The 121,896-nt window shown below is 43.4% G+C and overlaps 5 protein-coding genes across 6 annotated transcripts; 3 read left to right on the forward strand and 2 right to left on the reverse strand.

The window, feature by feature from the left end:
- Positions 1-3,706: 3,706 nt before the first annotated feature.
- On the forward strand, positions 3,707-25,814 carry THSD1 (thrombospondin type 1 domain containing 1; the record flags this gene model as incomplete). Its single annotated transcript, XM_082482154.1, has 4 exons — positions 3,707-3,764; positions 9,181-10,146; positions 18,423-18,581; positions 22,690-25,814. 4 exons carry the CDS (start codon positions 3,707-3,709, stop codon positions 24,063-24,065), a joined length of 2,559 nt encoding a protein of 852 aa, XP_082338280.1. The 3' UTR covers positions 24,066-25,814.
- Positions 25,815-28,876: 3,062 nt separating this feature from the next.
- LOC309686012 (fibrinogen-like protein 1) lies at positions 28,877-39,043 on the reverse strand (the record flags this gene model as incomplete). Its single annotated transcript, XM_082498527.1, has 8 exons — positions 38,875-39,043; positions 37,489-37,573; positions 34,758-34,968; positions 33,491-33,650; positions 31,848-31,945; positions 31,654-31,742; positions 30,067-30,257; positions 28,877-29,066 (listed from the first exon to the last, which is right to left on the reverse strand). Exons 2-8 carry the CDS (start codon positions 37,561-37,563, stop codon positions 28,877-28,879), a joined length of 1,014 nt encoding a protein of 337 aa, XP_082354653.1. The 5' UTR covers positions 37,564-37,573; positions 38,875-39,043.
- A 7,965-nt stretch (positions 39,044-47,008) lies between these two features.
- On the forward strand, positions 47,009-66,017 carry TPTE2 (transmembrane phosphoinositide 3-phosphatase and tensin homolog 2). Its single transcript, XM_082497277.1, has 19 exons — positions 47,009-47,038; positions 47,728-47,801; positions 49,849-49,926; positions 51,716-51,763; positions 52,490-52,648; positions 53,058-53,177; positions 55,279-55,378; positions 56,215-56,278; positions 56,772-56,836; positions 57,425-57,485; positions 58,376-58,457; positions 58,537-58,625; positions 60,396-60,457; positions 61,385-61,465; positions 62,421-62,526; positions 63,182-63,279; positions 63,655-63,750; positions 64,237-64,307; positions 65,808-66,017. The coding sequence occupies exons 2-19, from the start codon at positions 47,752-47,754 to the stop codon at positions 65,908-65,910; spliced, it is 1,533 nt and encodes a 510-aa protein (XP_082353403.1). The 5' UTR covers positions 47,009-47,038; positions 47,728-47,751; the 3' UTR covers positions 65,911-66,017.
- A 2,686-nt stretch (positions 66,018-68,703) lies between these two features.
- Positions 68,704-85,405, reverse strand: SLC25A15 (solute carrier family 25 member 15). 2 transcript variants are annotated; one of them, XM_082488371.1, is made up of 8 exons: positions 85,317-85,405; positions 84,570-84,658; positions 82,645-82,772; positions 78,449-78,707; positions 73,527-73,664; positions 73,047-73,216; positions 71,875-72,033; positions 68,704-70,982 (listed from the first exon to the last, which is right to left on the reverse strand). In XM_082488371.1, the coding sequence occupies exons 3-8, from the start codon at positions 82,697-82,699 to the stop codon at positions 70,858-70,860; spliced, it is 906 nt and encodes a 301-aa protein (XP_082344497.1). In that variant the 5' UTR covers positions 82,700-82,772; positions 84,570-84,658; positions 85,317-85,405; the 3' UTR covers positions 68,704-70,857. The 2 variants fall into 2 exon arrangements, with proteins under 2 accessions (XP_082344497.1, XP_082344496.1); XM_082488370.1 differs by lacking the exon at positions 85,317-85,405 and having other exon boundaries at positions 84,570-84,999.
- A 7,705-nt stretch (positions 85,406-93,110) lies between these two features.
- MRPS31 (mitochondrial ribosomal protein S31) lies at positions 93,111-116,847 on the forward strand. The gene is made up of 7 exons (XM_082498229.1): positions 93,111-93,313; positions 96,730-97,020; positions 97,671-97,829; positions 102,646-102,777; positions 105,850-105,923; positions 110,168-110,311; positions 116,151-116,847. Exons 1-7 carry the CDS (start codon positions 93,177-93,179, stop codon positions 116,360-116,362), a joined length of 1,149 nt encoding a protein of 382 aa, XP_082354355.1. The 5' UTR covers positions 93,111-93,176; the 3' UTR covers positions 116,363-116,847.
- Positions 116,848-121,896: the final 5,049 nt, after the last annotated feature.

The following is a 121,896-nucleotide window of genomic DNA, read 5'->3' on the forward strand; positions in this document are numbered from 1 at the left end:
AGGTAGAAGATCTGAATAGAGTAGAAACCATTTAAGATGTACTGTCTGCCTTGAAAAGGAAAATTTGATGTAAGTATGAAAAGTGGAAGGATAATAGAGAGGGGGACAGGAGGCAAAGATGTAGAGAGTTTTGAAGAAGACCTAAAAATGAGAAGAAATCTAGAAAGAAGTTGGCTTAGGGAAGACTGAAAGGAGAGGGGAGAAGTCTAAACTGAGCTTAGGGACCAGAGTAAGGCCTGTGCAAAACTGAGGAAGGGAGGGAAAACTGAAGGAGGGGAGAGGAACTGTGGCCTGTGGGAAAAGAGAGGAGAAGGAGCGGGGCAATATTACACCAGAAATAGGACAGCAATTCTTGCATTCAAAGCTGCTGTTAGAATTGAGCTCTAGCAAAGGTGCAAAATCTCAGGGAGGATTCCTGGAGACACTTTAATCGGAGCTTTGTTCAAAGGTAGGGCTGTATTGCAGCCGGTAGCCTCAAGTAGCCGAGGGTGAGGTGGAAGGGCTCCCACTGCAACGCAGTGACCACAGAGGGTGAAGCAGCCCCCGGCTAGGCTTCCAGAGGTACCTGATCTCACTAGTTGGAAGTTAGTTTTGGTACTGTTTCAAACACTCCATTTCTAGAGTGGGTGTTGCCTGTGCTGCACGCCAGAGCCTTTTCCCAAACGAGCCAAGATAGCACAGAGGGAAGGGTGAGGGGCAAGGAGGTTTTGGTCTGATGAACGATCAGCGTTACCGAAACACCCAAGGGCCCTGGCGCTGGGCTCTTCCTGTGGGCTTGGTTAGAAAGAGTCCCTGTCCTGAAAAGTCTATGCTGTACATACAGAGTGGGAGAGATGGGGTGGGAAAGAGAGGAGCAGAGTAACACTGCAGTTTGCCCACCTCGTGTGCCTGGCGATGGCAGGAACAGGACCAGAAGTTGGGTCTCCTGTGCCTCCCGCTGGCACCCTGTCTCGTGAACCACACTGGGTCAAGCTGACACACAGGAATTAAGATGCAAGGTGACTATCTGGATTGAGAGTGTTGTCCCATGCAGGGTTTATTTCTTTCTTCCTGAGGGTTTATTCTCCCTTCCATAGCTTCATTTCCTCTCTGCAGTGTGTCGCTCATTAGACTGAGATTAGGATTATTTGAATTTCACCTGTCAGTGTGTGACACTCTGACAGAAGTATTTGTAAAAGCCATTTGAAAAATATGCACCTAGGAAAGCTAGAAATGGAAAAGACCTGTTAAATCATCCAGCACAATCACAGGTTGTGGCCCACGAAGATTTTTTTTTTTTTCCCCTCTTTATTTCAGAGCAGTTTACAGCAATGCCGTATAAATTCTGTTTTCCTTGAGTAGTTACACTAGAGGCGAAGGCATCTATCACAGTTATATGCTTTTTTTTTTTTTTAATGAAACCTGCTTTTTCATCCTTGGACCACTTTGATTATATTTTTTGTTTTGATTAACCAATTAACGATCCATAATGCTACATTAAAAGAATTAGGTCCCCGACACGATGCCATGGCTGCTGCTGGTAGCAGTGGGCCACCTGGGAAGGCAGGCTGGCTCTCCACCGCCCTCTGCTAGCAGCCCACCCCTGTCTTGAGGCACAAGGTTTGTCTTCCTGTAATTTGCAGCATATCGAGTGAAATTGTGGGTGGTGGCGGTATCACTGTCCCTATCTAATTCTTTCTGGAGCCTTGTCAAGTTCGTGGGCCGGATGATGATTAGTCCCTTCGGATATGTGCAGCTATTATTGTAATGGGCTTTTACTGAGCAATGCCATGCTGTTAGTCTTTTCTTAGAAATTATTCTCTCCAGCCACTTGGCACAGAGAACAGTTTAAAAAGCTTTCAAATAACACGTCTGCTGTCTCTTTGTTCAACAAGTCTAGCAATGTAATTGTTAGAATATCTCATTTGTGATTCCTAAAGACGTTCCTGATCTTTGCCGTACCTGGTTCCTATGTTTTACCTTTATGCTCTAAAGCTTTGTTCAATCCTAACTGCTCCAGTGCCAGATTTCTCTCATAAAATTAGGTTGTAAACTTTATGGAACAAGAACTTTCTTGCATGTTTGTATGACGGTGAGCACAGTAAGACTGGCTTGCTGATGCTCCTGTGTGGTACAAAAGAACAATTCTTACATTTTGAGAATGGTTTCCTGTTGTGGTTTAGGCAGAGGAGGAAAAAGTGACTTATGAGTTTAGAAGAAACTAAACTACTTTAATGAAATATTAATAATAAAATAAAAAGAAATAATGAAAAATATATACAAAACCGTATCAAGCTCCCAAGATGACAGTCACGTCACCGGCTGGCACTGGGGCAGTCCCAGGCTGGACTCAGTGACAGACGGGAACTGGATTCCGGATCTGGATTCAGGATCGGGATCACAGGCAGACAAACAGAGTCCTCCTCAGACGTTGGCAATTAAAGGAAGAGCCCGTGACCCTTTGATCCCTCAGCTTTTATACGGAGCATGAGGCAGATGGGATGGAATACCCTGTTGGTCAGTTTTGGGTCACCTGTCCTGTCTGCTCCTCCCTGCAGGTGGGACCCCACTATGCTTTTCCGCTTCTGACCCTCCAACGTGGCAAATAACAAAGTTGGTTGGCCTTGGGTGGTATAGCAATAAGTATAAGCAAGAGCCTCTCTGCACACCATGCCTGGGCATCAGCTATAAACAATTGGTCTTAGCACTCTGAGAGAGTGAACATTGTCTGCACAATATGCAGTTAATTTCAGTAGTTAGAAGAGGCCCAGCTAAGAAGCGAAGTTACTGAACAAAATTGGTTCTGTTTTACCTCAAACCAGGACATTTCCTTAAGCTAGATCTTCTCCTTTTAGATTACCCCCTGCATTTGTTTCTGAAGCTGCTGTTGTTTTCGCTGCTACCATTGTGCTTCCAACCTGTTTTATGTGATTATTATGAGACTCATAAACACTAGGTTAAAGCACATGGACATAAAATTGTGAAACTTGCCAGAAGGAACTTGATTTTTTGTTGGCTTAACAAAGGCTGTAGAGAATGTAAACTTAAAAAATGGTGGAATAAGAAGTGGAAGTTAGCACCTTCTCCATCTGATCAGTCTGAATGACATAAAAGGTAGTTATAGATCTTTCATAAATCTAGTAAGATAACTAAATATACTACTGGACCCGAGTAACAGGGCAGTTTGAGGACCAAAATGGTAGTTTTCTACTGAGTCTCTTTCGTGCTTGAAAGCAGTTGACAGTAAGTAATATGCATTGTGTAGCAGCAATAAATCTCCAGTATCAATATGTGCCGAGGTCAGAGTTATACTTTGTATAAAATACTTGTTATTTTGCTCTCATGAGTCTTGATCTTAGTATAAGACATGCACAGCAGCAGTCACTGCAGTGCAAACATAAATTGTTGTGACCGGTCTTTGTTGTTCTGGTTCAGGAGACATTTCAGGAAGGAGAATTTATTGTACAATGAATTGTAATTGTGTTTATTCAGATCCATTGATACAGTATCAGTAATTGTTTAGTAAATGGAAGGAAAACGTTGATTAATAGTGTATTTTTATTTTTTTTTACTTATTAGTGTGATGTCTTCCCTCTTGTATTTTATGAAGCAAAGTCAACACAGCTGTAATTTCTTAGCTTTCAGGTGTTCTTGGAAAAAAGTGCCTGCACTTTGGAGCTGAAGAAGGACATGAGGAGTAAAAGGACCTGGGATCTCACTGGTCAGAATGAAACAGATGTTGAAAGATTTTTCAAATTTGTTGTTAGTAGTGCTCTGTGACTATGGTGAGTATTAGAGCTATCAAGGGAAAACTGTGAGATGTATATTCACACGGTGGTTTTGGATGGTGCTGTTTCCACATGATCTGTTGAAATCAGATGCCACAGAAGCCACCACTGATATGTGCGTAATATAGTCTAGATCTTATGCAATATTTAGGTGGAAAATGCAGTTTGCGTAAACTGCCCCTGTAGATCAGAGTGTCAGGAACATTTCCTGCTGTAAATTTGCTCAGAGAAATAAATGATACATGAACCGATTTCTGTGGGCATCATTGAGGGACTGGCTGTGTTAGCAGCAGTAACTGGAACTCTGCTCTCTAGTAAGACTCGTATTTCATAATATTTAATGAACATCATGAAAGATAGACCTATTTTAGGTATCCATACCAGGATGGGCAGAACCGTGCCATACGGCTACCTGTTTCTCTCCGTTAACTATAAAAGGAACCAAAGGTGGTTGGCTGAGATGTAAGCATCTACAGTATGGGCAACCTCCTATGATTGAGCCCCCATCCAATGGACCTAAGCTGCCACTTAAAGAACTTTTGAGAAGAACAGAGGTGTTATTTCCTCTGGCCGTATAATAAACCAAAGGGTGGTATTCATACTCATTCAATTTTAGTCATGTAAAATTAGGCAGCTAGTCAGAGGCCATCAGTCTCGTTTGAGTAGTCCACAAATAAATCGGCATATATTGAAAGTGGCTCCAACCCATCTGCAATCTGAGATGTGTGGAATGAAAAAGCACCTTCTCACCATCAGCTGCCAAGGAGGGAGGTTAGACATCTAAGTTCAAGTTAGACAAGTGTAAGATGTCTGCAAGCTGAGGGGCATCCTATGCATGGTGTCTTATCTTTTCCAAGAATGTACTAAGTAGGAAGTATATTTGCAAAGGAAATAAATTCCTTATTGCACAGTGAATTGGAAATTTTCACAATGGGGCTCTTAATTCCTAAATAATACATATGTTTTCAAAAATTACATCCCTAATTTAAAAGCAGTGTTCTGACAGCTACCATACACTGTCAGACCATGCTAAAGGATTAAGCCATGCACTGCTGAAATGTCTATAGCATGGAAAAAAAGGAAAAAGGATTGTTTAGTCCCTGCTTATGGAATGAGCTGTGCTAGCAGGTCATGCACCAAACAGCTGAAGATGTCTTACAAAGGAGAGAAATGTATGCAGTTTGCTGTCCTTGTATGACTGAGAAAAATCTGATTGTAGGTAATGACTGAATAGTAAGTATGCTCAGCTACCCATGCCTCGGTGCTTGCTCCATCTCTGCTCTAGAACAAGGCTTTGCTAGAAGGTGTAAAGAACCTAGAACTGCCATCTTTTAGATGAACTTAGTTCCAGTAGGAGTGGAGACATTTGTCTGTGGCTTTTAGTACCGTTTCTTCTTTTAATGGACAAAGTTAATTAGCCAAGTTAGGAATACTGCACTGAGTGGGGAACACAGTGAAAGTAAGCGTTAAATTCACTTAACCGAAGAAGTGAGGTAAATGATTGCAATATCCACTGGTTCTTGGTGAGCCAGTCCTGTAGGCATTCACAACTAGTTGACTCAGAGGTAAAAGCTATTATTCCTGAACTTTATAGAGCGTGGCACAGTAAGTAATTACAGGGTGCAGTTAAAAAGCTAAATGTCTGCTGCAGACTTCAGGTGCATCGTATTTTGCCTTATTTCCAGTTAAAGTGTGGTCCATAATTCAGAAAATGACTTCAAAACAGTTCTGTGTATACACATCGTTAAGTATCATGTGTATGTAGTTTTTAGATAGCTATTTCACTCATATACTTCTCTGTTTCAGACCAAGACTATTTTTTAAATGGTCCAGTATGCTCTGGAAAATTACCGTAATACTAAAAAAAGCCCTAACATACAACAAAACAGTATTCTTATTTCTTATTGGTTTTTCTGATGTGTTTGTTCTTCTTAGCTGTGTGCTACTGGTGGCTGACAAGCCAACAGCACAACCCAAGTTAGCTTAAACACAATTAAAAAAAAAAAAAAAATATCAGAATAGCACCCTCAAATAATTCTTCTTGCTCTTTGGTGAAAACAAGTATTTTCCTTTTGATTTTTTTCTAAGCGTGAATTCTTGGAAAGACTCTTCTGGCAGGTTGTTGATGCCATAGCCAGGCTCCATTCAATGGGACACCATTGTAATAACAACCAAAAATATACAAATGCATTGAATGCTGCCCCTGGCTGAACAACTGGGACCAAGTTTTGGTATGTGACAGTCATGCATACACAGTAGGCTGGAGGGCATCTGAAGGAGCTTGTGGTGGAAGCTGGCTACTTCTGACTGGTGCCTTTTTGTGACATCGTGTGGAACTGCTATGTGGGCTGTGCAAGAGTGCAAAGTTCCTGTGTTATTAACCAAAGATGGGGAAAAGAATGCTGTGAACTGAGGTGCACCAGCCAGAGCTCTGTAATGCTGTAACAGCTTCCTCCAATAATGCTCACTTTCCTCACTTCCCAAGTGATCTGCATTAGGGTTGATGGGAGCTACGTGGCAGTTCCCTGGCCTCTCTCCAGTCCTCCCACACACATACACTGTGGTGTTAATTCTCTTCATCTGAGCCATCGCAAATAAAAAATAGTGCAAGAGAGTCAAGACAGTCATAAAAGAGAGTAAGGACAGTAGAGCAGTAGGTACAAACATCAATGCTTTTCATTACTATCACTTGAATGTTTTTGTTGTAAGTTTTAAGTGTGAAGTTGAAATTTTTCATGCTGGGTTTTTGCCATGGTCTGATTTCTTTTTCCCTTGTGATGTTTCAGCTAAGTAGAATCTAGCCAATTCCTTTTTAGAGAAATGCATCACTTTGCCCATGTTCAAAGAAACCAAAACCAGCAACTGGCAACCATGTCACTGGGAGACTAACACAGTTGTGGAAACTTCATGTTTGTTAGAGTGCTTATGGTGGCCTGGGACATGCTTTCTGCTGTCCTTATGAAGATTTGCCCAGACTTGGCCCAGATCTAAGTCCTTGTAAATGAGTTAGTGATGAAGGGTCTCTGAAGGGTCGAGCGTGCCCCAGCTCCTGCTGGCTCCTCTTGCCAGCCCCACGCAATACTGCGCATGTTCCAGCCCAGGGTAGCAGAGTTCCCCCACGTTTGTAATATTGGGCACTAGAATTGCTTGTCTGTTTGCTCTCTGCTGTCATGCTAGCAGTAAGCAAGAAAGGTGGGAACTTGCTGAAGTTAATTGCAGGCCCAAGGAACTGGAGAAGGAAGAAGAGCTATAAGGCAAAGAGATGAGGGCAGGAGTTTGGAGAACCATGGTAACAGTAATGGAGTTAGGATAGTACCCAAGAGATATTAACAGTAAGTGATGGTAGGAACAAGACTGGAAAATAGGAACAGGCACAGATGACCAAACTAAAACATGAAGAGCAAGGAGCATGTGTTGCTGAGCAATTCATAGAGAGCCATTTTTTTTCACAGACATTCAGGGTCTGTTTCCTACTCTCTGAGCATCTGAGTTGAGATCAGGTTTGCTGGGTTGCCATGTGCTCACCACAGCTGGGATCAATGGGATCCTGCTTTGGATGTCTGAAGGATCATTTTATTTAAAATCAGGTCCTGGGTTTCTTAGGACATCCACAATTAGTTGATACTTGACAGTTTTCACCTCTGTGCCTGTGTCTTGTTTCCTAACACACTAAACAAGAATAGTGACATCCTCTCATCTTTTGGGAATATTGGAAAGATAAACTCATTAATATTTCTAATGCACTAATGTATTGTGCTCTTATCATAGTATAAGAGTCCATGGGGGAAATGAATAATTCTGTGTTATCAGGATGGATTTTGGATGGTGTGCAGTCAATAATACATGGGACCACCCATGGAAGAATGAGAACAAAAGAGCCCTCTGGTAACGAGCACCATCCATCTGCCAATGAAGCAGCGACTTGTGGTAAAAGTAGTACTGAGTCATGCAAATTAAAGACTGAGTTATAGTACATATATGTAAGAGTTTATGCATGATTTATATGTGTAAGGCTGTGCATGCCACCTTCATTCGGACTTTATGGATGTGGTTGGAGCTGGTTATTTTAAGCATGTGTTATAGCAGCTGGAGAGTAATAGGCAATTCTAGTGCACACTGCACCTCACCCTGATGTAAATGTCTATAGCTGGTCAGATGAATTTCTTCCTGAAAATTTTCCCTGCTGACAAGAAAGTGAATCCAAGGTGACTAACTCAAATTGAAGCTTAGAGTGGTAGGTGCCTAATATTACATGAGATGAGTCCTGCTACTCCTGACTGCTGAGTGCTTGCCTTGGCAGTTGCAGTGTTTTTCCAGCAAAGCTTTCTTTGAGGTAATCTTAAGACATGTGTAACAGATTTAACAAGTCAAAGTATTGTTAGTTGATACTACTTATGAAAGGATTGCTTTAACTGAAGTTTTACATTTTCGTAGCACCTTCCATCCAGGACTCAAAAGCCATTTCCCAGACAATTAATTAAATAAAGATGTCTCACAGCACATTCTGTATCTGGAATAGATGTATGCAGTTCCCATTTTTTCAGATAACCTTTCTATGTCTGAAATCCTTAAGTTTCAAGCAATGCAGAAAATCTAGCAGAGCTGAAAACTGAAATGTGATCTTCCGAATCCATTGCTTTAGATATCATCTATCCCCACTAGTTACAGCATGTCTCAGGATAATTTGGCAACTTGCACCAACATGGTCATGCAAGAAGTGCATTTAAAAAGACTGCGCCATTTATAATGAAATGATGTCATTTAGACATGTTGCACCACATCTGAGACAAGAAAAGTGCTGCAGTCACCATCACTGTTATTTTCAGCTCTTTCACTCAAGTGTCTCTGTGATGCAAATGAGCAAAATGAAAGATTCATAAGACAGAGCAAGAGAAGAGGCTTCAAAAAGCATCACGCAGACTTCCTATTTTATTTAATTTGAGGGACATTTTTCATGTTTCTGTATTAAGAAACTACTGTCCTTTTATGCTAAATTATAGCTAAAGTAAGTGAAACAACAGCTGACCAGTGTGAAGTGGACTTTAAGGATCTGTAAGTGAAAGAAGTTGAGAAGTTTTAGAATCTATCCTGATAAATAAAGTTTTCTTTTGGTGTTTTTTTTTGTTGTTTATGTGGGTTTTTTCTTTAAACCTTGTTTTTAACCTTCCTGAACGTGTTACTGCAGTGGACTTTGAGCTGCTCCAAACCTCATCCCTGCACAAAGGAGAGGTGGTGAGCTTTAATTGCTATAGCTAGCACCTTTTTTTTGTGTGAACTGATTAACTTTAAAAAGTTTGAGAACCACTCTTAAATATCCACTTTATAAATCTTTGTTTCCTTCCATAGTATAGATGATAAACAATTGCTTGTCTCTTTAGTTCTTAATACTGTTGTGAAACTGTTTTCCTTTCAGTTCTCAGTGAAATGGAGTATCTCCTGTTGGAACGCCCGGGTCATGTAGCCTTCAGCAATGATACAGTGTCTGTGGAATATCAATACTATAGTGGTGGTAATGTGTCAGCAGAGCATCTGTCCATCCTACTGCTGGATGCCAGCACCAACGAGATAATTGCAAGAAAACAGCTTCCAGCAAATCAGTCCCAGGGGATGGTAGAGTTTGAGTGTTTCCATTTCAAGAGTGCTGGGGACTTCTTATTCAGAATGGTCTCTCCCAGTGATAACGGCAGTGCTGCCCAGTGGAGCAGAAGCAGTGTGTCCACCCTTCATGTGGAATGGCCTGTATTTCACATTGATTTGAACAAGAGTTCAGAGGTGCTTGGGAACTCCCTTCAAGTTGGACTTTTTACAAATGAGCAGTTGTGTGGCATGAACAAGACAGTGGTATCACTGGATGTGATATTCACCAGCACCCTTTATGAATTCAGAAGAGTAAGCTCTGATGAGACTCTGGGCATTAGAACTAGCAAAGGAATCCCACTGTCTAGGTCCCAGTGGGTAGAGTTTGATTGCCCACCTGTTGGTCAAGAAACATACATCACTGTGTTGCTGAAATCATTAGAAACGCATTCTGTCATTGCCTCCATAGGACCCATAGATCTCCTCCACAAATTTGGATACAGACTGGTTGTGGCACCAGAAGCAACATGCGAAACTTTTGTTCAGGTCTTCATAGTCTCTCCACCGTGCACTTCTAGCAGTGGAAAAATTGTCGTCTATAAAGAGGCTCTTAAACTTCCTAGTCAAAGAACAACTTGGCTGTATGAAAACACCCTTCACCCAGGAGACAACAGGACAGAGTTTAACTGCACTTTGTTTGATGTGGGGAGGAACAAATATTGCTTTGACCTCTTCAATTTCTCAAACCGAAGCAATTTCCCAACAAGAGTTAAAGAGTGTATGATGATCCAAAGGAATATGGGTTTGTACTGATGTTTGTCCTCTCTTAGCTAAAATCAGTACTATTCCTGGCCAACATGGGTAATGATAAATAGATTTTAGTGTGGTGTCCCCTATTGAATAGCTACTTTTTGGGTCTCCTACACCAGGTAAAATAATTGCAATGTCATATGCAGATAGGAACAAGATGGAGTAGACTGTTATGTAGAGGCGTACACAAGGACATTTGGTAGCAAATGCCACTGTGGTAGCTTAAAACTGCAATAAGTTAACACTAAGTACCAACCAAAACCATTTGGGGTATTCTGAATGAATAATGTATCTATCTAGTCTGGGTAAAACTGAAACTGGGCACTCTCAGTGAGGTAAGAAGCTATTGCAGCAGATCTGGTCCATTGGAGACATTAAAGGTAGGATTAGTCTTGCTGACATTTAAGTATCTAAAAGCCAAGGGTCCAACATTAAGTAGTTGTCTAGGTTTTTAGTCAAGAGAGACAGGTGTCTCAGAATGGTGATTCAAGAGTATAGAAGATATACGGGCTGAATCCTCACCTCGATCTCTTTCTCTCTAGCCCATTTGCTGTAGGAGTTTAGAATCCCACCTGTTACATACACAAATTTTGGTGAAATGAATCAGGATTTGGCCACAGTGAAAGACATTGTTGTGTTACTCGGACAGCTTGCAGGTTTTTCAAGCAGCCTTTCAAGATGTGTCTCTGGCTGCTCAAAACAGACCAGGGTGTATTTTCTGACCCATGAGGCCACCTGGCAGATCATGGGTCACATTAGTATAGCTAAACTTTTCCTCCCAGAAAAGATTAGAATCATACAGACTGTCAACTAGGGACAGTCTGTGGTCCACATAGTCATTTGAGATATAACCAAGAGTGCTTGTTGGCAGAAGCCAAAACCATGTCCAGGAGTATGAATGATCATGGTTAAGGAGTGATCACAGTTAAGTATGATCACAAGACAGAGCTTGAACCCATTCCTCAGCCCTGTTTAAGGAATATCTGTACATTCTATTTATATCTATTCTATTTATATTTATACATCTCATGCAAACATAGCTTCAGAGGTGTCAGTCCATGGTTTGGCAGAGTTGTCAAATCACAGTAGCATGGCAGAGGAAGGAGATGAGCCAAATGTCCTTCTCATCCCTCATTTGTGGAAGGCAACCACAGTGAGGGATGGGCTGTATGTGCAGGAGGGGATTGGGATTGGGTTGTGTTAGGTTGTGTTGCCTACACCATGGAACAGAAAAGTAAATGTTTTCATTTGGAGTAGGCTTGTGTCCATACGTAATGAATTAGTCTTTCCCTTGTGAACAAAGAGTTTGGCTTGAAAGGTTTGAGATGTACACCGTTTTCTACACCTCCCCACCCTGGTCTCCCTGAAAAGGAAGTGTAGGAACTTGAGCCAGAAAATGGTCATTGCACTTCACAGGCAGATCTCTGAGTGGAGTCATCAGGAGACCAGGAGTGTATGACATGCTCCATAGCACACAGTCCAGACACAGCCTACCTTAATTAGGTTCCTAGTGTCATGTGGTCTTACTTTGTACTATTTCATAAATTCTAAAACTGTTAGCTCTTTAATTAACACTCTGTACTAAAACTGGCCTCTATTTTTACCGTATGCCAAACTTGGTACATAGTTCTTGTTTCATCTTAACTTCCCATCTGCATTCTCTGGCACTCTCTCTCTTCCTTTGGCATAAGAAAGGCTACCTAAAAATGAAAGCATGTTATTTTCTTAATGGAGATAATTCTCAAGGAAAAAAGGAAGAGAGAATTCTTTCTCTGTGCTTGGGTGGTATGTTACACTGATGCCATCTAGATAATTACCCTGACAGATGAATACCTAGGATATGACATAGATATGTTTCTGTGCCCAGTATTTGACTGGTTTAATTGATGAGATGCACCTTAAGCAATGACTCCCTACAATCTGCTTTGTTTTCTTTGGGTTCCCCGATAGCACCATCCTTACAACTGCAGTCGAAAGAATCAGGCTATGCCTGTGAAGAACAGAGTTAAGTCAATAGCTGCCAAGTTAGAAGTGTCAAATCTACAAAGCCAATGAAAGCGAAACCACACTGCGTAGCTGTAAATAAAACGTCAACCTGAAATTAATTAGACTGCAGCACATCTGACTTGGTGCCCGTATCTGTGAGACTTCAAAGCCCGCAGGCAGCGTTTGAAAGGAGCAGGGTGTTCTGGGAGGGGCGCATCAGCCTGAAGCCATGACAGGCAGAGTGAACCTGCGATGGCCATCCTCCTCCTGGCTGCTTCAGAAAGCCCTCTCCTGGGCTTAGGAGTGTCTCTCGCTCTGCTGCAGGGCACTGTCCATAGACCTGGATCCCTGCTAGCTGCTCACATAAAAACGTATAGCTGCTGCACAACAGGCACCTCTCCACAAGTCACTTCTTTTCTGATTTGAACTTCCTGAACTCACTTAGTTTAAGGAAAGGAGAGGTGATAAATCCTCTCGTCTGGGGTGCCATGCAGCATGGGCCATCACTTTTCATCCAGTTACCCTGGTGTTGAATCCCACAACTAGTTTTTGCATTCGACTGCCACTTATCCTCCAGAGAGTTATCCAGTCTTTTGTTGAAGGCACCACAAAACAGAGACATTTCAGCTAATTTCTCTCAATACTCTGATTTTATTTATTTTTTTAAAGGAAACTCTGTGTCTTTCATAACTAAAGCTTATCCAGCTTCATCCTCTAGTGACTGGCTCTTACTCAGCTGCATTCTGCTAGAGGAGACAGCTGTTTCCTATCCACTGTCTTCCCCCCGCAAAGGCATTGCACGTCCAAATCATCTCAGTCCTTTCAGATAGCCTCAGTGTTCTTTTTAATAAACTGAAAAGATTAAGTCTTTAGTTGGAAGGTATTTTCTTCAGAATTTGGTTCATTTTTTGGCTCCATTTCCATTTTTTTTTTAACAGTCCTTTTATTTGATGACAGGGTTACCAGCTTTGGGTGCTGTGTTCTGATGTCCTTACCGATGCCCGTTGAGCAGCTACTTACTGTTCCTCTGCTTTAATTTCCACTTTTGCATTAGCTAATTTTGCCATAACTTTTACCCTGTAAACTACTCTCGAGATGTTTTTGCGTATGACCTTTCAATATGTAGCCTACCATCCTGCAGGTACGATTTGTATTCCTTCTTCCTATGTTTTACCTTTTCCTGATTTACAATTTAATTTGCTTGAGTTATCCTAACTTACCAAGTAACCTACATTGCTCCATACAACTGCACTATCTACTTATGTCATCACAGGAGTGACATATTTTCTCAGTAATGGTTTTATATTTATTTTTGTGTCAAGTAGGCAAGCATTGTACAGCACTGAGCCTATGCTAATCCCTTTGGAATCTCTCCAAAAGCATTCCCACTTGGTGATGGTTTTTTGTTGACAATTGCATATCAAATCTGTCACAGCCAGTTCTTACTTCATTTAGCATATGCTCTATTATTACAAAGCAGAGATATCGTCTTGTAAAAGATCAAAGCTCCTAAATCATTAAAATTATCTTCATCCAAACCACAGAGGATGAGATAAAAGAAGATTATTTCGCCACACCCATTTTCTGTAGATCAGGAATCAGTTATATTCGTCGCCCTTCATCAGTCCTGCTCTTTACTCCTCATCCCAGCCAGGTTTAGTCCAGCCTGTGGAACAGGAATTTGGCTTGTGTCTGGAGTAGGAAGGGGAAAGCTCCTGGTGGCCCTGAGCAGGCCAGGACGGCAGCTCTTCCAGCACGTCATCAGCTTCAGAATGCGTGTCGCAAAAAAGCTTGTGCTATCTAAGACTGTGAATACGTCTATTAAAGGTGGGGAATACGTCTATTAAAGGTGGGGAATATGTCTATTATGTGAGCCAGCACTTGTGCAGCTTTCTGTAGGCTCTAACTGGAGAACCTGTAAAAAAATAACAGCGAGGTGTGAGTCACTTCATTCATCTCAGTGGGGTGTTAACTGTTTCACACAGGTGACTTAGAGAAAGTCATGCAGCTATGTTTTTTCCCTGTGTTTGACCAGATTATTTGAATGTCTGAGGTAGGAAACTCTGTTAGATCATTTTACCCAGCAACAGAGGCATTGAAGGCTCATTATTTTCAACGCTTTATCCTGTGCTTTATTCATCTGGGATTTAAGTGTCCCCAGCAGTGAGACTTCTGCACTTCTTAGAATGATGTTTCATTTCTTAGCCTGTATCCCACTTGAAACATTCAGGATGAGACTGATAAAATTAGTCAGTAATGCTTCAGCATAGAAACGGGCATATTTTCTTCATATTTCCTGTGTTAATTAACTTTCTTTTACAGTTCTTAGTTACACTCCGGAGACTGGTTTCAACTTTGGTGTGACTCCCAGTGAAGAATCTTGTACTTGCTGACACCAGAGATGAATTTTGTTCCTCTGATTTTTGCCAACTGTCAAAAAAGCTGTTGGAAGGTCAGCAGGGCTTAAGAAATGCAGATGTTGCCAGCAAATGGAAAGAGGAAGGTAGGGGAAGGCCTTCTGAAGAGAAAAGCGGTCAGTAAGGGAGGATAGGAGTAAGTGAAGTATCTAGGGGTCAGGCAGGGATATACAGCTTCCATCAAATTCTTGCTAGCTGAATAAGACTGTGTGAATCAGACCTGCCTATCTGTAGGAAAATGTAGGAACCAATTAGCTCTATTTCCTGAAACTGTACCTGGCTTGCATTTATTTAGGAACAGGCAGATGCAGGGGATCTGGGTGTGCCAGGGCTGGTTTGTGCCCCATTTGCTTCTCCTCTGTCAGTGAATGCTTCATCTCCACACCCCCGGCATTTTAGGAATAAATCGAGTGTTACGGACTCACTGGGATAGCTCTTAGCTTCTGAAAAAAAATTTTTAGGCAGTGCCTCTGCAGTTCTTAAAGATGCCTGTTTGTGGGGAAAAGACTGTAATTTGCCCAGGCGAAGTCTAGGTTTTCTTCCTTTAAAGGGATCCTCATCCTTTTGTTGTCCAAATTAATAACCTGTTGGATCATGCTACCATTTCAGTGCACCTAGGCTTCATTTCCATGGAAATAGAGAAACATGGTATGGGTGAGAAATGTCTTTTCCCAGGTCTTATCCAAACACTGATACAATGTATGTACACCCAGTCTCAGGACCTTAAAACTCATCTCATCTTCCACAAATACCCTGCAATCCCCTAGGCTAGCATAGGCATTTACATGAGCCTGCAAATAATTAGTGATTTTGTCCCATATCACTGGTCTTGTTGAAGTGTTTAGGACTATCACATGCATCAGGCTGGAAGGATGATGCTGAGCATCCCTTGCTGACTGCGCTGTTGGATACCACTGCATGCTCCAAGTGTTAAGAACACAGAAATTTGAGGGGAGATATTTATGCAGAGCAACAATTAACACAGTTAATTGCATTTATCTTTCATGTTGGCAGATCTGCCAACTGTCAGCTATTTCAAACCAACTCATCAGTTAGATGTCTTCACGTTGATAATTGATTCCTCAATTGTATGTGAAAAAATTCACACTTATTAGAGCTAGTTTGCAGTGCATACCTTCTGGTTTATCCCCTGGCACTTTGGATCTGTTTGTCTTAAATGGAGGTTAATCATTTAATTTCCTTGGGGGAGAATAAACTATGCTTCATTTTCTTTTACATTCTGGTAATTGCAGGAGGTTGCAGAGCACGTTGCAGGAATTTAAATCTCCCGTCTTTCGGGAAGGTGGAGTGTTTCCTGCTCTCCTGCTGCTTAGGGCACATATTCTTAGCCCCAAAGCTATGGATGCCACGTGTTTTTGCTAAGGAACTCTTTGCCCTCAGCTGAAGCTGAAGTCAGTGAAAAGTGCCTTGGAGCAATGGGCACATCATAGATTTGATGTCAAAGTTAGAAAATTATTCATCCTAAATGTTCTTGTACATTGAAACCCGCAGGCACCAATGCGGAGGCTGCCAAGCACCTTCCACTGTCACCGGTGTTAGCACTAGAGGCAACCAGAACCTTTCTGGGTCTGGCTGTATATCTGACTGTAATTAACAGAACTTTAAACGATCAGGGAATGTGGAGAGAGGGTAATGAGCTAGCTCATGCACTAGAAATTATGGCAGGGACTCGCCAAGCTGCTCACATAAAGTAGTCTACAAGGAGGTGGGTGCTTCTCCAGCTAGCCTACCTCCCTCTGCCAGTGATGCTGCTGGAGTCTTTAATAATACTGATATGAAGAAAACTGTTGTGAGATCCCCAAATACAGTGATACCATGAAGACTTTTGGAGGAGGGATCAGTGGGCCCCTGAATAACTATTGATTACGGCCATTTTTCTTGCTGCTCTCACTAATAGCTCTGCTTGCTAGTTGATGTGATTTTGCAGTTGTCCAGGCTCTGTGCCTTTGAGGGACTCCTTACACCAACAAACTTCCCTAGTTCCCCCCTCCTTGGTATTCTCTGACTCCCTTTCCTCCCAACACCACACACTTTACTCCATTTTGCACTTTACTGGTAACTGGAGCAGCTGCAAACTGGAGGAGGAGTGCGAAAGCTCAGCCTGCCTCTGGGCTCCTCTCCCCTGCTGTAGCAGCTCTCCAGCTCCAGAGACAGAGGGGTGAAAGCAGAGAGGTGCAGAAAGTGCACAAAGTGAAAGACAGCCTGGGATCACGGGTATCGCAGTATTGTGGTAGAGTCAGTGGCAAATAGCTGGGGAGGTCACTTGGTGTTGTGGTCTTAGCACTGCAGCCCCACCGGGGTGTCTCACCGTGTCCATCTCTACTCTGCATTAGGCGAGACAGATGTACTCGAACATGTGTGCATGCAGATGTGCGTGAGTATGTGCCCACATAACAGCCTTGGCTGACAGCACAAGTGTAAGCTCCAAACCTCTGGGCCCCATCCTGCAATGCAGGTGAGTACCTGCACGCAGGAGAGCAGCCCCGCTGGTTGTTATGCTGCTCACATTCATGTTATTCATCCTGGCGTGCTCACAAAAATTTGTAGGACAGGGCCCAAAGCAGTTAAAATTTCATGTTTATTAAAACACAGCTGTATTTATTTTTGTTTGAGACTTTTAAAAATAATAACACGCTATGAACAATACAGCAACCAATATAACGTGAAATCATAAAGCCATTTCCAGTCATGCAACACTGTCTAGTCCTTTAACATCATAAATTCTTCACTGATTGGGAGCTCAGTGGCATGCTAGCAGCAAAGCAATGGTGTAAGAAAATTAAAGACTGTGACCTGTGTTGGCAGTAGCAACACCATGAATTATTTAGAAGAGCAAACTTTAGCAAATATAATCTCCACTTTGTGATTTAGTTGATTTTCCACTCTATCTGTGAGTGGTGAAATGGAATAAGTGGTCTATTGTTTTTCTTTTTGGCACATTTCAAAGCCAGGTCACTGAGTCGACTGACCCACAGGAGGGTCCCTAGGGTATCTGTCCTTAAAGATTACACCTGGACTCATGCATTGGTTTGGAATTGAAAGTTGTGGTCCTGCTTCAGTGTCACAGCTATCAGATAGGGGCAGGAATGGTCTTTTTCTCTCTCTGGGTTCTCGCTGGTGTAAAGTTTGAGTGTTGAACACTGAATGAGGATGTTGCCTAAGCAAAAGAGAGATTTCATGACATATTAAAAAATTATAATATTTGAGGTAGCATTAGAACATGAGCCTGCCTCCACTTAAAATAAATAAATGAACCTGCAAAATTTCATCTTGCGTTAATTGCCTAACCATAAGCAATAAAACAAAAGGGACCTGTAAGCTGTCAAACGAATGAGTCAATAGCATGTTTGTGTGCTGAGAAGATAATAAAGAGAAACCCCAATATTGCCGTTTCATTAGGCCTTGTAGGCTTTTCCTCTTTTCACAATCATATAAATCAGGAGTAACTACACTTAAGTCAATGAAGTTATCCTGCTGTAAAAGCACTATTTGTCAGGCAGGAATTGGATTAATATATAAATTACGAACCCATTCCAAAGATTTGTGGATTAATTTCCATTTGCTGTTGTTCCGGGCAGGTCCTGCCAGCCTCAGTTAACCGACCACTGTGTCGCTGGCTGGCACTGGAGTGAAAAAAGGAGGAAAAAAAAGGGGGAGCGTTGCCCCAGACTTTGATGGAAACAGGAGCAGGTCCCTGGATGCTGCTTGCTCTTTTGGTGTTGCTGTTTTCATTGTTTGGTTATTTATTGTTGGTTTTCTTACATAAGAGAAGACAAATGGCTGTGTCTGTAAAGGTAAGGAGGCAGACAACATTCCTTGTTGCTGTGAGCTTGTGTATTTGCAGAAACGTGGAGCCCATGGCAGCCCTGGAGCCCCTGCAGCGTCACCTGCGGGGACGGCGTCCGGGAGCGCTTCCGAGAGTGCCTCACCTCCTCGCCGGCAAAACCGGGCTGCGCTGGATCACCGAGGGAGACTTCCTTGTGTTCGCTGGAGGAGTGTTTGTGTATGTAGCACTGCTGTCCTCTTCCCTGTGGTCGCATGTCTGCCCTGGCAAAAGCAAAGGGTCTGTTATTAGAAGGGCTTTGTAAAATGGAAGCATCGAATCTCTCCTTCGGTCATGTTGATGTCAGGGGGGTGTCACATTCCTGCGGTTGATGGAGTAGGGCAGTAGCCTCCATGCATTTGTGTGACAGCTGGAGATAGGGCTCCAAGGCTTAAGAAGTTTTCTGCATGCTGTGAGTGCCATGGAAGGGGTGGGGAAGAGCTGGGAGAGGGATCTTGGGGCTAGGAGAGCATGTTCAGTACCAAAGGCCAAAGACTCCAGGCAATGGAAACCTATTAAAAGAAGACTGGTTCCAACTGGGAGCCACGGTGTGGGGGTCCCACTCTGGAATTTTTTTGAGGTGGCAGTGCCAGGTCTCCCCCTGCTCCAGCCTGCCACCACTGTTGGCCAGTAAGAGGGCAGGCTGGCTCGTGCTGGCAGGTGGGAAGGGGGTGCAGATACAGGAGACTCGACCCTGCTGTAAGGCGAGAGAGGGTTACAGCAGCCACAGTGAGGCTGGATGAGGCTGTGCCAGCACCATAGTTGGGTGCTTGCAGCCAGCGTGAGGGGCAGAAGTGGTCTGTTTTAATGGGGTGATGGTGCTCAGTCCGTGCAAAACTTTTGCTTCTTGCAAACTCCCTGCTGAAAAGGAGGGTGCTGATGCCGAGGGGTCCATCTGCTCAGAAACTGGCTGATCTGTAAGCTCCAATGCCTTCATGTCCCACAGGTGCCAGAAGGGGCAGGGATGGGGAGGGCAGGGGAAGGTGCCCAGGGCCTGTGAAGGCTCCTAGGCTCTCAGGCTGTAATTTAACAGGTAATTTAAGCTATTACAAAGTGAGCAATGCTTTCCCCCTTGCTTTGGCTGCTTCCATGCGCTTGCTTGTGCTGGCTGCTGGAAAAAGTAGAGTGTGGAGAACTGGAATGGAGACAGCTAAAAAAGGGACAGTTTGGGTATGTGTGTGTGGGGGGTGTTTATCACCTGACCACTGCAATGCTCTTGCCACTGAAAAGGGAAGTGCAGCAGAGGGGGAGAATGTGTAGCTGGAGCAGGAAGAGGAGAGGACTCCTTTTTTGATGGAGGTGTTAGCTTGAACCAGCTTCAAGGTGTTTTTTGAATAATGCCTCAGAAGTATACAGGCAGGACTGAAATGTTTTGTGGAGCCCTGTAATAAATTAGTTGGTATTGAACAAAAGGTCGGGTGAAGGGAAAATATTAAAAATTACGTTCCATCAAGCCATATATTGCATTTTGTCAGTGTTTGTGCAGTACTTGGGATGTTTTAACAGCTTGCTGTTACGTTGTCTGGTGTTTTGTGTCTGATGTTTTGTGTCTGATGTTTAGGGGCGCAGCTTAAAGCTATGCCTTGCTCTAGGGCTAGTTGTCTTCTCTGTGCCAAACTCTGTCAGACTGCTGTGGGTAGTGATGCCACCAGCAAAACACAGTGGGGTAGTTGCTGTTTTTCTAAAAGCTGATGCTGAGCTGTGCTATTCCATGCCTCCTGTTACCTGCTGGAGAAGTATTTCTGTAAGCAGTGTTTGGCTTGGCTCCTTGCCTGCTGGTTTCACCCCACTCCTCTGGAGCTCAGAGAGCAGTCCTGGTGCGCAGAGCTCCCTAAGAGGGGTCTCTGCGCGTGGAGTGTGTGCTGGACATGTGATTTGGGTGTGCACCTTGCTTTACACGCACAGAAGTGACTGGCTTCTCTGGTGCTTCTTGGAGGTGTCACTCTTTCCATGCAGGTGTGCAACTGTATAAGGCATATGATGGTTTCCAGAGGGCTCAGCTGTCCTATGCATATGTGGTGCACATGCCCGTGGTGGTGTGGTTGGAGTTACTGTCTGACAGCGCTCAGCAGGTCCGGAGAATCCTCAAATTCAGTCGGGTCAGACAGTGGGGTCTCTGGGTTAATAAAGAGGGTTTATATGTAGAAAACCCAGATGCCCAGGAGGCCTGGATCTGCACCCATTGACATGGGATCATCTGGAGGAACTGCCTCACTTCTCTCCTGCACATGGTTTCTAATCCTGCTCCCACGTCAGGCAGCTTCCTTTACAGAATCACCTACATGATTTCATCTCATTGAATCTTAGGTTGCTTGAGAAGTGATGACACTGTGGTCTTACGGTGTTCATCTGCTGTCTGATCTCAGGCTGGGACTGTCATTCCTCCCCACCCCCGGACTGTCCGCACCTTTCTGAAGCAGGAAAGCTTTTTTTCAGCATAACTATGTTTGTAGTCATTAGTCCAGTAGATGGAGCAAATGGCTGAATAAATGAAACCAGCACACAGTCAGAGTAGATGAGGTGGAGAGAAGCAAACCTAGGACTAAGTCTCGATTCAGACCTCCTTGTTTATTAGCCGTCAGCTTTCTATTCCAAATGATACAGCACAGTGTGCATTACAGATAGAAAATTGAGTCTTTAGAAAATAGCTGTGAAACTGAGAGAAGGATGAGCAACAAATAAATTGTTCTGCTCTGGTGGTACTGAACAAGGCAAATGCTGGTCCTGCCTTCTCCCCTGGGGTCAGTGCGTTCAATCCCTGCTCAGGCCCTCAGAACACCAGTGTTCCATGCTCCAGGCATAATAGCACTGGGCTGAATGCAAGCTTTAGGGATCCTCCAAAAAAGATTCAGCAGGCAGTGGTCTTGTTCTTTATGTTGATGTCGAGCTCTCGGAGTGACACGAAGATCAAGGTTAATCCCATGGCAGCGTTTTTCAAAGGTCTTGAGGCTGTCAGATAGACCTGAGTCAAAGAAATGAGTCTTAAGTCCACCCAGCACCCTGCATGTCTGTTTTTGTAGCAGCCTGAGACCTTCTGGCCTGTGTTTGTCGGTGTATTTGTGCATCCTGCACACCTAATAGTTGTGCTACCAGCTCACTGTTGAATGAGTGTTATTCTGGATTATGGGAAGTACACAGTGTCTGCTGCTTGTTATTCTGCAGATGCGTTTCCTATGGCTGGATAGTCACTGTGGTGCTAGCAGGAGCACCTGGAAAGTTTTACAGTAGACTGTCCATCACCATGATGGAAGGCTCTGGGTTCTGGATAAAACTACAAGACTAGGAGAAGGTTGTTAACTGGTTCAGTTTGAGCTCACAGCTTTGTTGCCAGCTCTTGTCAACCACAACTGAGCAGCTTTGTCCTCCAACAGCATTTTCATGGCCTTATGAAGCTGATATTTGGCCACAAGAAGTTGGGAAATGAGTGCTACCTAACACTAAAATTAGCTGCTGGAGCAATTAATACATCAACTGGGCTGTTTTCTGCTCAGGGCTGCCACTGAAATGTTGGAGACCTTATCCAAAAAAACAGAATTATTAATCTCTCATTGCTTCAGCTGTCTGTAGGGGGGTGCAGCATGTAGGACAGAGGTTTAAATAGGGCTGTAGAAAGCTCTGAGATGTTCACATTACAGGTTTGCAGGGTATTTTTCCCTGTTTGAAGGCCCATCTCCAGTCCATGGCAGAAGAGTGTCAACACTAGAATGCCAGGGGCACCAGAGCAATGGTTGCCTTTTCAGTTAGGAACCTGCTGTGGGGGAGGTGGTTTTGTCCTTTGGGGCTGCGACACCAGGCGGTGGTGGAAGAACCACCCTCAGAGGACTGCTTGGAAAAGTTCCACTGCCCCTCCTAGTGCTGCCTCTCTGCTCTTCAGACTCACTGCAATTCTCACACCCACTTAATCTATCCTAAAAATAATTTTAAATCGATACCTGAAGTAGTAGCCTGGGTAGTAGCACTTTTCACCAGGTGATCTTAAGGTACTTCATAAGGGAGGGCAAATATTCTTATCTGGTTTTACACATATTTAGGAGTGCCTTACGGAAATGGCAGGACAGGCAAAAGTATGATTACATTTAAAAGGCCCGTGGTAGCCTTGATTTAGAGTAAGTAGGTCTGTTTCTGCCAGTTTGAAGTCATCAGTAGTAAGTCATCTATGATAAGCACATTTTAACTTCCTGTACTGTATTAATTGGTTATTTTTCCCTTGCAGTAAAGTATCCATCCTAAAATAGCAAAATGCAAATGACAGTGCAACTCTGACAGACCCGTGTGTTCTTTGTTACAGCTATCAAGCCTCCCACTCCACCTTCTGTCCAGCCAGGAGAGGACGAGAAAGCGAATAATATAGTCACCATCACAGGTATCTCCTTATGCTTGTTCATCATCTTCACCACCATTCTTATCACCCTCTGGAGGAAGCTCTGCAGAGCTCAGAAGTGCAGCGCTGCTGTCCGCCGAAATTCTGTCCATTCCCCCGGCTTCCGCAAAAACTCTGATGAAGAGAACATTTGCCAAGGAAACAAGCAGCGGGACAGCTTTGCTGAGGGAGGGGATGCCCCTGTCAACATTCCTCTGACCTACAGGCGAAGCCTGCAATTTGCCCAAGAAGATGATGCCTCTGGAAGTGAGAACTTTCAGCCAAATGCCCAAAAAATAATCCCTCCAATTTTCAGCTACCGCCTGGCACAGCAGCAGCTGAAAGAGATGAAGAAGAAAGGCTTGACTGAGACCACCAAGGTGTACCACGTCTCTCAGAATCCCCTCACGGACACAGTTGTTGGTGCCACCACAATGCTTCCCCTGAGCGGTGAAAACCAAGAGGAGGCAGCAACAAACAAATTTAGGATCAAATCTCCATTTCTGGACCAGCCAGCCAGTCAGCCCAAATTCCTGGGGGAAGGCTCTCATGCTAGGCTGGATTTTCCATTCTCACATGCCAATCCTGCAATGAGCCCTACCCAAACCTTGATAAGAAGAGCTCATTTCAAGCACCAGGATAACAGAGGGGACTTGCCCGAGAGGGGCTGTCACAGAAACCCGCAGTTTAGAAGAACAGCCAGTTTCCATGAAACTAAAAAGGCCAGGCCTTTCAGAGAGAGAAGCATGTCCACCCTCACCCCCCGACAGACGCCTCTCTATAACTCCAGGACCAGAACGTGGGACCAGGGTTTGGAGGACAGGATGCGGCCAAAATCAAGAAACACTAATCCAACTTGTGAAAAGCTGGATCAGCCCCACAGCACTGTGCTGGGGTGTGAACCGCAGGGCCATGGCGCAAAGTGCCACCACAGGGCAGGTCCCCCGGTGAAGAAGCTGGACGTCATCACTGACCGCCAGCCTGCCGGTCAGGAGAAGGCAGCTGATAAGCCTGAGACCAGCCGAAGTAAAAGGGGCCCTTCACCTAACTCCAGAGGCACATGGCGGAAGGAAACAGGCTCAGCTGGCAAAGATAATTCCCAGAGAGGCCTGAATGTAAGCCCTGCCCAGTACCGAAGGGACAAGTGCCAGAGCTTCCCCTTGGACCCTGAGTTTGCCTTTTATGATAATACTACTTTTGGCTTAACGGAGGCAGAGCAGCAGATGATCGACCTCCCTGGGTATTTTGGCTCAAACGAAGAGGATGAAACAAGTACTTTAAGCATTGAGAAGCTGGTGATCTGAGTGACTCATTGCAGCCCTGCAGGAGGGGCGTGCGCGGGACAGGATCTGCAGAATCTGTTGGCTTCTGGTGGAAGGAGCAGCGGGAATCGTGTTCCTTCCACATGAAGCAGGAGGGAATGGTGCCCCAAGTCTGGCTTGTGGGAACACATTCCTTTCTAATTACTGGAAAGTGCTTCCATATCATTGTTTTTTGTATATATGTGTGTACAATACACATAAAATACCCTGGGAAAGCACGTGTTAGTGAATGTGTGATGCAGGAAGAGCCAATAGATTTTATTGCATAAAGCAGTCACATTTCATGCATCATACACGATGAATGCCACTGATCTAGCCTTTCTCACCTTGTGGACCATGTACTAGTAGATTATGATGTCCTAAAGTATCCGTTGTCCAATATCCTCAACCCTCTGTCCTAATTAGTGAGTCATTTCCCATTTAGAAAACACAAAGCTCAAGTTGTGAGCAGTTTTCATCATTTTTCTGGTAGTCATTATTGAACTGTGTTGATTCGTCATAGTTGCTCAAATAAGTCATATGGTGGCGTTTCTTTTAGCTGGTTACATGAAAGTGCAAACAATTAATGCCAAATACTTGGAGTGAATTTAAAATTGAGGGGGCATTTTTCATCATTCAAGACTTTGATATTTTCTTTCTGCCAGTATTTATACCAACAAAACAGTAATGTACAAATATTTGCAGGAAATGAGTAGAAAAGGGCATGCTACTGGGAAGGCAAAGAAAACGGATGATCAAATTTTAGTCCTCACAGAAATGTTACTGCAGCATTTAAGCACCTGTAAAAGGCATTAAGAGAACTGTTGAATCACCCATCCTTTCCATAATCAGCTTTGCCTTTATCAACTTTTTTTAATGTAAATAAATTCACAATAATACTGCTACAGCAAGCTCAAAATAAATTATGAACAAAACCAGCAAGCAACAAATTTGTTTGATGAATACCCGTTTTGTGAACAAAAAAAATAAAATGGCTTGACAACATCTGGTGATCCCCAGAGAATCTTATGGTGAAGTACAAAAGTTAACGTTGGTTTTTTTTTTGGTCGTGCTTTAAAACCAGAGATCACAAACTGGCGATTACACACTGCTACAAGTATTCAGAGCTGGGTTGAAACCCCAGTTGACAACAGAGACAGGGCTCGAGCCAGCGAGAATGAGTCAGAGGCTTTGCTTGGCATTTGTTAGGATAACCGTCTCTTCAGGGAGTTTGCAAGGACCAGGGGAATGCTTTTGGGCAGCAACAAGAAAAGAGGAGATGCTCCCCATGGAGGATGGAGTGAGAGAAGGTAGGTTCAGGCAGAGGACTCTCAGTCCTAAAACAACTCTCCCATAAGGACCCCAACCCTACATGCCCTTTAACCCACCTTGTGGGTATGAAGGAGAAATTAGCGTGTGCTCATTTCTCTGGCAGTAGGCTGCTGTCTGTCTCAAAACTGGCTTTCTGAGCAGAAAGATAGATTTCCCAATCCCCCGCCTTTTTTTTTTTTTCCCTTTTCCAAACCAACAACAATTTTAAAGGAGAGCAGCACGGCTGTGTGTTAGCCACTTACCGGGGGCACCCCACTGAAGTGTCCAGAGCATGCACAAGTAACTTGACAGGCTCACAGCAGGAGGGCTTGCTGTGGCAGCCTAGGAACAGACGGATGCTCAGCATTTGGCCACCAGAGTCAAACCTCACCGTTTGAACAGCCTTTTTGATGGGTGCTGTTTTGCAGCTGCTGCTGGAGTACCGGATCCAACTCACAGGGTGATGTGAGCTCCCTCCTTCCCAGGAGCTGCACCAGCACGCCACATTGTTGACGTTCAGCCCTTCAGCCCAGTGCAGCGTATCTACCAGTTAAGCATTCATATAAACTGTCAACTTGAAATGCTGTTCAAAGCATTTGAGAACATGTCCCCACTTGAGGACTGATCCAAGGCTAATCAAATGTAACGAGTCTTTAAATTGACTTAAATGAGCTGGAAATCAGACCTCCGAAGCAGTTGCTGCTCAGGTTACTTACCAGCCCTGTGCTAGGGTAAACTCCGCTGCGTGAAGCGCATTCACCCTGAAGCAGTGATATGTCAGCTTTAGACCTACAGTGCTACAATATCAACTGCCAGCTTTGGTGAGCCTCTCAGTGCGGGAGACCCTGGAGAAAAGGGAGATCAAATGTGCAGCACAGCAACATTCAGCAAGCATTTCCCTAACCTTCAGTGGGAGTGATTTGAGCTTGGCGGTAGCCCCTCAGGTCAAATAAGTACTCTGCTAGTGGGATTTTACCATGTTTATTAAGATAAAGAGGGTTCTGAAACACTTCCCGGGGTTTGGGGTTGGGGGTTGCACAAAGCTCTGTGACCCCCGTGGCTCCAAGGGGGTTCCCTGTGTCACAGCAGGGCAGAGGAGGGGGACCCTCGCTCTAAGCCAGATGCTGCTTCCTGCGACCTCATGTCTGTTGGGCTACATTCACAATGGCTACTGTAATGCGTTAGACTTACTTAAGTACATCCTACTTCTAAGACAGCAAGTCAGACCCCTTCCCTCCCGGCTTGATGGGTCTTGCCCCCTTTTTCTTTCTCAGAGAGAGAAAAAAACCCTGTTAACTTACGGATGCTGGCTGAAGGCAGTCCAGCTATAATACCTGCCTCTCCATGTTGTCACAGGGCGAAACAGGCTCCATACTCTGCACTTTACATCACTCACTGCTCACTGGGGAACTGGACTGGGTAGGAGTTGTCTGACTAAGCCCTGTTGACTTCATCTTCTGCTTGATACTCCATTATCAGGTGGGTTATCGGCTGCTCAATGAACCGTCAAACCAATACCGCTGGCCCCTTGGTGCTGTAGTTGATTTCCAGCACGCAGAGTTGAGCATCACCAGTCTGTAATCTTTACCCTGCTTCCCTCACCCTCTGCTGAAGAGTGGGATTGAGCATCATCTACCAGAAGGCATGAACTTACTTCACTTACATTTCTCTGGGTCTTCTGCCTAGACAAAAATTGTCCTTACTGCCCTCAGCACTGCATCAGTGGCCACATGGTTATAATGTGTGCAGTGATTCCTTATGTTCACAGCGTGCAGTTACAACCTTGCACTGAGATTTACCGTAGTGAAGTACAGAAACAGCAACCAGAAAGGAAATAGTAAGTGCTGTCTGTTTGCAGCCCTTTCTTCACAAGGGCAGCCTCATTTCAGAGATGTAGGTGCAAGTTTTGTTCCATGTGGGTACATGCCAGCACTTGGGAAGAGGGCAGCGGTGCGGTCTTGCCGGGGCATAGGCTCCAGGAGCACAGCTCGCGGGGGTGGTGCTGGCCCATTGCGCTCTGGTGTTCGCATCTGCAGTCACTGGGCTGTCTAGGAAGAAGTGATAACAGGGTTCACTGGGATGTCTAGGAAGAAGTGAGAACAAGGTTCACCTGTCAGCAAAGCAGAGAACCAGACCAGTTTTACACTGAGTGTTCCCATGTCTCTGCATTGTCTCCTGGACAACTTGAGCCATGGAAATTAAACATACCTTGCAGACCTTCTGAACTACCCAGGACACCAGAGTTGACACCAGAAGAATGAAATTCTTGTACTATGAGCTTTCTCAAGATTTTCTTCCATATTTCTGTTCAAGTTCTTAGTGTTGAAAAACAGATACAAAATGTTAAGTCCTACTCAGATGGTTTTATTTCACACTTTATGGATATATAATACAAACTACAGTATGTATGGATCTAAAAGCAAATAAATGGAAAAGAACTACTAGTTTAAAAGAATGATTGTAATTCAGAAAATGCTCAGTCTACAGCATGGTAGTTAAATGATTTGCATCAAGCTGATATTGCTCTTCGTTTTTAACTGTTGTTATTAACAATTTGTGGAAAATAAATTTTCAGTATTCCATTTCTTTCAGTCTTTTGTGTTGCTCTTTTGTTTCAGTCTGATGAGACAATGAAAGGAGTGTGCCTTATGGTTCGGTCACTTTCCACTTTCTCATTCCCCTTCACTAACTCAAAGTCATCTGGTAAATTATACGAGAACATACAAATGAATCACGATTGCATTTTATGAACTCCTAAGAATATCTGTGCTCATCTTAAATGTAGTAAAATCTGCCTAATTTTAATCTGGGGCTGAAGTCTGGTCAGCAGCATTGTCTTTGTCTGCATTAATGTGTCACAGTGTGCTATAGAATTGGATCTGCGATGGGAAGCTGTTGGCAATGAAGCCCAGTGTCCACACTGTCCATGTTGTGGGGATTTATTTCAACGTAGCCTTAGTCTGGATGCATATTATCAGTTGGAGCACGTCTGCCCATTGGTTTGGTTTCACACGCTCCAGGAGCGTTCTGCAACTGAAGTGTGGCAATTGGGGACCACAGGGAGAGTTGCTTAAAAACATTCTCCTGATCTAGAACAAAGCAGTAATGACAACCAGATGAAGTCCAATTCCCCATCACCTTGTTGTTTCTATTCTTATATTCTCAAAACTGAAGCACTGACAGTTAAAATCAAGATGAGAAGGATTTAGCCCTTGAAGAATACAGATAGCTAAAACAACATGCTTGATCATTCAAGGTCCAGAGAGCTGAAAATTGCTGAAAAAGAAAACTAGTTACTCCATGACTGAGATCCATATGTTTTCCATTAAATTGTTGGCTGGCTGTGCCCAAACAACTTGCGACATTAGCTTCAGCTAGTAGAAACAGGTGCAACTCCGGTTATCGCACTGCAGGTTTGGCGACTGGCAGCAGCAGAGGGCTGGCTATTAACTTACACAATTCTTTTCAGCCTGTACTTTTTTTTCTTTCCAAAGCAGCAGGTTTCAGCTGCCCTGACTGTTCTCGCCGTCTCCACTCTCGCTGTCAACAAAGAACGGAGCCCTGATTTTCATGGCCGAGTATTTTAGTGAGTACCACGTCCCATGCCATGTAGACCAAACTATGCCATTGTCATGGGATCCATTGTACTTTCCTGTTCTGTAGTATCGTCCATTGAGGTTTACAGCATGGCACCTTGTAACGAGAGATGAGGTTTAGTGTGGGAAGACATTGCATCATTACAGTGAATTACAATTTTCACACAACATAGATTTAGAAATACCAGGGCGGGATTCACTGACAGGTCCAGACACCTAGACAGATCTGCCTGTACTGAACTGGTTATCTAAAGTCCTACTATAGCCTATGGAGATCTGGTTAATGCATTTAGTGGAACCCAGACAAGTATGTGGGTCATCCTAAAGTAGACGCCTACACTGGTCAGATAATTCAACCTTTTGCCTACTTCAAGTGTATTAACTAGGGATATGATTCACTTGCCTAAACGGAGGGGTGTAGTGCCATTTGGTAGGCTATAGCTCAAGTGTAGGCAGCTACATATTGATACCTAAAATGCAGATGTCTTTTCATCAAGGTGAATCCCACTATTGATGTACATTTTGGTAGCTCCACTGATTTCCATTTGTATGTGATGAGGGACTGGTCAAAGAAGAGGCTCATCTTGCACTAAAGCAGAGAAAAACTGAGCGGTGAGTCCATGCTCCCAGGGCTGGTTAACCCTAAATCTGTTGATGCGTGGGGATATGCCCAAGTAGCAAACATACCATCAGGTCTATTAAGGGGCAGCTCACCCCCTAGACATGCTCCATGGTAGAGAAATGTCCTTTGTACACACTTCACCTTGCAGTGGCTACAACTGTTTTTCTTCCTGGGATATAACCCGAAACACTTTAAGGAATTTTAATTGGACTCTCTTCCTTCCAGGTCATTTCCCCCCTATGCATTTATTCTGACCCATTTTCTTAAAACTAATGCAATTTACCTGCTTTGCTTCATATTGAAAGAAGCAGATTGCTTTCCTTTGAGGGTCTGTAAGTGTGAACATCTTAGATTTGGCTGTGCGAGGTGGCATGCACACACAGCAATCTCCAGCTGTTGTATGGCAGGCAAGTCCTCTTGGCGGTACAGCCACCCACACCCTATGCATCTGAGGGGAATCAACTGTTTTCCATACCTGTTAAACCACCAGCCGCCCTTGTTCTCTAATGCACAGTTGCCTGCCAGGAATCGATCGTGATCCTTGTCAGATGTGCTGAACTGCATCCCTCTGTGAGAGGCTGACCACTGATTTTCAAAATTGCTCCCACCAGACAGCGCATCACCAGCGTTACCAGAATAGGTGCCAAACCATAACCTGTAATTGTCCTGCAAGAATATGTGAAACATGGCTTTGATAACAGCTCTTTCTTCCCTTCCTCCCATTTTTGAGATCAAATTTGCTCTGGCCATTGTATCCACTGTCAAAGGCATGACTGTTGAAGTCAAGGGTGACTTTTTGCCCCATGCTTTAATGATCCTAGTGTAGAACACAGCAGGATTTAAACTTCCAGAAGGGATTGCTAATTGTTGCTGCTGCTACAAAGGGCTTCAGGTTTTATTGTCTTTCAACAACCATTTGATAAACTATACAAGACCCTGGAAGGCTCTTCCTAGCTTATCAGGAACAACTTGGCAGGAAACTGTGCCAAGTAGTTGCCTTCATAAACTTATCAGTTCTTCAGCTAGAACAACTCCTGCAGGAATTTTGCTCCTGCAAGAGCTAAAAGCCATTTCATTTCTAGCTAAAATGTCCTGTCCTGGCAGGAATACTTAGAAGAATAATTCCATTGTGCACAGCTAACAGAACTAAGAGACATTTGATATGAGATGTATGTTACTTTTGTTGGTGTGGGCTTTTTTCTGTCATCAAATTCCACTTTTATTTATGAAAAATAGAAGACATTAAATCAAGCTGTTCAAACTTTTAATAAGAAGGCTCTGATTGCAAACTGAACATAATGCATACATTTCTGGAGCAGTGATGGAGTTGGGACTAGGACTGGTCTGTGCAATGGGACTCAGGTCCTTGGGTATTCGGGCTACTTACAGGTGTTGTTCAGAGAGGGAAGCCTGCAGAGAACAGGACCTGCATTGAGCAGGACTCTGTCTAAAGCTAGAATGCAAACACAAAAATACAGGGAGTCTGTGTCCTCGGGCTTTTACTACTAAGCGTAGTGCTACAGTTACCTCTTTTCAAGACAGCAACTTACAGCTGCTCTTTCAAAACTTTGATTAGAGTTCACTGCTTAAAACTGTAGAGGGGGTTTGTTCTGGTAATTGTGTTTTATGTGACAGCCTGAAACAGCCTCCTAGGAAGTAGGAGAACAGGGTTCAGTTTCATTGCAGAGGTTCAAACCCTTATCTCATTCCTCATGGAAGACTCTTTTAACCATGAGACTGGAGGCAAATGCACATGGGAACCCCTGTGCCCTTGCAGCAGATAGCTGCCCTCTGTGCAGCAGCAGAGTTAGCAAGAGAGCACATGTGATCCTGTCACCTAGTGGCTTGGGCGCTCAGCGATTGTGAGGAAGAAGTCGCAGGCTTACGTCCCTCCTCCCAGGGCTGTTTGTCAGTCAGCCAAACCAGGAATCCCAGGGAACCAGAGCAGATGAGTTTTGCAGAGCTGTAATCACAACCCTGATACTGAAGTCTGAGGCTGCACATGCAGATGCTCCAGCCTCACAGACAAAACAAGCAAATCGCCACTCTTTCCATTTCTTACCTGCTCATTTGCAAGCTGGAAATTTTCATAGACTGCGTAACGTCTTTCCCCATCCCAGTCCATCAAGTCAATCTTTAATGAACTCTCTCCTAAACAAAAAGTGGTGTCCCGTTAAATGAACTATCTCATGCAAAGAGATAGAAAGAAAATTTCTTTCTCTTGGAAAGAAATCTGTGGAGGGAAAATATTTGCACCTCTAGCGAGCAGGTCATAGATGTGGTCATTGCCCAGCCAGTATTCATCACTCTTGCCCTGGAATTTCCCAAATCCCAGTTTGTAATCATCCCATTTCCTGCAGTGAGATACAAATATCAGTTTCAGCATGTGAGCGAATTAGACAGTTTGTGGCACTTAGCTATGGTAACAAGTAAAACTTCAGCTGTGTCTCTAGACATTGTTTTCTAAAAGTATCTGATTCATTGCAAGCTGAGCTGACATTTGTCACTCTGCCTTACACTCTCAGCTTACTCTTTGCCTGCTAAACATGTGCACACACATGTATTGGGACCAAACCTTCAACCTGCCAGATGCAGTGCTCGCAGAGTGAGGTTGTCAGTAAGATGGAAAGGGAAAGGAGCAGCCGTCATATTGGTCTTCAGCAAAGCGTCTGATATTCTTCTTCAGCAAGTCATAATTCAAATGCACTCCTGGCTGGAAATTAATGTTGCAGTTTAAAACATGCTACAATCTTGGATGCATGATGTGGTATGGTGAAGAATCAGACACTGAATAGAAGCTGCAAACGAACAAGTCCAGATGAAGTTAAAAGGAAAATATCCGTGTCTGCTTTGTCCTCCTGTTCCATTTAAATCTATTTTTGATTCATTGACCAGTCTCACCTCTATTTTTGCAGGATCACTGTTTGGATGTGGCAACTTGTCCTTCAAAGACATGTACTCACTTTTCATCAGCATTCTCTGGCTTCATCTTTCTCAGAGAAATCTCCTCCTGTTACTTTCTTCTCATCATTTCATTCTCTTAAAATCTCCTCTGTTATTTATGTATTATCTTTGATATTCACCTATACTTCCTGTGCATCATCACTTCCAGTTTTACTAACCCCGTGTTTATTCTCTCTCTCATGTTATTAGGGATATGAATTCTGCCTGACCTACATACTAGTCAATGCTCCTCTTCAGCATGTTTTTCACTCACCTGTGCTGAGAGCTGAACTACCATGGCTACGTAGCTACCACTCGCTGGGCAAGACAGCTTAGACCCACTTCAGGTAGCTTTGCAGTGGACTGCACTCATTGTAAGAGACACTAGACATGCCCAAAGTGTGTGTGCTGTGAGAGTGAATCAATCTGTATAGGATCATTTCTTCATTACTGTGCTACCAGAGCATGTCTCCTCCTGGAGATTTCCAGGTGAAAGTCACCTGTCTGGGATTTTGCATAGAGAAAGGACAATCTGGACCAGTGGTTTGGCATCTTTTTGAATGATCTGAATAAGGAAATAAATGTTACACCATGCTGAACATAATTCTTCATATGAGAACAGAAAATATGTTCAACATGTCTCAGTTTGTGTGCTGGCAGCAAATACTTGCCAATTTCGACTCTTCGACAGTCTCAAATAATGATAAAACAAATACCCACACACTTACTGAAATGCAGAGAAGCCATGGAAAAGGTGTTACAGGTCCATTTTGAAAATGGCCTCCTGCTACCAATATGCACCACCAGATTGCCCTGATGCAAAAAATTATCGTCACTAAAATATAGTCTTGCATATCCTGCTTCTCATGTTCTGGGTCTTGCCGTGCAGCAGGATGGGGGGGTGGGAGCTGGAGGCCTGACTTAAAGCCCTGTTAATGCAACCATGATGTACCCACCTGTTGAAATTCTCCTTGCCATTACTCCGCCGCTGAATGATGGTCCACCCTCCGCCATCAGACATGTCACAGTATGCCAGGAAAGGCTCTCGGTCTGCTCTGGGCCTGATCCGGTAGTAGCCACTTTTGGTCTTCTTCCGATTGTACACCGCAGAGCAATCTAGGCAGAATGGTATTGGTTTGTTAAATGGGAGGGAAAGCACAGGGATACGTGCAGCCAAGAGAAGACATCACTGAGAGGCTGTATGGGACAAGGACACTTGGCCAGCCTGTATATAGCTCTGCAAGCCCTGCAAAGCCAAAGCAAACAGTTCAGTAAGGTAGCAGCAATGATGGTTTGCAAACTTCTGGGCCTGATGAGGAGCAGCAAGGCTTGAGAGCCTTTACAGCCATGCCCTCTGAGGGACCCACTGCCAAATCTTTGGTGGATACAGGACGGCTGCAGCTGAGAATGGGGCTATAGCACAGGAGCGACACAGAACCAGGACTGGTTCTGTCAGCAAGATCATTTGCAGAGAAATTAATTTCCTTGTGGAAGGTAACCTCAGCTGTACTTCAGACTGGATTGAGGCCCAAAATATCTAAAATAAAAGGCTAAGCTCCTGTGACCAGCTCTACCAGGGCTGTGTCAGGAGAGTGCCTTTTAGGACATCAGTGTTTCACACTTTCAATACAATGCCCACAAAGGATAAAATCTTGTCCATAGGCCACAATTTCAGTTATGACTATTCTCAAAGTTACACCAAGGAACACAGCACACATGCCTGCTACTGCACGACAGAAATGATGGAGGAGCCGAGGAACAGGGAGGCTGAGCTCCCCCATACAGGTTTCAGTGCCTGCAGCTGAGCCAGGCACTCTGGGCTCCCCTAAGCCACTCAGGGGAAAAGGGCTCTTCAAGAGCAAGACCCATCTCTTCCTAAAGCAGATGTCTAAAACAGGTCTGATGGAAACCAGCTGAGAGGTGCCTGTTCTCTGGGACAGAGAGAAGCTAGGTGAGAAGCCCAGATGCAGATGTCTGCATTCTACCTGGGTGGTAGCCGCCTAAAGCTGGCCAGCTGACTCCAGCCCCAGGGAATGTCTGCTGGTACCAGGGCCACCAGTCTGCCATTCTCCTTCCCATGTATCTGACAGCATTTTAAAACACAATCCACTTTAAAAATTCTAAAACTTTTAGCAGAAGTAAAGTACATCACATGGGACACTGAAGGGAGGAATAAACATTTTGGCAAGCTGAAATTTCTACATACGCTACTGCAAACTGTACCTTGATCATAGACTATCAAATTTCCACTGGTTGTGGGTAAAAGCATCTCATGCTGCATGCTCCTGTTGCCTGAGAACAGCCCACTTTTTGTTCTATGGTAAGTGTTCTCCAGGATGTCCTTCAGTTGCAGTTCATATAAGTAAAGCAAGTCTTGAAGCTGTTTTAATCTTTGTCTTAATTTATTGTTGTCTAGGAGGCAGATGTCATTTTCCTATGGAGAAAATAAAACAAAAAAACCACAACCCATGCTTCAGTCAGTGATAAGAACAGAGAGGCAGAGAGAGAAGGAGTATCTGCTGCCTCTTGATCCTAACATATCACACTGCCTCTGCGGATCAAGACGATTTGATGGTTGTCTCTTCCTAAGATACATGAATCTTGCACAGCATGGGTTGTTGAGTTGAACCCAGTGGAAAAGGGTTTTCTACAATGACCTTGCCACTGCTCAGAGCATCCCAGAATATGGTCAGATATGCAGAACATGACTTTGGACAAAAATCATTCATCTCGACTCCCATTTAATGAACTCAAAGGGAGTGCATGCAGGCTATGAAACTGCCAGCGTAGTAAGAGCGGGGAAAACCAGCTCTTGCAGTGCAGCCAGGCCAAAACAGCAAGGTTCCATAAACATCTTGTAAAACTGGATGATAAAAGAGCTGATATTTGGTGCAAATCAGCAGAAAGATGAGCCTACTAAGGCTACAAAGATGATTAGGGGATTGGAGCATCTTTCTCGTGAGGAAAGGCTGAGGGACTTGGGTCCTTTTAGTCTGGAGAAAAGAAAACTGAGGGGGGAATCTGGGTCAGGGCAATCCCAAGCACAAACACAGGCTCAGCGAGGAATGGCTGGAGATCAGCCCTGAGGAGAAGGGCCTGGGTGTACTGATTGATGAGAAGCTCAACATGAGCCAGCAGTGTGCGATCGCAGCCCAGAAGGCCAACCATATTCTGGGCTGTATCAGAAGTGTGGCCAGCAGGTCAAGGGAGGTGATTCTGCCCCTCTACTCCACTCTCGTGAGACCCCACCTGGAGTACTGCATCCAACTCTGGAGTCCTCAACATAAGAAGGACATGGACTTGCTGGAGCGGGTCCAGAGGAGGGCCATGAGGATGATCAGAGGGCTGGAGCATCTCTCCTATGAGGAAAGGCCAAGAGAGTTGGGGCTGTTCAGGCTGTAGAAGAGAAGGCTCCAGGGAGATCTTATTGCGGCCTTCCAGTACCTAAAGGGGGCCTACAGGAGAGCTGGGGAAGGACTTTTTACAAGTGCATGTAGTGATAGGAGAAGGGGGAATGGCTTCAAACTGGAAGAGGGTAGATTTAGATTAAATGTTGGGAAGAAATTTTTCACTTTGACGGTGGTAAGGCACTGGAACAGGTTGCCCAGAGAGGTTGTTGAGGCCCCATCCCTGGATGTGTTCAAGGACTTGGCCTTGGGCAACCTGGTCTAGTGGGAGGTGCCCCTGCCTATGGCAGTGGGGTTGGAACTTGATGCTCTTCAAGGTCCCTTCCAACTTAAACCATTCTATGATTATATGATCTTATCAATGCTTATAAATACTTAAAGGAAGGGTGCCAGAGGGATGGGAACAGTCTTTTTTCAGTGGTGCTCAGTGATAGAACAAGAGGTAACAGGCACAAACTTGAACATAGGAAGTTCCATCTTAACATGAGGAGGAACATCTTTGCTTTGAGGGTGGCAGAGCACTGGAACAGGCTGCCCAGAGAGGTTGTGGAGTCTCCCACTCCGGTGACATTCAAAACCCTCCTGGACACCGTCCTGTGCAACCTGCTGCAGGTGACCCTGCTTTGGCAGGGGGATTGGACTTGATGATCTCCAGAGGTCCCTTCCAACCCTGACCATTCTGTGATTCTGTGATTCTACTGGGATCAGTGGAGTAACTTCGGAGCTGCATTACTGTAACTAAGACCAGAATGTTGCCCAAATTGGCTGGGATAAACACTTTCAGCAACAATTTTGTCTGTAGCCAGTGTTACTCCATTAAAAATGTAACAAAACAGAGGAAAATGTCTTCCAAGACAACCAAGCAAACCCATGCAATAAGAATCACTGGCTATGTTCACTCTGAGCAAGCTGGCTTGAGCGATACCAGGTCAGGATCAGTTCTAGGGATAAGCAAAATTCACAGTTGCCCAGGACAGCAGACTGCTTTGGCCTGTTGGTTTTCCTCCACCGAGAAGGATTTCCAGGCTGGAGGCACACAGGAACCTGCTGCAGACAGCCCCGAGCTCACCAAACTCTTATTGCCAAGCTCTGTACCTCCTTCGTATAGCCCAAGAGTAATGTTCTCATCAGCTGAGTACAGATTGACTCAGACTAAGCTTACCTCCTCTTCCCTTTCCCGTTCTTCAAATTGCAATGAATAAAAAGAAGGCAGTTTTCCCTGAGGGAATGAAGCTGAGTATTTCTTCACTGGCCATAAAATCACCTTTTTTTTTTTCTTTAAAGGCCTTTTTGTTGTTGTTTTTAGTTCTTGCCAATGTCAGTCCAGGCACCCAGAGAGCTGTGCAACCCTTAATGTTGTGAAAACCCTATGTTATGAGGACAACAAGAATGACCTTCCTTTAGCTGCAGGCAGACACCTTTTTGCTCTGCTCTCGCAGGCCCACGTCTTTTTTTGTGGGGGAGCACCTATCTCTACACCACAGGGAATTATAAACCATTGGCACACCACAGAGAGCTTGTACAGCCACCACCTAAAAGATACGCACCGAAAACCTGGGTGCAGTTGAGCCGAAGCTGACCAGGAGAAGGAGCAGCAGCAAGCAGGGCATCATCGTGCTCATTTCTTATCACCTGAAAAGAAGCATTGACAAGTTGCACTGGAGGCTTCTTTAGTCCCTCTCACAACTTAATCCCACCTCACAATCATATTTAATTCCCCAGAAAATGCTTCAGAATTTGCTAAGTAGGTTGCTTGAGACTACAGACAGGACAAAATCAGGGGAAAGACGCATGTTAGGGAGAAGCTGAAGCACGGGTGCAGTGTGCTGACAGGGGGACCGCGGTTTGGGTCCAAGCTCCTGCATCCCTGAGGAAATAAATACCTGGCATGACTCTCCAGCAGCCTCTGCCCCTTCTCCCGAATGCCCACGCAGATGGGAAGTTACTCAGCAATAATGCCTTCTTGGAGGACTCCTTGCCAAACTGGTTGGCCAAAACCACACAGTCCTTATTCTGTCCAAAACCCCCAAAGTTAAGAGGAATTTTGCCTCCTGGTTGAGTGAGTGTAGGCATTGCCCCTCCTCGGTCCATGGAGTGGTCTGTCAGAATGGGATTACCTTGGAGCCCACAGGCAGAAGTCACATATGGGACAGAGTGAGCATGGCAGCATTTTTGCTTGGATTTCAGTGGAAGAGCTCTCTGCTGCCAACCTACCCCAGAACACAGACGGGGCTTCAGTCGGAGAGTCTCAGCTTGAAAAAACACTACGCGACTGCCACTGAGAACAGGCAGTTGAACGCACGCGAACAGTACAAATTGTTCCCAGTGTGCTTGCATGGTGCTTTAAAAAAAAAATCAGAAAGAATTAAAAAAATCTGAAAAATAGGCTAAAACCAACTCCCCCGCTTCACATCTGGAAGTGCTGCAGAAACTTGGCTACCCAGCTCTACACTCTGAGCTACGTGCTTTGTTTCAGCTATGGCTCTATTAGCATCCCCGCAGCGGCTGCTTCCAGAGCTGGCAAAGCCGCTGCACAGGGGAACCGTCTTCCAAACTTGGGCAGGCAGGGCCCAAAGCAAGCCGAGAGAAGCAGCGCCCTGTGGAAGTCACCCATAAAAGATGTCGTGCAGGCAGGTGCCCCAGCATGTGGTATTTTTTCAGCTCAAAGAGAGAAGGGTTCAGTATTACGGCAGGGGACCCCCCAGGCTGTGACCACTGGTGCTGTTCATTCACACTGCTCTGCAGCAGCTGTGCCAGTGGCTGCAGCACCGGCGCTGAGGTCAGAATCAGGCCCCACAACATGTGGGTGGAGGCAAAAAGCTAACAGGAAGGATGGGTTTGAGCGATGGCTCCTGAGAACCAGACAGTGCAGACCGGAGGGAAAGAAAGCAACTTCATCTACGCCTTTATCAACATGTATTAAATGCACATACCTGTAACTCGCCTTTCCTTCAGACCTCCTCCTGATAAGATTATCTCCCTTAAAAGTCAACTGCAAAAGAAAGTGATCATAAACCTAGGCTGCGTTTCTAGAGGTTGATGAGATTTTCCTCTCCAGATGGCCCACATCAAGGGCGCAGACAAAGAACGTTTCACAGCACTAGGCAGTTCCACAGAAAAGACACTTGCAATTCCTCGCCTGGAAGAGTTACCCAAACCCCGGGTTATCTGTTGTTACCCAATACTCATCCTGCTGCCTCCCAGTCAGGATAAATGACAGGTTTCTATCAGCTGTGCTCTTCCAAGGAGAGGGGCTCTGCTGGTTGTGCACCACTACCCACCTTATTTGACTAGGGACCAAGATTGAGTTCTTTAAGTGTTTATATGAATCACTCAGACTAATGCTCCCTGTGGGAGTTTTATCTCACGTTTAATACAGCCAGGCTCATTTCAGTAAGTCCTGCAAGGTGGAAATAACACAGCTTTTCGGTTCAGCATTCCTTTTGCTGTTTAATCTGGTTTATATGTAAAAGCACAGCACAGCTGTAATGCCAAAGGAGCTGCAAATCTGAAGCAAGAAGCAAACATGGGGGGATTAAGCAAGATTTGCTATTAAGCAGAAATCTCAGGAGGTTTGCAGTTGTGTAACTCTCCTTTGAGCTGGATGATTAGATTTGCTAGTTAACACAAACAAGGACATTTGTGGAAGCGAGAAAAAAAACACCCAAACAAACAGATGGGTGCCTCCCTTTGCATTATGGCCAAGGAATTACAGATTATTTTAAAGAAAACAGCAGGAATGTTCCATTTTACAGAGCTGTGTTCAGAGGAGAGACCAGGGGCAAAAAGACAAGGCATATAAGCCCATCATAAACTTCTGCATTACTCTCCAGGAAAGCAGGTCTGTCCAGCTAGTACCAAGTACAGCGATGCTGTTTATTTCTTAAAACCTGCACTCCTCCTGCAAGAACCACTGACCCATTTCACTGCCAAAGGATTATGTAAACAGTGCTTTTCTTCTCACTTGTTCTCTACCCCCGGTTTTAGGCTGGTTTTGGAAACTGTGAAATTAAATTAGTGAAATGTCTCCTCTCCTCCTTAGTGGGTTCTTGGTCCTTTCTTCCGCCCCTTCGGCTAGTGGCTGCAGTTGACAGCAGGGTGCTCGGGTACCGCACCCCCGAGCACAGGGGGCTGCACACCATCCCCTGGGGCTTTCATCCGCAGCAGCCTCTTCCTTAAGTGGAGCCAGCCAGCTAGTGCTTCAGACTCTGTGCATCAATTTACGCTCTTGCCTTAATGGGCAACAACCTCCTCGACACGCAAGCACCTCCTGATCCTGGGTGGGTTCAGTGATGGGCCTGGGTCTGCAGTGGCAGTGTTGGAGTCACGGTGTGGGCAGCATGGTCAGCCCCCGGGGCTGTCTGCAGGGCCGTATGGCCAGGAAGCATTGGGCTGCACGTTTCTAATTCCTGCAGTCCCTGGGTAGGAGGGGGCGGTGGAGCTGTAGTCCCGGTGGGACTCATGCATGTATGTTATGTGAGTGCAAATTTGCAGGAGCAGGGTTCAAAGTCCAACTCTCCTTCAGGGACCCCCCAAACACCTCTCAGAGCCAAGACACCTGGAGCACTCTCATGCTCTCTTGAGGACTCCACCAGTGTTAGCCTCACCAATGTCTGCACCATGTGAAAAACCCAGTCGGCTGGAACATGTTTCTTGCATACCTGCTTCACAATAAGCTTGTTTTCCCAGGCTAGATGAAGCTTTAGGAATATCTGAAGCACAAGAAAGTGACTGCCGATGAGGTTGAGTTCACGTGAGGTGGGTCTAGCAGGAGGGTGTGTTCACGTAATGCTCCACTGGCCTGGAGCTAAAATAATCAAGTCATCGTAAAGAACGTGGACACTAATGTTGTTTCCTCACAGATGTTGAAGTCCCTAGGCAATGGGACTATAAATGCTCTTTTTTTTTTTTTCCTGGAATACACATGCTTCACACATATTCTGCAGTGCAAATTCCTGTTTAGTTACTTGGAAGGAGATCAAATTCCCTCTTAAGATACTCAGTGATCTTGTCAGCAAATAATAACAGTTTCATTAACTAAAAACCTCCCCACCCTGCTCTCCTCCACTTTCCTTCCAGCAAAAGTACGTAGGTGCTGAATAACAGTCATAAAAAACTATTATTCACACATTAAATGCACAGCCAGCACAGCAAGAATGCAAACTGGTGTATAAACATGAACAAAGAGAGTGGCTCTGAAGCAGCTCGTGACATTCCTGTAGTCATGGAGCACTAGGCTCCCCCAGAAATAATGGCTTGGGATGAAGACATGAAGGTGACACCCAATGGACCTTTGCTCCCCCAGAGCCCAATGGAACAACACCACAGCTGGAAGACAGTGGTGGCCTCTCAAAACTCTCCCAAGACCAGTTCCTCGTTGTTTGTTTGTTCTTAAAAGGGGAAGGGAAGAAATGAGGCTCTAAAGGCTTCTGAGGCTTCAGACTCCAAAAGGAGGTACAGAGACCTGAGGTTTTCACAGTAAGAGTCTGACTGCCTAGCTGTGCCCTAGAAAAATTCGTAGTCTAGAGCCAGCTCAAAGCAAAACAGCTCATTTGCACTGAATCCAGGTGCTTTATGCATTTGCCATTAAATTGATGCTCCTCTATCATGTCCCACCTCCCTTGAATATCCTGCTCACTGGGAGAGACCATGGACCAGGCTCCTTTGCAGGCATTGCAGGTGTGGAGGTACCAGGGGCCTGCAGCCCCTCGATGTGTGAGCTACTACACATCTTCTGTAAGAATCTGGGCTGCTAGTTTTTTTAAAACAAAGTTAATGTATGAGATCAGAAACAAATATTTATTTAAAAAAATAAATCTAACAATAAAGGGTTTCATCAAAAGTAAGATAAATTTAAAAGATCAGGATGACATCAACCACCATAGTTTCAATCTACGAAATAACCGAAACCAGCATATGCGCATTAAAAGTCTGTGGTTTGTTAGCAAGGAGTAACCACAGAAATCTGTGTACAAAGAAGAAGTAATGGTGGCAGACCGTGAAACATGCTAGATCTAAATGTTTTGATAACGTTCAAAGAGCAAAGACATAATTCAGTCTAACTAATGAGTCTGCATGCAGCTTATGAGTATCTAATGGGTTGACACAACAAACATATTTAGTTTAAGTTCCTGAGGGCAAGCACAGGTCCGAGCGGATCTCACATCAGGAATAACTGTACCAAAGGGAATTAGTCACAAGGCCAGAGGGAGTATGTGGATTATCTGCGTGATCTTCTACCTACCTCAGGTTAGAGAACTCCACTGACCTAATTCATTCCCATTTGAACTAGAGCATCTCTTTGAGAAAAAGACATTTTGGTGTAAAAAAAATCAGCATTGAAGAACCAGCCACAGACCTTAGCATGCTCTTCCACTGCTTAATTACAGACATTGTTAATTATTGTTGTATTTTGTCCCGAGTCTGAATCTGCCAAGTCTCATTCTGCAGCCTTTTAATCTCACAATGCTATTACTCTGCGAAGGGGAAGAGCCCTCTGCTACCAAATGTGGTTTTCCCCGCTTAAGGCTAGGTCCAGGTACCTACAAGCTGTGTGCCTGCCCCTGCCTGGGAACCCAAACCCCGATAGCTGCTTTGGCTGTGGATGTACATGCTGGGGGAAAGCCAGGAGGGTCATGGAGAGAGGGGTTGCATCAGCTTGTCCTGGGCAAGGCTAGGCACCACAGCATGAACACATCCCGAGAGAAGAGTGCTAGTAGGTAGGGTATTCGGCTGGCATGAGGCAGGAGGAAGGGCAAGAGCAAGTTCTGCTTCAGGGGTGATTTCATTCAGGATTGTTTAATGCAGAATACATACATAAAGGTGAGAAGAGCTATGGGTGATGTATGGTGGGGTGCAGTGGAGAGGAGTTGAGGGCTTGTTGAGGGGGCTCCAAGGGCTGCAATACCCCTCTGCCTATTTTTTGGGATCCTGATCCACCCTAGGCAGGGGCAAGCAGCGGAGTTACGTGGCCAGGATAGTCCAGGGCACACATAGGAGCAGAACTGCAGGTTCCGGGAGGGAATCTCTGCAGCCCAACAGAGAGGTACCCAATCAATTTAATTGCCTCTAGGGCTAGGAAGCTGCTGAACTTTCCAGATACAGATTTTGAAGCTTTAAGTCTGCTTACACCCTTTTTAGTATATCTAGACCTTTTTTCCAGATCCAGCCCTGCCCGACTGTGATTAAGTCACTTCTTATCTTTTCTTTCAGAAGATGGACAGCGTTGAGCTCCTTGACCCAGGTGCTATGAGGTGCACTTCACAGCCTGTTACTCACATCATGGCTCTTCTCTCTTCCTTCTGGAGTTATGCTTACCAGGACTGTAGAGCTGAGAGCACACAGGAGCCAAGTAAAAAGCTCAAGCAATGTTTCCAACCCAGTATCTTTCCTTTTTTTGTGGATTCAAGGACCTTATTACTCCTTTTATCACAGAGTCACATGCCACAATCACCTGTGGCTGGCTACTCGCTACTGCTACGCCAGGATTTTTCAGAGTTACCCTTTTTCATAATGTAGTCACTTACTCCAAGTCTGACCTGCCATGGTGTTATTCCCTGCAGTCAGGACAAATGTGATTTGCAACACATGAAAAGTTGGTCCAGGAACACTTGCAAGCTTTTTGACATGTACAAACATACCCTGTGCAGGTAGCAGGTGCCTTGCAGTGACAATCAGTAGGTCTATAAGTAGACCAAGGATTTTTTTTAAAGATGTTGCATGATCCTTCAGGTACCAAGGGCTGAAAAGAACCGTCCTGAGGTCCTTTGTTCTGAGATTGACAGTGGATGTATGGAAATGCACATTGCTCGCTCATCTGCACTTACTATATGTTACAATTTACTCAGTGCTAGGCAGCCGTTCTTCTATCCAACCACTTTTCCAACCTCTGTGTCAGCTGCAAACTTCATCACTCGGGTTTTTATCCGGGGCATGTCTTAAAACAAAACAACACAACACAACATTAAACAGCATAAGACAACACCCAATCCCTGCAGAACCTCTCTGGAAAGGAATTGCTTAAGGATGGTTCTCCTTTTAGTTATTTTAAGCCTAGTGTGCTGGATTTTCACCAATGTGAACAAGATTGAGTTTATATTCTTCTACCTTTTTAATCAAATGTAATTTTCTAGCCAGATGGTTGCTTACAGAAGCAACAAAACACTTTTATCAGCAAAACTTGTAATTTTGTTTTAGAACTATAAATTAATTTGACAGGAATTATTTTCTCTAATCCCACGTTGATTTATTATTATTATTAATCTTGTTTAATATTTCTTTAATATTTTATTAGTTGAAGCCTCTGTCTACTCTGCTCTCATTTCATCTGTGAGCAAAGCCAAGCTGACAGATCTATCATCATCAGGTCATCTGATCTACCTGCCTTTAAAATTGGCAAAGAATTGATTTTTTCTGCACTTATCTCCATATTTCTACTATCCCGAGACTTAATAAAAATAAAATTAATTTTCTTGGCCATCTCTCTTAAGAGTATCACATATAAATGAGCCATACCTACTGATTTTAAAATCTGTCAAGTTAAGATAGTCTGTTTACCACCCTCTCTGTTATTTTTGGAATGTAAAGTATGTCATCACCCCTCTGAGATATGCATACTTCATCCTGCTCTCTACTCAGTACATAACCAGATTATTTACTGAACATTTCAATCTTTTCTGCATTTTGTTGTCAATTCTGCTATTTTACACTGATAAATAATTGTCAAGGGATCAGAACTGGATTCTGAGGGGGTTTTAAATGTCAGTAGCATGAGTTAACCAGCAAAATATAATGAAAATGATTTACAAGTCTTGAATTTAAAATCCAAAATTATTTTCAATACTTCCTTTTTATTTTTAGCTTTATGAACCTTGGTTCTTGTTCCCATGCTTTTCTCCACCAGCCGAGAGCTAGAGATTTGATTTTATTAATAAAAAAGTGGTGTTTTTATTTTAGTCATCTGACTCCAGAAGTTAGGGTTTTAAGAAAATAGATCAACCACCAGGAAACTCATGATGACGCATGAGAGCTGGCAAATCTTCTACAGCATCACCAATGCTCTAAGATTAGCAACAACGAAAGGAACAGTTACAGTATTATCACTGGCAATGCAGTGTCCACCTATTTGATGAAAAATGGAAAAAACTGTTTCCTTTTGAAGTGCATTTGCAATCTCTAGCAAGCTGGTTCATTTACAGCCCTGGCATTCAATCTGAGTGCCAAACTGGAAGCATCCTGGCCTCCAGCCCCTCCTCTGACTGGTTGTTACAGGTTGCTTTGTGAAAAGTCTACTTCAATACCCAAACTGCCTTCACACCCCGGTGCTTTCACAGAGCCCAGCACAGGGGAAACTGAATTTCTGTATTTTCACACTCTTCTCTTATATGGTCCTCCCCATGAAAGTGCTCCACAGGCATAAGCTCCTGCGCAGAGTAACTCACAGGACACCCACATGGTCTACAGGATCAAGCCTGTACTAAATAACTTGCACGTGTAAACTTTTTTCCAGAAGTAGGAGCAAATTAATCAAATTTTTCTTCTCATCATCCAGCTTAGTTTCCATCCATGTTTATCTGCTTCTTCAATACATAATTATCTGAATACACCAAACATATTTAGCTCATTACTTTCTACCACTGTCTGTGCTAGTTACTTACCCATCTATTTATATATATGACAGACTTGAAAGGGAAACTTTCTATTTAGTCTGCTGCCCAGAAACGATCCCTATTCTCAGCATTCCTCTTTAAGATCTTATTTCTTTTGGGCAAGAGGCATATGGAAAGGCTCCTGCCATCGGTTAAAATGCACCTACCCTCACCAAGCTCCAGCAGCCCTGGGAGCAGCCCCCCAAAAACTGGCTTTGAGCTCCCTCTGCTGCCCACCGCGCTGCAGAGAGGCTTTCCAGCGCAGCCTCGGCTTCCCCCGTAGGATGCTCATGCTCAGGGACTGGTGCCATCCCTGCTCCATCCCTGGAGGTGTTCAAGGCCAGGCTGGATGGGGCTTTGAGCAACCTGGTCTGGTGGGAGGTGTCCCTGTCGAGGGCAGGGGGGTTGGAACCAGATGATCTTTAAGGTCCCTTCCAACCTAAACCATTCTATGGTTCTGTGATTCCCTGACTGCTCTCTTGACTGTTGTTGGTAAGCGATGAGGAAGGCGTGCAGCCTCTGCAGGGCAAAGGTGACATGCCATGTCCTGCCCTGCGGGCTCTTATTCTGCAAAAACAGCTGCGCTCGATGTTACGTGAAAAACTGCAGCGCTCAACGTTACGGGTCTCTGCCCTGGATGGAGGCATCCACCACCGCTGGCTGTTGGAGGCCTGACCACCGCTGGCTGACCTGCACCAGCCCTGTCCCTATCGCAGCACCCCAAAAGCCGCCATCCCGCGGGAAATCTATGAAGAGGCATCAAAGCTACATCAAAGGCTACAAACCGCCAGCGGCTGAGGCAGGGCAGAAGGCGCTAGGCCCTGCTGGGGTGGGCTGGCGGCCCCTCGGCTCCTGAAGGCCTCTGCGGGCCCCGAACGGTGTGACCCCGGGGGGGAGGGTGGTGGTGGGGACGGGCAGGCCCGGGCCCGGCTGCCGGCCCGGTGGACCCCGAGAAGCGGCGGGCGACCGTCGCCCACCCGCTGCCCCTCTTCCGCTGCTGACCGCCAGGTGACGGGCGGTGTCGGCAGCGGCGGCGGGGCCGTGGCCGTGGCCGTGGCCGTGGCCATGGCAGCGGGCGAGCCCCTCCCTCCCCCGGCTCGGCTCGGCTCGGCTCGGCTCGGCTCGGCTCGGCCCGGCCCGGCCCGGCCCGGCCCCAGCCCCGGCCCAGGTGCAGCCGTTCGGCGCCGCCGGACCATTTAACCACGGTCGGGCAGGGTTAGGGGGGGAGAGCTGAGGTGTGTTCCTGTTCTGTGGCTCGGCCTCGCCTCGGCGGGTGAGTGGGGTTCTGCAGCCCTCTATGGCCGGCCGGCTGGGGGGGGGGAGGGATGCGAAGGGGAGGGAAGGTGGGAGGGTCGGGAGAACGGCCCTCAGGAAGTTTAACGTAACTTTCCGCTGAGGCCGCCGGGGGCGGTTGTCCGGGCTCGACTTTGAGCCCGGTGGCCGCGCTGAGGTGAGGGCGGCTGGGGGGATGGGGGGGAGAGAGAGCTCCCGGGAGGATGGGGCCACCGCGGGCCGTCCCTGTTGGGGCTGTGGAGCCGTGGGCTCCCTGTGGCGGCCGGGGCTCGACCTGCGGGGCTTCCGCCGTGCTGGCGGCTCGCCGATGCCGGCCCCTTCGCGGGGTGGGGGGTGGCTGCTAGCCGGGACTGTACCCGCCGCTGTGGGGTTCCCTCCCCGGGACTGTGAGGCTGTGTCCGGGGCAGGTCTAAGAGAGTAGTAGGGCCGAGAGGGGGACGCAGTGCCGGGCGTCCCGCCTGAGGGACCCGCTCCCCAGGGCTTCCAGCCCGCGCTTGTCGGGGCAGCCTGGGGTTGGCGCCCCTCCCGGAGGGGCCAGCGGCGGCTCGAAGTGTTTCATAGCGAGTAGCGGGGAGGGAAATGCTTCATGGTGAGGTAAAGATGATGTTTTAAAGTTATTGTCACTGTAGCTTATGAGGTATAGTCAAAGCCCCCTTCATAGCACTGCTGAAGTGCACTGGCTCTCACTAACCTTAAAGATTGTTCTTGGTCAGCTGTAGGGGGGGAGTAATCACAAATGAAGCAGAAGCTTGTCTGCTGCTAACGTGAGTGTGAGGCTGCTAGAGGATGCTAGTATCCACGGTTTCTCCTACTGATACCTCTTTAACTAGATGTGCTTCTCTTAAGACCAGCAGAGCAAGAACAGGCAAGATGACAACTGTGAGGTATGAACAAGGGGCAGAGCTGACAGAAGGGTCCAGGTGAGTGAAATGAACTGCATCTGTGTATGGGTTTGGGGTTGAAGTATGCTGTGTGTGATCCCTTGTCTAGTGTGGGTCCCTTTCCTCAGTGCTTTAAATATAACAATGTGAATAATGAGGGAGTACTTGAAGCTGTATAGCATATAGTCTTTTTATCCCACCCACCCCACCCCCCTTTACTTAAAATGCTGTTGTCCGAGAGGAGTGATATCTTTGAGGGAAATATGGTGTTGTGATTGACTTCTTGCAAGTAGTTAAGAACTCACTAAGAAGTACAGAGCACCCAGCCCTGGTATAATAAACTTGTGGCAGTAAAGCCTGCTGTCTTCTATCATCCAGAAACACTGTCAAGGTCTCTGCTGTCCTTAAAAGCCTCAACTCTGAAGCTCCCTTTAGCTGTGAGCAGTCAGAAAAACTTATGCTCTGTATGGAGAGTATGGGTGGGGAGGAACAAGATTCTTCTAGTATATCCTAATTTTCTTCTCTTCTACCCCATAGTCAAAGGCTAGATGTAGTAGCTTGCAGCAGAGAGCTTGTTCCAGCTTGGGCAACAAGTAGATATCAAGTGCTCAGCAAAACAAACTCCCTCTGAGGAAAGCATTATCTAGAACTGAATTTTTGTGTGAGAGCACAGTGGAAACTGTACTCGGACTTGGCTTCTGTTTTCTTTTTGTTTTAAAGATTGTCCTCCTAACCCAAAACACTACTGTTGCTCATTCTTATTTTGGATTATTTTAATCACAGGAGAGGATAAGAAAGTGGCTTTTGGTGCATTTCATGCGTCTGCAAATATGAGCAAGTGACCTGCAGCAAAACTGCTGTAACAGCAGCAACAATCTGCTTTAAGTGAAGCATTTCAGCTGTACATTAAGTGGATATCCCATAAGAATAGCTGGGAAGCAAAGCTGAATGGCCATAAATCACTAGAGCTTTGCTTCAGTTCTAGGAACAAAATGAGGATGCAGGTGTCTGGAGATACTGGAGCTGGAAAACTGCTGAAGTTATTGGGTGGTGGGGAGGGCAATAATTGTTCTTTTCAGCCTGATACTGAATGCAGGTGGTGAACCATCCGTACTGGTTGCTGATGCTGTAGGAAATGCATCATTAAATACCTTGTTTAAAAAGGGGGTTAGCCCACACTGCAGAAGCAGAGCTGGTCCATGGGTCCATTGTGGAAGATGAAGACTACTGAAGGCCTCTAAGTTGTTACACTAATACTTCAAACATGCTGGATTACCTCAGAACAGTATGGAAACATCAATATTGAATATGTGTATGTAGTTGCTCCTTCCCAAGAAGCAACAGTGCCAGAGACAGAGCCAGAGCAAACACTGGCTCTGCTATTATGCAGTACAGTATTTCTGTGGAGGAGGCTGAATTAGAAACTCCTCGGTTTGGATGTTACACTTTATTTTCTCTGAAGTCATCATGTGGCCTTCAAAGTGTCTCAGGTGTCTGAGCAAATGTGATCTAAAGAGACCCTTTTAAGGAAGTTATGGCAAGCAGCCACTACCCCCCAAAAAATGCTGTTCTAGCACTAGCTCAGCTGCTGCTGCTCTGGTTTTCCAGTTTCCGGTCTGGTATCCTGCTCTGCACAAAAACATCTCTGTGCTATGGCTTTTCCGTGTGAAAACACTTGTTCTCTGAACAAGTAGTTTACTGTAATAGCATTAATGTCTTTTGGACTCTGAAGCAATATTGCATATGCATGTTTCCAGTACTTCCAGAGCCTGGACCGGACAGTTAAGTCCTCAGTGGACTCTTGGATGCCCTCCTTCAAAGCCCTTTGTCCTATTGCTGAACACATCTATTCCCCTCTTCCCCCAAAAGAGTTTTGAAAGACACATTGCTTGGTCAGTACAAGCCAAGAGTTTCTGCTGTGCAAGCATATGGAAAATCTTTCTTTCCCTGGTACTAGACCTGTGTTGTGGCCCAGGCTGCTTCTCGCTGTTCCGCTGACAGTTGATATTCTTTAGAACAATGAAGGGTGGCAATGTATAAAGCTGACATCTGTATCAGTATGTGACTTGTGTTATTCCTTTGCCAGCTCTCCAACAGCAGAAGAGCCCACAGTAAAGATTGATGATGGTCGTGATGAGGATAATGAACCAGACAGCTGTTCCAAGTAAGCTAATGATCTACTAAGTGTCTTGCTTGTCCCCAAAAGTGGAAACTTTTGAGCCAAAATGAGAAGGCAGATGGCTTGCTGAAGTAGAGATAAGCCCAGTAAATCACTTGATATTGACACTTGTTCTAGTACATAATAAAGGCAAGTAGGTTCAGGAAGCTTCTTTATGCTTCTAGAGACAAAAGCCCAACCCAAGAACCAGCTACAAGTCCATTATATTATGGAGAATGTGTAATCCAAACTGCATTGACTAAATTTTCCCAAAGGAATGAGTTTAGGAGAGCACAGAAGAACTGGTGAGAAAATGAGGTGAATGAGTATCTGAGGCAAATAATAAGTATCATTCCCTTGTCAACATTAAACTGTCTGAACTTGCTAGTTATTAGCTCTGTTCTTGAAGTAGTTATTTTCTAGCAGTGTTTAGCTCTTGTCACGAGGCTACTAACTCTTAGAGCATACTTAGTCAAGTCAGTGACAAATGAATAGACTTGTTTTCCTGTTCCTGCAGCACAGGAACAGTAAGATTAAGCCTGTTATCTCAGTTCTTCTATGACAACGTGTCTTTCTAGAATTCAGAAGCTGGTGTTTACAAATGCATTTCACAAAGGCTTTGAGCTAAGTATGTGAGCAAATGTGCCACATTCTCTTCAACTGATTTAAGATGTTGGCAGGCCAAATTGGAGTGGTGTGTATATGTTTCAGTCTTTGGTGCACCTAATAAAGGTACTTGTCTTTAGACTATGGAAGCTGAAGTCTTGGTGCACCTACTAATTTGCATTGTACAATTGACTGGGTAAAAACATAGACCAACAAACTTAGTGTAATTATTGCAGTGTTTCCTTAGATATTAGACATCCTAAATGCAAGGAGAACCTCCTATATGCTAGGCTGCCTTTGAGACAAGACTTATTATTCCATCCTTGACTTGGTGCTTACAGTAGTTAAGTAGTCCCAGGATTATTCAACAGACTGGCAATCTGTTTTTCAAACTCTCATAACTTGGGGTTTGCAGATAATTGCTTTGACCTTAGTTCTTGATGTAGCTTAAAGATACTTTCAGCTAGTAAGATAGTTACATGAAGGTCTAGCTTTAAACCAGAAGGCTTAAAGCATACCAAAGAGGCAACAAGTCTGTAACTGAAAACAGGAGCTGGAACCCTGCTAGGGCTGGATATAACTCGTGCAATTGCAATAACTTAGTTTCGTTATTTCATTTTCTTAAAAGGCACTTGAGTCTTCAACCTGAAAGCCAAACCAGTGTTTCCTTTTAAAGGTAGAAGAGGGATTTGTCTTCCTCTATTCCAAGAACACAGAAGCAGTAGTGGAGCTATTAACAAGTGCAGCTTTTTCCAAGCCTGAAAAAAAAAATATTCTCTGATATAATAAGCTAATATCTTGAACAAGATATCTTAACAGATGTTTATCCTTTAATGTTGCTCTTGACCAATAGCATTACATAAGCCCACTTCTTAAAGCTTATAACTGGGCATTAAGCCAGATTTCTAGTGTCACTGGAATTGTGACACTGACTAGTGTTATGCATAAGTACATACTGCTGTACTTCTAGGGTCTGTAACTGATGAATACCACTTCTAACAAGTGGTCGAAGTATTGCTTTCAAGTACTGTCTTAGCCTATATACTTCATGAATGCAACTGAATAATCTCCTCTTAAAGAAATCGCTACTGTACAGAATTCTAAGACCAAAAGAATGTAACAGTGCTCTTGTGGCTAATACCAGTAGCAAAATGTCACTTGTCTTGATGCCAATTCTCTTCTCTTGCAGTGCAATTAGGAGAAAAATTTCCCCATTTGTGATGTCATTTGGATTCAGGTAAGAGATCGTGCTTGTAATGATATGGGCAAAGTAGAAATAGTCCTTATTTCTGGTGTAAGAACTTGGAGAGTTCGTTGAAAACAGTGACTCCAGCCTGCTGTGCCTGGAAAGTACCAAATCCTCTGTCACCCCCTGAAAGGGTGACTTAAGAAAAGTACTCTTATTGACAAAGAAGTCTTAAACAGATATGACCACGTTCTCCAAGGAGAGCTGAAAGTCAGAACTGTAAATGCTGTTGACTGGGATAAAAGTTCTTTAATGGCTTACTCTGGGCTGTGCCAGCCTTTGAACAACCAGTTGGTCAGTTGTATGCAGCCTAGGTGCTGAAACAAAGTAAGCCATTAAAGACCATTATTTTTAAGGGACTAACCAAGTCACAAGTGGGAGGGAAGGTAAGCTGAAAGACAACACTGACACTTGTGTGCCTCGAAACATCCAGGTTTGCACCACTTCTAGGTAGCTGTGGAATTATGGGTTAATAACTGTACCTGAGTCTGAGGTAAAGGTACAGTTCTACATGGATGATGTACTCTGTGCAGATCACTTTAAAAGTGCAATTTGTGTCCTTCAGCCGCTTATACAAGCAGGCCTCAATCTGTATGTAGGAGAACACACTCTTGCTGAAACAGCTTAAAACAAATATCTGTGCTTGTGCTCTTTGGTCAATAAATGTCAACAGCTCATTCCTACCTCTCAATCTGTTTTGGTTTTTTTTTTTTTCAGAGTATTTGGAGTTGTACTTATCATTGTGGACATTATAGTTGTGATTGTGGATCTGGCTATCAGTGAGAAGAAGGGTGTTAGAGAGATCCTTGAAGGCGTTTCCCTGGCAATAGCACTATTCTTTCTCATTGATGTTCTCCTGAGGGTGTTTGTTGAAGGGTAAGACATGGGCAAAAATTAAGTCAGTGTGGCAAGCCTTTAGGCTATTAAGGGAGCAATAGTTCAAGCTTGGCCTATGAATGTGTACTGTAGGCTAACTTTCTGGTCCTAGACAACGGCCGCATCTCTTCTTGGCTGTGTATGTTGTCTGTTACCCTTCTATAGAATAATCTGCAAAGTGCTTTTGATATAAGTGAGCACTTGAAAACTGCATCAGCTTTGCTGTGACTTATGTGTGTAGACCCAATGTAGGATTATTTTCTTAGCGAGTCTTCAGTGCTTAGTGTTAAGAACTACTTCAGGAGAGCTTGTCTGTAGTAGTAGTTCTGTATAGGTGGTTCTCTTCCAGAAGATGCGTTTCAGTCTTTGCTATCCATGTAGGCATCTGTTTAAAACTCCTTTGTTTCAGCTTCAGGAACTATTTCCAGTCCAAACTGAATATTTTGGATGCATTCATAGTGGTGGGAACTCTGTTAATTAACATGACGTACTCCTTCTCAGACCTTGCTGCAGCAGATCAGATACCAAGGTAAGAATGGTGTGGCAGCTGTTAAACATGAAGTCTTTCTTGATAGTCTTCTAAGAATTTTCTTGGGCATCTGTAAGCTAGATGTGTGCATAGATCATGAATATGGCTGTGATAATATTTCTTAGTACAGACTAATGAAGGATAGAGACACCTAACTTTGGTCTACAGTTATATTGTAGACTCCCTGTCTCAAAGGCAGAGATCATCTAAATTTATCAGTTGGGGTAACTAAAAGTGAATAGTGAGGCCATCAAAGGCTCTGACCCAAGGATTTTTGGGGGAAAAGGTGTGCAGCAACCCTGAGAGAGGAGAGTCTGAAGGTCAGAAAGAAGAGTTGGCTTATAATAGCAAATGGAACAGACAACTGAGGGAGCATCTCTATCTAGTGGATCTTGAAATAGAAAGAGATGCTACACTGTCTTGTTTCTTCCACCTTGCTTTCCCAAAAGCCCCATGGTAACGTGTTGGATTTCTCAGCCATGCCCTGGGGAGGGGAAACACGCAGTTCATGTGCATAAGTTAAGTCATTTCTGTAGCTTGATCAGATCCTAACCTATGAGAGGAATCCATTTCAGATGGAGAAAGAACTACAACTCTAAAATTAGTTTATCTGTACTTTGCATTAGTGAAACTTGCTTGCATCAGCCAGAGAAAGTAGTTCAGGGTTGTGTGGTTTGTGTGTTTTTTCTGTTTGTTTTTTTTTTTTTTTCCCTCCACCCCCCATTTAACTGGCTACTGGGAACAAGGAGGGGAAACATTATTCTAGAAGAAAACAACTCAAAGTCTAGTTATTGAAGAATCCAGACTTGGACAAACATCTGGAAGTACTAGCTGTCTCTTCAAATGTCAGCTAGACTCGGGTTTCAAGAAGTAGAACTGTCAAAGGAATAGCTTTTGCAGTCTCAGAATCCTAAAAGGCTGTTCCCTTTTAGGTCTTTTTAAACATTAAGCTGAGTTTAATGATTACTTCCCATCTCTCTGGGAGCATTTTTCTAAAGCAGCTTTCATCTTATGGCAGCATCTAGTTAAAGGTAAGGAGAAATAGTACTGTGACAGGGTAATCTACACTGCTGTCTTTACTAGGCTATCTTAATAGTAGGCATGATCCTGCACTGACCCATCCTGTTGTAGATTGGTGCATGCAAGTTCCTTGTATTCTGACTTGCTGAAGCTGATGGGGATTTAGAATAGGCTTTTGGGTCACATAAAAAGGAGTTTACGCTGCTCTCAGAACTGGGGTCTACTATCTCACCCATGCAATTCTTGAGGCTCTCTGAAAGGTTTTCTCATGTTAAGGGCTCTTTAGTCCAGTTCTGACCAAAATATTACTACCTGGTACTAGATATTACCTCAGACTTGGCCAAATACCAAATCTTGATGATCTTCCCACCTAATGCTCCAGTAGTGTCCACGCAATCCAACTCATTCCCAATAGCCTACCTGGGGTTTATAACTTGTCTTTTCTCACAGACCTGCCTCCATAAGCAAACAGCAGTACCTAAGGGTATGTGAAAGCAGCTGCCCCTGTTCAGTTGTTTCTGTAGAACCACTCACATAAGCGTCTTGCCTGCTTCAAAGTTCAACACCAGTTCAAAGTTCCTCAAACCAAATCATCAGCTCAAGTTGCTGAATGATTAAACACAGGGTTTATACTGATTTTGTTCTCAGGTTTCTTAATCAAGGCATGATGTATATAGCCTGTCTAGCTTCTCTTTTCAGCTATCTTTCAGGTGGCTGCTTATACATAAATGTATACTTGAGAACAAGCTTCAAGGAAAAAGCATTTGGGGATAATAACATAGGTAGTGTTAAAGGAATTATTTGCTTGCTGGGCAGAGGTGCCTGGGAATGTCTGAGCAAGTAGGGTGTTTCCTAATTCTGTTAGCTGTTCAGAATGTGTTCTTCCAAAAAAACCCTCAATAGAATACTATGCTTGAGGAATACCATGTTTTTTTCTCCAAAATCAGCCTGAGAAGTCCTAGTTTGGTATATGAAACAAAGCTTTAAACTGCCTCTGAAACTGCTTTTAAATAGCTTTAAGCTTTGCATCTAAGTTTAATTGTGTTCATTTTCTTTCGTGGTAAATCTGACTCTCATCTAGAATGGTTACTTTCTTCCGAGTTCTGAGAATTGTCATCTTAATAAGGATATTTCGCCTGGCTTCACAAAAGAAGCAACTTGAAGTAGTGACCAGGAGAATGGTAAGTTGGCCTCTTAATATATCTGGGCTACTATTACTGTTTCCAACTATCTCTTTCTCCAGGCAGCTGTTAATGGTGCATAGCAAGACTGCCCACAGCCTGTTGGTTTGCAATTGATAATATTACCTAGGCAGCATGTCTGTTCTGTGTCCCCAACAGGCTACCAGAGCTTTGCCTCCAACTCCAGTATAGCTACTAATTCTTGACTTTGCTCAAGTCAGCAGCAACTTGACCTGAAAGGCCAGCATATCACAGTGATTGCAACACCACCATGTGTCTCAATTGATAATTTCTAGTTTGTGTGGCGCACAGACTATTTTTCCTCATGTGGGGAGGATAGGAATTTTAATGCTTCTGCTGCTTATTCCAGGTGAAAACAAAACAGCCATTGAAGCTCTATCCATTGTAAATGCCTCTTATTTTCATCAGGGGCACTACAGTAATACTTGAAGCTTCAAGTATGTCCTCTTGCTTAGGAATAAGCAGTCTTGGTTATGTTGCCCTTAACTTTCTTCTTCCTTCCCTCAGCCCCCAAACACTCAAATAGCAATGACTGATTCATGCTGCAGTCTACAAAGAATCTGCTGTGTTCTTTCCACTAGAATAAACAGATACTTTAGGGTAAAAATTCTTTACGGAGCTTCTACCTAAAAGCTAACACAAGTGTTATTCTTGTCTAATGCTGTGAACTCTGCTATAGCAAAATGATGCTCTGCTACTCATGACTTAATTTCAGAGTCTAGGTGGTTGGTTTTCTTTCTGAGTAACAGACAACACTTACTGATCTTTGGTGTTCATTTGGAAGACTAACTCTACTTTTTTTTTTTTTCTGGCAGGTCTCTGAAAACAAAAGGCGTTATATGAAAGATGGCTTTGATCTGGATCTCACTTATGTTACTGGTTTGTAGAAGCAAATGACACTTTGCAGCATGTTACAACCCTAGTCAGTTAATAAGTGCTTGACATGAAATAAAGGCAGTGTTTCAGACTTATGAAATTAAAGTATGAAGTCAGACCAGGCCTACTACTTTTCTGTGGGATTTTGAAATATGGATTCCTGACTCTGACACTGTTCTCAAGGATTAGCCTTTTGGGAGAGAGGTTGTGCTGCATGTAATGATAGAAATTCTCTGGAGGCATAGGGAACCAGACCTGAGAAACTATTGACTAACTCATAGTATTTTTGCCTGTGATTCTATGAGACTGACACTTTGGGAAGCATTATTCTCCTGCTCTAGCTATACTAAATGCAGAAGAGAACCTCTCAGAAATGGGTAGGTGGTTCTTATAATTAGGGTAGAAATAAGCTGTTTCATGATGTTGCTCTCAATTGTGTAGTTCCTACATGTGGGGAGGGTTGCCCCAATCCTTCTGATTGCTTTTTCTTCCACAGATCGCATTATTGCAATGTCATTTCCATCTTCTGGGAAGCAGTCATTCTATAGGAACCCCATAGAGGTAAAAATTTATCCTCTACCAAGTTCAGTATTTCTGATTGCTGTTTCACTTCTAGCTTCCCACTAATTTGCATATGGACTAAATTGTTGAGTCAATCCTAGTCCTGCTGTCTTGGCTGGTTAGAATGATTAAGTGATGATCTCTACTGTGCTGCACTACTTGTGTTGTAGTCTCAACTAAGCCTATTGGGATATATCTTGCAGTGTGCATATACTGGTGCTCTGATGCTCCTGTTCTTTGGGAATGCTTCAGAGAATCGAGTTGGTTCTGTCCCGGGCTAGTAATAGTATAAGTGATGAGAACTGTATACTAATCTAAGTAAAGATGTTTAAAAGGTCTGCATTAATGCCCTTTATAGCTATGCTGCCTGATACTGTGGAAACAAATATGTAGGGCAGGGAAGGTCATTGCAGCAGTACTTCTATTCCAGACGAGAACCTGAGCTGTTGGGCTGGAAAAGCCTGCTGTCCAAGGGCTGTTTATGAATGTGGTTGCTGGACCCCACTTGGGGGGTGAGGGATGAGGTGGCAGTGGAAACAAGGAGTAGAGCACTAACTACTCTGAACTTGTATCTTGTTATCGCTTTAGGAAGTTGCAAGATTTTTGGACACCAAACATGCAGATCACTATAAAGTCTACAATCTCTGCAGTAAGTATGTTTAGCTGCTGACTGTGTTGAAATACTGCAAAACAGAAAAACATCTTTTCAAGGTATGATGCTAGCAATACTAGACCTCCAAGAATTTGAAGTCTGTCAGGAGTACACAGTTGTTTCTGACTATCTTCTCTCCTGAATGTGGCTATAGACTTTTAGCATCTAACATATTGTACTGAAGCTTGCAAAGGATGCCTTGCAGTTTAGAATGCCTTGCTCGTGCTGAACAACTGCTTCAGTGTTCCGAAATTCTTACTTAAAGAAGTGGAAAAGTAAACATGGGCTAAAACATGTAAGTGAACATAGGTGATGTTGGAGGATTTTTCTAATGAAGGCTTAGAAGAATGAGGTAAATACTTAAAAGCTCTTCTGTTTAGAGTTGGCTAAAACAATAAAAAATACTTCAGGAACAACTATTGTGGTTTCTGCTTTCATAGTATAGCATCAGAGCTGGAAGCAGATATAGAAGCATTGATACTGAGGCTGTGAAAAAGTAAAACTGTCCTCTAGCTAACAGGGATAGATGAGAGGTCATGGATGAGGAGTGTGGTGTTAGCAGCTCCTTATCACTTTGTAGGTGGTGTTGCTGTGGTTGACCCTGAGAGTACATGAGAATATTAACTTTCAGATCCCTAAACCCCTATAGAAAGGAATGGCCATCTGGGCCTTGGAGAGGAATTTTCACTTAAGCAAGAGAGATGTGAAACTAGAAGCTAAGCAAGCGCTGTCTTAGCCAAATTAATCACAGTTTTTCCACTTTGATCTGTCTATTTTTACTAGTGTACTTTAATGCATGCTCAGAACAGCAGTTGTGTGTCAAAGCAACTTTCTTTGTAACAAAATCTATTCCCTTTCCTGGCATAACTCCAGATCTTTCTTTGTAGGTGAAAAAGGCTATGACCCCAAGTACTTCCACTACAGGGTGGAAAGGATCTTTATTGATGACCACAATGTCCCAGCACTACAGTGAGTCTTGTTAAATATATGCATCGCGATAGTTCTTTGTGAGCATTTGCTTTGATCCACTAATTTTCCTCTTATCTAGCGACATGCTGAAATTCACTGCCAGTGTTCGTGAATGGATGAGTCAAGATGAAAAGAACATCGTAGCAATTCATTGTAAAGGAGGCAAAGGTAGGACTTCTCATGTGTAATCTGTGTATGCTACAAATTACATATTCTTACCATGGCTTCTTTGTAAATATGGTTTAAGCCATAACATGAGATGGGTTTAGAGCATAACTTGACAAATTCTGCAGACACTAATGACTAGCAACAATATAGTGCTGTGTGTTTAGTATTACACAGCCCCACTTCTAGGTGCATAAACTGGTTCTTAATCTAAGCTGGCATCTGATCTCTTAAAATGGTCTTCAATAACTTCCTACTGTCCTGACTGCTGGGACAGCAGTCACCCAGGAGAGGCTGGGGACAGGGAGCTACTGAAACTGCTGCTATCAAAAGTGTTAAGCTGATGCTTTAGTTCCCTGGCAGCCAGTCACCCACACTGAACATCCTGCACTAATATACTCAAGCTTTCTAATTTCTTGCAATGTGGTGGTGGAATGTTGTAGGTACTTGATCTTAAATCAAAATACACAAAGTATTATGTGGTAGAGTACAAGGTAGTCTTATGGGAACAGGCTAGTCAAAGCTACTGCGTGTGAGCTGACCTGTGGGTGCTATCTGCAACTGGTAGTAGTGTGGGAGCTGTTGAAGTACATAGATAGCAGTGCAAATAAGCCAAACTTCCCTGCAAACATCTGTCACATCTTTAGCTGCTTGCTGTTACTACTACAAATACTTGGTTTAAACCAGGTGGTTACTTAACATAAAGAAGGCTCTTTCACCCACTTGGAACCATAGCTTAAAAGGTTTTGCGAGACTGAACATTACAACTACCTGCAGGCCAAAACCAGCTTGAAGAACAAGTGTAGGGAAGGGTGACTTGACCTCTGAGATCTTAAATTCAAAACTGAGACTATATTGGAGTCTTTATGCTAGCAGACAATGCCTTCTTAGTAGGGTTGGGGAGGGGAAAGGTGGAGCAGAGAAGCAACTCTTGAGGCTTAGAGCATTGGCAAGTGCCAGTCTATAACCTAATCTAGTAGTGTGTACTTAACTCTATCCCCTGTTTCCTAAATATCTCTATGAATACTAAGAACTGTGGGGAATGCTTTCAAGGAACAAGTTTGCAAACTGCAGTATCTTGTCTTTAACTCATTCTTCTGAAAAATACAGGCACTTGACTACTCTAGTGTCACTTCTCTCCTGTTACCTCTTCTGTATCAGAAGTTATAACTTCAAAGGTATTTGGGACTGGTGGCACTGGTGAGGCCACAACTGGAATACTGTGTCCAGTTTTGGGCTCCCCAGTTCAAGAGGGACAGGGAACTGCTGGAGCGAGTCCAGCGAAGGGCAACTAAGATGATTAAGGGCTTGGAGCATCTCCCTTATGAGGAAAGGCTGAGAGAGCTGGGACTCTTTAGCCTGGAGAAGAGAAGGCTGAGGGGAGACCTTATTATGGCATACAAGTATCTAAAGGGTGGGCTGAAGGAGGATGGAGCCAGGCTCTTTTCACTGGTTCCAAGTGACAGGACGAGGGGCAATGGGCACAAGTTAGAACACAGGAAGTTCCGTTCAAAAACACGGAAACAGTTCTTTACGGTTCGGGTGACAGAGCACTGGAACAGGCTGCCCAGGGAGGTTGTGGAGTCCCCTTCTCTGGAGATTTTCAAGACCTGCCTGGATGCAGTCCTGAGTAATGTGCTCTAGGCAATCCTGCTTTAGCAGGAGAGTTGGACTAGATGATCTCTAGAGGTCCCTTCCAACTCTGATAATTCTGTGATTCTGTGTGATTATTTTTGTGAAATCCTGTAGTTTAACCTGTCCTTTCTCATACAGGCAGGACTGGAACAATGGTCTGTACCTGGCTCATAGACAGTGACCAGTTTGAGAGTGCGAAGGTAAGAACTGGTGGTTTTTTGATTCTTCTAGTATTAAAAACACCCCTTTAGAACCTACTTAGTGAAATGCACTAATACTCTGCAAAAAGTTGATGCTGGAAAAAGGATACTATGAACACATCTGTTCTACAAAAAAGTTACTGATGAATGTTACTCTTGAGTTACTCCTGTCTGGCCTAAACCATGAAGAACTGGGAAAGTAGAATTAATGGTATACTACCTTTGAAGCACTCTATTTTGGAGGCACAGTAGACCTAGGATCTTGAGCAACAACTTTCTTAGAGGAGATAGATCCTGACTATGCCTTACTAAAGACAGTGTCAGTGTTTTAAAGTGCAATTTTTCCCCCATCCTCCCTCCAAGTAATATGAAGCATCAAGAATTGTCTTGACTGCTAGCATTACAGCAAGAAGCCTTTCTGAGGAAAGGAAGGAAGATTAGCAAGTCCCAGCCAGGACAAATGCATGTGCTGCTTTAGTATCCCAGGTCTGGCGTATCAGTCTGGCCACCTGGGTTGCAGAAGGCCCAGGTCACTCAGGGTAGTCTGGGCAGATCTAATCACTTGTTTTTATCTGAGTTTTTAGCTTGTGAAGATCCAAACTAATGTTCAGCTTGGTCTGCCATAGACCACCTGAAGTATAAATGGTTCTAAAGTAATTGCTTAAAGCGTATTACTCTCCTCATTCAATGAGCTTTATTAGCACTCTTTCACAGATGACAGACTTAATGTATCTGACTTCATAATTAGTACTTTCTTATTGTAGTTAAGAGCCTCCTTTAGAAGGTACTAGAACAACTATTGCATAGTTTTACGTGTGTTCCCTTATTAGAATGGACTAATGTAATTCTAGTTTACTATCTACTTCTCAGGCAGGGGAATGGTGGTGGGATGAATATCTTAGGCTTTGAAATTATCTTCCTACGTAGGAAAGTTTGGACTACTTTGGGGAGAGAAGAACTGATAGAAGCACAAGTACCAAGTTTCAAGGAGTTGAAACTCCATCCCAGGTAAGCTTGAGCAGGTCCAGTAACAGTAGCCAAACCAACACTAGCCTTGTGAGTGCTTATGCTACCCCACCTCCTCTGCCTTGTTTCAGAGATGTAGATTCCTACTAATGCTTAACTCCTGAACTTTTTGTACTGTTTCTTTAAGGGTTGGAACACTGTCAACTGGTAGGGTAGCACTGCATCTTTTCCCCCCACTCCCCTTTGTCCAAGCACAATTTTTTATGCCTTTCTTTGTAATATCATCAAATCTGAATTATGATATCTAAGACAACAGAATTGTTGACATTAGGAGAGCTTTCAGTCCAATGCCACTGTTCAAGCAGTGTGAGCTAGAGCAGGTTGCATAGGGCCATGTTCAGTCAGGTCTAGAATGTCTCCACAGATGGAGACTCCACAGCCTCTCGAGCAACCTGTTGCAGTGTTTGCTCACTCTCGCTGGAGCATGACCCTATAAGACAATTGAGCTGTTTATCAAGCATGTTACCTCAGACCACAGCTTGGGGCCTTGCTCAGTTTGATTCACTGTGTACTGTGAGATTCAGAGGTGTGAGATGAAGCTGGTCACGGAGGTACTTTAGTTGCTGGTACAAAACAGAAAGGAAGTACAGCTGTCTCAGAATGTGTTTCTTTAACATGAAAGTATCTTGTACATTTAAACATTCTGGACCTTATAAAGCTAGTGTAAAAGCTCCTCACTTCTCACTGAACTCAAAAGTACAGAATTCCTCTTGGAACACGAAGTTTAAATACTGATTAAAAATGTAGATGTTGAATTTGTCTAGGATTGTTTGAACTGGGGAGGGGAAGGAGAACAAATGGCTACTTTCCTCTTAGCTTTGGACTTAGGAGAGCTAAGAACTTGGCATAGAAGATCTAGTTAATCCTACTTCTGCCTATAATTAGTCTGTGTGGGGTACAGAAACTGCATAATGTGTCTGGGTTTTTTGCATTACAGAGTAGGTATGTTGGGTATTATGAGATCCTGAAAAACAAGTATAACTTGAAACTCCCACCAGAGAGACAACTCAAAATAAAAAACCTCAAAATCCACTCTATACATGGTAAGAACTCTTGAATTTGGGCATTCCTCTATCTGGTAATGGTTTCCTATCACAGGCAGCTGATCTCTACTGTCTCTCTTGATAAGCCCATGATAGGAATGTAGCCTTACTGGGATTTGAGAATTCAAATGGCACAGTTAAAATACAATGAAGAGCATTTTGGAGTGCAGTTGTCCCATGTGTTCTGTCACTTGCTGTGTGTCTGGTCAGATGGTGGCTCTCATGCAACCTGCCCTGTTTTGGGAGGGGAATCACTTTTCAGGTGAGATTAACTCCACATGTGGAACTAGATCTGCTAATGTTTCTCAGCTTGCTAGACACCTGTTTGTGTACACATGTACTGGTAACTTTGATAAAAGGCTGGAAGCTGAGTGCTACTTGTTCAAGAGGACTTCAAACTCCTGTTCTTGTTTAGTCAGTGGAACTAGACTCTGTTAGCCTCTTCCTGCTCCACTAGTAGGATTCAGTGATACTTCAAAGTACAGCTTTCAACCACTGAATCTTGAGCTACCTTTAGGATTTGAGTTCTCTAAGGTCTATAGCAAGACATTCTGAAGAGAAGGCACTTCTGAATAAGATTGCACTTGGTTTCCATGACCACTTGTGTTTCCAGCTAATCTATATACTATAGTATAATGCAACTGTTTCTTCCTAGGAGTTGGGAAAGGCAATGGAACTGATATGAAGGTGCAGATAATAGCGAGGAAGCAAGTTGTACTAGAATGTGTATGTGCTAGTCAAGGAAACTGCAAGGTGAGTGTACTATGACATCATGTTAGTTGAGTCACAGAAGCTGAAGACTGACTTATAGGTCAAAAATGTCTTCCTGTAGAAGTTGAACACTGGACATAAAACTACCTAAATAAATAGATGTTGTAAATGCTGAGAGAATGAAAAAGCAAAACTTTGCTAAATCACAGGAAAAGCAGTGGTGAAATAGTGAAAGACTTTCCTAGAAGTCAATTGAATGCAATAGCTCACTCTGACTGGAGTAGCTAAAATTGTTGGCTGTTACTCTACCACTGCTGTTGTATTTATATACCATGAATGAGTAGCTAGGTATTGCTGTGAATTGGTCCCTTGTCTCTCTGCAGTAATTTTTCATAAAAGTAATATTCTGTTATCCAGCTCTTCTTTGATTCTGAAAGTGACTCTGTAGTAATTGGCTTGGAAGACAGCCCTGTTATAAGTGGTGATGTGAAAGTCAGATTTGAATCACGTTCTGTAAGTATAATGGCATGAAGACCCTCACTTGAGTATTGGGAGAGGCTGCAGTACAAACTGCAGCTGGGCTGCGTGGGGCAGAATCTGTGTTCTCCTCTAGTGATTCCTGCTGTGTGGGGGTGGCCCCACTGTAGCAGCTGTTACCCCATCTCTGTGCAGTGAGTGATGCAGCAGATGTTGCTACGTCAGCCTGTGCCGGTGGGGGAGGCATCTGGCTGTTCATACAGTACAACCAAAACATCTTAGTTGAGTACCTGCTGCTTCTAACATAAGTTTCTTACTTCATTGTATTAAGTTTGAGTGGCCTAGTTCTGAAATAATTTGAGTGAAAATAGTGGTCTGGGTGTGATATTTGGCTCTTCAAATGTGCAGACTCTGGCATTGTAGCTTTGTAAACCAAACTACTGAGTACGGGTGGGTATTCCTGCTCTGCAAAAATGAGTCCTGTTGTCTAATGGAGTTCTTAAACAAGGTCTTTGTGTTTAGGATCTCCCAAAAGGCTATGATGACTGCCCATTCTTCTTCTGGTTCAACACTTCCTTTATTGAAAATAACAGGTAAGTGATTATAGTGACTGCCTTCAAATCCTAACTTCTGCTGCCTGAACAGAGTTGAAACTTCCTAAACATGGTACTGAAAGCTAAGATTGGCTGATTGGGCCTGTCTTGGCTTCTGTGTGGGTACTGGTCTCTGACTCTCAGTTGTAACTTGCGAGCAGGCAGTTGGCATTTGCTTGTGCTGTGCCAAGTCTCTTAAAGACATGAGGTCTTTACGTTAATCAGCTTAATCCATTGGACTTTTTCCTCAGCACTCTAAGTATTGTTGATGGACTTGAATTCAAAAAGGTAATGCTAACTGTTCAAACCAAAGGCAACTCTGCCATCCTCTATAGCATGGTTGCCTGAGAGGCTGGAACTCATCCAGCATCTTAGCAAGCAAAGGTTAGGACCAGAGTTAGAGGTATTGATACTTGAGATCCCCAAAAAAGGCTTTTTTACTGCTTCTCATGCTTTTGTTAAAGTTAGAAATTACTGTAGCTTTTCTTGTTGAGACTAGAACTCCTGGGGGAGCTCTACCAGTGAAAGCCGGGCTTGTCTGTCTCACTTGGGGGAGTGATGTAGAAATGCAGACAGGAGAGCCCTCTCTTCTGTCTACCAAGCTTGACACATTTAGACAGAGGAATAGTGAACTTCACACTTGAGAGACAATTACTGTGTTCTCATGAACTAGAATAGGAAGGAAATAATTTTTAATTGATCCCATCAGAGCATGTGGAGAGGTAGCCGTGAGTCTATGTTCATGACTCTAAACTTAATATGCTGAGCCAGCAATGCACCTTGCAGCCTAGGTGCAGACATTTAGTTAGACCAAACTGGTGCCAGGAGAAATGTATGCCTGCTGTCTGATGGCCCTGCAACGGTGCCACCTCAAAAGTTTCACCCAAGTACTTTGTTTCCTCCAGGGCTAGGGAGGATGCCCCACCAGAGCGTCTTTTAAACATAATTTAGTAGAGACTCTCCCTTTCTGCTCAGAGAAGTCTGGCAGACCTGAGGTGGACTAGGTCTGATCAGAAGTGAAACAGCTGCTAAGGCAGTGCTCTTATCTCTGTATCTCTAATTCAGCCACAGCTGATGTCCAAGTGCTATTAAGTGTTAACTAGACATGAATTTGGTAAATATTAAAAGTGGAGAACATGCCTGATGAGATTGACTGAGTAGTGAATCAAATCCTTGCCATTAGGAAGGTCAGTTATTGAATTTCTGCCTCTTGTATCCCATCAGGAGGCCTTGAGCTGAACATAACACTAATTTTACTCTAACAATCTTGTATTGCGGGGCTCTGGAAAAAAATAATCCCACAGACCCATCAGGTTGACTGTATGTTTCTCGGACTACTTCAGATCCCAAGCCCTGTTGTAGGCATGGCTGACGTCTATCTGAATTCAAGATCTGGGGCTATATTTGATATTCCAGGGCTGAGATTGAAGTTTTCTTGACTGGCTGAAAGGAAAAACATGTCTTAAAGCTTAAGATACGCTACTGAATTTTGTCTTTCAGACTCTACCTTCCCAGGAATGAGCTGGATAACCCTCACAAGTCTAAAATGTGGAAAGTCTATAGTGAGACATTTGCTGTGGAGGTGAACTTTGTTGAACCATAAGGGAAAGCTGAAAGAAGGGACACATGTAAAATTTATCTCTCTTCCTGGAGAATGTCTTGCTGCTTCAGTATGAAGTAAAGCAGTCTCCTTTTGGTGTACTTAATGTATTTCTGTGTAGATACAACTTCTCAAATAAACTTAAATGAAGTTCTGTTGTGCAGAGCAATAATACTCTTCAGAGTTCCTTAGTGTCAGCTGACTGACATGTCATGTTAATGAGCTGTTGGATCCTTTGGAGCTTAGATGTCCCTACATACAGGTAATCTTTACTTTATTAATCCAAGACAATTGTCTGTCTTTAAGCAAGAGCATTAACCAGATGGTGGGTGGACACCAGCAGTCTGCAGGAGACTGCTGGAAAAGTCTGACACCTTCCCTCAGCATCAGAGTTTTCCAACAGTCAGTAGAATGTGGGAATTTGGAGGGAGAAATACTAGTCTGTGTGTTCCAGATTACCACTTCTTGAGTAGAAGTCTTGGTATTGAACCACACTTCATCAGAAATCCAGTGATGTAGGGTTTTGGGCAACACCTGGCCTGGGAGCTGACTGTGGGGGTTGGAGGCTGCACAGCTGCTTCTCTACTGCTGTACCTCCCCACAAGGGTTGAGATGGCCACATGCCCTAACCCTTAAGTCTGGATCTCATCAGCTTATGAGTGTCAACTGCCTGGGATCAGTTAGCCAGGCTTGCCTTAATACCTGCACGTGATGGATTTGATCTATGCACTTGCTTCTTTGAGCTAATACAGTAAATGCTCGCTGACCCCTCTTGAGCTTGACTAAGACCTGTAATGCACAAACTTCCAGAATACTTATTCTGCTTTCAACTGTTCTCAGCAGCGCAGCTCTTCTGTGGGGACTGCTCATGTCTTCCTTGATGTGAAACACATGTTGAGGCTAGCTTCTTGGTTCTGTTGCTTTTATAGTCTTTTTATTGTTAGGAACCAAGAGTGGAAGGGGAGTGATATAGCTTTCTATAGCTAATACCTAGTTAATGAAGCCAGCAGAGAAATTGCATACCTTCCCTGCCCTCACTAGAGGGTAGCGGTATACTATGAAGTACAGGTATGGACTCAACTCTTGCTATTGCTGTGTCATTACCTGGTATTTAGGAGCTGGGCTGTTGGAAACTCTCACAGTGTTGGAAGCTGCTTCTATCAGCACTGCACTTCAAGTGCGGGGGCTGAAATTTGTCTTAAATGGCCAATAGTGTTCCACCATTCATTTACAGTGCTAGGCACAGGATAGAGTGAGCCTGGGTCACTTACGTACATGTAGTCCAAGCTCCTGGGCAAGACAGGCCCAGCTAGAGCTGGCTCACACAACCTACTTCAGTTCTATGTATCTCCAGAGATGGGTTTTCACGTGAAACTTAGTCTTATTGCTACTTGTCTTTCCTGGTTGGAATTTCCCATGCTCTGAGTTGTAGCTGTTGCATCTTGTCCTGCCCCTGTATGCCTCTGAGAAGAGCCTGGCTCTATGCTCTCCTGTGAATGAGGTAACTGTAAGCAGCAGGAAGATCTCTCAGCTCTCTGTTATGGTTTTCCCCACCATCCATCTTCATTGCCCTCTGCTTGGCTTGCTTTGGTATGTCACTGCCTTTCTCCTACTGTGGAATACCACATCCAATTTCACATTCCCCATCTGCTCTGACAGAAGTGCAAGGTATGAGCAGAGGGTTAGAACTGTCTGACTTGCTGGCTCCAGAGTCTGCTGTTGCAGCCCAGCCTGTGCTGGAAGGCTGTGCTGGCTTGTGTTCAACTTCTGTAGTGCTGTTCCCCCAACTGTATTGTTGCTTCAGAGGCTGCACATAAACTTAGTAAACTGCCCCTCAAGGATTAAGGGGTGCCAGCGAAGTTAATGCAACCTCTGGCTTGAGAAAAGGAAGGAATACCCACTTGTCCAGGAGTGGGACCACAGCTGCATCACTAGAGGGCAATGGAGCATGAAGGCAGATAAGGCTGCTGTGTCTGCACGGAATGTACGAGGAGCTGGAATAGGATGCCATTTTGTTGCAGCTAGAAGTGGGTGATGACTAAGTTCCTTTTGGCTTAGCTAAGGCAACTGGATATCACTGTCCTAGGATGCCCTTTCTAATAGTTTGCAGGGCTGTTAAGGTGAACCTTCTTCCTCCTTGGGGAGTAAACTAATCTCCTTGTGTAGCAGCAGCAAAAGCTGTAACAGCAAGAGTCAGACTTTCCTAGCTGCAGCGTGCAGTTAAGTTAAAAACTACTGTATAAGCAAGAATGAGTAACAAAATAGCTGTTGGAGGGAGATACTACACTTCTCTTAAGAGATCCCAGTGCCACTGCTCAGAAGATGGTTACAACAGTTCCTGAACTCCCTGCAGCACTGACCTTGTCTGGCTTCAGGGTAGTAGACACTAATCCCATACGTATGGAATATAGGATGGCCTGCGCTGGACTCTTGGCATTCTTCTGGCAGGAAGTTTACCTTATAGCGTGTATCGCAGTAATCAACAATCTACAAACTTGGGAGTTGAATCTTCATGTTAGAACTGATTTCAGTACTAACAGAGAGCCAGGCCAAGGGCTAAACTATGGGCTTTATTTTTCCATAGTAGATGATGTAAAACCTGCAGTTGTTTCACAGCACCTTGTTATAGCTGGCACTTTCCCTTGTTTTGAGGGATTTATACACTTTTTGATTGGAAAAAAACCTCTTCCTTTAATTCTGGAGGGGTGATGACACTGACTTCAACCTCTCTGCTCCTCAGCTAGACAAGCTTGTTAAATGTTGTTGCATAACCAATAATCAGGCACTCAGTTAATAAAATCAAACTTTATTCCCCTGAATTCCTATACCAACATACAGAGTTCTGAGCTGAACAACTGATACATGTGTACAGCTTAAGCAGCTGTGAATAGAAAATTACTGCTTACATAAACTTCAAAAGGTAAACTCTCAAAATGCATGTCTGCTTAAGCCACCAGCTTCTTGCTGTAGGTTCAGTTCTAAATATCCTGCTTCTCTTGAAGCTTCAACTTTTGTATTAAAAACTGCAACCATCAGCTTTAAAAAATGAAAGCAAAGACAAATCTAAGAAATAGATTGAAGTATTCTACTGATGTGGAATCAGTTCTCACCTTTTTCTAACTAATAGAAATGTATACAAATATGCTGTTTCTGTTGGGTAGACAACTGGAAAAGACAGGGAAGTCTAACAACTCTTAAAGCCTCAGCCTTGTACCTGAATTATTAAAACATTTGGCATAAATTCCTTTTAAAGTCCTGACTATGCAGTGTTACTGCCCTCTGTACTGGTCAATCAGGGTAAATTGGTGTGACAGATACTGAAGATTCTTCAGCCATGCCCTGCTTTAACTGCCTTTTCTCATGGGCGCAGGAAAGGGAGATGAAGAGTTCTTGCTGCACATGAAGGCTGGGGGAGCAAGAAGAGTTTGTGGAACTGCTGCAATCACTTTTCATCAAAGAGGCTGTAACAGTGCAGTGGAGCAGCCAGTTTAAGTGCACCCTGGGTGCACTGCAAGAGGCAGTAGGTATTGAGATGCTTTCATCTATGCCTGAAGCTTTTTCCTGTTTCTGGGCTCTGAAAGGGATGCTGTAACACACAAAACTGAGCTGTTCCAGCTGTGACTATTGTCACTGACAAGTTGTGGTTGCTGCGGCAAGCTGCTACTCTCTGTGCAGCTCTGATGATCCTGGTGGGTCAAAGAGCTCTGTGTGCCCTCCATAAGGGTAGGTTGTCACAGCACACAAACAACATCCCTTCATACAGCCCCAGGCCTGAGTCATGAATTGTGTTGCTCTGAGACCTGCTTTGCCTTCTCCCAGGACAGGCAGTAGCTGTTTCTTACAAGGTAGAGCATGCTTCTAGAAAGAACATCCTACTTCAAGAATGAGAGTGGCATCTAGAAATAGGCATTCTTGCATCATTTTGGGTAACGCTGACTAACTGCATAGTTAATCAAGTATGCCCTCCAGGCCTGAAGGTGAGACAAACTATCCAGTCATGTGAGCTTTTTCCACTGAGCTGAAGAGACACAGCAAGTGGCAGGACTTCTAGCCCAAGTGCATGCGTGCTACACCATGGAGACTATGGTGTCAGTTTTCTTAAAGAACTCAGTTCTGGCTTTCTGCTCCTCTTCAGCATTTTGTCCTTCAAGCACAAGGACTCATTTGTGTCAAGGTGACCCAACAGGAGCCTGCACAAAGTTACAATTCTGTGCTCAGAGCCAGCAGTCTCCCTTATGTTAAGTAATTCTAGTGGTGCTTAGCATACTCCAGCACTTCTTGAAAGCATTTAAAAAATAATGAAATGTCACATGGTTTCCTTAAACCCAGTAACTATATGCTTTTGTCTCAAATGCAGGCATATCTCAGGCTTTAAGCCATACAAGGAAAGGGGTAAACACCACCTACTTTTATAAGCACGTTCACTGGGACAGAGTACACAATTCAGACACCAACTGCCATAGCCTTGGAAAGTCACAGAGCTGGAGAAGGCCAGGGGGTTAGGTGAGGGATATGTATGTCAGCCATACCCAGCAAGATTAGAGAGGCCTTCTGTTATTTTGAGTCACAGACTTGCCAGCAACAACTGGGGAAGTTCACCACCACAGCACAGAATTGAAAACACTGCTTTGCCTTAAACAAATCACAGCTCACTGCTGCATGTTACATTAAACCCAACAGGTAACGTAAGTATTTTTAGCACCATTACAGGTCAGGAAAATACATTTATGACATGCAACGTACCTAGTCCAGAATCTGCAAGGTGGAGATAGTTCAAGCAGTGTATACACATCTCTATAAAATCACCTGAATTTAAAAGGTTACAAATCCTAAACTGGAGGTTGAGTTCCTAAAATTAGGTCACTGATTTGGCCCTGCTCAGACCAGGTTTTTGATCGTTTATTTAAATGATCCTTAAACAACCTTTTGTTCTCCATCTGCTAGAAGGTATCAGTAAGAATCTACTTGTTTCATCATAAGTTTCCGGCTGTACTCATAGGCAAGGAACAGTGCCCCATTGGCCAGGAATGCACGGATCATAGTTGGCTTTAGTCCAGAATACAATGCAAGTACACCTGCAAATGAAATCAGAGCCAGTTAGTAATTGATTAAGTTGTACATCATCTGCTTCAACCACTGTGCTTTTACCTTCAAAGGATACAGCTGTAATGCTGCCGCACAGACGGGCACACACAGAGCTGAACTCACGATAGAGCTGCTAACTGCAGTGTTACTGGGTATTGATACAGAAGGAATATCTAGAGTTGTAACATGAGTTTAGCCACTTAAGTGTTTATGTTAGAGGCTTCTCTCAGGTATGACAGGGTCTTCAGAAGGGCACCCCAGTCACCTGAGGATACAGTTCACAGCAGCTCTACCACAGCTGGCAAGGGGACAGAAAGAACAGTGGGACTAGGCTGGAGCTGTGTCCCAAAGTCAGACCCCTGCTCTGATGAGTATCTCCCCTAGCAACAGGGCCAGGAATTCATATCTACATATTCCTAACACCATCTTCTGAAGTGCCTGGGGCAGGCCTTTTCCAGAGATGAGACACTGAGGTAGATGCCCCAAGTTGCCAGGCTAGATAGGATTGATTTAATCAAACAGCTCTCAGTCAGCCATATATTAACTTCTAGAGGTGAAGAAAAATTGTGTACTGAACTTCACTGGTATAGGTTTGGTCATGGGTAATGGAGCTCATTCCTTTAGCTGCTTTTAATGCATACAGAGCTTTTGTTAGCTTTAAGTGACTTGCCTCCTGACCAAGAGGCATGGCAGATGCAGTAGGTCTCAATCTAGACTCCAAGCTTTCCAGACTACGTGAAGCATCAAATATTCTGTTTGTTAGAAAGTTATTGCCTGTCTCTAACACGTATCAGTAGACTAGATTCCTTAAGCAATTTTTGTATTGGAGGGTATAGTTTTCAATCTGCAGCCCTACAGATTCTGTTGATACTGTGTACTCACCTTCAGTTCTCACAACAGTTACAAATGTTCCCATAAAGCCTGTCTGTTTTCCAGCCATTGAAAGAACCTGAATTCTAGATTTGACACAGTCCACAGGATACACAGCAATCCACAGACAGCTGCCTCCAAAACCTCCACTTAGTAGCAACGGAATGGGACCTAAAGTTAAGAAATAAGCTTTTATACACACCACAAAATATTCACCAATATAAGTATCATGTTATTTCATCTACAGAAGTCAGAGAGAACACAGAGGCACCTGCTTATGACAAAAGAGCAGTTTCCGCTCCCTCACAAACCTTTAAGTTAATTTTAAGCCACTGGTAAGTTGCAAGTCTAACTAGAAGCTCAAAGGTTATAAGGAGTGCCTCCTTGTTTATGGGCCATACTAAAAAAAGTGTAGCTCAGAATTCTGTTTTGACTGTATTAACTAGATTAACTCCACTCCTTTGACGCTTGTAATAACTTTCCAATGTTAACTATGAAACAGTTTAACAGAGTAACAACACGTAGTGTCACCTATAGAGATTTATTTGTTATAGTGAAGTTACTTTGTGATCAGTCATTTTTCACGATGCAATCTCATTCTGTTTTAGATCAGATATTTACAAACATTTTGCAACAACAAAGACCAGAACGCATACAGCTGAAATCCTAACTCCCAATAAGATGAAGTACCGTTGTGCAGTCTTTCAAAAAAAGACAAGCAATCTTTATTCTGGCATCTCCTCATTTTTTTCCGTGTCTAATTTTCAATCTTGGTGTTCTCTTACTATCATTGTAATGACAACTAATGGTCAGCATATATTTCAGCCTACACTTGAACATACAGTTCAAGACAATACAGCTAAAGACATCAAAATCGCTCTAAACGGCTGCTGAAATGAAATAGTTCAGAGTTGCATTACAGTGTAGAGTCAGATATTTAAGTAGTTTTGTAGTATTACTGTTAACTCACTGTATTTATTCTCCATGTACAATACATCTCACTCTATTGGGAAGTTGTCACTTCAATAATGCATTATTATATATACACAAAATGCAGACCTGTATGCCCAGTTTCCTTTTTTTTACATGTATTTTACAACTGCTGGGCATTATTAGCGTATCTTCCTCCCTTGCGCCTCCCATGACAGCAGGCTAGAATCCACCTGGAAAAAGGGGCACTGTACCTAATTCATCTTTTGATCTCCCAGCAGCAAAGAACGTCCGACTCAGTTCATATCCTCCAAAGAAGAAGAAATAGCCTGGGACTTCTCGCAGCAAAGTGCTTGACAGGCCACGGTAAAATCCAAGGGGACCATCCTTTTGAATAACACCCTTTACTACTGACCAAACTGTACTGAGAGAGGTTGATCCAGTTAGTGATGCTTAATAACCAAATAATAAGAAGATTACAGAACAATAGCAACTGCAGCTACAATTAAGGGTTAGATCCAGTGTGCAGACAACAGGACTCAAGTAAAACAGACCAAGATCTTGCCAGGAGCCCTTCACTGGTGCCTGAAAGATTTCCAGGCTGCGACCCTCCCAGCCACAACTCATCTCTGGTTAACAGTGCACTAAACACATGACACTGAGTCAATACAGAATTAAAAATAATAAATACACATAAAAGGATTTTAGGGATACTGTGCAGGGTGTATACTTACTTGTGTCCCTGGATTATCTTTCCTGACAACTGCATTTCATGCATGGCCTGCAGCCGGCACTTCACCAGCTCTGTGGGGCACAGGACAAGGGTGGCAAAAGCAGAGGCGAAGGAGCCTGCAGCAGCATTCTGCAAATCACTGCAAGAGAGAAACTGCAGAGGGTATTTGGGTACTGACCTTCAGTGCAGTGGAGCCACTGCACCAGCAATCAGCTTCCTGAACCTGTACTCTAAATATCGTCAAGGAAAACTAATGGGCAGTCTTGGGGGAAAGAATCTCAGGGGAAAAGGACAGTTATTTGAACTGGGGAGATGAAAAACCTTAGCTCATCTTATCTTCATATACAACTGAAATACATTTTTTAACACCTCAGAAAATACATCGCAACCTTTGCTCTTCTTGCTATACTTTAGTGATTGCAGCAGAACAAAACCACTATCAAATCTTCCCCTTCTTGGCTTTTGTAAAAGTTTCCATAGACTTGTTTTACTGGGCAACTTTTAGGTACTAGTTACTTCCTCAAAGAAAACAGGAACAATAATCACCTCACATAGATGTCAGTATTCCCAAATTCACCTTGCCAGTATTAATACAGGTTTTCAATGGAAGATAATAGAAACCTGAAACCAAGGCACAATGGACTACCATAATCTTTCTATGGATCACAGAATCACAGAATTTTCAGAGTTGGAAGGGACCTCTAGAGATCATCTAGTCCAACTCCCCTGCTAAAGCAGGATTGCCTACAGCACATTACTCAGGACTGCATCCAGGCGGGTCTTGAAAATCTCCAGAGAAGGGGACTCCACAACCTCCCTGGGCAGCCTGTGCCAGTGCTCTGTCACCCTCACCATAAAGAAGTTTTTCCATGTATTTGAACGGAACTTCCTGTGTACTAACTTGTGCCCGTTACCCCTCGTCCTGTTACTTGGAACCATTGAGAAGAGCCTGGCTCCATCCTCCTTCAACCCACCCTTTAGATACTTGTACGCCATAATAAGGTCTCCCCTCAGCCTTCTCTTCTCCAGGCTACAGAGTCCCAGCTCTCTCAGCCTTTCCTCATAAGGCAGATGCTCCAGGCCCTTAATCATCTTAGTTGGATGTGCTGCCATGAATGCAACCATGTGAATCTAAGCGCAGTCAAACGTAAACCACACCACTGAAGGGGACAGCACTGTAATCTGCATTGACTCACACTATTCCAAAACTGAGACTTGCTTTGCGGTGATTTCACACATACCACTAAGTCTGGGCTGCTAAGCCACCAGGACTTAGGCTGGTACTCCAGGATCACACTGCTTTATGATGTATGTTTAAAACAGGCTCTTACAGACACTGGTGCATTGGACAGGAGCTGGACAATAGGACAGAACAAGCTCTTCTTTCAGAGCCTGAGGAGTCAGCACAGTGAAGACTGACCTTGCTGCTGCACTGAATGTCCTTCCATGCAAGGGAGATGTTAGCCCAGTGCCCGGCAGTTTTATACGCCTACAGTATCAGAGCTTAAAGCTACAACTTTTCACCTCACCGAAGTATCACAGAACTAAAGCTGTGACATGAAACAAAGTTGGTGACATTCAGATACAGCAGTGACAAGAACTGTCGAAGTGGAAGAAATCAGTAACTGCCTGTGGAGCAGCAATTGAATAATATGCAGTAAACAAGAGATGGCAACACTGATTGCACAAGGCTCCTGCAGCGCGCACACAGCTTGGCGTAACAGGGATCTGAGATGCAACCCACTGAAGGTCAAGACAGAGCGAGGCAGAGTTAAAAATATAGTACATGGCTGAGTCCTGCAGTCATTAAGCTATGAGCTAGAGCAAGGCAATAAGGTTACACACTGAAGAATTAGGATAGGAAGATATGGAAGAGGTGCCTAACTATGCACTAAAGAGCGCACAGGATCCTTCCTCCTTCAAGAGAGAAAAAAAACCCCACCATATGCTATCAGTCTTGAAAAGAATTCTCACACATATACACAAAGGACTAGATTTAGCCATAATTCAGGTCTTTTCTACTTTCGCCTGTTGATGTTGAACTCTACACACAAAAATTCAAGGAGACCCACTGTTTAGGCTTTGGTCTTCAGTATAGTGAGCCTCACTGCAGAAGTGGTAAGCCTTGAATCCTGTTCAAGTTCCTTCTCAACTCAAAATGCTTAATTCAGTAATTTTTCTGGATGGGAGAGTTTTGATCACACAGCACAGGAGCAAGAATCCTCTACTCTTACACTGCTGCTTCTTCTGTAACAGGCATTTATCTTGTTTCTTCAAAGAAAATAACCTGCTGAAGATGACTAGTCACGTACTGAGAAAGTCAAACTGAGGTGAGCAAGGATAATAGTTCTCTCAGTTTAGACTTTGGCACAGAACAGAATCAGATTGGTTGGACTAAATGGGCATTTAAAGAAAAATGGAATTTAGCACTTCTCTTTCCCTTTGATTGTCTCAGATTAGACTTTAGCACAGAATGAAATCAGTTTGGGTAGACTAAATGGATGTTAAGAGATAAATGGAATTTAGCATTTCTCTCTCTAGTTGTTTTATTTCTGACTTATGCATCACTGGCATGCATTCCTTTAACCGGGAAAAGCAGTGTTTTGTAACTGTCCTTGTAACTGTTTTGCAAGGCTTCACACACTAAGCAGGGTATCCCTAAACACAGGCAGGCTACGCAAGCTTATTTCCAAGCCATTCAAAGGTATGACTGAAAAGGTAACTTAAAGCAAAACCAAACTATTATAGCTGGTTTTGAGAAATAGCAAACATTATAAAATAATGAAAAAGTGAGAAGCAATTGCTTAGATACAGTAAGAAAAATGGTCAGATTCACCTCAGTTTGCAACCTGATGCATTTTCTTCTTCAGGCTAAGACAGTATGACAGTTTTTAAACAGCAGAGGCAATGAAGGTAATTGTAGTTCTTTATTGTCACATCTAGAGGATGGCCACCTCATTGGGCTTTCTTCCCTCTCCTACAGCACACTACAAAGACTTCTTGACTCTTCCACAATAAGAATAGGTGGAGAAGTCCCAGACAGACCACGTGTACTCAGGGCACCACTGCAGACCACGTCAATACAATTCTCTCATACGCGCACCTCATAAGATGCTCCCACAATGATCCAGATGAAGAGTCCAAGGGAGCAACAATAAGGGAGAAACCTTTTAAGTAAACCTAAATCCTTTATTATTTTGTCCTAGTACAGCCATGCAGTCACAATACTTGCTTTTCAATCAACAATGACTTAAACAGCCATCCTGGATCTGAAAAGTACCAGTATCTGACCAAGAAAAGAAGGGTGAGATGTCAAAGGCACTTGCTATTGCTGCATATTCAAATTATGTTCCCATTCTGTATCCTACATCTATCCTAGTACACCTATGTGTATTGTTTGAAAGTTTCCTGCGCTACGACCCTTACATACACCCTAAACATGCTGTCTCAGTCACCTGAAGAGATGATCCTAGGACCTCTGCAAGTCTGTGGTCTACCTGCCAGGAGGATCACAAAAGATGGCTAAGCAACAAAGCATGCTGTTGGTAGGCCTACCTCCTACGTTTTAGTGGGTAGGAAAAGATAAGGGGTGTGTAAGCTGAGCAAGCAGAAAACCCCCGATCTAAGCAAGCAATAAAACAGGTGAAAACAATTCGATCTCAGCTGAGAGGTCTCAAGTGCCAGAAAACAGTGAAAGAGAATGCAAGTAGAGAGCAATTAATATAAGTATCTTCATTGCTTCATAGTCCCTCATAGCAGGCCTCAGTCTTAAGATACAGCACATCTTAATGTCACAGGTCACAGAACACCTCACATAATGCCAGTTTTAGATACTTGTCCTGCACTTAGGTAGCTACCCATGTCGTGCCAGAGATCTCACATGCAGAACAAAGCTATTAATAAAAAGCTGAATGCGGTTAACCTCGTGTTACTCTGAATGAATGGAGTTAGTACAGTGTGAGAAGCTCTAAAGTGATGCACCTGAAGAAAACCCATCCTAGCTAGAAAGAGATTGTGATAGTTATGCCAGTGCATAAATCCACAACTTGTTCACAGCCAGAATACTCTGAACCACTCTGGTCTCGTGAGCTCAAACCCAGATGCATTAGAATTACAAGAGTTTCAGAGAAAGGCAACAAGGACAGTTAAAGGAACAGCTCCTGAGTGCTCACTGACTAGGAGGGCTGGAATCCTTCTACCTAGGACAGGACTCAGATGGGGAAAAGGGGCACAGACCAATGGATAGAGGACTACAAAATCCCACAGACACAAGGAACTTAGAAGAATTTGAGGGGAGACCAGACAAGTGCTTCAAAAGAGATCAAAAGTCAGAGACTGGATCACACCAGGCTCAAGAAATCCTCTGAACTAAGAGCACAGCCTGGCAGAGGACTCAGAGCAAACATTAAGCACTTTCTCTCTTCTTTCTCATTCCTTAGGCAACCACTTATTGCCCGTATTGTAGACACCACAGTGCAAAATTAGACCCTCGGTCTAACCACCATTACAATCAAGCTTTTGAAACTCAAATAAATAAATTTAAAAAGCAAGGCAATATTAGAAAAGCATCCTTTCTTCTTAGTATGGCTCCTAGTAAGAGGAACCATTACCTCCTCCACAAAATCAGAACAACCTAGAGATCAAGGGAATACCAACTGCCAGGTGTTAAAGTGCTCACTCCCTTTGGTAAGATGTTCCAGGTCTTGAATATTCCAATTAAGTTATGATTATCTAAAGCAGCCAGCTGCAGTGACAAGTAGACGGCGCTGTCCTAGTTATCCTAGAACAAAGGTCTACGTTCCAAAACTTACTAGACTGCATACTGGCAGAGGGGGGCCTGGGACATCAGTTGCACCCTGACAGTATTTGCAAACAGCAGTTGCATGTTTTTTTAAATTTATTTATTATAAAAATATTACTAACCTGAGCTTTGTTTTCCTGTCTACTCCAACAATTCTTCTTACAATTTGTTGGCAAAATCCATAGCACATGAACAGAACAGAGTTCTCTGCGATGTTGGCTACAAGCGCTGGTGTGGTTCCCTTGTAGAAGCCTCGAAACCCCACTTGCTTATAGGTTTTCACAAAACAGTCAACAATTCCTTTGTACATTTCGGGGAACGTCTGCATCTTCACCTTTGCAGTGTCGAAGGGCTGGCCAGTCACCACGCATGCTGTCCCACCTAAGCAAGCAGTGGAATTTAAGACGGTGGCTGGAGGTTAACACAACTGAAACACCTATGCACAAACAGCACTATTAGGAAAATCACGCAGAAAGCAAAGATGAAAGAATTTGTTGCAGGAAAAGACAACTGCACTGATTTTAGCACAATGGCATTAACTACCAGTGGTGAATTTAGTTACCCGAAGAAAAAAAGTCACACATAAGAGCAGTAACAGCTTGATTCTCATTAAAATGTTTCTTTACCTTACTAAAAGCAAGCACCTAAATGAATCAGTTCACTTACATAAATGGGCATTGAATTAGAGGTATTGTTCTGCAATCAAGTCGCTTGTGTTAACGACTTAAGCAACAGTTTCCCTTGCTCATTAAGGTAGTGGTTCAGAAGCCATCTGATTTTACGTTCCAACAATAACAAAAAAAAACCTGAAAAAGTAATCAAGTGAGACAAAGATCCCCCCAGGACAAGAGGAACACTGCTGAGAAAGTGCTAAAACTGATGATGCATTATAAATTGATAATAAAGACTCAAGCTCTTTACTTTAAAACTCCAGATGATTCTTATTTACATTTATTCCCACGTACTGGAAGAAAGCACCCAGGATACGCTGAAAAAGGGCAAAAGGGCAAAGTTTCTCAACATGTTATCTTTTCCAAACTGAACTGCAAGGTCAATACTCTGAAAACTTGTGAGGTATTTCCATCAATGTCATCAATAATCACTTTGCCCCCAGCGCAGTGTTCTTCCACAAGATCCAACTTGATTCAGTAGTCTGCAAAAAGAGCTAATGCTACACTTTTTCAGTAAGAAAAAGTGTGTATGCTTCAGCATACACTGACAGCAATCTATTAGAAGCCAATACCTTACAGGAAGGATGTGATAGGTGTACCTCATAAAAACTTTATGGTTTCGCTTTTTTAGCAAGAGAGAACTACCATCCTAAAACAGAAGCTGATCTTTAACCAAAGCACAGTTGACATGCGTATACCTTAAAGAGGGCAAGTTAACAAGATGTTTTTTCAGCTATGAAACTGAAATAATTATCTGTAGATGAAGGCAATGTAAAGAAACTGAAATAGAAACAAATTTGTGAATCCAGTTAAGATAGATATTTTTCTTCTAAGCAGGGAGTAGAAAAGTAAGCAAGCATTTGTTTAACCAGGGTAATTTTCAATCGATTTTACTATTTGCAAACACATTTGTGTTACATCATTGTTGCTCCTCTGCGAAGAGGTACTTCAGGTCTTTAAAAGGAACTCGAGATCCTAGCTCCCATAAAACCTCATTCTCAACCAGATGGATCGCTAAAAGCTTCGTGCTTCCTTGCATGACTAACTCTAAAGAGCTTCTTGCTCTGGGAGGGATAACAAAGGAGAGAAGTAGTAACATCCATGTCAGCCTCAGATGAAAAGCAGAACTGGAAAGGCTCAGCCAATGCTACTTGCAGTCAAGTCAGGTGGTTGTTAATCTACAGAACGTGTGCTAGGTTCTTGTATAAAGGTAGACCTAAAACATCTGCATGTAGTAAAATAACAGCTGTTGGAAGAAGCCCAAGAAAACCACAAATGGTCTTGGGAATGCAAAGCTGAAAAATTGGGAGTTGACTGTCAACAGCTGTTCCAAAACCAGAAAAGGCTCTCCTTACACTGTCATTGGAGGTGGTACAAGCAGCCCAGTAAACTACAGCAATGAACTTTGTAAGCCTCAAGGTAAAGACCAAGAGTCCCAGATAATATCTAAAATATTAAAGAAAAAAATATAATTCTTCCAGCCAGCAGTAGAGTCTAAAAAACCAGCACCACCAAGAAAAACAAAACAAGAAAAACAAAAAAGTCAACCCTGCTTGTAAGTTTAGGTAAATGTGGTCCTAATAAAACATGGGAATGGTGAGGAAAGAGAAGAAGTGATTAGAGGTTGCTCAGATCCTAGGCAAAGGACTATGACCTGCAGGCAGCTAAATGACTTATTTATTCTTGTTCAGAACGTACTTGCCCCAATATGTCATTACTTATCAGCTAGTCAAGACTGTATCTGGAGAGGAAGGTAAAACCAGGTTACGCATTTGCTGGAGGAACTAGCTGTTTGCCTAGTTACATACTAAACGGTGCGCAGACATATGTAACACAGAAACAAGCGCTACCAGTGAACATAGGCAATACAAAGCAAGTATGTGGAAAGAATATGGAAAATAAATACTAGAAGAACAGTAAAACTATCTATTACAACAGAAGTAGCAAAGAAAAAGAACAAGAACAATGACTTAAGATTACTGAAGTCATGTTGAAACAGCTCTGAATTCCTTCATCTTATTAGGAGGAAGGAAGAACTATTCCAGAGAAGAAACCAGCATAATTAGTTCTAAGATCCTCGAAGCTCTACTGCCAAAGATCAGGCAAACCTCAAGTGCACGCCCTGTTAGACTGAATGTAGGCATGGAACAGTATCACCAAACAAAAGATTTCTAAGCTAATACTAGTTTCCAGCTCTTGTGGTAGCCAAGATGAGACACACCAGGCTTCAACACAGAAAGACAACTTCCTAAGCCAGAGTGCTCCACTGCCCCGGATGTTAACAACAGCATTGCTAAGCTGAAGTACCGAAGTACCGGGAAGGAAAGCAATCACACCTTTCATTCAAGCACCTGGGAACACCCGCAAAACCATCAAGAACTGCACAGATATTACATTAGTACTTTGGGAAACAGAGCAGATGCAATAGCTATTCTTTACTGAGGACCCAAAACCCAAGGAGAATGAACAGAGTAGCAGAAACTTTTTTGTTTCTAAGGCAACAAGGGAGTAAGAGCAGAAATACTTCTCTTCCCTTACAGGGTAAGAGTCAATAACATATTTTGCAAATGCCAACAAAGCAGGTATTCGCTGGGCAAAATGTGGTGGCAGATGAAATGCTTTATGAAGGTGCCACGTTGGACTCTTTATCTGTTACCTCTTGCTTTCTCTGCACCAAGGTTAACTCCACTCTGATGAATAACTCCTCAGATAACTACCCTGAATGCACTTAACACCATTAATACTGTCATATCCACAGCATTAACACAGTCATAAAAGGACTGATTGTAATAGCTATTGTACAGACAAGAAAAAAAAAATTAAACTGTTTAAGCTGATTATAACTACAATAAATAAATCTTTCCTTCCACCTTTTCTGTACAAACATTGACAAATTAACTGTTCTACCCTAATGTTTCTCATCTGCTCTGGATATCATCTAAGCTTCCATCAGAAACTAGTACCTCTGTGGCTAAGCCTGCCCTCATGACAAAAGCTTTTCCAGTACTTCTACAATAGCTTTTTTTAACCACAGATGAAGTTAGAAATGTCAAAAAGACCCCTTTTGCCTGGTAGAGTTAACAATTGATTCATGGTAACATCAATGAGACAATACAACTGCTTCCAGACCTCGGACTGCCACAACTGGTCCAGCAAAATTTTATAGCACAGACTAGACTGAAGTGGAAGTTAGTTAAGTGAATTCATGATTGTCAGTTCTACTACTGAGTTTCCTAGCTTTTAAAAGATTTACACCAGGATGTTGCCTGAGCCAATACCCCTTCAGACAGCCTCTAGCCCATTTCACTTAGAGAGGGTTCCTGTGACAAAAGCAGCACCTCAGTCACCCACACACCGAGTTAACTGCAAAACTCTACTTCTTAAACTATGTAAACATGAGAACTAGCACTGGAACTTAAACCTCTTCCTGGAAAATTCTTAGTCTGAAATAAGGATTACACCTTCACTTTTTGGCAGGGGCAATAATGATGCAGCTACAACACTGGCTGAGGTCAGCTGCTTCACCTTCATATCCTTAAGATACAGAGGGTGAGGCTTTTTATAGAAATGGGAAATTGCTTTCACACTCAAAGGTATTAAAACTGTCCCTCAGGAGTTTTGTGCAATTAAGTTCTCTCCATCATTACCTGCAGCTCCTGCTGTGAGGTCAATAGCAGCCTGAATAGCAGAGTTGATCCTCATGCTTCACGCTTGTTTATCAGTTACTTCGGAGTGAAGTCTCCTGTTTCCTGGCAGGTGTTGAGGTATTTGTCTCCTGAGAGAACAGAAAGGCAAAGCATTCACGATTTACAACTGACTGGCAAAAGCATCACATGAATGCTTTCAGTTCCACTCTTCTACTTAGCTCGTTCTAAACCATTTAGAGGCAGAAAATGCTGTTCCCAGGACTGAGATGTTGCATATTTGTATTTTGACTGAGTAGTTTTGCCACAGTAGGCAAGTCCTCTGGAGTATTACTGCCTAGCTTCAGATTACTTGGGCTTTCCAGCTTCTAGTCTCCTTGGATCTCTAAACTTAAAGGGAACAGTACCTCCAGGGAACAGCGTTGACCATTACCTTTCTAGTGATTATAGAAGCATAGTCCCCATCAGGTGTCTACGGCTAGCTGGCAGGAATATTTTCCCCCTGTCTCAGCTCCTCACCTATAAAGCAAAACACCGAATCGCTCTCCTCATGGTGAACAGCAGTTAAGAAAACTATTCATGATGATACAGCCACATTAGGTATTTCTATGTGGCTCTCAGAAGATAGGAGTAAAGAAGGAATGAATATGAGTATCTAGAATTGTGTCTGGCTGTCATGTTCCCAGTGCGAGTTCCCCACACACCAGCATATTATAAATAAAAATTACACCTCATCTCTCAGGAAGGCAGCTGGAAAGCAGAAATACAAAGCTGACACTTTCAAATAAAACATTGAAATTAATTCAGTTCTCAAGTTTGCAGCAAGGTAATTTCACTGGGCAAGCAGTTAAAGCAAGCTTGCTTATCTGGAGTAAAATCACTGAGCCAAAGAGCTCCCACTGTTTCAGAACAGTGTTGCCGAGCTAGACACTTGGCTGGTGGTGCTGTCACAAAAGTTGCATGAGTCTTAAAAAACACACAAATACACACATGAATCAGCTCTTCATGGATTGTTAAGCTTGTCTTCAAGCAAAATACATCAGTAAACAGACCGTTTTTCACTCTTCTACCTACTGTAATGCTTCTTTTGAAGCCCAAAATATATTTTGGGGTAATGTGAATGGGAAACATAATTTCCAGTAAGCTACATTGAAATAATTAAAAAAATCCCACATTGTATGAACCACATCCTTTTTACAATTTTTACGTTACAAGCACAGGCACTTGTATACAAGCAAGGCTTTAAGAAAGCCCGTCTCTAAACAGATTTATTACTCCTGAAGCTTAAAAAAAGCCAGTAGACTAAATACTGTCACTCATTAACTTCACATGTCCAATTTGTTTAAGACGTGGTGCAGGAATCTGAGCATAATGGGTTTAAAAAAAAATAGTCACTACTCTTATAATAAGTGACACTAATATATGCTATTTCCAAATTGTGGAAACAGATTTGAACCGTTTCTCTACTGACAGCATAGTATGTTAGGTGTTATTTCAAAACAGAGGCTCCAAGACAAAGTTACACTTCATTATCCTATACACCTCATTAGGGTTCACACAGCACTCCGCAGTTTTGCTTCTCATTCAGAGGCAGAACGACAGATCAGCGAGACAGCCTCTAAACGAAGGGAATTACCAGGGAGCAACAATTGCCTGCCTTCAGTAAAATGCACACCGCTTGCATCACGCTGCTTATCAGCTTGTGCCAGTCCCCAAAGAGAGCACATGCCAAATCACCCACAGGTACCCACTGAGAGCTTGGCAGCAGAAGGAAAAACAGAGATGCCTATAAAAATATGGAAACTTTGAGAGCCAAGGAAGTTTAGTTTCCTGATCCATAAGAGCACATTGCTACTTTCAAAAGACTTAGGACTCAGCCAGAACTACACCAGTATTATATATGTACATACCTCCCTCCTATTTTTTACCTGTTTGCAATAACAGTGGCAGATTAAAAACTGCTGGTAGGTACGAGCAAGACAACGACTCTCGAAACTTCCGAATCCACACCTCAAACCTGGGAACACAGAAGCGTTAGTCAGCCTAACATGTCCCGCAGAGCCCTCCACCCGCCGCTCCAGACCTCAATTCTCTGCTGATGTAAGTAATGACACCCAGAAGGCAGCCCCAGCTCCTGGCAAAAGCCCGCGAAGGCCGGCCGCCTCTCCGCTCCCCAAGGTCGCGGCGGGCCGCCACCGGGCTGTCACACCCGCTCGCAGCCACCGCACAGACGGGGCTCTGCCCTGCCCAAACCGCCATCCCCCAGGCCGGGCACAGCCGAGGGGCGGCTCTCCCTCGGAGGGGAAAGGCTCAGGCTGCGGCCGCGGCTCCCACAGCACCCATCCGTTTTGTGCAGCATAAGCCCCGGCCTGCGCTTGGCGGGGCGCCGCGGCGAGATGGCCGAGGCCCACCGGGGCAGGAGGCCGCCTAACCCCGCAACCGCCCCCCCCCCCCAACCCCGGGCCCGACGCCTCTCCCTCGGCTCCCCGCGGGGCCGCGCATCGCTGAGCGCCGAGGCCGCGGCTCACCCCAGGCCCACCCGCCAGGCCCCACAAGGCCGCGGGGCAGCCCCGTTTCCCGTCCGGGGACCCCTCCGCTCCGCGGTGGACCCGACCCGGCCCGGCCCGCCCCGCCAAGGGACAAGGGCAAGGCCGATCCCCACCATCGCCACTCACCACAGCTCACCGCCCGCCCGGGCGGCCCCGCCGCCTCGCCGCCGCCTCCCCTATATAGGCGGCCGAGGGAGGCGGCGCGGCGCCCCCCCGGCGGCCCCGGGGAAGACGCGGGCCGGGGTAGGCGGCGGGCGGGCGGCGGGGCCGGGCCGGGCCGGGTGGCGGCCTCCGGTGCCCCCGGCGGCGAGAGGCGGCTCCGGGCGGGCGGGCGGGCGGGAAAATGCGCGGCGGTGGGCTCTGCTTAAGGTTACTGAGCAGGAGTTAGCCGAATTCTTATTTTTAAAGAAGGATTTCTTTGGGAATTAAGGACCCTGAAATAACAATAGCGTGTGCCTGCAGGGGTATTTATGTATTTATCCATCTGCCACAGTCCGACTAAACCCCCCGGCTTGGGGGTTTTTTGGGTTGGATTTTTTTTTTTCTTGGGGGGAGGGGGGGCTCCTGCTAGTTTGCAGTATTTTGACACGTTATTTCGGTGTCATTCGAGCAATGCAGGAATAAGAAAATTAGCCTGTGGCCATCCTTTTGTGCTACATGCCTGAGTAACAGTTATGTCAAACAAAAATGACAACTCCCCCTTCCCTAAAATACAAAATTCCCCATTAAGTTTCACATTACCTGTTAGAGGACCAAGCCATACAGGTTTGGAGCTACTTTATACTTTAAAATAAAGATACAGCAGTCTAAAATCTTGTATCTGAAGGCATAAAGTTATATCCATCTTGGATACTGAGTAAAATAAAAAGGACTTTCTTCTGCCTCTCTAGTTGGATTGAATAGTCAAATAATTGTGGAGATACAAATTAAGAAGTGTTCCTGTTTAGAGGTCTGCTAAAAACTCTAGGTTTACTTGCACATAAAAGGTAGCACATTAATGGGCTACAAATTGGACATGGACAGACGTTCATAAGCACTTTGATGCAGTTCAACAAGTGACTTCTGCTAAGCATGTTGATGGTTAACACCACTTTCCTCAGCTGAAACTGTGCAAAACTGCTGTTTTTTTTTTTTTCATCTTCTTCGGATTAGGAATTAATAGAAGTGCTTGCAATAAGGGTCTTCGGAAGTAACCATAGAATGGTTTAGGTTGGAAAGGACCTTGAAGATCATCGAGTTCCAACCCCCCTGCCATAGGCAGGGGCACCTCCCACTAGACCAAGTTGCCCAAGGCCACGTCCAGCCTGGTCGTGAACGCCTCCAGGGATGGGGCCTCCACAAAATCTCTGGGCAACCTGTTCCAGTGCCTTACCACCCTCAAAGTGAAAAACTTCTTCCTGATGTTCAATCTGAACCTGCCCTCTTCTAGTTTAAAGCCATTCCCCCTCATCCTATCACTACATGCCCTAGTAAAAAGTCCTTCCCCAGCTCTCCTGTAGGCCCCCTTTAGGTACTGGAAGGCTGCAATAAGATCTCCCTGGAGCCTTCTCTTCTCCAGGCTGAACAGCCCCAACTCTTTCAGCCTCTTCTCATAGGAGTGGTGCTCTAGCCCTCAGATCATCCTCGTGGCTCTCCTCTGGACACACTCCAGCAGGTCCATGTCCTTCTTCTGTTGGGGACTCCAGAGCTGGATGCAGTACCCCAGGTGGGGTCTCATGAGAGTGGAGTAGAGGGGCAGAATCACCTCCTTTGACCTGCTGGCCACACTTCTTTTGACGCAGCCCAGGATATGGCTGGCCTTCTGGGCTGCGATTGCACACTGCTGGCTCATGTTGAGCTTCTAATCAATCAGCACACCCAGGTCCTTCTCCTCAGGGCTGCTCTCCAGCCATTCCCTGCCGAGCCTGTGTTTGTGCTTGGGATTGCCCCAACCCAGATGTAGGACCTTGCACTTGGCCTTGTTGAACTGCATGAGGTTGGCTTGGGCCAACCTCTGCAGCCTGTCCAGGTCCCTCTGGATGGCATCCCTCCCCTCCAGCGTGTCTACCTTGCCAAAGAGCTTTGTATCATCAGCAAACTTGCTGAGGGTGCACTCGACCCCACTGTCCATGTGGCCAACAAAGATGCTGAACAGTACAGGTCCCAGTACTGACCCTTGAGGAATGCCACTCATCACTGCTCTCCACTTGGACATCGAGCCGTTGACCACAACTCCTTGAGTGCAACCGTCCAGCCAGTTCTTTATCCACCAAGTAGTCCATTTGTCAAATCCCTGTCTCTTTAATTTAGAGAGCAGGATATTGTGTGGGACAGTGTCAAATGCTTTGCACAAATCCAAGTAGATGACATCAGTTGGTCTTCCCTTGTCCACTGCCACTGTAACCCCTTTGTAGAAGGCCACCAAATTTGTCAGGCATGACTTGCCCTTGGTGAAGCCATGCTGGCTGTCACCAATCACCTCCTTGTTTTCTACATGCCTCAGCAGAGTTTCCAGCAGGATCTGCTCCATGGTCTTGCCAGGCAGAGAGGTGAGACTGACTGGCCTGTAGTTCCCTGGGTCTTCCTCGTTTCCCTTTTTGAAAATAGGGGTTGTTTCCCCTTTTCCAGTCGGCAGGAACCTCGCCAGACCGCCACGACTTCTCAAATATGAAGGCTAGTGGCTTAGCGACCTCATCTGCTAGCTCCCTCAGGACCCGCGGATGTATGTCATCAGGTCTCATGGACTTGTGCACCTTCAGATTCCTCAGGTGGTCTCGTACTTGATCTTTACCTACAGTGGGCAGTTCTCCATTTTCCCAATCCTCATCTTTGCATTCTGCGTCAAGGGTAGTATGGCTGCAATGCCTAGGTGAAAGCAGTAGGACACTGTACAGCCTGTGGAAAGCTAAATAAGCATCATCTATAACGTATATCAGTGACCAGTAATACTCTAAATACTCTGCCAGACCAGGGCAGCGCTGTATGCCTGCAATCCCTGCTGACCTGCACATGAGTTTGCGTGGATTTAGATATGCAGACCTACATATTTGCGCTTAGATCCATGGCCTTTTCCCCAAAATAAAACTGACTGTTCCCACTTTCAAAGCCAAAACCAAGGAAAAAGCATTATAAATACCAAAAAGTTAAATGCACATTTTTTTCCCTGTCACTTTTAAGGAATTGTGGGCTGATTTTTCTATATGGTTATTTTCTTGAAATGTTCCTTTTAAATGGTTTGGGGCTATTCTTCAAAATATGGCAATTGTCAAGGAAGAGCAGGCTAGGTTATAAATGGTTTTAGAAACAATACATCAAATTGTAAATTACTTTATTGCTTTAATGTAGAAATAATTGCTGTGTCTGTGGTAACCAGTTACTGATGATGAGTTAGTTGTGCATCTCAGATGATCTGAAATAATTAGAGATTACTGTTTAGTCACAAAGAATGTCGACCTGAGTGCTGACTTCTTTTTTTTAGCAGGACTGCAGCGCTGTTGGAAGATTCAGTTGGTGAAATATATCTAACCCTTAATGTAATGAAGCTTGCAACTAACATGCCATTAAATTGCGTGCTGCCTGCTGTTGCCGTTTGCCAGCTGAAACACCAGGCCTTGAGTATTACAGGATGCTCGTCCAGAACTACGTTCCTCGGGCAGACCACCAGGCCTGTTCTGCTCTTGTTTGGACCCTGTACGAAAGATGAAGCTGAGAGTACTTGAAACTTCGCCTGGGAGGTTTTGTAGCGGCGAAATGCAGCGCTGCAATGAGCATATTGCCACCACATGGTTATTTCTGCTACCTGCACCCGTGTCTACTGAACCAATACGTACTTTTTGCCTCTGTGCTGTGCTGGCAAGGAGGTCCTAATGGACCCAATTTTTTGGGGGGGCTGAACTTCAAGTTTCCCCTCAAAGGATTTAGGCAGGAAAGAAATGAGACACGTGTGCAGAGAGCTTGGGTTGCAAGTGCTTTTCAGGAACGTGGAAGTGCTTTCTGGGACTGGCTTTGGGATGCGATGGCCCGCTGTCCTGGTTTGAGCGACACAGGACTAATTTCTCTTGTAATGCTTGGGAAAACTGCACTTTAGTGTCTGAATTTGTGAAAATATTTACTTTATAGCCAGCTGTGGTATGTGGGTTTCAAGGTTTCAGTGCTTTTGAGCTCGCCCCCCGCAGCAATGAGGAGCAAGACCTGGGCACTTGACCCAAGCTGACCAACAGGATTATTTCATACCATGAACGTCATATTCAATATAAATTAGAAAGTTTGCTGCCAAGTGGTCTCTTTTCCTTGATCGTGGCAGTCTGGAGAATTTCTTGCCCTGGTGCCAGACCCCTGAGCCCTTCCCTTCCCCCTGAGGCCGTAGCACTCACAGTGTCTGACATTTGCTGTCCACTGCTGGCAGTGTACAGCTTCCTACAGATAGAATTGGCTGAGTATAATCCTTGTATATTTTATATTGGTATCGGGATCAATACTGGTTCTTTAGTATTATTAATGTTAATTATTTAGTCTTATCCTATTAAATCTATTTACATTTCAACCCTCATGTTTCCTTGTTTTTCCCTGATTCCCCTTTCCAGCTGGGAAGGGGTCATGGGGTGATAGAATAATTGTTTAAAGGACAATAAATTGTTGTGGGTTTCTCAACCCGCAACACCCACTGTGTGACAGGAGGGGCACAACCCCTCTCGAGCAGAGTGTTTCGGCTCTGGAGAGCTGGGTGGGCTCTGGAGAGCTGGGTGGGCTCTGGGAGCTGAAAAGCTGGGAGGGGGATGCCATGGAAACTTGTCTGATGCAGGAGAGGAAACGTTTTCCTTGCAGCGTGCATTCTTTTCCATCCTGCAGGATCCCAGCAGTCCAAGCCTGTCTGCTGGGCCCACCATCTCCAGCCAACCACAGGCAAACCATTTGCTTCCTGAAAGTAATTTTGCCTTTCCTAATTCTTACAGAAATCCTCATTGCCCAGGAGGATGAATGTCAGTTCTTCACAAATATCATCCCAGAATAGCAGTCAGAGCTGCAGACACATGACCATCAAAACTCACCCAGTACCTTGCAGGGGATGTTGTCCAGGCTGTTTGGAGAGGTGGGTCAAGCAGTGCAGTACCACATGGAGATTGTACATGGAGGAAAAATAAGATGGCTTCTGCATGTGAGGCTTTACACAGGTGATAGTGATTTGGGTACTGATGTACTACTGTCAGCTGCAGCTGAGAGGATAGCGTTGGCCTTTCCAAAGTAGGTTGCAGTCAACAAAGTGAAGGTTTGGGAGACAGCTTTGAACCACGTGTTTCAGAAGGATGTTTGGCCCTAACCTAACGTAAAATAGACTCCCCAAGTCAGACGTGAGGAGCCTCAGCACTAGACATTTCTGCTGGTCTGTTTCTGTTGCACTAAATTAATTACTAGTGTAGATGGTCCCACCACCTTGGGAACTCCAGAACTTCATGGACTGTGGCATCTTCCTAGTAAGCATGGAGATTGAAGACCTTACTACAAATCTATCTGGAAGCACAGGGATAAGGGATAATATAAATCTGAGGGGCAAAATAAGCTTATGTTCTTGCTGTAGGGATCATTCTGAGAGAGAGACTAGGTGCAGCCACCATTTTATCTCTTGGTATTTACTTGGTGTGACTCTAAAACAATGAAGAATATGCAGGTAAACAGTGCAGCTGGGCAGCGCAGGATACGTTGCTGTGTGAAAAGGCAGCTGAAGGCCACCAAAATAATTTGGAGCAGATTTGATGGCACAAACGTTACTGTGACTATTATTCCAACAGGAGTGAAAACATGAGAGGTGTTCAGCTGTGTTAGAGCATTGTGTTGATATGGTCTGATTTACAGCAGAGTAAACCACCCTCAGAGGTATGTCTTTGGAGGAATGTTTCTTTGCAGTGTAACAATTGTACTTCCAGGTTCTGTTTTCTATACTTTGACTGTACAATAAATTGTTTTTCTTAGTTTGCTTAATATTCTTAATAACTACCAGTTGCTATGGAGTTACGGTGCACCATAACTTTTCTGCCTGTTTATTTACCAACTGCAAATACTTACCCTTAAAATCTCATGCAAAAACAGCAGCCCAAAAGACCAACAGGCAGAGCTGAAAATGCTATGTTTCTTGGACATTTTTGTAAGACTTCTATCCATTTTTTTAATGACTAATAGTTCAGGCATGCAATGGAGTTATGGAGAGTTAGTTACTGAATATCATCAAATGCTGGGAATTGTCTTGGTGCATTGCCTCAGACAGGGCAACACGATACTACTGGGCAGCAGCTCACAGGGAAGAAGGGTTGTAATGCAAGAGAGTGGATTTTTAGGAGTAAAAGTAATTTGTTAGTAAAGTTACCTAGACTGAAAGATCTGTGCGTGGGAAATATGGAGCATTTGTATACCAAAGGTAAAAAAGTCGCTTGGAAATTGGTATTGCATGTAATAGGAAAAAAAAGACCTTGGAGGACAAAAAGCGCATGGACAAGTGAGTATTGCCAAAACTCAGACAGAGTTTGAGGAAACTGGCCAACAGCAGCAGTTCCCAGTTCCCTGGATTTTTGTTTTCAGTTTGGTTTCAGACTGATTCAAGCCAGACCCAATATTTTCCTTCCATTTCTGGTATATCTTAAGTTTCTCTGATCCTCTTCAGCTAGGTCAGGGTTCTCGTTAGTATTTGTGCTCACAGCAGGAAGCCATTTTCCTCATGAACAGCTAAAGGCCTCAAGGCAGATCCACCGTATGGGTCTGTCCCTGGGTGGCTGGACACCCCAAAGCCAACATGGGCATATCCTGGAGCAGAGACTGGGAAACCACCAGATTTCATCTCTTTGGTATTTGTAAGCCCAGGTTTTCTTCAGTTGTGAATAGATTTTGTCCAGAACAAGAATGTTGTCTTTTTCCCTTCCCTTGCTGGCTTGCGCTTCTTACATGATAATTCTGAGTCATGGTTGGCATCTTCTACCCAGCTGGAAGGAGAAAGCACAAGTGAAAAAGCATGGCAGCCATGCTGGATGCAGAGAGGGGCTCCACACTCCTTGGGCACTGGGGCTCCTTCTGAAAGTGTTGAGAAGTGAGGCTGTGAAGAGGAGCTGGGTGCCAAAACACCGCCGTGGGACTGGCCACGCACCAAAAGCGCTGTACAGGCTGGAACCCGAGGCCTGGTGTTTTATATTTAATGTTTTCAGTACCACAAGCGTATAGAGAGAGGTGAGAGGTGCTTGAATTAGCTGGCTGTAAAGGAAGTTACTTTTAAATTTCTTACAACAATTTATGCTCTGAAATACAGTATCGTCCATCCTTCAGCAGGGTAACGTTGATCTTCAGCTACCACGGCAGCACAGTTCTGGATGCTGCTACCTGCTTTGTTTGTCCTCATCTGTACTGCTGATGAGTGAAAGAGATTTGTTTCAGAACTTAAATCTATGGAATCTGTTACATCTGTTTCTTAAATATCAAGAAATATGTACTTAACACTTAGGAAACTGGCTTGGGTGAGCCATCCTCCCACCGGGGCCGAACTGGTGTCCCTCAAGCAGACCCAATTGAGTGAGTATTCAATGATATCATTATATAAATAATGAGAACCATCTGCCTAGACACATGAACTTAATAAACACAGATATTTGTGCTTCGTCCACGGACTAATTAGAGGTAAGCGCTTCGTGGACCCAGCTGAAACCCTTGTGGCACCTGCTCTTTTCCAAGCATTGAGTGCTTCACCAAGGGCCATCCCCAGACTTGGTTGATGTGCCTGCAACTCCTGGCACCGGGTGAAAAACCTGGAAGAAGCTGGCTGTGGCCGGGATGGTTCCCTCAGAGGACAGGACTGTACCCTGCTGCCAGCCCAGCTCAGCCCGGCCGAGCAGGGCGGGCGGAACGCTGGCTGCGCGGAACGTTCGGCGCAGCTCCCGTTCCCAGCCGGCAACGCCGGGAGGGGGACACCGCGCCGGGGGGACACCGCGCCGCGGGAACGGGCTGCCGCGGGAACGGGTTGCTGGGGGCGCCATGTGGAGTCGTGTCCGTGGCCGTGGCTGTGGCGGCGCGGCCGGCGGCTCCTATCTCCTCGCCGCCTGGCTACTCGCCGGGCCAGCGAGCGGCCGGGAGGCGGCGGGGGTAGCGCGGCAGGCGGGGAGGCCTCAGAGGTACCGTCGCCTCCCGTAAATCCCTCACCCGGGGAAGGGGGCGCCCGGAGGTGGGGCGGGACGAAGAACCGGTGTCCCCAAACCGCGGGTTCTCTGAGGGGACGGGGGTTTGCTCGGTTCCCCGGGGAAAGCTGCTCCTGTTGGCCGCCGGTGGGGCCGGGCCCGCCGCGGGCGGGGGTTGCCTCGCCGGGGCCTGCGCCCCGAGGGCGGTTTGCCACGTTAGGCCTTTGCGTTAAACGGGGGGTTCGTGGTTTAGCGACTTTCTCCCGTGACCGTGGCGCCTGTACCGGGCCGGTGGGGCGCGGAGCCTACCCAGTGCCCGCCTGCGTCGGCTTGCCCTGTTCCCGGCTGCCCCCGGGGCTCAAATACGCGGGGCCCCTCACTGCAAGAAAGACATTGAGGTGCTGAAGTGTGTCCAGAGAAGGGCAACGAAGCTGTTGAGGGGTCTGGAGCACAAAGTCTTATGAGAAGAGGCTGAGGGAAGTGGGGCTGTTTAGCATGGAGAAAAGGAGGCTGAGGGGACACCTTATCGCTCTCAACAGCTACCTGAAAGGAGATTGTATCGAGGTGGGGGTCAGTCTCTTCTCCCAGGCAACAAGTGATAGAACAAGAGAAAATGGCCTCAGGTTACACCAGGGCACGTTTAGGATGGATATTAGGAAAAATGTCTTCAGTGAAAGGGTTATCAAACATTGGAACAGGCTGCACAGGGAAGTGGTGGAATCACCATCCCTGGAGGTATTTAGAAGATGGGTAGAGATGGTGCTGAGGGACCTGTTTTAGTGGTGGTTTTGGCAGTGTTGATGGTTGGACTTGATGATCTTAAGGGTCCCTTCCAACCTAGATGGTTCTATGATTCAAACCTGCTTGAGCAGTGAGCTGGCTGGGCCCAAGTCCGTCTGTCCAGCTGGGGCTGTGTGATGTTGACACTGGTGGGCAGAACTCATTGGGAAAGTGAAGTTGTGTAGAGGGGGGTGGTTCGGGCTGTGTTTCATCTTGCTTTCCTTGCTGTCCTGCGCATCTGTGAGCAGGTTGAACAGTATACCTGCGTGACCCTGTGGTGGTTTATCCACTGCTGGGGACCTGAGGGACTCCAGATGGGACCGACAGATGCTCCCCTCTACCCCTCTTCAAAGAGAGAGGCAGAGGAGGAAAAAGAGACTTATGAGCTTAGAAGGAACTAAACTACTTTAATGAAATATTAATAATAAAATAAAAATAAATAATGAAAAAATAGATACAAAACCGTATCAAGCTCCCGAGATGACAGTCACATCACCAGCTGGCACTGGGGCAGTCCCAGGCTGGACTCAGTGATGGACGGGAACTAGATTCTGGATCTGGATTCAGGATCGGGATCACAGGCAGACAGAGTCCTCCTCAGATGTCAGCCATTGAAGGAAGAGAGGCTGACCCTTTGATCCCTCAGCTTTTATACGGAGCATGAGGCAGATGGGATGGAATCCCTTGTTGGTCAGTTTTGGGTCACCTGTCCTGTCCGCTCCTCCCCGCAGGTGGGACCCCACTATGCTTTTCCGCTTCCGACCCTCCAACGGGGCAAATAACAAAGTTGGTTGGCCTTGGTTGTTATGGCAATAAGTATAAGCAAGAGCCTCTCTGCATACCATGCCTGGGCATCAGCTATAAACAATTGGTCTTATCTGGGAGAGTGAACACTGTCTGCACAATATGCAGTTAATTTCAGTAGTAAGAAGAGGCCCAGCTAAGAAGCGAAGCTACTGAACAAAATTGGTTCTGTTTTACCTCAAACCAGGACACCGCAGCAGAATTTTGCATTTTACAGAATTGTACCTGTTGGCAGAGGTACATCCCCAAAGCATTAGCCAAAAGTAGTATTTGGAAGTCTGTTTTTACTTTTATTAAAAGTGTTTAACTTCTTTTAATGAAAAATAAGTTATGTGTTTGTTTTTGTTTTCTTTCAAAGCTTGTTGATCTTTTTGAACAAGCTCCGATACTGCGGTAGCCTAATGTGTAGAGCAGGTTGGTTTCTTTCATAGCTGTGTTTACTTTTTAAGGCTAGTTAGGGTTTGTCTGAGCAGAAGATGAACCTGATGGTAGGTGAAATACATAATGCAGATTGCAATGTACTACTGACTTTAAGGCTTGCAGTCTTGGTGTGTTTTTCTGATGCTGTAAGCGGAGATCTCTGAATGGATAAATAGTTTTCAGGAGCATGCAGCCTGAATTAATGAAACACATGTGTTTGAAAAAGATCTGTGGAGAACAGCTGAATGTAAAACAGCAGGACTCCTACCATCTTCTCTATAATGTGGTTCTGAAGCTTTCCTTAAATTTTCCTGTTGCTTCTCAACGTCAAAATTTAGGGTTTAATGCTGACAATTTAATGCTGACAATTTATTAAGTGCAGAGTGACTAAAGTAGTAATGTGGCGCCTGCTGACACTAGCAGATTTTGCTTTTTTAGCCAGAGGTGTGTGTGTGAGGGGGTAAGGTATGTCAAAATTCCTTCAGATCTGTTGAACTGTTTTATTTTGAATCAAAATAAAGAAAAAAACTTACAATTAAATATTTATTTTAGTAACTTGAAGGTGATTTTAAACAAAAAATAAGTTTTAAATTTAAAGTTTTAAACATTTCATTTTAGAATATTAAAGAGAACAATTCTTTGAATTTTATGATAGTTTTTCCAGAGAATACGGTTGTCTGTTGCAGCAATATCCTAAGCAGTTCCCTGCTGTCTATGGCTTTGCATCCTCACCTGCATGGTGCCAGTTTTAGCTTCTTTGCAGTGATGTGGTAAACTAGGTAGAGGAGCTGTTCCAGAGGGAAAAATTACTTTTGTTTGTTACTGTGTTATCTTGCAGCAGGATCCATTTCCCCCTATGGATGCACAAATGCTTGGGTGCTATATTGCAGGGCATAGGGTAGGGGAACCTGATCCATAGTAGTGCCACAAGCATGAAACAATGTGAAGCTAAATATGTGTATGTACAGTCTTTGTTCAGGTGGCTAGGAGTGATCTCTTTGTTTCCCCATTTTAAGAGTTTCAGTGAGTTTTCTATAGTACTGATGAATTTAAGTATCAGGTACCAGTAGATTCAAACTCTCTCTGCTACCTAAAGCAGGGATACTTTAAAAGATTCAGGTTCATAGATTAAGCAGAGTTTATTAGTGGAGGAAATAAAGTTATTTATGTGATTTTTGTGATGAAGAAACCATAAATAACCAAGAGTTTTAAATAGTATCCTAGCCCTTCTCAAAAGTCAAAAGTTATGTGTTAGATGTGTACTTAACATACTCAGTTTGCATTCAGTTAGTAACTAACAGACAGTTGTAACTAACAGGGTTTTTCTTGTAGGCTTGCAAAATTCAGCCTTGGACCCTATTTGTAACTTGTGATTTTTTTCTTTTTTTTTAACTTTGTGTATCATCTAGCAAAATACATAAACTCTTCAGCACAAGCAGCGTGCTTTCTACTGAGAAAGATGAATCTACCGCTTCCAAAGACAGCACCACTGAAGTGGCATCAAAGAGTCAGGAGAACACAGCAGAAACACCAAAGCAGAAGTTGTTAGACCTTATTGGTAATATGAAGGTAGAAGTAAGCTACAGGAAGAAACTCCAACAGTTAAAAGGACGCGAGATCAAAAAGCAAGCCAGAAACAAGCTGGAAGGCCCAGACAGTGAAGGTACTACGCTTCAGAAAGCTACAGAAGACATCCAGCGGTAAAGTATAACAAACTTTTCTTAGCCTCTTTTCTCCTAATTTCAAATTTCTTGTTGTCATTATCTAGGACAAAATAAAGCATCAAATGCCATTTCCAAGCATAGAAAAGTAGTCTTGAAAGGGAATGTAGTGTAGATGTAGATTGCAGTAAGTCATGGGAGAATCTGGACAAAAGATGTTGTATGCTTTCTACAATATGCTACCTTTTTCTGTGCTAAGACTCTTGAAAGGTAGCACTAGCATCTGCCTGTGGAAAGTTATTTTAATGGGAGGGGGAGAATAATATTCAGATAAAACACAATAAAACTGAGGAAAAAAAAAATGGCATGAGGATTATCAAGTCTTGTGGGTGGCTCACCTCCACAACACGCTACATCATGTTTATAACCCTGCAGGTCTATGTTGCCTGTGGTCTTCTGGGATTCACGTCCGAGGAGCTATGCAGTGGTGTAGGGCTGCCATTTTCCCAGGTTTGAGAACAAGAGCTTGTCTGTGTCACTTGGCAGTTGATGACTAGTGCAACACGGGCCAAGCCTGGCTTGTCCCCCTGACCACCCTCATTTGCGATAAAATGGCAGTATGGAAATGATGATTTAAATATATTAAGGCCTTTTTTTTGGTATTTCCACATCTGTTGCATCTCTTACAGAGGCAAACCTTTAAATCCAGAACTGGTGGAGGCTGCTTCTGCAGTTGCGTCCTCCCTGCCACTCGACAAGAAACAGACAGAATCAGAACTGCTTGCACAACTAAGAAGACACGAAGAAACCACAGATAAACAGAAAAAGGGGGGAACTATTAACATACGGTCCGTATATTGAATGTTATTCTCGACAATTTTCAAAATTCTGGTTTTGCAATATCATCTTGAAGGTGACTGGGTTCTCTGTTGGAAAGATGGCCCTAAAAGATACATTTGGACAGGTTATCCTTGGAATTAATGAATAATGGGAACATCATTGGTCTGGTTATACCAGACTCCCTAAATTTTGCCATCCTCATTCTAAAATGGTTTTTGCAGAAATGGAATTGTTTTCCTGCCCAGGATCATTACTTTCTTGGACAGGCTAGCAAAATAACAGTTGTTTGTTTTTTTTTTTTTTTTTCCCCAAGCTTCTGAAATTCTCACACAATGGATGGATTTGTAGACGTTTCAGACATTCTGTCTGGACTGGTGAATTTTCATGACAGCTCTGCATAACTGAACTAGAGAAGCTCTATTTATAGCCCCACCCTTCCTTTCAAAACTTTCCAGTCAACCCAAGAAACTCATCTCTTGGCTTAACTCCGTGTGGCTTTCAAACAGATGAGAAACATTTGTTTGGAAACGGAAACAGTTGTGCACACTGCTCTTGTGGATGATGGCTAAAGACAGGTTTTTTTTTCATTCCCTTTTTCTTTAAGCTAGTATTCAGATAACTACTCAGAAAACAAGGCATTAAATCCAGGTGAAATGCTGAACTAAACAGAAAATTGGATCTTCAGCAAAATAGGAATGTTAAGCCTTTGTTTATAGCTGTTTGTGTTGTGAACTGCAAGCTGCTTATCTTAATTTATTCTGTGAAAATGAATTTGTCCCAAACTAGAATTTAAGTTTGGCCCATTATTGTATTATTTGTAGGTTGCTCTAGGGATCAGTAAAGGATTTGATTTGTATGTTTATTGATGAACTGCAGAGTAGCCAACAAGCTAGTGATGTTTGTGGCTATGTCTGCCCTTTATGTGAGTGAAAACTAACGAAGAATGTGACCGATGTTTGCAAATAGATCAAGTTAGATGGTTGCAAATAGATTGGGAATCACAATTCTCAGTGAATAACTGTTCAACAAAATACACGTTCTTCAAAGGTTGTGAAGGGAAAAGGGAGAAACTGCAAGTTTCCCTTTTAGCCTGTATTCATGATTCCTTCTACCACGAATGCTAATGATGGTTGTTGAGAGCAGAATGAAATTCTCTCCAAATGTGGAGTCTGTGCTATTTGAGGAGGAAGTGTGGTTTTAGGTAGTACACACAAACATCTCCAAAGGCTGTATGTGTGCTCTGTTTTCATAATGCCCTCTCGGCCTGAATATAGGAGATCTCGAGAACTTGACAGAAGCTTATCTCTCTGTGGGTTTTGGAGCCAAGAGTAGCTTTCAAGGTTAGACATCTGTTTTATGTAAAATTGGTGTGTTTCTGCACTTTTTTTTGGTTTTGTGTGCAGTATTACCAAAAACCTAAAAGACACTTCTTAATCTAAGGAGAATAAATAAGGAATATATTACCTAAAGAATATATTCATTAAACTATTAATTACCAGTGAGGTCGTTCCATCTCTGTCACAGGGTTTTTTAGAACAGCAAAGTACATAAACATCTTAATAATAGCATCGTCTGTGTGTGACCAACTTAAATGTAATTAGAACTAACTTCAATTTCTGATAAGATCGGTTGGGGGACCATAGTGATACTGAGTGAGCTGATACGTGCAGTGGCTAACCTTGTGTGCTCTTGCACCTATTCCTTAAGATACACACACTTTTCTCTAGATGTGGTTGGTTGGTCTACTAGCAACAAGGGCTTGCTGCCCTTACCACCCATTGCACTTTCCCTGAAGGACTTACCCCTGCTGTGACTACTGTGGAAGAAAGAAGGCATCTAAGGAAGTTGTAGTGTAAGCAAAAAGGCTTTTTTCTGTTCAAAGTTTAAATTCTATAGAAATTAAAAAGCCGAAGTCGCTCCAACTGTATAGTGCCTCTATATAGTTGATCGATAGGCTAAAATGTGCTATTACAATGTTTTATAACATGCTTGCAGATGAATCATTATGGTTAGAGAAATGCATTTTTCTCAAACAAACCCAGCCTTTTTGGTTGGCTAGGAATGTCATGGCTGGCTTGCTCTGCTGTGAATTGGCAAGTTCTACTTCCTGAGGCGGCTTTGTGAACTAGCTTGCTTCTACCTGGGAGGAATATATGTTATTTTTTTTTTTATATGCTGAAAAGTTCAGTTTTCTTCCTTAACAGTTAGGTAATGGTTTGAAACTCTATCAATGGATGAGTTTTCTAGAAAGACCAGCAATTCCTGCTGATTTACATGACTGAAAATTTGGTTAATAGTAACCTTTTACAGTTAGACACTGAGATGAATTTGGTACTTTTGGCTTTCTGATCAGTGTTAAAACTGTTGATTTTTAAAAATCCAGCAATAGGCACTAAAATGCTTTTAATATACTAGAAAGCAATTACATGATTATTTTGTGTTATTTTTTTTTTATTTTACAACAAGAGAATACAGGCAATTTTCATTTTTTTCCATAAAGGTTTTCTATTCAATATACTGACACATTCTAAAAGACAATATATATACCTCCATTATTTAAAACTATTTAAAAATGAGATACCTTCACAAGCAGTAGAGCCATATAATGCTCAACTGCAAAAAAAAAAAATAATTGGGATACCGCTATTGAGTTTTATGAGGGTATGAAATAAATTGTATGTTGTCTGGATCTTTTTGTTTCCTACTAATTTTTTTTTTCTGAGGATGGTGGCATGGCCTCTAGAGGTCACTGTTGTATGCGGTTGTCTCATCACCTTGTTTTGTAGACAGCGTGAGGACAGTGTGTTCGCTAGGAGAGGAAAATATTAATGATACAGGAATTTATTTTTCTCAGTGTGGGCTGAAGTTTCACTCAGTGGAAATTACAACAGCACTATACCAAAATAAAATCTGCAGCATTAAAAGTTGAAATTTCAGCTCCTGTTTTTGGGTGAAGAAGTAGTAAAGTAATTCAGAGCTTAGGCTAAAGTATATCCAAAGCTCCTTGGGCATCTGTTTTTAGTGTTATCATTACTGATGGGTGATCAGGAAGGAGAGAGGGTCTGTGCTTGTTACAAAAGCTCTACCTCTTCCCATGTCTGGAAGGCAGAATTATCTAGGAGCTTGTTTTTTTAACCTCATGTTGTGACAGATATCATGGAATATCTAACCACTGTAGGTACACTGGGGTTGGAGTATGAATTTATAGTCTGATGCTTTTAGTGTCTTTTGTAATAAAAAAACATCTTTGTAGTTTTATTTTTAGTTAATACAGGGGGCACTTTTAATGATGGAGTGATGAATGTTGCTGCTAGAAATGTTCTTATACTGATGATGGGGTGACATTAGGACTTTGCAGTCAGAAAGATACAATTGACTGTGTGTTCTGATAGCTTGGTAGCATATTCTGTCCAGACCTGCTGTGCAAAACCACAAATAAATCAATGTTGGTTGTGAGAAGAGCTTCTCCGAGGAAGCCTGATCCCCCTGCAGCACAGGAATGCTCCAGCCTTGTAGGCTGCAGTGGAGCCAAGCAGTTGGGCTAGGCTGTGTGTGACTGACCTTAGGAATTATGTCCCCTTGACTCTTAGAAGTGGGTCAAGCCTCTGGCCCAACACCAGCTCACTAATGCCAGTAGGCACTTCATAGAGTAATTTCTGGTGTGAGATATGCAAATAATCTGAGATTGTTTTTTCTTTAAGATTAAAATTAAATTATTTAAAACTTGTTTTTGGATGCCATTCTTTCAGAGTAAATACTTGAAGTGCTATGCTATTCTTGTTCTGCCATTCAAAACCACATCTAAGACAGAAGAGAAATCCTACTGTTGCTGTGGCAATTAGCTTTTACAATTTCTTTGTTGTTAATAAAATCTCTTTTGACTTAAACCGCTAGAAACATAGTTGGAACTTCATTCATTTCATAAAACGGATATGCAGTATTTCTGACTTGGCCTGGTTTTGTTTTCTGAGGCAGTACTTCTGTCTTAAAACTTGAACAAGGCAGTTTTGGATGACTGCGTGTTACTGGAAGCAGTTGGGTGGAGAGGATAGCTGTGAGGAACAGTTACCAGCTTGGTCTTTACCAACCAACAGGTTTACCAGTTAAGGGGACTAATCGGTGGAGGCAGAAAGGTGTTGTGTTCTGCCCTTTGCATTGCAGAATGAGCTGCAAACCGCTCTGGAAGAGACCAGAGTATTTGTTCCTCACGTATGATTTTTGACTACAGAATTATGAAGGAAGATGTGGTCTGTTAATGCTGTAATATGATTACGCAATGCAACAGATTGCAGTGGATCAGGAAAGGTGACCTACTTATTAGGGTGGCATGATTGACCCGTGTCAGCTGATGTGTGAAGGCAAGCTTCCTTTTGGTCTGCAGCAGCACAGCTCTGTCCCTGGGCAGTGTCCAAAAACCTGGTGATTTTTACCTCCCTATTTCAGCGTATTCCTTGTATCCAAACAAATTCCTCATTTACTTCAGTAAAACATACCTAGCTCACTCTGAATACTGGTATGCAGATACATGCAATTTTTCTTTTAGTTGGAAACTAGATAATTTCAAAGAAAGCATTCATTGTAGATTTAGGAGGTTAAAATAGCACTTTTCATTTAATCTATATAGAATGCAACAACTGAGGTGGTTTAAAAAGTAAGACTTGAATGTTGGATGACTTAAAAATGTGTATGTTTTGTGAGGAATGTATAACTATCTTATAGAGGCTTGTGAAAACAATTGAGAGTAGAATTTCTGGTTGATACATGTGATGAACTTCTTGCATTGTCGATGTGTTGATTTTTTTATGTTCATGTTTTTAATTTCAGCAACGTTATTTCAGAAATGGCAGTTAAAAGGCAGTCTGCAGCTCAGAGAGATGTGAGGAAATCCAGTCGCATTTCCTTGGAGTTGGATGAGGATGGTCAAAGATTGTCACCTCGGTCTTTTGACTCCAGAAGGTATTTTCGTTGTATTCCCTTCCAACAGAAGGAGCATGCAAAAAATTACTGATGGATAGTATTTTGGATTGAATTGTATATATTCATGTTACTGTGATACTTCAGACCTTAAAGAAATTACTGAAGTCTTTTTCAAAAAAAGTGCTGTTAACATTGAAATAAACTTCTGTGAGAGCACATCAGTTAATGTTAACCAGTCAAATAATGTGCACTTTTTAATAAAAAAATTTAGATAATTACATTTCAGCATCAACTATTTTTAATTGTCTTTTTTTAACTATTTTAAATTATTCTCACTTATGCATAATACAATTTTATATCACTTTCTTAACTTTTTGGGAAATGAAGGCTTTGAAGGCTTACTTTCCTCTAATGGAAAACTTTGATAAATGTTTTATGTTTAGAAAAGTTTCATTCTGTTGGGGTTTTAAAGAGATTTTAAAGTGTGGGTTCTTTTTTATTTTTTACCACTTTGTTGCAACTGAGAAGTCATTCTATAATTGATTTCTTTCTATTGTCTGTAACATTGTAATTGTCTGTGAAATTAACTTTATCATTTACATGATGATTTCAGGGTACTCCTTAGATGTATCTTCCTGCTGTTTATGTGGCCAGTCTGTTTCTCAATGAACTAAGGAATGCTCTTAATTTTTTTTTTTTTTTTCTCCTGTAAGCTATGCTTTCTTTCTTGCGGTCTTTTGATTTTCCCATGGCAGCTCATTGTCATATTCCTTCTCAGTATATCCTTCTCTAGCAGTTCTGTTTTCAGTAAGATTAACTTCTCTAATCATTAATTTAATTTGCAAATGACAAACAAATTCCCTTTTCTTGGGGTTAGGGTCTGGAAGTTGAGGGAGTCTTCTGTGGGTAGGTAGATCATACTGAAGGCAGAATTTGGATAACTATAGTTAAAAAAACAAAAAGGCATAAATGTATGGGTGAGTAGATGTACAATATTCTGCCCTCTTTGGCTGAGAGTTCTATTTCAGTATATCATACAGAGTTGTGACTTCCATAAGGAACAAATTGTAACACATGCATTGAGCCATGTAGATCATGCAAAAACCTCAAAGATGCGGCTATACCCAGTCATTAGAAGAACTTAGACTACTTGCTGGAATGTTTCTGAGTAACTTCCTTGTTCTTGAACTACCAAACTGTTAAGGTGTGTTAGGGAAGTGTCTCTTGGGACTCTTCACTGTTATAAGGCCAGCAAGCAGTGTTTTCCTGATGCAAAGCTTGTAGAAAGTGCAAGAGGGGCTTGCAATGGAAGCTGAAGGGAAGAAGTGGAAAAAGGTTCTAGGTGAAGCCCTCCTGACTTAGGTATTTCTGTCCTGAGCTGCTGGTTTTAGGAGCAAGGTAACTGACTTCATTATCAGTTGTTGAGTAGCTCTATAGATATTTTTAATCTGGGAATAATTATCAGACAGAGTTGGTAGTTACATGAAAGTAATTTTGTTATTAGGCTATGATTCTTGACTGACTGAGAAATACTTTATTTAAGGTGTTGGATTAAAAGTTTTTCAAAGTTTGAAAGAATAGAAATAGTATGATCTAGAGGCATAAACTGAAAACCTGAGCTATTAACGTGATTGTACAGTGTATATTATTTTATCTTTGCTAACTTTTCATTTATTAACATACTGCAAAGTAAAGTGAATTTCACATATACATGAGAACATTTATTAAATTTATGATATCTGAGAAGCTGTCTTGCCCTCTTTATGAGATCAAACTGTACTTGGTTGACTTCAGGAACAGTACCTTAAAATAGTTTTTAAAATCCCTGTAGTGAGCAAACTGTCTCCAGTTTCAGTGGTAAGTTTCCTCCTGCATCCCTGAAAATCTAACAGGTATACTTATCTATTGAAGATATGAAAAGAATGGGTTAGGAAGCATATCTAAGTTTAAATCGAGTTAGTAGATTTCAGTGAAATGAGTGATGTTGCTTTATAGTAATTTCAACTAGTCATTTTAAAATAAATGTTCTTCCTAGTCATGCTTATATCTTCAGCCAATGTTATTGGGAGTTACACACACATAGGAAAATATAATCCTAAATCAACATTCTTCTAAGGCTCTGTAATTAGATTGCTCTGTGCTGAAATAGATCCAGGGTAGTTACATCAGTAAAATGTAATATGACAAGAGCAGGTTTGCAGAAGTGGTTGTGGCCATCACAAATCTGCAGTAAATCCAGAGAGGTGAAATTTTAAGGTCAGGAAGGGCGAGTATTGCCAGGGTAACAGTGAATATGTAGTGACATAAAGTAGGAACTGTTAGAATTTCAGTGGAAACCTGGAAGATGTCTGACTAAAAGAATCATTTGTTGTCAAGTTCAGTGTGTTCTACAGTAACAGCATTGATTTTTCTTTGTTTCTGTTTATAAGAAAATTTATTTTGATTATTGGTTGAACACTTGTATTTTTAAAATTTTTTTTTTTAGTATACGCTTATGCTAAACGTAAATATGATTAAAAATAGACGGTCAGATTTTTATATTCAGAAAAGAGAACATCAGGGTGATGCTTTTTAAAATATATCATACAGATATACTTTGAGCGTTTGCCATATGGCAGAGAAGGTAGCTGTGTAATCTTCCAAATAGGCTATTTATGTCATAAAGCAGGAATTGTTTGATTTAGCTGTTGCCTTTTCTTTTCCTGAATTGTGCAATATTTTTTACAGGGAAAAAACCCAAATGACCAGATTAACTTTTTAGTTGCAACTTTATAAAATTGGTTGAGTGCTGTAGTTTGATACTGTTTAGCTTTGTTCAGATTCCTAAATATTTCAGTAAAAAATGACTGCAAATGTAATGTCTGATTTATGTTTATTCTTTCACACAGAAATGTTTTGGGAAGCTTGGTTACAGATGAATAATGAAGTCATAAACACTTTCTCTGGTTAAAAGCCTGAGGATTTAGTGAGAGTCACTATCTCATTTTTTTTTTTTTTTTTCTCCAGAGATCTGTTAGTTCATGAGAATATTTTGTGCTTTTAAATTTGTTATCTGGCAATACTGTGAAGTGTTGTGAAATACTAAATATCACTTTTCTTTTTTGTTTATAGAAGTTTCAAAGTAGGAAGGAGACTTAATATATTCACTAAGGCTTCTACAGAAACAGAAAATGCACTGAAAACAGGTTAGTGGAAATTCAATAATGAAAAACTCAGTGAAGCCAAGTTCTGAATTTTTGGAATATCAAGAGATTCACTGTTGTGAAGGAGACTTTTGACCTGTTAACTTCTTGCTTTCAAAACTATGAAAAATAAATACTTCAACGTAACTCTGATTTTCAGTAAGTAAAACTTCCATGCAGTGTAATAGATTAATGTTTTCTGTACTAATCAGGACATTCTGTTACTGAACTGGCTTTTTGTCACTAAGGCCAGTCTTTCTTCTGTGAGTGTAAACCAGCCTGGAGAATGCGTATGTTTACTCCCGTAGCTTATTTGGTCAAGTTGCAAACTTGCTGCATTCATTTTGTGGCAAAGAAACACGAGGCTGTGATCCTAGGGAAACAAGTGTACTCTACAGGTGACTAAGCATAAGCAAGGTAGGAAAAAACCAAGACCACGTGTTTGATTGCTTTGTGGCTTTCTCTTGTTTAGTGTTGTATATATAGCTTGAAAGATCCTGTAAGTGGCTGACAAACAATGCCTTGCTTTATCTACTGTAAAGCTCTTCATATATGTTTAGACTCAAAGAACAGTTTGGGTTGGAAGGGGCCTAATAAAGGTCATCCAGTCCAACCCCCTGCAATGAGCAGGAACATCTTCAACTATATCGGGTTGCTCAGAGCCCTGTCAAACCTGGCCTTGAATGTTTTTGAGCGATGGGACATCTACCACCTCTCTGGGTAACCTGTTCCGTGTTTCACCACCCTCATCATAAAAAATGTCTTCCTTATATCTGGTCTAAATCTACCCTCTTTTAGTTTAAAACCATTACCCCTTGTGCTATCACAACAGGCCCTGCTAAAAAGTTTGTCCCCATTTTTAAGCCCCCTTTAAGTACTGGAAGGCTGCAATAAGGTCTCCCTGGAGCCTTCTCTTCTCCAGGCTGAACAACCCCAACTCTCTCAGCCTGTCCTCATAGGAGAGGTGCTCCCATCCCTCTGATCGTTTTTGTGGCCCTCCTCTGGACCCGCTCCAACAGGTCCATGTCTTTCCTGTGCTGAGGGCTCCAGAGCTGGATACAGTACTCTGGGTGGTATCTCACCGGAGCAGAGGAGAGGGACAGAATCACCTCCCTCAACCTGCTGACCACACTTCTGATGCAGCCCAGGACACAGTTGTCTTTCTGGGCTGTGAGTGCACGTTGTTGGCTCATGTCCAGTTTTTCATCCACTAGTACCCCCCAAGCCCTTCTCGGCAGGGCTGCTCTCAATCCCTTCATCCCTCAGCTTGTATTGATACCGGCGGTTGCCCTGACTCAGGTGCCGGACCTTGCACTTGGCCTTGTTGAACCTCATGAGGTTCACACAGGCCCACTTCTTGAGCTTGTCCAGATCCCTCTGGATGGCATCCCGTCCCTCAGGTGTGCTGAGGGTGCACTCACTCCCACTGTCTGTGTCATTGATGAAGATACCAAATAGTACTGGTCCCAATACAGTCCCCTGAGGTGTACCACTTGTCACTGGTATTCAGACATCGAGCTATTGACCACTACTTTCTGGATGTGACCATCCAACCAATTCCTTATCCACCAAATATACAGGCCAAAACTCGTGTAAGATAAGAACCAAAAACAATGACAAAAAGGGTACGACCCACCTTCATACTCACTGAGTGGCACAGCTCTGTAGGAACAGTCTTTGCCACGTAAGGGGGATAGCTTTCACACATGAAGATTTAGCTTTACTACAGACTGGGTTTTGGCTAAGAGTGTATGAATGTGGGCAAGTCACATAAAGAACTCCCTCACTGTTCTTTCTGAACAATGAAACCGTGCATTGTTAGCACTGATCTTTAATATGCTGATTTCCCTAAGCTATGCTGAGGCCCTTTGGAAAAATTACTTTATTCCAGTGTAGTGACTTAGAACTATATATAAAGCCAGCAGCTGCAGAATAAATAGTATTTCTGTTTGATATCTTAGAAAATGATATGTATTTGTTTCTGTTTCAAGAGTAAGACTGTTAGTTTTTGCCAGATTCTAGCTGAGTAGTTTTCTCCTTTTTTTACTCTTCAAACCACAGGGAGAAATTAATTGGTTTACTTAATTTCTTTTAGTAAAATGTCAAACAGTGCTCTTTGCATGTTTTCAAGCAGCTGTGAGCTTTCTGAATTCAGCCATCTCCTGTGGTGGACTATGAAAGTTGCTTATTAGAATGGAATTCAATTTGCTGTTTTTTTAAGGCTGTCAATTAAAATCGGTCCATTTTACATAAAAAGACATAATGATGCAGTATTTGTTTTTAGCTATCCTGACAAATGTGATGTTCAAATAACTGGCATTTGAATTGAATCAAATTTACTCAGGTAAAATGGTAAGAATTTAACCTTTCTTTTTTGCATGCACACAATGCAGACGGGACGGCACATAGTTGATACCCTGGATGAAAAGTTCAGATATGCTTTTTTTTAACACAAAACTGGAATATGCACAAATTGTGTAAGAGGGCAAGTAGACTTTATTGGATTTGTAATTAGATATTAAGAAGTAAGCTTCTTTCAGCTTTTTATGTGGTGTTTCCTTGTATGATTCCAGGTAGCCTTGAGGAAATCTGCAATATATTCTAAGCCAGGAGGTGTGTTGCTTGGCTTACTGACTAAGCCTGATGACAAAAAAGAATTTTTTGTGTTAATCTTGGGAAGTAGCAGTGTGATACTTGATACCTTCATTCATTTGCTTTCACTTTCTTGGCTCATATTAGTGGAGATAATGAGTTATAGTCTTGTTTATACATGACAGAAAAGCAAGTTCTGTGTTATATATTGAATACTTATTTTGAAAATCTGAATGTTAACTGGAAAGTAAATTGCCATCCTGAAAAAAAAATATTTATGACTATTGACGTAAAATATCAGTAACTGTTAACATAAAATATCAGTATTATTCTCTGTTTCACAGAGGTAAAAATATAATGTTTATGACCTTTACTGCAAGCTTAAAAAAATGAGTTTTTACTCTCTTCTATTAGAAGATTTATTAGTAGCGCATTATTAGAAGGTATTCTCAGATGTAGACAATAATTTCATTCTGGTATGGTTTCTCTTGTTGTCTTTTATCTGTGTATTCCTGCCTCCAGCTCTCAAATCAAAGTAGGCAGCTAGGGAATATAGTTCTGGAAATTTCCCTGCTAAGTAAGAAATAATTTGAAAAAGTATCTAGTGATTTAATACAAAAAATGAAAACCCTTTTCAGTATGTAAAAAAAAAAAAAAAAAAATACTGTTTGCCCTTTCATCTTGTTTTTTCTTAAAGGAGGGGGGAGATTTTTTTTGTTTTAAATCCAGTTGTGTTGTAAGCCACTGAGCCAAAGATGAAATTGTATCTTAGACTTACACTAGTAAAAGACTAGCTGATTGGCCATGATCCACTTCAAGTGGACTGTAACATTTGAATTGACATAAAGATCTGTGTTCCAAGGAGCTTAGGGTGAAGTGATAACAGGGGGAGGCAAGAAAACAAAGGGGAGAGTGACTTAGGCCAGCTGATGAGACAGCAGCTCAAGGCACTCCCAGCGGTTCCTCCCTGTCCTGTGGTAACAGCTTGTTCCCTTCACTTCATCGATGCACTGTGGTCTGGGCTCAGGACCAGTTCTCCTGGGCGGAGGAGCAAGAACTCCTGAAGAGTCACTCTGCTGCCATTCGAGTACACTTTGATTTAAAAAAAAAAATAAATAAAAAATATATGCATTAGGAAAGGTGCATCCCTAAAGGGACTGTTTGACTTTGGGACAAGAGTAGGAAATCAGGACTTCTCAATCCCAAGAGGCAAAAACTGGGATGCTTAGGAGTGTTGGGGAAGGAAGTGCCATCATTTGTAGACTGAGTTGTCTCCCTGAAGGAGACCATAGTTGTGAAGTACCTGGTGCAGAGTGCACCAGTGAAGTTCAGAGTTTGTTGTAGGTACAATTTGTGAAAGACAAAAGGGAAAAAAAGATTGTTGAAAAATTAAATTCCTGCTCTGTGTGAAAGGCTTAAAAATAAATTGTCCTCTGGGAGTTCAGGATACGTTTTCACTAGACATTTGAGAATTTAATGGACTTTGATTTCAACAGAGCGTTCTCATTTGAGAAAGGTGATGCTGGCATCTAAGGTAGAAAAACTTGCATAGCTGAAAGTATTATTCTCTGTAAAGGTTAATGTTAAAGGACTTTGTTTTAGCTAGTGAGAAGTCTTTGGCGTGCTGACAGATCTTCACAAATTTTTTTTTTTAGTATCTTTACCAACAATTTGGGATCTGGAATTTGCGAAGGAGATTGCAGCAATAACTGCACAGCCTCCCCGAAACGGTTTTGAGGAGATGATCCAGTGGACAAAAGAAGGAATAATGTGGGAGTTCCCAATTGACAATGAAGCTGGTACGTACACTATTGACTTTTATTATCTGTCTATATTTATCTTTTTTGAGAATTGGAGCATGTTATGACCTCTGACTGTTTTAATGTAGTGTTTCTGCTGCGAGTCATGCATTTGATAGTAAACAAATACAGCTTTCCAACTGTCCCAAATCAGAAATGCTTCAGATGAACTCATTCTGGCACTCTTCAGGTGAAATCTTGCAGGTGGTTTGGCTGATCTGAGGACTGGCTGCTGCCAAAAAGGGGAGAACTCCCTCCCTTCTGTCTCTCCCTCCCTCTTTCTCTCCCTCCCTTTCTCACTCAGCCCTGGTGCTTTCAACACCAAAAGGCCATTCAAGTCTATTACATAATACCTTTTACTCTGCAACTTTTTTAAAGAAGCTTCTAGCAGAATATGGGGAATCTTAAAACTGCTGTGTGTGTTTTGTAATGCTGATTCTGTTCTTTGGTGGGGCTCTTGAACCAAGTGGCTCGCCGGATCCTAATCAGCTATCTGCCAGTTCCATGTCTGTGCCAGCCGAGTGTTAAACAGTTGTTTGCTCCCTTTGTTCTGTCTGTTTCATAAGAATAAACAGTTGCAATATTCACTCACTCTGGGCATCTATCTTAACTAGACATCTTTGTGCATGGTATTTACTTTTATTACCATTTAAAAAAATAATAAAAGCTCTCTGTGAAGTTAAGCCAGCAGAGAGAGAGCGAATGTTAAGGAAGGGAAGAACAACTACACAAAGCAAGTGTATGCTTTAGGAAAGGGGACTTCATAACTTCAGGGAGAGCTTGGCTGTGGGTTTTCTTTTAAAAAAGACTTTAAAGACATCAAAACAGAACTACTTTAGAATGATTCAGTCACTGAAAGCAAACCAGGTTAGTATCTGAAGATGAGAGTCTTTGAAAATCTGTCCTATACTGAGTTGCAAATTGCATAATGTGGTTCATTGTTTCTTAATGTTTATTCTCATCCTATTTTGGCAGTTTCTTCACAGAATTTAATCACTGCTCCCAGAATTTATCTGTTTCGTCATGTAGAAATCTGAGTATACTCCAGTCATGTTTTTGCAAGCGTAAAACCACTGCGGCCAATGGTTTTTCTGTTGTAATGTGGCTGGAACCCTGTTGTCTGGGGCTGTAAGTGGACCAGGCGTCTTTGGCGGCCAATGGTTTTTCTGTTGCAGCAATGCAACTGGAACTGTGCTGTCTGGGATGGGGTGGCAAATGGACAAAGAGTCTTTACATATGCTTAAACAAGAATCTTTATTGATTTGTCCACAAAGACTAGTCATGTGGAAAATTCCAGTGGAGCGTTCCAAAATCTATCATGTCTCAGGTTGAAATATCAAGTCAGTAAATTCCATCCTATCAAACTGGCAGCCACAGGCTTTTAATCAGATCAGGTATGTCAAAACACAGTGAAAAGCCTGAGAACCTCACTACAGTTATATCAACATACTGTAATTTCAGCGACTCTGCAAAAGAAAGATGCGCCTTCCTGCTGTTGACTTTGCAGTTTTGTAACAATCATCTCCTTCAATAGGAGGACATTCCTTCAGCTTGCTCTGTATCAAGAAATGTGTGATTTTTCATTTGTGCCACAAGCATGTGGCTTTAAAAACATAAATGTAATTAAATTTTCTGTTGAGGAAGCACGTATACTTAACTTCTAGCATTATGAAAGCCTTTAAAGTTTTAAATTGAATATGAAAAAGAACAAAGACCACTTACTACTGTTTTTCTTAACTCCAGAGCATCTCTGGTGTTCTTGTTAGAGTGCTTTACCAAGGCACTGTGCTGTGCTTTGAGGCATCAGGGCAAGGTCATGATTTTTAAAACTTCTCTGGCCTTGGCGCAAACTTCTGAAGATGTGGGTAGATGTAGTAGCTTGCTGCATTGTACAGTAGCAGTCTTGCCTCCCACCCCAGCCATGTTGTCTCCTCCCTGCATGCCCTTTCCCTTACCTGATGTAGTTTAAGTCACTGTTAGGCAGAAAACTACCTTTTTTGCTCTCCATCTCTCCACCTCTGTTTAATTTTTACCAGAATAGCAAAACATTAGTATACCTTGCATAACATCGTTCTCACTCCTCCTCCTCCTTTCTGCTTGCCTTCTGCTTCTAGTGGCTTTAGTTCTGCTCCATGATTAGCTGTGGCAAAAAGTTGGAAAAAATGTTGATTTCTGCCCCTTTTTTAAATTATTTCTGTGCATTAATGCCTTGATGACTCAACTCCTGAGAAGTGCAGCCGTTAAAAAGGACAGTGCAGATTATTGGTGCTACTTTGCTTTAGCACCTCATTCTGAGAAGCAAATACTTCTGGTGGGCCAGAGATTGTTATGGCAGAAGTGATAGCCTTAATGGAAGTCTCGGAAAATTAATGCCTCATTTGCCCCTGATGGCTTCTGTAGGCAAAAGTTCACCAAGTCCTGTTCTGACTGTTCTGCTGAGATGATGTTCCCAGCAGAGAAGCATTGGATCAGTTTGCCAAGAGAGGTGGCAAACATTACGCAACCCTTTTAGAGGGGGTTGCTTTACTAATTCTGTGTCTATTCTAGGGACCTTCTGTAAGAGCATGATTTATTTATCTGGGTCGGTACTAGGACCTGTACTGTTCAGCATCTTTGTCGGCGACATGGACAGTGGGGTCGAGTGCACCCTCAGCAAGTTTGCCGATGATACCAAGCTGTTTGGCGAGGTAGACACGCTGGAGGGGAGGGATGCTATCCAGAGGGACCTGGACAGGCTGGAGAGGTGGGCCCAAGCCAACCTCATGCAGTTCAACAAGGCCAAGTGCAAGGTCCTACATCTGGGTCAGGGCAATCCCAAGCACAAATACAGGCTGGGCGGGGAATGGCTGGAGAGCAGCCCTGAGGAGAAGGACCTGGGTGTGCTGATTGATTAGAAGCTCAACATGAGCCAGCAGTGTGCAATCGCAGCCCAGAAGGCCAGCCATATCCTGGGCTGCGTCAAAATAAGTGTGGCCAGCAGGTCAAAGGGGTGATTCTGCCCCTCTACTCCACTCTCATGAGACCCCACCTGGAGTACTGCATCCAGCTCTGGAGTCCCCAACAGAAGAAGGACATGGACCTGCTGGAGTGTGTCCAGAGGAGAGCCACGAGGATGATCTGAGGGCTAGAGCACCACTCCTATGAGGAGAGGCTGAAAGAGTTGGGGCTGTTCAGCCTGGAGAAGAGAAGTCTTAGAATCGTAGAATGTTTTGAGTTGGAAAGGGACCCTTAAAGAATATCTAGTCAAACCCTGCTGCCATGGGCAGGGCCGTGTTTCACTAGATCAGGATACTTGGTCATCTTTACAGCATGTCAGCAACACTTCCTATAAGGATGGCCATCTGCATTTGAGATGTCATCTTTAAGGCAAGGTTGGTCATGTCTTGGAATGGTTAGTGTTTTAACTAGGGAAATTCCCAGCATTTCTGTTTTGTAGTATGTAGGGGATTGGAAATAGGATATTGAGAGTGGGTGACTTCTTGCTTTGAGATTGATGAAGAAAATCCTCTACTTTAGACTCCCACTGCGCACGTTCTTTCAAATTTGGTTTCTGAGGACAGTGGAAGAGAGGCTGAGGGACAGATTTGTTCTTCCCATGCAACAGGAGTTACGGCTTGCTGCGGGTGAGGGGAGTCATGCGAGCATATCTCATCTAATCAGTTCCCACCAGAGGTCTCAGCTTCTGATGCTTTGGGCAATTGTGGTCTCGTTTTGTGATGCACACTTTACTTTTTTGAGGACTGAAATATGTGGTCTAACTGAAATGTTTGGACTTAATGCTTCATCCTCAAACCGTATATCAAGTCTTTGACAAACGGAAGACCAAAATACATGATGGAATATTTCCTTCTGATCTGTGTTTTTATGAGACTATAAATGGTTTAGTTTCTTTTGGGTTAGAGATGAAAATTGGTGAAATTATTAATTAGACATGATCTCTCCTGACACCTTGTATCTATCCCCAAAAGCAGAGCATCCAGAAGGCCAAATTGTACTGTCAACATTATTCAGATTCTTTCAGTAGTGGATTTGTTGGCTTAGTTCTTTTGGATTTTTGTGGCCAGCAAAAGTATGGAAATCTGGAAAGGATGTTAGCTTGTGAAAGCAACCAACAGCATCCAGGTACAGTGAGATTCCACCGTCCCTTGGTGGGGGAAAGTCAGTGTGGGTAATGTGGTAAAAGGATCATCTCTATGCTTCTGTAAGTGGCCATAGGTTTCCAAGCACAGCAGAAATATACCTTTTGAAGCTGACATGACCTTTTTTTTTTCCTTTTCCCTTTTAACATAAAGGGAAAAAGAAGAGAGCTTCTGAAGAAGGAAACATGCTTTCCTTTTCAAGGACAAGGGAGATAAATGTGGCATGTAGCTGGTATTGATACACTCACAGATTCTGGGAAAAATCTGTGGGAAAAAGAGAGGTATTTCCCAGCTCCTTCAGATATCGCAGTACCTAGAGTTTAAAACTGGAAAGAAATAATGCAAATTTAACAAGTACAAGCTGAGCGACTTCTCCATCCCAGAGATGTGCATCATTTCTTCTGAAACTGTAGAAGCTATAACACAGGAGGAAGTTTAGGACTGACATGGCTTAATTACCTCAATTTTAAAACTTGTGATTTAATGTTGTCAAATAATGTATCATATCCTAGCTAGTAGAGAAAACCATGTACACTTATGTCTGTGGTGTAGACTTCCTATTTTGTCATCTGGAAATGTTCATATGCAATATTTTTTCTCTAATAGCAGATTTTTACCTAAAAGTGCAAATGTCATTTACAAGTCCATAGCAAATTGGGATCAAATAAAAATTTTCACGTGTCCCTAACTAAAGAAAAGTCTTTCAATTGCAGATCCCAGTTTGCCTTGGATTTTTATCTCAGAATTAGGAACTGCGAAAGCAGCCTTTGTTGTGTGTTCTTTGTCTTGTGTACTCTAGCATCATATTATGAACAACAGCAAAGGAAATCCACGGGACAGAAAACAAAAATTTACCGTAGGGTCTGAGCTGTGCTTGGTTACAGATCTACAATAATCCCTTGTCCCGTGTTTCTGTGAATGCTTTTGAATGCATCATCTTTTGCGCTGGTTATGACTGAAAAGTAGCATCTGGTGAGGTACACAATGTTTTTACATCGGCGTACGCTCACAGATTCAGAAAGTGTTAGAAAACCAATTTTCTGTTCCCATTTGATAGCAATGTTAAAACCACGATTTGGAATGAACATGCAAGTATGTGTTAGTTGTTCACTATTAGATACTTTATGGGGTTGCCTCATTTGTTCCAGACTAGCTTATATTTTTTATATAAGCTTATATTCTTTAGTCCTCTGCAGAATTTAGGTAGTGTTTTCTGAAAGAATTTATTAAGAAAGTGTCTCCCAATCCAAAACGTGGTACCCATGATGAATCAGAACTTTCATGTATTGAACAAACAGGTTTTTAGCAAGAAGATTGATTTTTTTTTTTTTTTTTTTTTTTTTTTAAATTATTCCCCCTGCTCCCGCCCTGGCATCAGCTTGCAGTGAGATTACCAGACAGAAAGTTGATTTAAATATTAGATATTCTTATAAATGAGAGCACAAAATGGAAGTAATATGGTAGACAGGAATATGATATATGGTGACATTTTTTGTGTGGAGGGAGAAATTAATGTCTTAAAATTCTGCACTTTCTTCTGCTTCTGTGTGGTTGTCTTAACTGTACAAAAGAATTAAAAGGCACAGAACCATTAATTTTACTAATTTGAGATTATTTGCAAACTATATCCTTTTTTATTTCGTTAAATTTGCTGTTATATTATGATAATAACTTTGTCATTTTTTTGTCCCCTCTGTTAGGGATGGAGGATGATGCTGAATTTCATGAACATATCTTCCTGGAGAAACACCTTGAAAACTTTCCCAAGCAAGGACCTATTCGCCACTTCATGGAACTAGTCATCTGTGGGCTTTCGAAAAACCCGTACCTCAGTGTTAAACAGAAGATTGAACATATTGAGTGGTTTCAGAAGTATTTTGAGGAAAAGAAGGAATTTCTTCAAGAGATTTGAAACTTGGGGAAAGTGCTTAACCTTGAAATGAAGAATCATTACATCAAAATTGATGATTTCTTATCATGGAAATACTGTCAGTGCATAGTAATCATGTGACCTGAAAGTTGTATTTTAAATAATAAACTGAAAGGTCATACTTTCATGTCTGTATGTCCATGTATACGTAGATATTTTCTGACTACAAAAGAAGGAACTGGAAAGTACGGCTTTTGTAGAATGTGCATTTAAAATTTAGTTTGTCAAAGTTGTTGTCTTTTAAATTTGACACTAATCTTTTGACCATACAAAATACTAGGTCTATTCCACTTCATATACCCTTTGCACTTGATGTGTAACTTGACAGGTTTGATCATCTTTCCCATTCTGGAAAACTTGCAATGCTTTTATTTTTAAAAACTCCTGATGCACCTCTAATTTTGAAAAGCTGTTACTGAAGTAGTAACAGTTCATTTTGCGAATTCATTAAACACACTGGTATTTGTATGGTATTAATCCTTTCTGTCCTCCTTTCATTAATTATCTTTATTGGTTCATTTTAAAATTTTTGGTAATTACTAATTCATTTCAATTGAATGCTTGTTAGTTCTGCTCAATGAAAGGCTCTTGTATTCTCGAGGTGTGTGCACAGCACAATACTGGTGAGTTTATATAAAATAATACGAGAAGTCTTTCCTACCATCCATACATCCATTCTGAAGCATTTGACCAACTGCCCATTGGTATTTGTTGTTAAAAAATGGGTCTGGTTGTCAAGCAATCTGTGAAGTTGTTTCATTAGAGCAAGCAGTTTTATTACTACAATGTTTGGAGCTGAGGCTTTATCTCTTAAGCAATTGAAATACATTTTGCTTCAGTTATCTTTTGCTAAATTTTCATCCAGAATTACTCACTTGGTCATTCAGAATCCTGGATTACATCTTGCTGCTTAAATTTCCAGAGCATTTCCAGCCTCACTTATTGAGTTCTTGCTCTCTCGCATTCGTTCCAACCACTTTAGCAGTTATTTGCCCTATAAATATGCACCTATCTCTTTCTCACATTTCCATGTAACTTAAGCAGGAAAGAGGAAGTTATGGAACGAGGGTAAAACACCGGCTTCATATGCAGACTGATTTTAAAATCAGAATTAGAAGAAAGCAAATGAAAAAAAGAGTTCACCTTTTTCTGTGAGTTGGAATATCGTTGCTGTGTTCTGCTTATCTGCAGGATGTGAGTCTGCTTGTCTGACTTGGGCCGTGAAAGGGAAAAGCAGCTTATTGACTTTCTAGCTGTGAGAACACCAAAGTTCAAATTCTGCAGAATTTTTAAGGGGCTTCCTGGCTTTGGAATGAAGAGAATGATAATTGTATCAAAGTATCTCCATTTAATACTAGAATAGTTTTATTTTTTGGTTCAATGCCCAAATACGTTTTACTTCAAAAATACCGTTCTTCCTACATTTCTACCAAACTGTGATGCACAGCCTGTGTTCTGCTGTATTTCAAGCCTTTTCTAAAACAAGGTGCAGTGACTTTGAGTCCTCTGCGGGCTTTTAGAAGTAGCTTCTCAGTGTGTTTGCATCTAACCAGTGTTTTGATATGAAAGACGGGGGGGACGCGGCCTGGCTCTTGCTGGAAGAGGTTCAGGAGCATTAGCTGTGTATGACAGTACTGAATTTCACAGCCCTGGGAGCAAGGCGAATGTTATCGTTTAAACAGATTCATTAGGAGGTCAGTACTTGGACAAGTTCTTAACAAGAGCTCTTGGTGCTTAGGATCTTTGGAAAGCTGTAGTAATTCCTACTTAGGTGCTTAAATATAGATTTGAGAGTTAATACCAGGCAACAGGATTTGAATAATCAGACGTAGCTGCACACACGGATGCTTACTGGGACTGCTCAAGGCACCGTTAAGAGAGCCTAAACGGCAGAGCTTTTATGTGTGTGCCTTTTCAGGGGTGTACACTTCTTGGTAGTCCCAAAGGAGTAGGCTTGCAGGAATTTGAAGCATTGCTTCCAGATTAGTCACTTACAAGAATAAAAATCACTGCTTTTCTTTTGCAGCCCAAAGGTTAAAAGCTGTCTGCCGTTGTTCAGAGTGGACCCGGTGCTGCAGCTAGTGATTCCCATGCTGGAGTCATTCTGGCTTTTCTTATGATGGTTGGTTTTCCCCATCTTATGACTAGGTGGTATTATACATAACTTAATGGACTCAGCATTAGGATCTGTCCAAGGCAAAACAGCGTTTGTTATGTTCTGCAGGTCTTACACTTCCTTCTTTATGCGTGAAGCTGAGGTCTTGTTAATGTGTTGCTAATGCTATAGCTCCATGATACCCACATTGGAAAGTTGTCTGGCTCTGGGGGGGACTGGGGCAGTTGGCACTGCCCTGAGAAGAGCGAGAAGATGGAGCAGACTGACCTAGAGCCGTAATTGTGGGGAATGTTGTCCATGTGCAATTTTTAGGTGACAGTTTTTCCTCTGAGGTGACTATAATGGGTACGTAGCAGGAGGAGGACATCTTGTTGAGTGGAGATGGCTGAGCCCCTGCAAAGTTGCATGCAAAGGTGTAAAGAGACTCTGTTGGCGATGATGATAGCTGTTGATGGCACTGGAGATGATGGTCATGGCTTCCTCAGGCTGGCTGCTACACCATGAAGAAGTCCAAGATCCTTTTCCCCGCCTCCATTTTCCACCTGTCTGGTGCTACTGCAGCAGTTCCAGAGGGTTTCTGTCTACCTCGGAGGAGACAGAGGCACTGGTGTGGGTAGAAGACCTGGCAGAGCGCAGTGACTCTGCGTTGGCCGAGTGAGGGAAGAAAGAGGGGGGATGGAAGAGGCCCATATGGTTTGTAAGGATGTAATGGAGAAGTTCAAGGCATAACATTTATTACTAGGCTGTCTCTGTCCCTGTAATGACTTTATTTCTGCTTCCCGAGGGCTAATCTTGCCCTGCTCTGCCAATGGTCAAACTGATTATCTGAGTGAAGTTAAATCCAAAGCACTTGCTCGCAACCTGGCTCGAACCCAGCTCTGTGTTTGCCCCTCCCACCCCCTAACTGGAGAGGTCAGAAATTGGGCAGGGAAAACAGCAAACTTGTCAGGGATGGTCCCGTGCCCAAAGGGAATGGTAGGAGCTAGTAGGGTGAAAACCTCATGAAGGGCTGAATAATTTATTGTGTTCACGCAGGGAGTTTCAGCGAGGTGCACATGGCAGCTCCTTGGGTTGTACACCAGCCCAAACCTTGTCTCTGACATCTCATGGCACCCTCAGTCTTCTCAAACCTATTTGATATGAACGGTTTGCTGGAAATCAGACTTGCTGAAGCCCTTTTTCCCCCGCTGTGGAGCAAGCGTGAGTGTTTGCTCCCCAGCGTGGTCTGGGGAAGAAGCTGGATTGTATGGTTTGGTTGCAAGATTATCTGTGCTGGGATTTCAGCTCTTGGCGTTAACCCCTACCAAGCAATTACACCACGGCATTGATGTGGCCTGTGTCTAACAGGGGGGTTGTGCTCCTTGACCACTTACCCAAGCACTGGAAGAAAGATGGCAGTGGTTTAATTTCACTCTTCTGGCCTGGCAGAGGAGCTAAAATGAATGGAGTGAATAGGGAGGAAAATCTTGTGCGTGTTCCCCAACTGCAGGCAGTTTTTGCTTAAACCATGTATTTTTTGATGAAGAGGAGCATTAAAGGAATCCTGGAGTGCTACTCAGGTCCATTTTCTCCCGGCGCTTGCAGAGATGGAAATAGCTCCAGCATGAAAATAGCTCCTCATCGGAAACTTGTGCTTTGATGAGAAGCCTGAAGCATCGCGGCATTTATGCAAGAGGGGCAATGGTATTACTTTCGGTGAGGATTTAAAAGTAAATAGTCTAATTTTAGTTGGGTTTGTGAGGATCACTTAGCCAAGTGATGTTTGTGGACAGAGAATGATGACTCCCGAGGTTGGAGAGCCTGGTTTTCACTGAGGACACACCTGCGGCTGCTTTGGGAATTCTGGCTGCTGCTGCGATGGTGTCCAGCAGGACACAGGGAGGGTGTAAATCCCCCCCTGCCAAGTGGCTGTGGCGTTCCGGTCTCATGATCTCCACAAGATGTCAGTGTAGATTTATTGGATTAGATATAAAATCCTTCTGCTGTTTCCCCCCCCCCCCCCCCCCCCTTCCGGCAGATTAAAGCAAAAACTGTTTCAGAGCTGCACAATAGGTTTGATTGTGCTCTGGAATGTGTCGCCCCGTGGAGGAGTGATGTGGTGAGCAGCGGCGTCCGGGCAGGGGTGCAAGTGGCGCCCCGAAATGGGAGCAGAGCTCCTGGCAAAAAACAGGGTAACGCTTTGCTCATATCAAGGTGCCCCTACTCCCTTGGGGACGAGTCGCATGTGTGTAATGTGCAATATTGCACTTGTGCAATAAAGTGCTCTATATTTTACTCGAAGAAAAGCTGCAGGGCTGAAGAAAAACTAGAAGGGACAGCCCGGGTGGCAGGAAGGATCCGAGGGCGATTGGATCGAGTCATATATCAGAGAAGCTTAACTCTCGGCGCGCGGTACCTAAAGCTTGCTTTGTTTCTTTATGTACAAAAAAAGTGGTCTTGCAACATTGAGCAATGACCTGTGACCCCACGAAGAAACCAGGACATAGTGTCCAACCCAAGGGACTTCCCCTTCACCTTGTAGCTTTTTGCATAGCAGTCCCTGCCTGTCAGAGGAACTTTTTAAAGCCTGGCGAGGTGAATTCAGATGGATATCGGCAACAGAGGAGTTTTTCCATGGGAGAAGATTCTCTGAAGTGCTGGCAGTGGGCAGTGGTGGTGGAGATGCTGACCCAAGCCCAGGTCTGGCCCCATGAGGGATGGAGCTTCGCTAACGAGTCTGGGCTTCTCCATCCCCCTGCACTGCCCAGCCTCTCCTGGGACTAGCCTGCTCTGGGCATTGCTGGGCCAGCTGAGCTTCCCCTGGGCTACCAGCTCCCCACTGCTGTGGCTGTGGCAAGGAAGCATGGCCAGCAGCTGTAAGGATGTTTCGGTGCCAGCTTCCCTCTCTTCGCCCTTGCAGCCCCTGCTATTTATTCCCATTTTCCCAACAAGAGCAAAAAGCAATGCAGACCTCCCCCAGCTCTCCTCGCAGCTGGGGCCGCGGTCCCCGCGCCGCTGGCCGGGCGTGGGTGGCCCCGCTCCCACCGCCGTGCTCGAAAGCCACGGGAGTCGCCGAGCGATGATTCATTTATGGTCCCGAGTGCTGCACCCTGTCACCCGCGAGGGAGGGGAGGGAGCGAAAGGTGACGGTATTTGTCAGCGGTGGCAGAAATAGCCACGTTTCAGATTTCACTAGGGAAGTGGGGAGGCAGGGAGGGAGACGAAGACCAATGTGGTGCTCAGCCCCGTTCCCAGGCCTGCCTCGCAGCCAGCAGGGAAAAGCAGCACCCCGTTTTCCTTACAGGCAAGCATGTGCCCACCTAAATTTGCCTGAGAGCATCCCCAGCATTTGCATTGTAGAGATCAGCAAGAGATGAGAATGCAAACTCCCTCTCCCCTCAGTGCGTTATGGACCGGCTCA

Source organism: Vanellus vanellus, assembly GCF_965231255.1.
Source record: "Vanellus vanellus genome assembly, chromosome: 1".
Classification (NCBI taxonomy): Eukaryota; Metazoa; Chordata; class Aves; order Charadriiformes; family Charadriidae; genus Vanellus; species Vanellus vanellus.

Coding starts and splice junctions, on each gene's coding strand:
- TPTE2 (XM_082497277.1), top strand. CDS start 47,752: ATGACAACTGTGAGGTATGAACAAGGGGCAGAGCTGACAGAAGGGTCC. Junction 49,927..51,715: donor GAACCAGACAGCTGTTCCAA/GTAAGCTAATGA, acceptor CTTCTCTTGCAG/TGCAATTAGGAGAAAAATTT. Junction 64,308..65,807: donor TCCTTTATTGAAAATAACAG/GTAAGTGATTAT, acceptor TTTGTCTTTCAG/ACTCTACCTTCCCAGGAATG.
- SLC25A15 (XM_082488371.1), bottom strand. CDS start 82,699: ATGAGGATCAACTCTGCTATTCAGGCTGCTATTGACCTCACAGCAGGA. Junction 73,217..73,526: donor AAGATAATCCAGGGACACAA/GTAAGTATACAC, acceptor AACCTCTCTCAG/TACAGTTTGGTCAGTAGTAA. Junction 70,983..71,874: donor AACTGTTGTGAGAACTGAAG/GTGAGTACACAG, acceptor TTTCATTTGCAG/GTGTACTTGCATTGTATTCT.
- MRPS31 (XM_082498229.1), top strand. CDS start 93,177: ATGTGGAGTCGTGTCCGTGGCCGTGGCTGTGGCGGCGCGGCCGGCGGC. Junction 93,314..96,729: donor CAGGCGGGGAGGCCTCAGAG/GTACCGTCGCCT, acceptor TGTATCATCTAG/CAAAATACATAAACTCTTCA. Junction 97,021..97,670: donor GCTACAGAAGACATCCAGCG/GTAAAGTATAAC, acceptor CATCTCTTACAG/AGGCAAACCTTTAAATCCAG.